This window comes from Pseudorca crassidens, chromosome 6 (assembly GCF_039906515.1).
Source record: "Pseudorca crassidens isolate mPseCra1 chromosome 6, mPseCra1.hap1, whole genome shotgun sequence".
Classification (NCBI taxonomy): Eukaryota; Metazoa; Chordata; class Mammalia; order Artiodactyla; family Delphinidae; genus Pseudorca; species Pseudorca crassidens.
The window spans coordinates 11,913,225-12,034,365 of NC_090301.1; the positions used below are offsets into that span (position 1 = coordinate 11,913,225).

Consider the following 121,141-nt stretch of genomic DNA (forward strand, 5'->3'; position numbering starts at 1 on the left):
CAGGAGGCTTCCCCAAGAAACTCCCCCCGCCCTTCAGCCCGGTATTAGGCCCAGGCGCGCTCCTCTGCTTCCCAGCGGGTACCGTCACTGAGCATGCCCGGCGCCTCCACTGCTGCGTTTCCCGGCGAGCGTCTTGCAGTGCTTGAGAGCTGGCGACCCCAAAACGGGCCAGCAATGGGGTGGGAAAATAAGATAGCGTTAAAAAGAGTGACAAGTGTCATTTTATTAAGGGTACTTAATGCCACCTGGACCAGCAGGGGACAAACTGCTTGTTTACAGGTCAGTTTAACAAACAAAAACTTTGGGGAGCATTTGCTTGTGGTGACACTGAGACAGCAAGCTAACAGTGTAAGCGTCTCTGCAAGTAGACCCAAGTTGCTGACCTGTTCTACTCATGAAGTGGAGCCTTTTCCTGTACAGTTGAGCTGGCACCATCCTGTTTTCTCCCGATTATCCTTGTGGTCAAGGGTAAAAATTGTATGGGGTGGTTCAGAAGCTGTGTGTGAAACAAACACTTCAGCCAATATTTACACAGTAGAGTTCTGGCCTTATGAACCCTCTGTAGGTCCCTAACATCTTTTTAAAATCACAAATAGATTTCAGAATATGATAAGGGCCGGGAGTCTCATTTTCTCCCCAAGCCTTCATCCCAAGGTGTGAATCCCCGCCCTCTCTCTAGGATGGGGCGGGGTGGGGGGGGGGAGAAGCAGTGATATTGACATTTTCTCCCTCAGTTCCTCAGCAGCTAACCCCACCGCGCCAGACATACGACGTTTCCCAGGGATCCCTCTTCTTGTTTTGGAGTGACCATAACCCCCCCAATCACTGCCCTTGGGCGTCCCTCTGCTTTTTCGTGGTACTTCATTGCAGCAAATGCGGGGATTCCAAGGTGGAAGGCTGGCCCAGAAGTCCTTTAGAAAACCTCACACGAAATACAGATCTCACCATGGCCTATCACCCTGAAACTGAAATCCAGCCTTTATATTTCCAGGGAGAAAAAGCCTTGACTAGAAACCTCCTTCCGGAGGGGTTGATCTTACCTGTTAGGTAAGATCCAGCCCAGCTCTCGCGCCCCCTCCTCCCCGGGCCCTCCTACGCTGGGCTCTGAAGCCGCAGTGCCCCCCCGTCGCCCCCCACCCTCGCTCCTGCGTCTTCCTGAGTTCGCCCCCCCCCCCGCGTTTTCCCAGACTCCCCTCGTGCTTTCTGGTAGCCACCCAAACACCCCCGCCCGCGCCCGCGGCGGGGATTCCTGAGGGCCGGGGGCGCCCTGGGTGGCGCGCGAGGAGGAAGGCTCTGCGCCAGGGCGGGCGGCCGCATAGGGGCGCTGCCCGAGCGCTGCGCAGAGGCCGGGCGCGGGCGCTGCTGCGGCACGGCCGCGGGGCGGAGAGGGGCGGGCGCGGGGCGGGCTCGGCCGGGAATGTAGAGACCCGGGCGGGAGCCTCCCGGCGGCGGCGGCGGCGGCGGCGGCGGCGGCGGCCAGGCTGCGGAGCGCAGAGGCTCCGTCACGTGTTTTTCTCCTCCGAGTGAGACGGCGGCGCGGTCGGAGGGGGCCGGCGCGCAGAGCCAGACGCCGCCGCTTGTTTTGGTTGGGGCTCTCGGCAACTCTCCGAGGAGGAGGGAGGAGGGGAGAAGTAACTGCAGCGGCAGCGCCTCCCGGGGAAGAGACGTCTTCCCCGACTCCTTCCCCAACCTCCCCCCGTTTCGTCTCCCGCCCTAGTCCTCCCCCCTCTCCTCCCCTGCCGACTGGAGCGAGGGGCAGGGATGAGCCTGTCCCTCTGGCGCGTCCCCAGCTCCCCAGGCTGCCTAGTAGCGTTTCGCGTGGAAAAGCCACTTTCTCCGCCTGCCGAGATGGGCCCGAACGGGGGCTGCAGAGGACGCGTCCGCGGGCGGCGGCAGCAGCAGCAGCAACGGCCGCAGCGCCGCGGTCTCTGCGATTGAGCTGGTATTTGGGCGGCTGGTGGCGGCGGGGACGGTTGGGGGGGGGGTGGGAGGAGGCGGAGGAAGAGGCGAAGGAGGAGGAGGAGGGAGAACCCCGTGCAACGTTGGGACTTGGCAGCTCGCCTCCCCCTACCCAAGGATATTTAATTTGCCTCGGGAATCGTTACTTCCAGAGGGGAACTCAAGAGGGAAGGCGCGCGCGTCTGGAGGGGCAACGCCAGGACCCCCGGCCGCCGCCTGCCTGAGCCGGACTCTGGCCCCGGCGGCGAGAGATGCTTCTTCCCGGCCGCGGCGGCTGAGAGGAGACTTGGCTCTCGGGGTATCCGGGCTGCACTCGCGCCGGACGCGCAACCTCCCCGCAGGGCATGAAACGCCAGTAAACTCCGGTCGGGGCTATCGCCTTGGCGCAGCTGCTGCGTCCTCCTCTACTGCCCCTCCCCGGCGCGGAGGGCGGCGTGGATTTCGGAGTCAGGGTTTCTGCCGCCTCCAGCCCTGTTTGCATGTGCGGGGCCGCGGCGAGGAGCCTCCGCCCCCCGCCCGGTTGTTTTTCGGCGCCTCCCTCCGCGCGGTGGCGGCGGCGGCGGCGGCAGCATGGCGAGCCCTCCCGAGACCGACGGCTTCTCCGACGTGCGCAAGGTGGGCTACCTGCGCAAGCCCAAGAGCATGCACAAGCGATTCTTCGTGCTGCGGGCGGCCAGCGAGGCTGGGGGCCCGGCGCGCCTCGAGTACTACGAGAACGAGAAGAAGTGGCGGCACAAGTCGAGCGCCCCCAAACGCTCGATCCCCCTCGAGAGCTGCTTCAACATCAACAAGCGGGCCGACTCCAAGAACAAGCACCTGGTGGCCCTCTATACCCGGGACGAGCACTTTGCCATCGCGGCGGACAGCGAGGCCGAGCAGGACAGCTGGTACCAGGCCCTCCTGCAGCTGCACAACCGTGCCAAGGGCCACCACGACGGGGCCGCGGCTCCCGGGGCGGGAGGCGGCGGGAGCAGCTGCAGTGGCAGCTCCGGCCTTGGCGAGGCTGGGGAGGACTTGAGCTACGGGGACGTGCCCCCAGGACCCGCCTTCAAGGAAGTCTGGCAGGTGATCCTGAAACCCAAGGGCCTGGGTCAGACAAAGAACCTGATTGGTATCTACCGCCTCTGCCTGACCAGCAAGACCATCAGCTTCGTGAAGCTGAACTCGGAGGCTGCCGCGGTGGTGCTGCAGCTGATGAACATCAGGCGCTGTGGCCACTCAGAGAACTTCTTCTTCATCGAAGTGGGCCGTTCCGCAGTGACGGGACCCGGGGAGTTCTGGATGCAGGTGGATGACTCTGTGGTGGCCCAGAACATGCACGAGACGATCCTGGAAGCCATGCGGGCCATGAGCGATGAGTTCCGCCCTCGAAGCAAGAGCCAGTCCTCCTCCAACTGCTCCAACCCCATCAGTGTCCCCCTGCGCAGGCATCACCTCAACAACCCTCCACCCAGCCAGGTGGGGCTGACCCGCCGCTCGCGCACAGAGAGCATCACTGCCACCTCCCCGGCCAGCTTGGTGGGCGGGAAGCAGGGCTCCTTCCGGGTCCGCGCCTCTAGTGATGGCGAAGGCACCATGTCTCGCCCTGCCTCTGTGGACGGCAGTCCTGTGAGTCCCAGCACCAACAGGACCCATGCCCACCGGCATCGCGGCAGTTCCCGGCTGCACCCGCCTCTCAACCACAGCCGCTCCATCCCCATGCCTTCTTCTCGCTGCTCGCCTTCCGCCACCAGCCCGGTCAGCCTATCGTCCAGTAGCACCAGTGGCCACGGCTCCACCTCGGACTGTCTCTTCCCACGGCGGTCTAGTGCTTCCGTGTCCGGTTCCCCCAGTGATGGCGGTTTCATCTCCTCTGATGAGTATGGCTCCAGTCCCTGCGACTTCCGAAGTTCCTTCCGCAGTGTCACCCCGGATTCCCTGGGCCACACCCCGCCGGCCCGCGGTGAGGAGGAGCTGAGCAACTACATCTGCATGGGAGGCAAGGGGGCCTCCACCCTCACGGCCCCCAATGGTCACTACATTTTGCCTCGGAGTGGCAACGGTCCTCGCTACATCCCGGCAGCCGGCTTGGGCACGAGCCCAGCCCTGACAGGGGATGAAGCAGGCAGTGCTGCAGATCTGGACAATCGGTTCCGAAAGCGGACTCACTCTGCTGGCACGTCACCTACCATTTCCCACCAGAAGACCCCATCCCAGTCCTCTGTGGCCTCCATTGAGGAATATACCGAGATGATGCCTGCCTACCCACCAGGAGGTGGCAGTGGAGGCCGAGTGCCCAGCTACCGGCACTCCGCCTTCGTGCCCACCCACTCCTACCCAGAGGAGGGTCTGGAAATGCACCCCTTGGAGCGGCGTGTGGGCCACCACCGCCCAGACACCTCCAACCTCCACACCGATGATGGCTACATGCCCATGTCCCCAGGGGTGGCCCCAGTGCCCGGGAGCCGAAAGGGCAGTGGGGACTACATGCCCATGAGCCCCAAGAGCGTGTCTGCCCCTCAGCAGATCATCAACCCCATCAGACGCCATCCCCAGAGAGTGGACCCCAATGGCTACATGATGATGTCCCCAAGCGGCAGCTGCTCTCCTGACATTGGAGGCGGGCCCAGCAGCGGCGGCAGCAGCGGTGCCGCCCCTTCTGGGAGCAGCTATGGCAAGCTCTGGACGAATGGGGTAGGGGGCCACCACTCTCACGCCCTGCCACACCCCAAACTCCCTGTGGAGAGCAGTAGCGGCAAGCTGTTGTCTTGTACGGGTGACTACATGAACATGTCGCCAGTGGGGGACTCCAACACCAGCAGCCCTTCCGACTGCTACTATGGCCCTGAGGACCCCCAGCACAAGACAGTCCTCTCCTACTACTCATTGCCAAGGTCCTTTAAGCACACCCAGCGCCCCGGGGAGCTGGAGGAGGGCGCCCGGCACCAGCACCTCCGCCTTTCCTCCAGCTCGGGTAGACTTCTCTATGCTGCGGCGGCGGAAGATTCCTCCTCGTCCACCAGCAGCGACAGCCTGGGCGGGGGATACTGCGCGGCAAGGCCCGAGCCCGGCCTCCCGCATCTCCACCATCAGGTCCTGCAGCCCCATCTGCCTCGAAAGGTGGACACAGCTGCCCAGACCAACAGCCGCCTGGCCCGGCCCACGAGGCTGTCCCTGGGGGATCCCAAGGCCAGCACCTTACCCCGGGCCCGAGAGCAGCCGCAGCCCCAGCCGCAGCCGCCGCCGCCCCTGCTGCCCCCTCCGGAGCCCAAGAGCCCAGGGGAATATGTGAATATTGAATTTGGGAGCGATCAGCCGGGCTACTTATCAGGCCCGGGGGCTTCCCACAGCTCGCCTTCTGTCCGGTGTCCATCCCAGCTCCAGCCGGCTCCCAGAGAGGAGGAGACGGGCGCGGAAGAGTACATGAACATGGACCTGGGGCCGGGCCGGAGGGCCGCCTGGCGGGAGAGCGCTGGGGTCCAGCCGGGCAGCATGGGCCCGGCACCCCCTGGAGCTGCTAGCGTGTGCAGGCCCACCAGGGCAGTGCCCAGCAGCCGGGGTGACTACATGACCATGCAGATGGGCTGTCCCCGGCAGAGCTACGTGGACACCTCGCCAGTCGCCCCTATCAGCTATGCGGACATGCGGACCGGCGGCGGTGGCCTCGTTGAGGAGGCCAGCTTGCCTGGGGCCGCCGCGGCCACGCCCTCCTCATCCTCGAAGGCCTCTGCTTCCCCCGCCGCGCCTCAAGGAGCAGAGGAGCTGGCGGCCCGCTCTTCCCTGCTGGGAGGCCCGCAGGGACCCGGGGGCTCGAGTGCCTTCACGCGGGTGAACCTCAGTCCCAACCGCAACCAGAGTGCCAAAGTGATCCGTGCCGACCCGCAAGGGTGCAGGAGGCGGCACAGCTCCGAGACCTTCTCCTCGACGCCCAGTGCCACCCGGGCAGGCAACACGGTGCCCTTCGGAGCGGGGGCTGCAGCCGGGGGCGGCGGTGGTGGCAGCAGCAGCACGGAGGACGTGAAACGCCACAGCTCTGCTTCCTTTGAGAACGTGTGGCTGCGGCCTGGGGAGCTCGGGGGAGCCCCCAAGGAGCTGGCCCAAGTGTGCGGGGCCGCCGGGGGTTTGGAGAATGGGCTTAACTACATAGACCTGGATTTGGTCAAGGACTTCAACCAGAGCCCTCAAGAGCGCCCCGCTCAGCCGCAGCCTTCTCCTCCCCCGCCCCCTCATCAGCCTCTGGGACGCAGCGAGAGCGGCTCCACCAGCCGCTCCAGCGAGGATTTAAGCGCCTATGCCAGCATCAGTTTCCAGAAGCCGCCAGAGGACCTCCAGTAGCTCAACTGGACATCACAGCAGGTGCGTTTCATGGTGACAAAAGTCAGAAGACAAAATTGCTTTTAACCTTGCGCTCGAATTCTGTTCCCCTGCCCCCGCGCCTTCTTCTCTCTCCTCCCCACGGCTTCTCTAGGGAGTGCACTCCTAGGAGGGAGGGGTCAGGACACAGGAGATGACACCTGGCTGATGGCCCGCTAAATCTGTAGAAGCAGCCACAGGAGGGCTTTTTCCTTTGAGGTTCCCAAGTGAAGTACTTTGGCATTTCCAAGACATATATCCTACCATACCAGTTCTGAGGTTTGTGAAGTTCATGGATAAGAACCTTGATCTCTTTATCGAACTTTTCTTTTGACTATACAATTAGGTCAGTCTCTGGAAGGGACAGTTCTATAAAAATATTTATTAATACAGGGGCTAAGCCCTTCATGTAAAGGTAATTTCTCAGAGCTCTTAAGGGTGATTTTATCAAGTTGCTCTGTGTACTTTGGTTGTGTGATTTCACAATAACAAGGCAACATAAATAGCAGTGGGAAGCATCAATTTGTATTCCTGTTGCCCTAAAAAGATTCAGAAGTAAGAGCTTGCTTAGGCTTACGTATTTAAAGAAATACCTGTCTGTGACTCTCTTTAGAACATAATTATTGGCGACATTTTTTTTTGTTCCTTCCTGCATGAAGATTTATGAAATATTACTCACACACCGACCCACAACCTCACAGGCACGGCTGCTTTTATACAGTGAAGTCTGCGTGCGTCTGGGACCCATTACTGAGTTAAGAGTTACGAAAATTCATCTCAGCTTGTGTGCCTTACAATTGTCTTTCCTTGCAAAGGCCCACACAGAGACACCACACAGGTCATATTGGGGCTACTGTACATCTTCTGTAAAATTACTTAACATTTTTACATTGAAAAGAAGGAATATTAAGTCAGGGAAATGGAAGAGTCTGGTTTTCATCTGCACTGAATGTAAGGGCTAACCCTTGTACTCTTGGTTTGTAGGATAGTTATTGTTTGCCTTTTAAGTTCAAGAGTAGATGCCTCAGTAAATGTTGAAAGTTGGCTTCAGGTGGTCTGTGGCTAAGGCTGTATTGAAAACGAGAAACATTTGTAATAGGAAATTAGCCTGCCCTTGGTTCTGTTGAGACTGTTTTCTGGTGGTCATGATTGTGGGAGGAGGAGAGGAGTATAGTTTGCAAATAATGAGATGAGTTGGCAATGTAGAAATTTCCAGCATTTGCAAACACTTTATTCTGACAAACTGATTATCTTGTGATAGTCTTTTTATATATGCTTCACTGAATGAGCTTTTAAAAGCATTTTTTCGTCTTAATGTGTGTCCATTCATAAGAAATTCATGTGTGTATTGGGTTCCTAGTGATAGGTATTTTTTTATTATGTGGTCACAGTCTCCTTGATTCTAACAGTTTCTAATATTTGACCCATATCATTTTCTGTTTTGTAGAACAAGGTACAGGTATACAGACATTCAAACTAAGATTTTAGGTGATATGATATATTACACAAAGTATTTATTTGATTAGTATTCAAGATTTATTTTCATGATTCGTTCTCTAGAAGAGAGATTTAATTGTTTACCTCAACAGTAAAAATTTTGGTTATTTCAAATGATGTTTTTGGAAATGTGAATCTCTACCACTTTAACTGTTTGTGTTGCAAAGTGTTTCATTTATAAAGGAATGAGAATTTGAAGGGAAAAAAACCCAGCAGAACTAAGATTTTGCTTTTAAAGGAGATGAAAGATGAGGCTAACAAACAATAAGTTTTCCTCACCTGTTTTCTTAATTTGAACAGGTTTTTTTTTTTAAGAGAGTAGAATAAATAATATTTTGTTCTGAAGGAAATTGATGACCAAATAAAGTTTTTGTTTTTCAAAAGGGCTTTAAAAGAAAATCCTCCTCATATGGAGGATACGCTAAAAACGAACCAACCAAAACAAAACAATCTTCTATTCTTAGCTTTCTGAGGGAAAATATAATATTCTGGAACAACCATATAAGCATATCCTTAATAATCCTGGAGTAGCAATAGACCACGCTTTGATAGCACCATGCAATAAAAATTCTAAAATATGTATTTGTAAGATGTAAATGGAGAGAGATGAGTGTGTGTGTGTGTGTGTGTGTGTGTGTTTTAAGTGAGGTACCAAATGCTACTTGGCACATTTACATCCTGAATTTTGCTTGTCTGCCTTTGCCCTGTTGAGTTTAAAGATGTGATGAGATAGGCAACTATCATCTGAAACAAAAAGAAATCAAACCTGTCTGTGGCAAACCACTTTGCCTGGGAATGAGTGTGTTAGTTTGTGAAAACCTTGTTTTCCTAACTTCCTCAGCAATTGCTATCTTTGCCTATCTTTCCGTTTCTCAAGTAAAACCTGAAATAGGAAAGGAATGAGGGGCTCAGAGATGTGTGCTCTTTCTCCTAACCCCTCATTTTAAACAGCTCTTCTTGTTGAATATTTTTCACTGGAACATTTCTGAGGTATTTAGTGCAGGTGCCCAGGACTGCTGGTTGCCCTTGATTCACCTTCTGTCTGACCACCTTTTCTGTTTCTTTTCTCTCTCTTGGCCATCCGTGTCTCCTCTGGGTTCTGACCTGCTGGATTGTTTTATCCCCCTCTCCTATGCTCGTTTCCCACCTCTTATTTCATGTTCCTGCCATTGTGTTTTTTTTTCTTTTTGGCTCCATTTCATAATTTCGCAGTACTTGTGGCCTACTCTCCGCAGAGAGTACATTGAGAGCCCAAAAGGGAGGGCAGAAAGGGCATAGCAGCCCATCTACCTTCAACCAGCATTTACCGCAATTTGTGTGTTAGTTTTGTAACTGCAGCAGGGCAGATAGAGCAGGCTTTGGCAAAGACACAGACTCCAGCCATTGCTTTAAGGTTCCTTTTTTTTTTTGGTCATTTTGTTACGTGCCCTTGAAAAACAAAATGGGCCATTTTTCTTCCTTTCACTGCATTTCCTAGTTGTGATTTCCAGGATGCCTACCTCCACGGCTACCTCCCATCTCTCCTTCCCTCTCCCTCCCTCCTGTCCCCTCGCTGTGTGGCCTTTTTGTCTGGCGCACACCCTCTGGGCTCTGGCACTTTCCCGTTTCCTCGGTCACCTCTGCTTCCTGCATTCCTCCCTATTTATTTGGGGCTTGGCTCCCCCTGCCTCCTGCAAGCCCCCTTTGGCCTGGGGTCGGGAGATCTGCAGCGTGGCTGAGGCCACCCTAAGAAGACTCCAGCCCCGCCCTCCTCCGGTCGCCTGGGGGCGCGGGGGCGGCCGGGTCCCTTCCCCGGCGCGTGGTGTGAGGTGGTGGTGGCTGACGGTGGTGGCGGGCGAGCCGCGGCCCCTGCAGAGCAGTACAGAGTCTGGCCCTGAGCGGGCGGGGCAGCCGGGCTCTGATTGGCCCCGCCGGAGCCAATCAGCGCGAGCGTAGGCCGAGCCGCAGCAGGGGTGGGGAGGGGCCTCGGACGAGGGTTGATTGGGGGCCTTGGTCCGGAGTCCGGGGGTGGTGGCGGGCCGGACCTCCGTAGCCCACCCCTCTCCCTCCACCCCCTCCCTCTGGAGCCCACAGAACCGAGGCAAGTACACGGCCCCTCCACCCCCCTCCCAGAGGATGTTATGCACTCGGCCTTATTCTTGTCCATCTAGACCAGAATCCTGAGAATGAGAAAGTCCAACCAGCCCACTGACAGAGGCCGGAAACACACGCTTCCTCTTATATTTAATTGAGAAAAATCCAGGCCGTGACCATGTGACGTGCCCCATTTTGTTTCCCTCCTCTCTTTACTACGGTTTACTACTACGCCACGTTCCTGTTCCCTCACCTTCCTGTCTTGAAATCTGCAAGCAGGAGGGAGCTCTACAGCACGTGGTTGTAGGATTGATTGGGTTGGCTCAAGATTTTTACATTTACTTCTCTTACTATTGGGAGGGAGGAGAGAAAAAAACGGAGTAGGAAATACAAATGCTGTGGCTGGCACCGTGTGGGGATCATTCGGAAAACTCATTTGGCTTGAAATTACGTTAGGGTCAACCCTTTATTGAGTGCTTGCAGTTTGCAAAGCACCAAGCTAGATAAGATCAACAAAAACTGACCATCCTCGGCCCATGGGAGCTCACTGAGAAATGAAAACGTCTGATGTAGCTTGCTTGCAAATCGTGAGAATCTAGAAATTCGTTACAAGGGCTTGGGTAGGGTTCCTTACTGAGCTTGGAGGTAATGCTTCTCAAAAACAGATTTGTCTTTTGACCAGTGACAGCCCTAGTGACAGCTCATCAGGGCAGGCTGGGCGCACTGATTTTGAAAGCTTGCTAGATTTGTGTTGTGCTCCCTCACATAACCAAAATTGTGTGAAATGTAGTACCAGAAGAGATCGGAAATTTGTTCAGATTTGTCGTTTGTACAATAAAGAGGGGAAATAACAAAGAGAAATACCATGGAAGTATTTTCTTCTCCCCATCCCTCTCAAATAAGCATTTCTCACCAGCCAGCAATCCCTGTTGCAATCACTGAATCATAAGCCCCAAAGGCAGCATTTTGAAACATCGCAGGTGAAAATGTAAGGAAGTAATTCTATGCCCCTGAGTAATTCTGTGCCCCAATACTGCTTCTGAGCAGGTGGGAGTGAGCTTCTCTGCTGTTCCAGAAAACTTTGAGCATCTAACAATCCTCTTAATTTCTGCCATTGTTTGGTTAGCTTTTTGTGTTAAACATAAATCCATAACAAATTTCATATATTGGAGTCATTTATCTGATTGCCCCCCAGATAAACACAGTATCTCCAAGATTGTCTTAAGAGTAAGAGACTTGGAATCCAAAAAGGCATACTTCCCTCCCTCCTCCTTTTTTTTTTTTTTCTTTGTTTATCAGAATTCCCGGAAAGTAGTTTAATGCTATCTTGAATGATACAATGGAAAAAACAGCTTCTGGGAGCCAGAGATCTTGGATTGTAGCACAGCCTGTGCCCTTCACTAAGCTGAGCGACCTTGAGAAAGTCACTTAATTTCTCTGTACATATTTCCTCACCAGTAACTGGAGAATTTTGTTCTAAATTATTCTAACTTCCTTTGCAGCTCTAAACGTAGGGATATTTTGGAGAAAATGACTGATATTCTTTAATGGGTCAGTTGTAATGAGGATTCTTTCTGAAGAAGCTATTGATGGGGTTGTAATGAAGTGCATTAGAATATACTGTTCTGTCCTGTTCTAACTCCTGGATCACTCTTTATGGTTTGATTCAGGACTGATTTTTAACCTTTCTTGTTTGGAGGGGGCATTTTCAGGTTTTAACAGACCTTAAGACAAACCTTCCTGACTACACCAGTCTAAATTTTTGGAACCTTCTCTAGACTGGATTTGGTTCCTCTCCCTCCTCCCTAAGGTCAGCTGTTGGAAGCATCCCTCCCCACCTGACAGTATAGGTCAGGCTTTAACCAATCCATGTCTATGACATTATTCTGTTTATTATGTCGGAAATCACCCCTTCTTGCGCTGGTGGTCTGTTTATGGACAATGTTTCTCATTTGTTCCATCAGAATCCTTCAGTGAGGTATCCACTTGAGTGAATGGAGAGGAAATCTGAGAGGGCAATTGGGAACTATAGGAATTTGTGCACAGTTTTTTGTTTAGTTTTATTTTTCTCTGTTAGATGTGTGAAAAAGTTCTTGCTGGCAGAAATCATTGTTGTCCGACTTTGTGCTTCAGGATTTTTGATTGGTCATTTGAGCTGTACAGTGCTTTGCTGACCCAGTGTAATCCTGACTATCCAGTTGCCAATGTATTCAGAGGTTCCTACCCTTTGGGCACCTCCATGTGTATTTCATAAATCATTAGAATAGTTTATTGACTTTTTCAATCAAAACTTCATTGACCTAATGCTTTTCCAATCCTCCTGCTATAATCATATATATTTCTTAGCTGTATAGTATATGAATGGTTCCTTTTATTTTGGTGGGTTGGTAGTTTTAGTATAATGGAACATTTCACAATTTTAAGGTTTTGTTTTGCTTTGTTTTAAAGAAATCCATTTCCTCAATTATTTCCTCATGTTACGGAGTTACTGGAAATTGTATTCAAGGAAAATAGCTTCTTGTGGATTAGTTTGAAGTCAGTTTCACACTAAAGATTCTGTAACTTTTTTTCATACTTTTTTTTTTTTGGCTGCGTTGGGTCTTCCTTGCTGTGCATGGGCTTTCTCTAGTTGTGGCGAGCGGGGGCTACTCTTTGTTGCGGTGCGTGGGCTTCTCATTGCAGTGGCTTCTCTTGTTGCGGAGCACGGGCTCTAGGCATGCGGACTTCAGTAGTTGTGGCTTGTGGGCTCTAGAGCTCAGACTTAGTAGTTGTGGCGCACGGGCTTTGCCGCTCTGCGGCGTGTGGGATCTTCCCGGACTAGGGATCGAACCTGTTTCCCCTGCATTGGCAGGTGGATTCTTAACCACTGCGCCACCAGGGAAGGCCCCTAATACTTTTCTTGTGTTTAAAATAATAGATAATCTACCACATTTATAATTATGTAATTGACTTATTATTTCATTACCTTGTGAGTCCATAGCTATATGGCAAACTTTAAAAATTCTTTTAAAAATGTTATTGAAACAGGCTCAGAAGTTGTAATCACATTGAATTTTAACTTAACAGAATTAAATTTTGATGTTGGTATGGTATAATTGTATACTCATTTCAAACTATTGTGAAATGTTTCAAAAAGAGTTGTTGTAAAGCTTTTTAAAATGATAGACTGGTAAATATAATCTTTTTGGTTCTATTCTTATCTGCCAGTATAGAAATGGTAGTATTTTCTCCCATTCTTTTTTTTTTTTTTTTTTTTTTTTGCGGTACGTGGGCCTCTCACTGTTGTGGCCTCTCCTGTTGCGGAGCACAGGCTCCGGACACGCAGGCTCAGCGGCCGTGGCTCACGGGCCCAGCCGCTCTGCGGCATGTGGGATCTTCCCGGACCGGGGGCACGAACCCGTGTCCCCTGCATCGGTAGGCGGACTCTCAACCACTGCGCCACCAGGGAAGCCCTCCCATTCTTAATTTATGGGAATAGGCGGAAGATAGATCAGATAAATATAAGGTACTGTCATCTATGGGAAGAGGAAAGTTTTCCATTTTAATAATCTTGCTGCAGGCTCTACTATAATCTATTTGTTAAAACAGATTTGGTTGGATAAATGTTATTTGTGCTTCTTCAATGAGTCAGTGATCTTTGAATAACAGAGCTTTTACAAATGATGTGTTTATGTTGAAAAGGCTGCTTTTCTTTTTCAACCCCCTTTCTGCATTTTCATGAATGACAGCAATGGAATTAAATACGTGGGTCAGACTATCATTTTAATTGTGTTTATCTTCAAGCAGGGAGGAGATTTTTGTGGTTTTGTTACCCTACCTTGAATATTTTATTAAGCTGTGTTGCCTCCACTGTCTTCCTTTGCCATTCCCTGTGTTTGTTGTTGCTGTTTTCCAGTCTGTGTCACACTGTCCACCATCACCCCTGGCCCTGTTGGAGCCAAACCCATATACACTGGTTGCTAATTGGTCGGGCTGAAGAAGATGCCAGTATAACCCAAGTTGTAGTAAAGAAAAAAGATGTTGATAAACTTCCCTCCCCCACTTTTTTTCTGTTGACCAAAAAATACTTTGATGTGAGTTCTCTGATCCTCCCTGACATATTTAGGTCATGGTACTGAACGGTATCAGTTAATCTTGAGAAATTGATAGTTGTGTTATGTTTGTTGAAATGATCAAAGAGGCATTCTTTTGGTGTTGTTTTCCTTCATATATATCTAGTGTGGCAAACAAGTTATATTTTACACAGAAAGTCGTGATTCTTTTAGGAAGGTTATGATCTAAATGAGACAGGCAAAATTTTTAAAAAAAGACATTTGCTAAAAATAGAGCAGTTGAAGGTCTCTGAAATATTCAGTAATTACTATGTATTTAACTACTATTCAATATTCTCCAATGATGATCTCCCTGTTCTTTTAAAGATTATTAAAAGGGCTCTATGGGATATGAAACATAATCATACTTAGCCTTGAATTTTAGGGATTGTGGGAATAATCAGAAGAACTTTCCATCTCCATTATTACAATAATGGAGGCCACCCACCTCCCAACCCCAAAATAACTGATCTGCCTTTGGCCAGACAGGCCCTAAACTATGATTCCCCTCCCCCACTTTGCCTCAATAAACACCATTGAGCACCTGTGGTATTCCAAATAACACGTATTTTGTTAAGAGGATGGGGATGAAGACATGGAAACGGGGACAAAAATGGGAGCGAGGAGGATTCATCCAAGTAGTTACCAAGTTTCTTATGGCGCAGCTTACTTGGGGGGAAAAATTGAGATTCAGAAGGTGCAGTCCGTGAAAATCTGCATTTTTCCTATACTTACAGGGCTAAAGTGCCCATCTGTCTTAAAGTTTTGCAGCTATCTAACCATGGCTTCCTGCCTCACCATAGCACAAGCATACTTAAATAGTTTATAAGGCTGTTGAAACTCTCCTTTGGGAGAATGGTGCATTTTCGGCCATTCTGCTAGCAAACATAATATTTACAAGAAGCAAGAAAAAGATATCTTTGGTCTAAGTGAAGCAGCCAGGAGAGGGGTCCAGGTGTTAAACGTGCAGGAGTTTTGTGAGTACTTGTCACGGGTTGGTCAGTGTTAGGAAACATGGGGTGAAGATGAGGGCTGCAAAAGAAATTGTAAAATCTTTTCTTTTGGTCTTAGAAGCTCTATTATTCAAGGACTTTTTCTCCCCCTTTGGGTAGGTGGTTTTTATTTTTAGTAGTGAAGACCTCTAAGCCTCTGACCTCTGGTTCCTGTGCTTGCTTCTGGCGGGAAGTACAATCTTCTTTGAGATTTTGCCACTTTTCTTTTTTAAGCTTTCTCTCTCTCTCTCTCTCTCTCTCTATTTGTTTTGATGGTGTGCAGTCATACTTGTTTTTAAGCTTATAGTAGTTTCTTCCAGAAACATTAAAAAGCATTTTTTTAAAGACCACCAAGTTTTATGATAGTTTGCTGTATCTATTCACACTATTCTTTTCGTTAATATTTTGGTATAGGCAATGCATGCATGTGCTGTAAGTTTCAAGTGGTTTAAACATTTTTTTAAAGGTATAGAGTGAAAATTAAGCCTTCCTCCCACTCCAGTTCCCCAGCTTCTCTTCTCAGAAGCCACCTCCAATGCTTGTTTTTTGTTTATCTTTCCAGAGATGAGCTGCTCATAAAATTTGAAGCTTAGTAATAGAAAGTTGGGTAAATGCCCAACAGCTCAGTCTTCCATGGAAGAACACACGCAGACGCCACATTTCTACACGAAAGGATCACAGCAGACAATATACCTCTTACAGTAGACTCACTGCTTTGTTTTTGTTAAAGGGAAAAAGAAAAGTACTCTTTATTTTCCATGCCTCTTTTGAATACTCAGGTTAAAAGAAGTACATAACCCACAAAGGAGGAAAAGCATTAGTTAAGAAATGGTCACCTTTTCTAACATTGAGGTGTTTGTGCTAATTGATGGAGAAGGAGAAGGTGTCTAAATTTTCAAATTTTCATGGTATTACTCAAGTATTCGGCACCCAACCCCCTTAGCCCCCCACCCCAAGACTGAATGAATAACTAGTTCTTAATATAGTGTAGTAGGATTAAGTATAAAGGTTAAGGATCTTTGTGAAGACTTTCTGGACACTAGGGTCTCATAGTTTTGAGAGTTCAAATGAATGAATGCCTCTTGCTGGATGACTGAGAGCTAGAAGTTCACCTCTGAGAAAAACATAAAAAGTGACTGCTTGGAGCTTCTAGTAGCGGAGGCTGTTGTCTATATTTTTAATGCCATTGGTGGTTGGTGAAAATATTCATACTATTTTCCTAGAGTAGAGAATTATACTTTCTAACAGTCCTCAGGCGGCTCACACAGGACTGGAATTGAAATGTTGTCCTGGAAAGGCACCCAGAGCCCCGAGGACATGAGGCATCTTGAACGATCCCTCTGCCTCTTCACCAAGACTGCCCTTTTCCCATGGACACAGGAAGCTGGACCGGATGAGAACTTAAACTTGAGTGAGGAGAGATGGGGAGCAATGACTGAAATGGAGTCAAAGACTTTCAAATGGGTTGAAAGAGGTTTTCCCACCTGAGCACAAGCCCAGATCTGGGTAATGCAGGGTTGCTAATTATTGGAAAGCAAACCCAAAGGGTTGGCAACATCCCACTCAAAACCAAAGCAGGGCTTTTAACTCTTTGCCCCAGATCTTCTACCAGGCCGTATTTACCTTTTTCTTTTACCAGAATCCCCAATGTCTTACATGTTCCTGAGGTTACAGAACAAAACAAAATGGGGCCACTGTATAAAGTATGTCATGGTAGAGGGAGGGGAGGGAGATCCCTAAAGTGTTTTGAGGGGCTGGCTGAGTGAGGGTATTTATAGCCCAGTCTTGGCAACTCCTACCTACCCCGCTCAACTCCTCCCTTTACTGCTGTTTTTGCCCCCTTTCCCAATTCCAGTGCATGCTTTAAACCACAGCTAAACAATAATATTCTTTCAAAGTTGATCCCATTCCTCTGGTTAGATTAAGAAATATAAATATTACATTTTCTTTTTAAAGAATGGGTAATGACTTAATTTCTGAAAATATTTTACCTCCACTAGTAGGGTGCCCTGGACATTGGGATTATAGTTAAAACTTTCCCTTTTGCCTAAACTTTACTGCGTGTGTGTGTGTGTGTGTGTGTGTGGGTGTCTGCGTGTGCGCGTGTGCGTGGGGGGGGAGTGGGGAGGTGCGGCAGAGGGTTAGGATATGGAAACTATAGTCCAGTAAAAAGGGTTCTATTCCTAAAACTAGGTCTTTAAAGGTATCTTGCAGCCTGAGCCTTGGTCCCTCGCAAGTCCCTGCAAGGGACGACCTTTAGAAAGTGTGCGGGCTTGCTGTTTCTCGGGCCTTTGAACCAGGTGAGGAATGTGTCTCAAGACGGAAAAATGAATGGTTGGTGCTTTTAGCCTCCAGCTTGAAACTCGCAGGAGGAATGTTTTTGTCCCTTCAGAGCCTGCTTCCCAGCCACCAGGGCTCTTGGAAAGCATCTTTGCAGGATGAAGTCCTCAACAAAAACCCATGCCACATACTGGACCGAATGTTAATATCATGACCTGGTATGAGTGTGTTTTGTGTTTGGTAATTGCAATCATTGTTGCTTTTGTTGTGGTCACCCATTTACAATGCTTGGTGTCAGTTTATTTATCTCTTGTAAAAATAAAATACTGTGTGTGTGTGTGTGTGTGTGTGTGTGTGTGTGTGTGAAAACAAAAACAAAAACAAAAAAAACCCCATGCCACCCAATTCGATCTAATTCACAAGCTACTTTTCGGTGGATTTTAAATGAATGTCTCTTCTCTAAGAATAGAATCCCATTCTATGGCTTCCTCACCACCCCAGCTGAGATGATTTATGGTTACTCATGAGATAAAGAAACTTCAGGCTTTTTTTTTGGCTTGGGGAATATTATTTTAAAAAATAGTGGCAGGAGGTATTTAGGGACATAAATAAAGAGTTCTTAGCTCTGATGAGTTCAGAATGGATTTCACCATCTGTAAAATTGCATTTGCAATGTAAAATCAATACATTTAAATGATCAAAGAAAACATTTAGAGTATTCGATTTGCTGGGTTCCAGTGTACCTAGCACCCAGTCTCTTTCCTTTCTTGTAGAAAGCTTACCCCTTCCTGAGAGATGATGGAAACCCCTGTCCTGGCTCTAATTACTGGATTAATGCTACTCCTTCCTACTAAAAATTGTAAACTGTTTGAGAGTAGTGTCACTAATTGTTTCATGACTCCAGCATCTGTGGAGGTGCACACAAAATGCTTGCCGAGTTAAAAATTTGTATATCAACAAGCAGTTCTGGAGAGAGTTGTTGAACCAAGGAGAAGACGGCTTTAGAAAAATTCCAAACAAAAACAATACTGTTCGATATATTTTGAGTACCTCAAGCCATTTCATTTGCCAAATATTTAAAAAATCATATTCAGATTTAACAATATATTTTTTAAAATAGTCAAACAAAATTACAGGAGTCTTTGCAATCTGATATGACCGGATATGAAAACTTGGGGAAAATTAATTACAGCTGCCTCATTGCTGTGTCTGAAATCCTTGGAAACTTCCTCTGTTCCCCCAAACCATTCTTTTAAAGATTGACAGAAACTTTGCTTTGTTTTGACAAGATTTATTTCTTTGCTTCCAACAGTAGTTCATCAACTTTTATTCTGCTAATAGAGTTCTTCTGATGTTAATTGTAGCCTACTGATCTAGGTCAGAGCATAGCATTTTCACCGAGGTTTAAGATATCAAAAGCAATGAGAAAAGTATTTGAAAAATAATTATTGTATCATAGTTACCTCTATTTTTAAAAAGAGGCCAGTTGTTAAGTATTTGATTCATAGAGTAGCCTTCTGATTTGTCCCTATGCTCATTCTTTTTCTTCCACTCCAGTATATTGTTGCTAATTAGCCCTTCTACTAAAATATAGGTAAGGTCTGGGAAAAGGAATTAAATTTTAACGACTCCATTTTGCAAGTGTGGTACTTCTTACTACTCTGCTAAAAAGTTACCTTGGTCTCAGCAATTGACCCTAATTGCCAAGATGTGAGACTTTTCCCCTGTTTCCGCTCTTGATTAAGCCTGGGCTAGTTTGATGAGTAGAATGTATGTTCTAAACTAGCTATTCAGCTATTATAGCAATTCTTTTTAAACATTGCTTGAAATTTTAAGTATTACGCTAACAATTAACATCCAAGCAATTTTACATATAGCAAAACATTTGTCATCCTTTCATTATAAAACTCCACAAGTCCCCAGGATCTGTAACATAAATGTGTTCTATTTTATTTTAAATAGGACTTCAGTTTTCTTGGTCCTGCACAGTCACATTGGCATTCAGGCTACTTTCTAAAATTTGCAAGTGTTTCCAGTGGGTATGTGTCGGGTATTGAGCTAGGCTATTTTTCTCTCTGCCAAGGTGGTTGACTGGGTTTACATGCTTAGTGCAATGTGTCTGGCATTTGGTTGACACTATTTGTTGTAGATACTGAATGAATGAATGTGGGACCATATGTTTTTAAACCACAGTGTGGGAAAGGTGCCAACACCTCATTTATCTGGAGAGCAGAATCCTATTCTATTCAGGAGGACAGAGAGTTTTTCTTAGCTACGTTACCACTGTCTGACACTTGGTGGTACTTCTTGTCTTACATGTTTCCATTCATTCCATAATTAAACTGTTGTAATTACTGAACCTGGAAGTTTGAAGAAATCATAACTGGTCTTGAAGATAGTTTTGGGGAATCGCCAAGGACTCAAAATGTTTGTAGTTGTGGTTAATGAATGCAACAAGGAGTTAGTAAGATACTACTGAGTGTCAGGCATATCCCTAAGTTTTTGAGTTACAACTGTAAAGAAAACACATGAAAATTCAGACCCTCATAGAGCTTTTTTTCATGAGGACTGGTTGAGGGAGAGGCTAGAGAGGATCAGCCTTCTCGGGGGACAAATAACATCCACTGAGAGAAGGAATAGGGATACTGGCCCTTTTTCTGGACTTGAGGGGTTGACATTGATTTGTTCATGTACTTTTACTTTAAAACTCATCACGTCCTTTGGCCTGGATCTAAGTACGTCATTTGTACTCCTTGGGGTTTTTCAGTCATGATTAAGGTTGCCTTGTGACTCACAAATGAAGCAAAGTCAGATTTTCCTGATGTCAAAGGGCAGGATTTGAAAGAGGGAAGTAAGACTTGAAATTCGTGTGTGTCTGCTTGAGAGAAGATTGTCTTAGGTGAAAGGCAAGATCTAGAACAGATGACACCATGGGAAGGGTGTGCGGGGTGTGTGATGTCTCCAGGAGGCCCTGGAAAAGACTGGCCACAGCTGTGGCCACCACTGTGTGTTGGGCCACATGTGTGTGCTGGTGTCATGAACCACAGCTATGTCGTAGTTTTGGATGGTAGTATTGATAGTTTTCACTGCGTACTAAGAGGTTTCTTTTGAAGACTATTATGCAAAACTGGTAATTTGTCATACCAATTCTTTTCTGAAGTTTTGGTTGAAAATTCTGTTGGACAATTATTTAATATGTTTGCTTTTCTCTACATTTATTCCTTATACAAAATGTGAGGAAAGACCAATATCTTGAAACTACTCTTTAAAAAATATTTCTATTTTGCTGTTACTGTGTAATTTACTAATAAGGATCTTCAGGTATGTTCCTGTTACATCCATACATCACGAGAGTAAATTCCACCATTTTGAGGTAACTTTTCTAGTGGTTACCAGCTTTTATGGTGACGAAATCTGAGATTATTTCCCTCATTCTTTTTTTTTTTTTTTTTTTTTTGCGTTACGCGGGCCTCTCACTGTAGTGGCCTCTCCCGTTGCAGAGTACGGGCTCCGGACGCGCAGGCTCAGCGGCCATGGCTCACGGGCCCAGCCACTCCGCGGCATGTGGGATCTTCCCGTACCGGGGCACGAACCCGTGTCCCCTGCCTCGGCAGGCGGACTCTCGACCACTGCACCACCAGGGAAGCCCTATTTCCCTCATTCTGACTTTAGTAGTGGTGACAAGTGATGACCCTTGTCCTTTTATTTTTTTGTAAATTGAATATGAGTTATATTTTTATCAGGAGATTTAAATTTATGTAGTAAAAAAAAACTTTTGTAAGGTTCTAAAAACAAATTAAAGATAAAACAATGAATACATTTAAACGTGCAGAAGATAAAACAAGAAATCATAACAACATTGGTACTGTTATTAATCAGTTTGCTAAAAGAGGAAATAAGACTGGAAATGAATTTAAACAGAAATTCGTAGAAGAAAATAGGCCATAAACATAAAATATTTCATAAGTGATTGGATAATGCTCATGAAACTGAATATGACTTTCTGGGTTTCAAATATAATATATATCAATATTTAATTGCTTAAATTTAATTGTAGAGCCAGTTGCCTCTGAAAGAAATTTTGCATCATCCAACTTTTCTACAAAAAAATCAATAATTATATCAAATACAGTTTACAATTTGGGGTTCTCTAAAGTGGCCAGGAAACTTAAAGTTGTTTGAAAACCATTTAGAGAGCAGAATACATGAATATTTTTATAATTAACTAAACTTGTTTTATTGCTCATTATTAACTCAGTAGTATTTTTTTTAAGCATTTCCTTACTTTCTGTTATTATAAGATACTCCATGATCATCTTATTTGTTTCCTGCCCCAGTCCTAGAATCATCGGTTTCTCCAAGGAGCCCTTATTCCTTTTATTGGAGAATTGTATTAGAAACCAAGATCTTGGCACTAGATGTGTTTGTTCCTACTGGGATGTTATTTCTTTTTTGCCCTCTCAGCTGTCAGAGTAAGGAAATGTGTGTGTGTATACTAACCCATATATATATACACATATCTATAAAAATTTCTGCATGTAACCATCTGTAACTATACTAAGCTAAGCATGAGTTCATACTAATGTATAAACTCTAATAAATTTCTGTATGGATTATTCTAGCCTCCTTCCCTTGCTTATCTGCACCTCCCACCCCAAAAGTGAGAAACCTGGCTGTCACCATCCTTCATCCATTTACTTATTTGTTCAGTTCCACTACATATATGTACATAGAAGTGTCAGAATTGTCAACCCATGGCCTATAGGAAATGACTTTATCAACTAGAGTGCAGTTTCTTTTGCCTTTAGTTTTGTAGATGTGCCTGTTTCCAGTTACCTAGGTCAGCACCTGATAATCTCCACATGCTTCAGTGAGGTTGCTTCATGCATCTGTAATACATCTAGGTGCTTCGGTAACATTCTACATTCCACCCGTAATCACTGATCTCTCAAATTTAAAAAAAAAAAAAATTTGCATACACTTAAGGCTTACTCTTTTTGCTATCAAGTTCTAAGTTTTGACAAATGCTTAATGTCTTGTGTTTACCATTACAGTATCATGCAGAACAGTTTCACTATCCTAAAAATTACCTGCGCTTCCCTGTTTAAACCTCCTCCCCTCTCCTCAGCCTCTGGGGATAAACCACTGATCTGTTTAGCATCTCTGTAGTTTTGACTTCTCCAGAATGTTATATAATTGGAATCACACAGTGCGTACATTTACCAGACTGGCTTCTTATGCGTAGCAGTATGCTCTTAAGATTCATCCACGTCGGGCTTCCCTGGTGGCGCGGTGGTTGGGAGTCCGCCTGCCGATGCAGGGGGCGCGGGTTCGTGTCCCGGTCCGGGAAGATCCCACATGTCGCGGAGCGGCTGGGCCCGTGAGCCATGGCCGCTGAGCCTGCGCGTGCGGAGCCTGTGCTCTGCAGAGGGAGAAGCCACAACAGTGAGAGGCCCGCGCACCGCAAAAAAAAAAAAAAGGATTCATCCATGTCCTTTTTTATGGCTTGACAGTTTCATTTCTTTTTATTGGGGAATAATATTCCATTGTATGGATGTACCACAGTTTGTTTATCCAGACCATTGACCTTTTATGAGGTGTTTTCCTACATGTGTTTGAAGACGTTTGTGAAGTCATCTCTTAGTTTTCCCTTCATATTCACCATTATTAAGTTTTAGTTGGCATTCTGACTTCTCAAACCTTCAGTCAGTTTTGTGGTTCTTTCCAAAACCTGTAAAATATTCTGTATCTTTTTCCTGCCCAGAATTGGCCAGCATTCTGGAGTAGAGTGTTTCAGACCAACCCAGGGTACAGTTGGAGATTTGCTTTCTGATTTCTTCAGTTCTCCCCCATTTTAATCTGCTTGTGTCAGTGTTTATTTGTTCAGTGGCAGCAGAACGTTTTAGATTTTTGTATCACGTTGGAGCCACTGTGATCACCTTCTTAAGCTCTCTTGCTTCAAGGACCTAGCTGGTTGGATTTTTTTAAACAGTCACATGAATCCTACTAGTAGTCTTTTAAAAAATATTTTATAATATTGCCTCACTATAGATATTTACAAAATCCATTTTTCTCTTACAGTGATTGTTTCCCAGGTCTCAGGGGATCAAGTTAATCCACTTCATGTGAGCTTGGTCATCATCGATTCTGGACGTCCAGTAGGAATCTGGAACTGGCCAGGCATTCCCGTCTGATCTGGGTTCTGGGTGGTTCACACAAGGCAGCCACAAGGTTCATCGCTGTCTGGACTTGTAGTCTGGGGACAGGGCTTTCCTTCCTGGACTGCAGAATTGTTCCTGGCTCATAAAGGGGCCACTCTGTGAGAATCTGTGCTTATCACCCTGGTGTGAAAAAAGGCAGCTACTTAGCAATTGGCTAAAAGGGGCACGAAGAGCCTATTTATAGAATCTCTCAACACTTAACAAAAATTTTTGAGCATTTACTATAATTCAAGGTGAAGTCAACCTTAAGGCTACTCTCCTAGGGTGACTTCCATTGACCAGGGTAAAACCCCTTCTTACCCAGCTGGGGTGAATGTGCTCTGGGGCAGGTAACTAGAGCGGGGAGTGATAAGAGGGCCATAAAGGCACAGATGTTTGGTTCAAATACCATAAAATCCCAGGCCGTTTATCGTTTATGTTCTGTGCCATAGTCCCATTCCACAGTCTTTTTTTTTTTTCTTTAAAAACACAGACGTTGATTTTTTTTCTCTCTTTCTCTGAAATGGTCTCAGCTTGTTGTGTGATTCTGGCAATAGAATTCCTGACATACTAGATCATAAAGATTATAGCTAGGTGTCTTTTATACCTGTGTGCATGTCTCCATGTATTTTATCCTTGGGTTACATGAGTAATTTTTCAAACACATTCCCGTATAATCAGTTTTGTTGTCTGTACCTGTTGACTATGAAAGCCCCTGGAAGAGTTGTTTAAAAGACCTAGGGGTTTCTTGAAACACATCCTTTTCACCAAAATGACTCTCTGAACAAGAGCTATTTTTAAGACTGCTTAAAAATTAACTGACCTGAAATAAATCTTATGTTCTTTTGTGAACTATATATTAAAAATAGGGATCTATATCTGCTAATGGCTTTTGTTTCAAAATTTCCAGAAATATCCAAATAGAGTGCTGTAGGTCATTGACTAGGGACATTCATGGGATCCTCCATAGAATTCCTGGGGCTGCTGGATTTTGCACGTTCTCGATTGCCACCAAAGCCTAAGAGGAATTGGTGTGACTGGACTATATTTGCATTTAGAGTGTTAGCAAGCCTCCAGAGTACATATGCTGGGCTATTTATGAAACAACTTCAGCTGACAGCTGAAGATCAGAAGATTCTATTTTGGGACGTGTCCTAAATGTGAGGTTCTGTGGTGAAAAAAAATTTAGTGTCCTACAGATAAGAATACTTAAAACAGGAAGCAATGGTAATTTACTGCATCCTGTATAAGTATCCTTATCAGTCTGATAAGCTTTTGGTTTCAGTTCTGCTTTCCTGATTTCTTTTCCTGTAATCAGCTTCTATAAGAGGATTAAAAAGGGGGGGGGGACGGGGGGGGGGTTCAGGGGTCCAGAGAGAATTTACCAGCATCATTTTTCCTGTCTTGATAAGACTCTTTCATTTCCTACCACTCAATGGTATTTACTCTGTTAAGAACCGTGTACTATGGTTCACTCATCCCATTGGCTCATCTACTGTGTTTATGCCTATAGGATTGCTTCTGTATATATTGTAATGCAAGGCTAGGCTGCCTATCATACAGGAAAGGTTGAATGATATGACAGAACCAGCATGGGCAGGAAAAGAGGAGATGTAAATTGTATTCCTGATTCAGCCACTTCCTGGGATCCAGCATTCTTTGACCTAATTTTCTGGTCCATAAAATTGGATGCAGTGATAATTTCCCCAATCTGTCTTACAGTTTTGTTTGGATCAAGTAAAAGTGCACGTGTAAACTATGAATTGCCTTTCGAGCCTAAGGTTTGCAGTGGTTTGAGTTTCAATCCCACCACTCCCCTTTTGCCCTTAGAACACAAGGGTGCTTTTGGTATATGTTCTTTCCTTATTAAAAATATTTTTCAAATTCAGTGAGCTTCTTAGACATCTTGGCTGGACCAGGTATATTGTGATTGAGTGCCTGAAAAGATGCATTGACTCTGACTCTCTAGTTCAGATATTTGTTTCATGAAGCTTGAGTGTGTTGTACAGTGAAATTCTAGGAAACTGGGTTGCATTTATTAGCTGGGCATAGAAAAAATAAAGTTCTACACGTGGGCTAAATTATTTTATAAGCTGAAAGTATAAATCGGGATTAAAGACTGAAATGTATTTATTAAATTTTAAAAGGAAGTATGTACATGCATTTTATAGTTCCTGTGGATTTAATTATGTACTAAATATGGAAAATAAAAGTATTACTGGGTGGTGATGAATGTTTTCTTCCATAAAATTCTTGTTGATAAATATCTCTACTCTGGAGTCTCAGCACCCTTTGCCAGAGAGACCTGGTGTTCCTTGCTGTGCTGGGCAGAAGGGTGACCATCTTGAAGTGATAGGGAAAGGAAAGAATGACTCACCCACTTAGTGAAGGAACTAGATGAGCTCTTAAAGTTGGTCCTAGAATCTCAATGGTACAATTTACCAGTGCTAAAGAAAGGAAGCTTGGAGAGTGAAAGCTCCAATAGCTGAAAGAGTGCTACTTTACTCTTGATGGGATAAAATGGCTTTGGTGGTGTTGGCTGTGTTGTGATTTTGAAAGTACCCCCTTCCCCCCAACCCCTGCCACAGGGGAGAGTGAGTATTCACGTGTGAGCTCATTCTTGGTCCCGACTTGCGTTTGTCAAGGTCACGGGTTTTGTGGAAGGATAATGGCGATAGAGTACACATAGCTGTAGAGGAGTTTCCTGCAGGGTGCCCTTTCCAATGCTCAAGTGCAAAGCATTAGTTAGCTATCCAGAGCGATAATTTCAGGGGCTCAGTAGGCGCATTTGTAGTCCAAAATTCAGAGCCTGTGGCTCCATTGGTCAAGGAGAAAGGAAAGAGAGAAAAAATGAGAACAAAGGGGTAAGTTGGAGGAGATGTAAAATTGTATGATACTTTGGGAGCCAGTCATTGGCCATAGTTAGTTAATGATTGATAACTAACCAGAGGTCAGGAGTTAGAATTTTAGTTATTTTGCTATTTTGTTTTCTATGTAGAGTGGATTATGTAAACTGTTGTATGAGTCTCTAGAATTTATTAAGAAAAATATTAGGGCTGTTAAGTGTCCTTAAAGATGATAAAGCTGAAAATGTTCATTTTATAGATAAACTCGGGCCCAGAGAAGTTGAGTAACTTGCTCAGGATGACACAGCTGTTTTGTGGTAGCATCACCAAGAACTCCAATGTATCATCTCCAGCTTGATGCTTTTCCCCGTGCTATACTCCATACTGATGTGCGTGTGTATAATGCTTTGTCTATTTTAATTTACATACATATTAAAATATATTATGCATATGTTACATATTCACCTTTATATGTGGGCTCCGTGTGTGGGTGTGTTACAGATTTAATTGTTCGTTCATTTGTTCCTCACAAATTTTTAATGCCAGGCACTGTTTTGGGTTCTGGGAATATGGCTGGGGAATAAGATTTAGTTTCTGTCCTCATGGAGTTTATATTCTAGTGGGACAAACAGACAGTAAACAGATAAAGTTATTTCAAATGGTGGTAAGTACTCTTAGGAAAAAACCAAGCAGAGTAGAGGAGTTGGTGGGCAAAGTATATGATCATGAATTTATCAAAGAAGCTAAGTGGACCACACTCAGATTTAGTTTTAATTTATTATTTTTGAGGGTTGTTTTGAAAAATTCTATGGGGCAGGAAGCATTCAAAGTTTCAAAGATATGTTGGGAAAAAATTGTAATTTATGAGAATAATTAAAGGATTTAAAAGATTGCTCGTTAAATGAAGTTTCCTCTTTTATATGTAGAGTGATTATTAGCCCTGCTTGAAAATAATTTATGAACACTGGTAATTAACTGCCTGTATCTATGATTTAGTCAACCATTACCATAAAGTTTTAAAAATACATTTATGACTACTGGGATTTTATTAGTGCCCTTTTTTCAACCTCCTGTTTCCTTTCTGGGAGAGGAGTATGTTTCCTAGTGCCTATGCTTCTCATATAGAAGAGCAGTGAAAACTGTGATGCTCTATTTCACACAACTTGAAAGGGTGTATCTTACGCAATAGGAAGGCAATCAGTGGACGATATGTCTTAACTAAGATAAATGTATGCTTGTTATCAGTGGAACCCGGAGTTCATTCAGAAAAGTTGGAAGACTATTGCATTGGCTTATGACTTGTTGTATGCACCTGTTTGCCCAGAGTCATAGATGCAAAGTTTTTTAGAGAGAACAACTAGGAATCCCTCCCTATTATCTCCCCCTTTTCCAATAAAAGGATCACTTTATTAAAGTACTTTGATGTTATGATGATGGGTTGATAAGTTGTTGCTTTTCAAATGGAAGGTCTCTAGCCTCCTGTGAAACTCTTAGGAAGCCTGAAATGACACATCCTGCGTGTCTAGGTCTTCCGTGCATTGACTGGTTAGCTGGATGGCCAGGCCCAGAAGTGGCTCTGTGGTTCCATGGGATGCTGGAGGCCTACAGTACTTTGGTCTAATGTTTGAACTTCCTGAAGACAGCCTGGACATTCTTCTTTTCTTTTTTCTTTTTTTTTTTTTTTTGCGGTACTCGGGCCTCTCACTGCTGTGGCCTCTCCCATTGCGGAGCACAGGCTCTGGACGCGCAGGCTCAGCGGCCATGGCTCACGGGCCCAGCCGCTCCGCAGCATGTGGGATCTTCCCGGACCGGGGCACGAACCCGGGTCCCCTGCATCAGCAAGCGGACTCTCAACCACTGCGCCACCAGGGAAGCCCAGCCTGGGCAGTTTTGATTGAGCTTCCTTTTCCTTGTTAATCACTGATCATACGAACCTGGCCTGGCCTGATTTTTTTTTTTTTTCTTCTTCGGTACGCGGGCCTCTCACTGCTGTGGCCACTCCCGTTGCGGAGCACAGGCTCTGGACGCGCAGGCTCAGCGGCCATGGCTCACAGGCCCAGCCGCTCCGCGGCATGTGGGATCTTCCCGGACCGGGGCACGAACCCCTGTCCGCTGCATTGGCAGGAGGACTCTCAACCACTGCACCACCAGGGAAGCCCTGAACTGGCCTGATGTTAATGTCCATGTTCTGCATTGCCAGTGTCCATCCTTGGCTGGGCAAGGGCTGGTGTCCTTAGTTGTCTTCCGTTTCATTGTCTGTTCATAACTCTTTTCTGACTCTGTACAGTTTACTGCAATCTTCGGCACGTCTTCAATGCTTTAAGAGCATTCTTGCGGTCATAGAGCGATTTGGCAGCCTTGGACTAGGAGAACTCTAGTACCAGTTTCTAGGTTCTGATCGTCTCTTCAGTTGCATAAACAGTATTGAAATATATAGAATAGAGTTTCATAAAATATGTAGAATATGAGTGGTCCTGTTATGCAAACAACTATTACAGCGCTGTTGGAGAATGGGTCACAGAAGGTACCAGCTATCCTGCCTCCGTCAGCTCTGATGACTTTCAAGAAGAATCAAGATCTTAGTGAACTTCTGAGGGCATCCAAAATGGTAATAGCCAAATAACAAGGCCCTACTGTATAGCACAGGGAACTGTATTCAATATCCTGTGATAAACCATAATGGAAAAGAATGTAAAAAAAAGAATTGTCTATATGTGTGTAACTGAGTCACTTTGCTGCACAGCAGAGATTGGTACAAGATTGTAAATCAACAATACTTGAATAAAAAAAAATTTAAAAATAAATAAAAAAACAAATTGGTCATAGCCACGGTCTAGTTTCCGATGGATTTTAAGGCCAGCAAATACAGAAGAGTGCTCAAGACAGTTTTGCCAGTCAACTCTTGGCATATTATGTAGTACACAAACACTTCTGCCTTTGATTAGCCCTTTGGCTGTGGTTCGCTTTGTTTTCATCTTATCAATGATTATTTGCTTTTTTTCCTTCAGTCTTTTTTAAAATTTAATTTAATTTATTTATTTATACAGCAGGTTCTTATTACTTATCTATTTTATACATATTAGTGTATATATGTCAATCCCAATCTCCCAATTCATCCCACCACCACCACCACTTCCCCTGGCTTTGCTCCCTTGGTGTCCATACGTCTGTTCTCTGCATCTGTGTCTATTTCTGCCTTGCAAATGGGCTCATCTGTACCATTTTTCTAGATCCCACATATATGCGTTAGTATAGAATATTTGTTTTTCTCTTTCTGACTTACTTCACACTGTATGACAGTCTCTAGGTCCATCCACGTCTCTACAAATGACCCAATTTTGTTCCATTTTGTGGCTAATACTCCATTGTATATAAGTACCACATCTTCTTTATCCATTTGTCTGTTGATGGGCATTTAGGTTGCTTCCATGACCTGGCTATTGTAAATAGTGCTACAATGAACATTGGGGTCCATGTGTCTTTTTGAATTATGGTTTTCTCTGGGTGTATGCCCAGTAGTGGGATTGCTGGGACATATGGTAATTCTATTTTTAGTTTTTTAAGGAACCTCCATACTGTTCTCCATAGTGGCTGTATCAATTTGCATTCCCACCAACAGTGCAAGAGGGTTCCCTTTTCTCCACACCCCCTTCAGCATTTGTTGTTTGTAGATTTTCTGATGATGCCCATTCTAACCGGTGTGAGGTGATGCCTCATTGTAGTTTTGATTTGCATTTCTCTAATAATTAGTGATGTAGAGAAGCTTTTCAAGTGCCTCTTGGCCATCTGTATGTCTTCTTTGGAGAGATGTCTATTTAGGTCTTCTGCCCAGTTTTTTGATTGGGTTGTTTGTTTTTTTAATATTGAACTGCATGAGCTGTTTATATATTTTGGAGATTAATCCTTTGTCCCTTGATTCATTTGCAAATATTTCTCCCATTCTGAGGGTTGTCTTTTCGTCCTGTTTGTAGTTTCCTTTGCTGTGCAAAAGCTTTGAAGTTTCATTAGGTCCCATTTGTTTACAAAAATAAACAATTTTTATTGGAATTTTTAATTTTTATTAATATAATGGAAATTTTTATTTCCATTACTCTAGGGGAAGGGTCAAAAAAGATCTTGCTGTGATTTATGTCAAAGAGTGTTCTTCCTGTGTTTTCCTCTAAGAGTTTTATAGTGTCCAGTCTTTATTTAATTTATTTATATTATGTTTATTAATACGATAAACATTATATTATTATTTCATTTATTTCTGCTCTGATCTTTTTCGTTTCTTTCCTTCTGCTAACTTCAGGTTTTGTTTGTTCTTTTTTCTCTGGTTCCTTTAGATGTAAGGTTAGAGTTTTTATGTGAGATTTTTCTTGTTCCTTGACGTAGGATTTTATTGCTATAAACTTCCCTCTTAGAACTGCTTTTGCTGCATCCCGTAGGTTTTGGATCATCAGGTTTTTTGTTGTCATTTGTCTCTAGGTATTTTTTGATTTCCTCTTTGATTTCTTCAGTGATCTCTTGGTTATTTAGTAACGTATTGTTTAACCTCCATGTGTTTGTGTTTTTTATGTTTTTTTCCCTGTAATTTATTTCTAATCTCATAGCTTTGTGGTCGGAAAAGATACTTGATATGATTTCAGTTTTCTTAAATGTACCAAGGCTTAATGTGTGACCCAAGATGTGATCTATCCTGGAGAATGTTCTGTGTGCACTTGAGAAGAAAGTGTAATCTGCTGTTTTCAGATGGAATGTCCTATAAATATCAATTAAAACTATCTGGTCTACTGTGTCATTTAAAGCTTGTGTTTCCTTATTAATTTTCTGTCTGGATGATCTGTCCATTGGTGTAAGCGAGTTGTTAAAGTCCCCCACTATTATTGTGTTACTGTCGATTTCCACTTTTATAGCTGTTAGCATTTGCCTTATGTATTTGCCTTATGTATTATGCTCCTATGCTGGATGCATATATGTTTATAATTTTTATATCTTCTCTTGGATTGATCCCTTGATCATTATGTAGTGTCCTTCCTTGTCTCTTATAACATTCTTTATTTTAAAGTCGATTTTATCTTTATGAGTATTGCTATTTCAGCTTTCTTTTGATTTCCATTTGCATGGATTATCCTTTTCCATCCCCTCACTTTCAGTCTGTATGTGTCCCTAGGTCTGAAGTGGGTCTCTTGTAGACAGCATATAGATGGGTCTTGTTTTTGTATCCATTCAGCGAGCCTGTGTCTTTTGGTTGGAACATTTAATCCATTCACATTTAAGGTACTTATCAATATGTATGTTCCTATTACCATTTTCTTAATTGTTATGGGTTTGTTTCTGTAGGTCCTTTTCTTCTCTTGTGTTTCTCACCTAGAGAAGTTCCTTTAGTATTTCTTGTAGAGCTGGTTTGGTGGTGCTGAATTCTCTTAGCTTTTGTTTGTCTGTAAAGCTTTTGATTATTCCATTGAATGTGAATGAGATCCTTGCTAGGTAGAGTAATCTTGGTTGTAGGTTCTTTCCTTTCATCAATTTAAATATATTGTGCCACTCCCTGTGGCTTGTAGAGTTTCTGCTGAGAAATCAGCTGTTAACCTTATGGGAGTTCCCTTGTATGTTATTTGTCTTTTTTTCCTTGTTGGTTTCAATAATTCTTCTTTGTCTTTAATTTTTGTCAGTTTCATTACTATTTGTCTTGGTGTGTTTCTCTTTGGGTTTATCCTGCCTGGGACTCTCTGTGCTTCCTGGACTTGGGTGGCTATTTCCTTTCCCGTGTTAGGGAAGTTTTCATCTATGATCTCTTCACATATTTTCTTGGGTCCTTTCTCTCTCTCTCCTCCTTCTGGGACCCCTATAATGCGAATGTTGTTGCGTTTAATGTTGTCCCAGAGGTCTTTTAGGCTGTCTTCATTTCTTTTCATTCATTTTTCTTTATTCTGTTCTGCTGCAATGAATTCCACCATTCTGTCTTCCAGGTCACTTATCTGTTCTTCTGCCTCAGTTACTCTGCTATTGATTCCTTCTAGTGCATTTTTCATTTCAGTTATTGTATTGTTCATCTCTGTTTGTTTGTTCTTTAATTCTTCTAGGTGTTAGTTCTTTAATTCTTCTGGGTCTTTGTTAAACGTTTCTTGCATCTTCTCGATCTTTGCCTCCATCCTTTTTCCGAGGTCCTGGATCATCTTCACTATCATTATTCTGAATTCTTTTTCTGGAAGCTTGCCTATCTCCACTTCATTGAGTTGTTTTTCTGGGGTTTTATCTTGTTCCTTCATCTGGTCCATAGTCCTCTGCCTTTTCATTTTGTCTGTCTTTCTGTGAATGTGGTTTTCATTCCACAGGCTGCAAAATTTTAGTTCTTCTTGCTTCTGCTATCTGCCCTCTGGTTGATTATTTGCTTATTTTCATTATTATTTCATAAAATGTATTTATATCAATGCAACAAGTATATGTCCAATTACTTGTTGAGTCCCTACTCTGTGCCCAGACATGTTTTTGGAAAATGGAGATTCTCTAGTGACTCAGGCAGAGTAATAGGTTTTTGTCCTCATGGAGTATATGTTATTGCAGTGGAAGAGACAAATGATAAGCAAGCAAACAAAAGTAATATAATTTCAGGGAGTAAGCATTACAGAGAATATCAAGTAGTGTAAAGTGATAGAGATGAAAGGTAGCGTGGGCTGATTTTGACAGGGGTAGTCAGAAAAGTAGGCAGTGTTTGAGCAAACACCTGAATGAGGTGAAGGAGAAAGTTATGGCACGTGTGTGCTGGTGAAGACTGTTCTCAGGAAAGGCAGCAGCAGATGGAGTCCTACACTGGGAACAATTCCAGCATGTTCCCACACATCCGTAGCAGCAGAGAGAGGGGCTGGGGAGGCGACTGGAATAGTAGGCTAGGGCCAGATCCTGGAGGGCTTGATAGACTGTGATGAGTCATTTGGATTCATTCTAAGTGTGATGGGAAGCCCATGAAGAAGGTTAGCATATGTGCCAGGACCACCCAACATGCCTACCAAGTTTCCTATTGGAGAGACATGGAGCTCTGCTGTTTGGAGTTCTTCTTTTGATTGAGCCAATCAGCTGGGACCTCTTAGAAATGAACTAAAGCCACCTGTGACCTAGATTTTCCTAGAAGTGTTCCCAGCATCACCCAGGGGTGCATTCAGGAGATTTCCTCTTTAGTCTTGCCACAGCAGCCTACTGCTCAGGCCCCTGGGATGCCCATTGGCCAAACTGGGCCCTTTGAATGTTATGACTACAGTTTTGGTCCTAGTTCCAGGCCTGTCTGGGTGCTCGGCCACCTACCTGGTGATCGTTGACACATTCCTTGCAAGACACACCTAATCTGGTTTCTTTAAAGCCAGATCCCAGTTCTTCGTAAAGAATGGCAAAGGCCCTTCCTGCTGGGGTAGGAGCATTGATTTAAGCTTACTAACTGTAAATAATTTAACCCTGTTTTTACATACCTTGATTCGGTCATTTTTGTTTTGGAATCCATGTCCCCTGACATGACCTGTTCACATTATGGGCCCTATTACTACTTGTACTTATTTCAGCACTCTTTGTATCTTAACTGGTTTTTAGGTTATGAGATCCAAATTTAAACTTGCCGATATCACTTGGCTGCCAGTTGACTGAGTGGAAGTCTGTATGTTTTAGGAAGTACAGTATTAGTTCATTTTAATCCTTTACTCTTCTGTATGCTAGATGCTAGTCTGCTCCAACACCTACATTTCAGAGCATTCTTTCTGTGACATTTAAAACCCATCATGGAAACATATGGCATCAGTCAGGTAGAGTGAGTTAGCTTGGGCTTTTATTGCTTTTTTTAAACTGGATTTTACCTACTTCCTGGAAGATGTTGGCCAAGTTAACTTTTATGATGTTTGGATATGCCATGTGTTTTAAGGTGTTAATTCTGTGACCATTGTTTCGGACAGCCAGCTCTAGTGGTTTCATGGGGCCATGCTAGTGGGTTAATGAAAGCCTCAATAGGGTGGTGGCTGGGTGGCTGGTGGGGGAGAGTGATCTTCATGATCTGAGTTCCTGCAATTAGAAGGGTTTAGTTGGGAAGTAGAAGCTGTAAAAATACTCACTAATGAATGAGCCACTTTAAAACTCTCTCCTTGCTTATTATCGTACTATCCTTAATACCAAGGACCGTGCCTCCATCGGTTTAATTCGACATTGAAAATGTGCATTTTGCAAAAGATGCAGGATTTCATGAAGTCAATGAAAGTGATGTCAAAGAAGGTCTGGGATTCACAAGTAGTCAATGACAAGTAAAGGGCTAGCAGAATTAGAGGAGTCACCTGTTGAAGAAACAAATCAAAGATAATGGCTCTCTTAGTGCTTCTAATGCACATGGTAAAAATAGGATTAAGAGAGGCCCTTGGGGAAATCGGTAAAGCCTTTGAATATTTCTATAGAAATGGTCCTTCATGTGGTTGTTCTGTAAAAACCAAACAAGAAGTCAAAGATGAAACATGATGGAAAAATAATCCAAAAAATGAACATTCAGTCACACTCTGTTCATTCTGAGACTTTGCCAGTAGATGCAACTGAGACTTTTTTGTTAAAATAAGGTGAAAGAGCTTTTCCCCATATATTTTAGTTTCAATATGTCCAACATTTTAGTTTTCCAGTATAAAATTCCATTCAACCCCCCCCTTTTTTTTTCACTATGAAAATCAGGTGCTGATGTTAAATAGACTTTACTTTTTTTTTTGTATTTTTCTTTTTTTTTTTTTTGCCTGCTCTGTGTGGCATGCGGATCTTAGTTCCCCGACTGGGATTGAACCTGCACCCCCTGCAGTGGAAGCACGCAGTCCTAACCACTGGACTGCCAGGGAAGTCCCTAGACTTTACTTTTTAAAATGACCTTTTTCTGCTACCAGTTATGTTCAGCTGATAAAGGCATCCTGCGTATTTCTTTTAGGCATGTGGCAGAAGACAGTCATGGGAAGCCCTTTTCTTTTGCTCCCCAAATTTTGCTAAGTAGAAATTGGAGTTTCTCATTGTTCCAGAGCTGTGATGCCAGTTGTTAAGCAGGCAGGTGGCAAAGCTCCAGGGATATTTCACTCCTGTGAACCCAAGAAAGACCATTAGTGCTCATGGGTTGTTTTCAAGAACTCACTGGAACAGAGTGATGCTAACCAACTTTGTAGTAAACACAAGTAAGATATCGATTCCTCTCAGGACCCCCATAAAAATTCTTCCTGGCCCTTAGAACTGGATATGGACCAGTTCTGAAGACAGCTGCATCAAGAGGACCCACCAGAGAAGTTTGTCTGACAGCAAATAGCTATTCATAAAGGGCTTGCTACTTAAGGGGATTATCTAGTGTCTAATTCCCATGTCAGCTCCACTGTGTTTCCTGAAGGAGGTGAGTTTGAGCAGATTTTTTTTTCTAAGAAAGAAATACGAATTGATGAAGTGCTAGTGTGAGATTGGGATAGATAGGGATATAATCCAAGAGGAAGGAAATGGAAATAGAAGCAGATTTTCTTGGCTTTGAAGAGAATTACCAAGAAACAAAGTTTGGGCAATAGAGTTCTGCGTACTATACTGATAGCATTTCTGTAACCACCATATCAGTGTGATTGTGCACTGTTAGGTCTTTATTTTTTTTTAATTAATTATTTTTGTTGAAGTATAGTTGCTATATAATATTATATGTTACAGATGTACAATATAGTGACTCATAACTTTTATATTAAAAAATTTTTTTTAATATTTACTTATTTTTTATTTTTGGCTGTGTCAAGGTCTTAGTTGCGGCATATGGGATGTTTCGTTGCGGTGCTCGGGCTTCTCTGTAGTTGTGGTGCGTGGGCTTAGTTGCCCCGTGGCATGTGGGATCTTAGTTCCCAGACCAGGGATCGAACCCCCGTCCTCTGCATTGGAAGGCAGATTCTTAACCACTGGACCACCAGGGAAGTCCCGTGACTCATAACTTTTAAAGGTTATGCTCCATTTATAGTTATTATAAAATATTGGCTATATTCTCCATGTGGTATAATATATCCTTGTAGCTTATTTTCTACCTAATAATTTGTACCTCTTACTCCCCTACCCCTGTATTGTCCCTCCCTCCTCCCCACTGGTAACCACTAGTTTGTTCTCTAGATCTGTGAGTCTGCTTCGTTTTTGTTACATTCACTGGTTTGTTGTATTTTTTAGATTTTTAGGGAGCACTTCATTAGTGGCGTGTGGGATGTAATCTTGTAAGAAAACCAGTTAGGCAGTTGACCCGGTTCTGATCTGCTCACATATAGATGAGCATAAGACCTTGACAACTCCAACACCAAAGTTAGACTGTAGATCATTCTTGTACAGAGATGATGCTGTGATGCCACCACTGTGATCTGCCTCAACATCTTCCTGGATTCATAACATTATCCTCATTCATTCTCTCTCTTTTTTCCTGGTCTTCATGTGTCAGGTTTATGGAGTACTTTCCATAGCAATTTTAAAACTCCGTATTTTAAAATCTGATTATTTTGTCACATTCCTTTAGTGATCCCTTGTTATTGCCAAAGGAGCACACACTTTTATTAGTGCAGTAAAAGCAAAAGCAAAATGTTATTTAGAAAATCTGGTATGGGGAGAAATCATAAAACTCATTTTCAAATGGAGTAGAAATGATACTGGATTGTGTGCTGTTAAAGGTTACCCATGCTCCCTCTACAGAGTTATGTCTAGGGATTTTCATTTTAGTATTAGTATTTGGAGTTCATTTACTGTACAACATTGATACAAATGAGTTCTGAAGCCCTGACTACTAAGCGACTGGCCCAAAGATTATCATATTAAGTAGGATATAAGTAGGATATGTTAATACCCTGAGGTTCATTGTTGGTATTGCTAATGAAGAAAAGAGTAGCTTGGGTATTGCTAAAGAGAAATTCAATTCAGAAGTCAAAGTTTTTTGTGAATGCGGGATTTCTGTAGGGTCTTTTTTTTTGATGGCATTTAAAGTTGATTTGGACTTATTGTGAGAAGAATGAATAATTCCAGATGAGATAAAACTTATAGAAACCAAGAAAGACCACAAAAATGTTGATACCGTGACCATTGGAAATCCAATGCACTATGATCTAATGTTTTGGATTGCTGGTGCTAGAGATGGAGAGAACTATTTCTACTGCTGTATTGCCTTTGGAAAGCAGATGGCATCTTTTGAAAGCCATGCTCTCTGAATGGCTCATTTCATTGTCCTGTTGGCATTCAAAGGGGGGAACCCACCAGGATCTGAGATGTGGCATCCATGGCACTTTTTGTGGATCTTGTTTGTAATATTTTTGTCATAAATATGCATAGTAGCCTTCCCAGAGAGTCTTAATACAGAACCTTGCATAATTTGAGGACTGAAGAAACCACAATATGGTATAAAAAGAAAAACCCCAAAAATGTAGTAATTTGAATAAAAAGAAGCCGAAAATAGGATGATGTGGGGAATGTTTAGGGAATGGTGAATTTAAAGCTAACAAGACCCTCCAGTGTAAGCCCCTCAGCCATGCAGTCTCTGCAGGTCCTTTATTCCTTATGCTAATTTTCTTCTTCCCTTGCCTTTCAAAGTATTGTCTCTTTTCTCCTTTTATCTTTCCATTCAGAAAATTTCTGTGTCTTCTTTACTACAAAAGCATTTAAAGGAAGATTAAGACACAGAATGTTGTGAAAGTAGTCTTGTCCTCTTCTGGGTGATCAAAATAGTATTACAGTGTTTTGTAAGAATAACAAATACCTATTTATACTTGGGCAGGCCTCTTTTTAGCTATTTTCCTTACCTGATTCCTTGCATTAGAAAGGTGTTTTCTGTTTGTAAGGTTGTTACTCTGAGCTGATTTGTTTTTCTTTTTTCATTTATTTTATTGAAGAATAGTTGATTGACAATGGTGTGTTAATTTCTACTGTATAGCAAAGTGATTCAGTATATATATACATATATGTATACATTCCTTTTATATTCTTTTCCATTATGATTTATCACAGGATATTGAATATAGTTCCCGTGCTATACAGCAGGACCTTGTTGTTTATCCATTCTGTATATAATAGTTTACATCTACTAATCCCAAACTCCCACTCCATCCCTCCCCCATCACCCCACCCCTGATTTGGTTTCTATGTGCAGTCCCTTTGTATTCTTATTACAAATTCTTTAAAAAGAATTTTTTTTTAATTTTTTGGTTACACCCCATGACATGTAGGATCTTCCCTGACCAGGGACCAAATCCATAGCTGCTGCAGTGGAAGAATGGGGTCTTAACCACTGGACCACCAGGGTCCCTGTATTCTTATTCCTGATTTACAGTGGAATATGTGGTTTTGCTGACTTTCCACTAGATCAGGAGTCAACAAATTAGCCTTATTGGCCAAAATCTGGCCATCACCTGTTTCTGTAGTTTTGGTGGGGGGGCACAGCTATACCCCTTTCCTTATGTATTATCTGCGGCTGCTTTCCGACTATAACAGCAGAGTTGAGTTCTTGCAACAGAAATTGTAGGTAGATATGGTAGGTAAAACTTATATTGTGATTTTTTTGCTCCTTATCTCTTTTTTACGTTTCTGTGGTCTCATGGCATTTTGGATGGTTTTATATCACAGCAGGCATGAGTTATGTGTCTTTAATTGTTAGTGCAATATGACATATGTAATGGCTTCCCGAAGAATTCATTGATTCTGAGTCAGGATGCCACATTGAGATGGTGAGAGTGCACTTTTATATTCGCAAAGAGCAAGGGTTTTAAAACCTTCACTAAATTAATGAATCAAACCAAAGTCAAATCTGTGTTGTTCTGGAAAATAATGATTGCCAGTTGCTGGAAGAAAGTGAGCCTTAGGGAGCCTTCTGATTTGTGTTGAGAGTGCTTCTATAGTAAGCAAGGATTGTATTGATGTAGGGCTACCCATCAGCCCCTTGTATAGATTAGTCATTTTTGCCCTGCCTTACATGCTTTTTGGATAATCAGAATGAAGTGCCTGTACAAGCCAGTAACTAGGAGTTTTTGCTAAAAATAATGAGAAACTTTAATATTTCTTTAGTTTACAAAGGAAAGCAGTGTCACTTGGCAACCTCTGTTATTCGTGACCATGCTTATGGCTGTGTCGTGATTTCCAAATGACATTAACGAAACAGTCATTTAAGTTCTGAGGCTGACAGTTTGGAGCTCCACTAGGTCAAACACCTCTTCCTTGGGCAGATTCCTTGGCTTTGGAGAATTTCAGATTTATTGAAGTACCTATAAAATCTTAGTTCTGTTCAAATTTTAGAACCTGTATCATCTGCAATTTAGGATTCTTTGTGGAAAGAAGGAAGCTCTTTGAAACCTCAACCATTCTTTATTCAGTGTAAATTTTGATAAGAAGCAAAACTTTGTCACTGTGAATGACAGTTGACCAGCATGGAGCAAGTCTATTACATAAGAAGTATCAGAGATAAAATGGATAATTTCCAACTCTTTCTGGTATAGCTCTTGGTAGACTTAATAAAACTCACAACCACCTGAGCACAACTCAGGACCGTTTCCTACAGATGATGGTGTAAATAGCACCCCCCGTGGTTACAGTGTCAAAACCTCAGTTTCAGCAAAAGCCAAATTTAATACCAGCAGCATTCCAAAGCAATTACGCTGTTGTTGTAGTTAAATTATCCGGAGAGTTGGGTTTGATTGCCCTTTGCTCATTAAAACCAATAGTTTAGGATTGGAATTGTCTGTATGTTCACATTCCTGCCCACAGCTAGTGAGGTGATGTAGCTTGATATAGAGCCCAGCTTTATTTCTAAGTTTAGCTTCACATCACGAGCCAGCAGTGAAACCTAGAAGTGTTGGTTTTCATGGAAGCGGCATGGAAAACCTCAGCAATTCCCGAATCTCCACTGCAATGCACATATGTGAGTCTGCCGCTGGGACGGGGGCAGAGGTGCAGGGTTAGATTTCACAACGCTCCTTTCACAAGACTGGCCTCAGCCTTGTGCGCATTTGCTTCCAAGGCTTCTAGTGACGGTAAAAGACAGCACCTTGGACTTCAGACAGCTTTGATGGCGAGTTTTCAAGCTTTGTTCTTGCGATACCTTTGCAACAAGGAGTTGTTTGGTGTCTGATAATAGTACAGAATTCAGTGATAAAAACACTCATTTCCTCGCTAGCTTCATCCAAAAGTGGGAAGAAGAGGGTGCAGGAGGGATTAACCATTGAGCCATGTGGATGTACGCACTTAAGTGGGTTCCTTCCTACGTGCCCAGATCTCTGCCAGCTGTGTACTTGTTCATCTTCCACAGGGGGGTGAGGGTTTTCCTCTGACGTAGGGACATTCCAGATGGACAAGAGTGTAAATGCCAGGTTACATTTTTAGGGGCTTACTAATGGAGCCGCAGCAGATTAAGAGGGCAAAGAAAAAGGAAGACTGCTTATCTTAGTAGCGAAGTGTGGACCGGACACCATTAGATTTACTGTTCATGAGATCCTCTTCTATTGACATTTTATAAACTAACAGGGTATTTCAACTTGCTCCAAGGGATAGAGAGGAGATTCTTAATGCTACCTTTTGTTGAATTAATATTTCAGATAACCTTTTAGTAAAGCCACTTATCAAATCTTGGTTTTAAAGTTAACTTTTAATCTTGTCTTAGGGCAAAACACAACAAAACAAACAATGCAAAAAAAAAAAACCCACCCAAACAAAACCAACCCCGAATTTAATTTATGCACATAAATTAAAAGACTTTTTGTTTGGAGGGTGGGCTTATCCTGCAAGTGACTTTTCTCTCATCTAAGCCTTGTATATATGTTCTAACAGTTCTAGGAGACAAAACATTTCAATGTGTTTTCGTGATTTGTGGCATATTTACATTTTATTGTGACATTTGATTCTCTTGAGTTTTCGCTAGCATAAAGAAAGTGGCATGTTTTAAATTATATTAAGAAAATGATTTTTATTTGCCTTTGCATGAACTTTGAAAATAATGAGTTGCTGTGTTGTTTTTCATTCACTTTTTAAGTACATTTGAAAATTTCTGTCTGCTTTGATCATAATGAGCTCTTCTCTGCTCACATGATCTTCATTCAGACTTAGTGAAGGAAATAAATTTCCCTGCACATCAACGTTTTGTTACATTATAGGAAATGCTGCTGAGTTTTGGAATGTGACTTTGCTTCAGCTGCTGTTTGGTGGTTAATGGTTCAGGATGTTTGCCAGCTGCCATGGTTTGCTGGCGATGTCAAAACCTTTGTAACTTCAGACTCAAGAACCCAGTACTTATTTTCCCCTTTATTAAATGCAGGTACCATGTTTAGAAGTTCATTTGTTCCAGACCTCTGTAAAAGTTTGCTCTGGACAAGGTGTTTTGCTTTGTGGAAAGAACTTTTCCATTTACCAACATTGCGTTGTAAAAATACAGCAATTATTCATCTCACGTTTATGAATAAGCATTTGGATTTGGCTTTCAAAACCGCATGGATGCCTAATGAATATTACTTGCTAGTTGTGACTTTTATTTGTGCCTTGAGCGTCGTGTAATATTTTTTTCCCCCTGATGAAACAGGCAGTTTTGGATATTAGGACTTATTTTTTTCATGATCCCCCATTGGGCCTCTATGAGTCATCTTCTGGGCACAAACAGAAGCAAATATATAATTGCACAGCCTCTCTTACTCCACAGTTATTGGATACAATAATTTGTAATATGCACTGAGCATTTTTGCTAAAGGAATGTACAAAAACGTCTTCAAGATAATCCCCGTGTCTATCTGAAGAGTTTCAAAAATTCCACTTCCTTGGACATTCTAGGCATCTTAGATTGGACTATGTCCTATCTGGCTAATTGTGGGGTTGTTATCATTTGCATATGGTAATTTAACTTTCCCTCCCCTGCCACCATTTCCTCTTTGCTTTACTCCTGTAAAACAAACACTGTGCTCCACAGGGAGATCTGCTCCATGCTCTGTGAGGACCTAGAGGGGAGGGATAGGGAGGGTGGGAGGGAGACACAAGAGGGAGGGGATATGGGAATAAATGTATACATATAGCTGATTCACTTTGTTATACAGCAGAAACTGACACAACATTGTAAAGCAATTATACTCCAATAAAGATGAAAAATAAATAAATAAATAAAATATAAAACAAAAAGAAAAACACTATGCTCTTTCTGTTTCATTTCCATATTTCTGGGAGTATATAATTTGTACACATAAAATATCTTAGAAAATATGCATATCATCACAGCTCTTTGGAAGCCAAGAAAGGGATCAAAGTAATAGTCTGATTCATTGTAATTATTGCTATATTAACCAAAATTTAACCCCATAAGATATAATTTCTGCCCAAGTCTAAATTGGGCAGACATTCAAACTTCACATTTTTCCAATATATACAACTGTATACTGAGAAAATATTTAGGCTAAAATAATACAATATTCTGTTTACTGTTTTGAAAAAAAGTATGCTGTTTTTCATTTATGATGTTTTTTATGAAAGTACTCATCATGCGTGTTTGGTCATAGTGGTAGACTAATGGTAGAATTGGTTTTTCTAGCAATATAAAATATTTTACTTTTGTCTGTATTTCTTCAAGTGTTATTTAAAATTATTTGTGCAGTAATAAACCATTTCATTTATATGACATTCATCCAGCAATGCCATGAAGGTAAATATAAAGCACCTTTCATACATGAGCCATGAAAACTGAAGGATGGTTTTCTGAAGTCAGATCAAGTCTATGAATAATTAGGGAAGGAAGTTTGCTCTCTACACTCTTCAATTCATTTTATCTCTCTATATATATTTATTTTCTTTCAAAATCAAAGCAGCAAATAATACTTTCGACATATGATATGCCAAATTATAAAGGATGGATGCATTATTGACCACAAATCATATTAGAACTTTAGGAATAAAAAACAAATACAGTATTTGCAAAGTATATTTTTTGTGTTCAGTGAATTTTGATCAACTTTTCCATCCAAAAATAAGTTTCTTTTGTTTATGCTATATATTATTTTGTCTAATATTTTATCAGAATACTTTTTGAATAGCAGAGTTCAGGGGAAAATGCTTTTTGGGGGGAAAATTTTTAACACAGTCTTTTCCAAAGTGTGTTTCACAGGATGTTAAGAGTCGTTAGTATGAAATAAAATCTACATATTTTCTGATCAGAAGTTTAGGAAACACATGGTTAAACAAAATGTGAAGCCTCTAATGTCGAGAGGGAGATATTGTCTAAATGTCATTGGCCACAGAACCTTCTTTCTCCTGGAGCTCCTGTTCTGTAGAACACATCTTGGAACTGTGGGCTTAGTGCATGCCCAGGACTGGGTCTGCAGAAGTGGCTCCAGCCATCCTGTACTACTGCTTCTTACTCTGTATATTACAGGTCCCCCAAATGTCATATGACTTGGAGTCATTGTCATGACCCATTAATTGCAGCACTTTATAAATAATCAAATTTGTACTTCTTACACCTGCCTTTCATCATTGAAAGCAAGCACACAAGCATCTAGACTTCTCTTTGGCTACTTGGGGCTGCCTTCTCTGAAGGCTATTAAGGAGAAGGAACCATTATATCTTTTTTTTTTTAATGATAAATCTTTTATTAGAAGAAGTTCATTCCAGGGCATTGCATGGTTCTGCAGATGTTTTCGCTTCCCTCCTTAGCAAACTTACACACGTAAACCAACCCTTTTAATAATGAACCTGGGCAGCAAAGATGAATAAAAAGCCTTCTCGGAACCATCATATCTTAAAGGAGACAATTCAGTGCTTCCCTATAATTCTATCTGAGTTGTCTGAATTCACATTGCTATTGTAATGCCTCGATAAGGATATAATTGATCAGTGTCATCTGATTTCAAAACTACCTTTCCTGTTAATATTCTAAAGGTAGAATATATTGTTTCATCATTAAACCTTTGGGTGTGAAACACTCAGTGCCACCTTTTTGGATGTCAAGACATTGACCTCTTGTAGGGTTAATGTTTACAAACAGTCCTTGGAAACTTTTGGGCAACAGTGATTCACCACAGGGATGCCAGTGGTGAATGACAGGGATATCCAGGGCTGTTTCTCCACCTTCCATGGAGCATATGTTTTGATTTCAGCGAGGTCATCGATGCTAGACTTTAACATCAGCACTTTCTCAGAAGGATGAAGCTGGTGGTTCACCTTGGCTTGCACCTCAGACACGTGGGTGTAGGATAAATGATTTCTTAATGATAGTTCAGGGCGGCCAAATCTTTTATCTCCCTGAGTTTATTGGCTCTCTTACCATTGATGTTAATTGGCTGCTTCTGATGGAAGGGGGCTTATGTTAAGTTAAAACCAGAACGTGAAGTCTCTTTCTTGATACGGACAACTGAAAGTAAATGCCATGAGGTCTGTGAATGGACGTCGTGTTGTAAAGCCGTTTTGCCCACTGCTGATGTCTTGAAATGTAATGAACTAGAATTTTAGAGATTCGACTCCTCCTTTTTCTCTCCTGGGTACATACGTGATGATGAGGGGGGGAGATCCATGCTCTTAAGGTTCCTTTATTGATGCATTAGTGTTGTAATGCTCAAAGGCAAGAATTTAAACAATGGTTATTGGTATGGGGCAATAGTATCAACGGCGATGAGTATCAATAGCAATGCTGACAAGTGTGTATGGTGGCACTGAGTGATAGGGAGAAGGTGTTAGGGGAAAGGGGAAAAAAATGTTGGGAGCAGGAGGGAGGGAAGTGTAGAGGATGAAGGGACCGAGTGCCCCCAATTACTGCATCCAGTGTCATCCAGGCCTTGCGCCATCCAAGTTCAACTTGAAAAAGCTTTTTGGGTTATTTTGATTAGTGAAACCAGTAGTAGTACCCTATACCGTACAATGGGGAACATACACTCAAGCTAAATAGCATTTTAAAGGTCACATATATATTTTAGAGTTTTCTGTAGACAGATAATTAACACAATGATAGCTCTCCGTTTGAGCCCTTCAGATCTGTTCTCTCCAACCAGAATCATGTGCACAAACTCAGGTCTGTTTATATGTAAACTGTGTAATATCTTAAAGCTAACGTCATTGTTTGCCCCTTCTCAGAGTACAGGCTGTTTTGATCTCACAGGGAATATTTTTTAAAAGTGGATGTCTAAGAATGTAAGCAATGGGGAGGGGAGATGCAGCTGTTTATGATTTACTTTTTAATCTTCTTTCTGTTCTCTCGTGGCCCCTAATGTCAAAGGACCTCTCTTTACCTATTCTAGTGTATGGCTTATGGCTCTGGAAGTATACTTTTTCTGGTTTTTATTTTGGCTTTCTAAATAAAGGATGGAAGAACTGAAGGAAAAGTTGTCGGATAAAAATAGCCCTGCGTCTACTAGATCTTGAGCTACAAGCATTGGGCCAGTAGAGCTACAGTCCTAGAGTAAAAAGCATTTCTATTTTATGGGGACCATAAATGTCAGGCCTTGCTCTTTACCTTGGGGCCCTGTTTGTGTTGTTTATCAGAATCTATTAGTCATACCCGGTTGCTTGTGTCTACCACTGTCTAGAGTCTTCAAGGAATGAGAAATTTCATATTTACTGTTTTTACAGGAGGGCGTGAATTAAAGGATAAAAAGGTGCTTTTATGATGGCAATCTCTTTTGCAAACTATTTTCCCGAAGTGAATGCATTTCTGATATCCAGGTGCCTATTATGTGAAATGTTGTTTTAGCTGATTTCGTTTAGATTTATCAGAATGGCATTTACTGTGTAATTTCTCATTACCCTTTGTAAACACGAAGCTTACCCCCCATTTCCTTTCATAAAAACAACTTTGTATATTCCAGTGGACTCTACTTAGATGAGAGGTTTGACAACACTTCCACCCATGCTTTTTATAGCATTGTCTATACATTTGTGGTCAAGAGCATGGCTTTGAATCCCAACTGCCCCACTTACTAGCTTTGAAATCTGGAGGAATTTGCTCGTCCTTTTTGAACCTCAGTTTCTTCGTTTTTAAACAGGGTTAGTAATACAATCTCAGGATAGTCATGAGGACTAAATGAAATAATGCATAATTAAAACCCCTAATACAGTGCCTGACATGGAACAAATGTTGGCTGTGTTGTTGATGGAGACGCTAAGTGACTGTGATGTGTTAGTGGGTTTGGTAAGTTTATATACCACACCGTCCCCCCAGGAATGGTTTACTGAAATATTTAGGGAGGGAGGAGGATACAAGAGTTTGTATTGCTTGTATTGTTTGAAAACAGTTATAATCAATAGTAAAACTTCTGTATTTTCTTAGTCATACTTGTAGCATTAAAAAAATTGGTTGAGTTTTGTTTTTTTTTTTTTAGCAAAAGGGGATAACACTTTTAAAGGGTTAACAAACCCCTGCTTTACTCACTGCCAAATGTGAGGGAAACCTCACAAAAACTTAAGAGCCCAGTTTTTCTGTGGCTGAAATTACCCTTAATTAAGTCTTACGGACCTTAGAATATGTTTGTGAGTACATACGATTTTCCTATAGATACTTTTTTAGACAGTACAGTTATTGAGAGCCAGTTATGTACCAAACACTGATAAATCAAGTAGAGAGTTGCAGAGAAGAAACCTCAAGAGCTATTGGGGAAAGGATATTAATGAAATGGAACTTTTCACAGTCTCAGAAAATTAAACTTCATGGCATACGTGGAGTATGGTATGATTCTACCATGGCTAGATATAGTTTTTACTTTCAGCTAGTGAAGTATAAACATTCAGGTTATAAGAGTTCGGGGTGCTTTATACTTGCTAAGGACAATCCATTTTAATACTTGCTAAGGACAATCCATTTTAATAATGGATCAACTTTTAAAATTGTAAGTTCAAAGCAAAATGGGAAGCGCCTTCATGCCCAGCGTTAAAACAGTTGTAACTCGGGCAATATTCCTTATTTGAGACCAGTGGTAGCATACGATGAGTGTAATTGCTGGTGTTTCCTTGACAACATTTTTTTTTAACATCTTTAATGGAGTATAATTGCTTTACAATGGTGTGTTAGTTTCTGCTTTATAACAAAGTGAATCAGTTATACATATACATATGTTCCCATATCTCCTCCCTCTTGAGTCTCCCTCCCTCCCACCCTCCCTATCCCAGCCCTCTAGGTGGTCCTTGACAACATTTTTTGAGGTACTCCCCTCTGCAAACGTGTCTGCGGCATGACTGAGAGCAGAGAGCTTCAGTGCCAAGTACCTTCCTTCCCCTTTCATTCCTCTTCTGTCCCCCTCCCATTATGGTTTCTGGTGGCTTCTAGCTGCTGGGTAGAATGAATGAATTGTTCTGCCTTGGCTCAATTGTCAGGATCTGTGCCATGTGTTTTACTGTCACCATCTCTTTTAATCCCTGATACAGGCCAATGAGTTAGGCACTTTTAATGCCCTTTTACCAGGAACTGCAGCTCATTGAGGTTGATCAAGTGCCTGAGTCCCAGTAAGTGGCACTGGGGGAACTAAGGTCTTACCACTGTGCGGTGCCCACGTGGGTCCAACAGCGAGTGTCCTGCAGGCAGTTTCACTTCCTGTTGTATCCCAGAGATCTTGGTGAAATGTGTTCCCACTCTGTCCCAACTGGGTAGGGTAACAAGTCATGTGAATGACACGGCGTGTGAATTGCACTGCCCAGCCAGTGATTTCGGAATTAGCTCTTGGGAGTATCTCTGGCCACCTCATCATGTTCCTGCTGTTTCCTAAAGCCATTAGAAATGTTTGCTTGTCTTGCCTGGGCTTGTGTTCCAGACCCAAAAACTTGTACCTCCTGGTCAGAGAGCACAGGGTCCTGCCCAGTGAATGAAATTACCATCTAATAATGAAGGCCTTTGTACTCCTGTGAAACTTTATTGATGGGGAAATGGAATCTTGTAAACTGACTTCCTGATAAATCAGACTGATGGGCACGCTCTGGACTTGGGGCTGTTTGCCTTCCTTTAGAGATTGGGACCAGTTTGCTACCACCTGTTGACCTGAGTGGAAATTATTAGCACCCACAGACTATCTTTTTTGTGCTTATTTTTCAGTCTTTTCCAAATTTTGATACCTTGAAGTCATGATGGCTTTGCTGCTTCCCCTGTTACTACCCAATGTGCTGCTTCCAGATCTTCCTCTGCGCACATTGATGGTCCTGGGGTGAGATATCTGCATGTGGAATCATCCTTGTCCTTAAGAAAGACTTTAGAGGATGAATTAATACTCCTGGGAAGCATATTTTGATATCAGTACTTTTGATATTTCAGAGTTAAAAGTGCCGTAGATTGTTATAGTCATTGAATTGTGATGTTGAGTCTGCTCATTTATTTGAGATAAAATCTGAGTAGGCAATTTGGTGGCTTTTACCACCTGCGGGTCCCCTCAAATAATAAAGATGCAATGTTGGGAATTAACATCTGATTTATGCCTTGTGGTTTATTTGGTAAAAGACGGCAGAGGGCAGGATGCATACATTTCATTGAGTTGGGGGAATGCCCGTTTATTTTGGTTCTGTCATCTGTGAGCTAACACACATGGCCCTCCTCAGTTCCTCTTGACCAAAACTGCCAGACATCAAAGTAATCAGCATTCATTTTTGAAAGAGATAGGAATGTATTGGGTCACAGTTTCCATCCCCCTTCTCCCAATCCAACAGTCTCAGTCTCCGATGGCCTGAACACTAGACAGGGTACGAACCCATCAGTGTGGAGTCTCTTAAGGACATCTACAGTAACTCTTGTTATCTTCCCCAGTGTCCTCTCTGCAATCATCCAGATCCTATGTGTTGTTCCAGGGCCCTGGAGGCGGAGCTTTCTTATTCTTCTCCAGTTAACTCTTCTAGAACCTTTTCCACCTGGAAATTTTCCTTCGTGTTTCAATTCAAAGCTGTTTTTGCAATTTGAGCCCATTTACCCTATGGAGATGGAGAACAGATGGCTTACAGGGTAGTCCTCCTTATAACTCCCCAGCTAAGCCCTCTTATTATTCTTTTCTATCAATTAAATGGTATGTTTTCTCTTTTAGGTTCTTTACTCCTTTGCTACTCAAAGTGTGGTCTCAGATCAGCAGCCCTGGCGTTACCTGGGAGCTGGTTAGAAATGCAGAATCTTGGGTCCCACCCCAAACCTAGAGAATCAAGATCTGCATTTTAACCAAATCTTCAGGAGACCCTAAGCACATTAAAGTGCGACAAGCACCACTTTATTTTATCTCTTCGTAATTTGGTTATTATTTTCTCTATGCTTTTCTCTAGTGCGCCTTAACAGTGGAGGCCAAAGTCAGACATGGTATCAATAATACAAGAGTGGAAATATTTTTAGCAAGTGTTTGTCTATCTCAATTCCCGTGAATATTTTGAACTGATGATGTTTAAATATTTTGAACTAGAAGTTAAAATATTTTGAACTAAATTGATGTGTAATCTTCATTTACAAGGAATGTGTAGTCTTCAGAGACTTTGGGGGAGGTCCTTTTCTGCTGTGTCTTGACATGCGTCACCTAAAGAAACCCCTCACTGTAGTTGAGTGACTTGGCTGCCAGGAATCTTGCTTTGCACTTATACTGAATACCACCCTGTCTTCTTCTTCTATTGGGATCGTTTTGTTTTTCTAAAGAGTTGGGCTCTTGAGATTTTAATGACTCATGGTTAGAAAGAGTGCTACTTTGGGGGTGGGGAAACTCCAAGTCTCACCCCAATGCTGCCACTAACCAGTTTCATGAGCTTGGGCAACTCATTTAATTATGATTTTAACTCTTATCTAACCACACGATCAAGAAAGTCCTGATAATACTAGGCCTGGGACTGCTTTGATTGTTCTGTTCCTATTAATCCATGAACCCTTTATACAGTGACTTGGTCATGGAGTAGAAGTTGCCTATAGAAATAGGAATGGGGCATCTAAAACAAAAATTGGGATAATTGTCATCCAGATATGTATTTTGATTGGTCACTGTCCGAACCTCCTTACCACTTTGATAGAACTCTCAGGTGGGAAAAACTTGCTAAGTTGATTTTTTTTTTTTATTGAAGTATAGTTGATTTACAATATTGTGTTAGTTTCTGGTGTACAGCAAGGTGATTCAAATACATACATATATATGTGTATATATATATATATACTTTTCCATTATGGTTTATTACAGGATATTGAATATAGTTCCCTGTGCTATACAGTAGAACCTTGTTTATTTTATATATAGTAGTATGTATCTGCTAATCCCAAACTCCTAATTTATCCCCCCTTTTCCCTTTGGTAACCATAAATTTGTTTTCTATGTCTGTGAGTCTGTTTCTGTTTTGTAAATAAGTTCATTTGTATCATATTTTAGATTCCACACATAAGTGATATCATATTAGTTGAATTTTTGTTGAGTTTTCCTTCCGTTTCTTGGCTCTATCCCTGGAAGAAGTGCTACTAAACCACTAAATGGTCAAAGGCAGGGGCAGAAGGCCACCATGGGGAAGGGTCCCAGCTTATTTACTCATGTCCAGTGGTTCTCAAGTCACCTTCCTATTGACTTTCTCTAGCTGTGCATTAGAATGGGAAATTAGCAAGGGTCTGGTTGCTCTCAAGGCTTGCACCTCTGTTGAAAGACTCTGGGAGAGCCTTTATTTCTACTGGAAGTTCTCTAGGGAGGCTCCAAGGAGAAATGGTGTGTGGTAAGTCAGTGGCTGTGTTTAGAGGCCCTGTTAGGAACTGTGATGGTTGGGAGTGAGGAGAGCTGAGAATGGGAAGACAGGAAGAAAGGAGCATCTCTGAAGACTCTGTCTTGGCCTGGACCTTGACCTAGTCACATTCTTCCTTAACCTGTTAAGGAAAAAAAGCATGGAGAAACCAAGCAAACAGGTAGGCCATTGTCCATTGGTGACATGGTTTTACAGAAAAAATGTAAGGCAGTTTCTGAGCAGAATTAAGCAAAGCTCATCATAGAGCTGTTAATTAAGTGTTAATTGTAGCCTGTCTCTGGTGGATAGTAATATTGAAATTGTGTGATTCGGTTTTAGTTTGAAGGCATTTTGTCAGCGGCTCAGGCTACAGTCTAGAAAGAAGAGAAGCTGTTGTTTTCTTTGTGTACCTTAGGACCACAGCAGCTTCTGTGGCCTATATTGAAAGAGGATCTGTTCTTATCACCATTACCTTAGGATTCATTCAGAAAAACTTCATATCTAACTACCTGGAAATCAACTTGTTCTCTCTGTTCATTGTCTAGATTTTAGGCTTTCGAACACTGTATCCTCTCATCGATGATGGTACAAGTGCAGTGCCCTGCACCACAACCCCCCACCCCGACCCTGCTATTTTTCTTCAAGTTTAAGTTTAGGGAAAACAGACCTAAAAGTGTCTTCCTGGGAACACGTCTTATATTTAGAAATTCCAGTTGCTGTTTCTATCTCAGTCTTGTACTTTGACTATTTTTTTTGGTAATAAATCATCTTCCAAGGTGAGTATTTATTTCATCAAGTGAAAAAACAAAACAAAACAAAACATGTGGGTGACTTACGAGTAGCCTCTTAGAGAACAAAGTCAGTGGATGTATTTTAAAAAGTCAACTAACTCTGGAACCGAGGGGACCTAATCCTTAATTTTTTTGTTTGTTTGTTTTAACTCCCAGACATTTGAAGGGCAATGAGGGGGACTAATAGTAACAAGTAACATAAGGAAGGTGTCTTCTGGTTCACAGTGTCCTTCTCTTGTTATCTCATTGAGTTTTGCAAATGATTGTGAGGACAAGGTATTTTCTTCACTTTATTACACTGTGGAGGCAAAATTAGGTCAAACGCCTGGTCCAGGACCATACAGAAGGTCCTGGCTAAGCTGGGCAGAGACACAGACCTGGGAGTGATCAGATGTATTTCCTTGTGGGGTTGATCTCTTTTCCGTGGTCAGAATAGGGGAGCAGCATCACACCCTGCTGGTCTTCCCCCAATTCTGTTGCTCTGGCCTCAGTAATCCTGGTATTCTCCCCGCTTCAGTCAGTGTTTTGCATTGCATCCGGAAGGTTCCTGTTTTCCTTTGGAGCAGGGACATATGAAAACATGGGGCAGGACTGGTTAATCAGATTAACCAGCTAGCTTCTAGTAAAAGGGTCGCGAGGGAGGGGGATGCAGTAGAGGTAACTTTCCATCAGTGGTAAATTGGGAGGCACCCACTGGGACTCTGAGGTCATGGTGTGACAGTCAGCAATAAAGCAAGCCTCGGAACAGGAACACTTCTTCCCTCCAACTCTTCCCTAGAAGAGTACTCGGGAAGTGATGGATGTGAACTCCAGAAACAGCTGACGAGTGTGTGCATGGCTTCCTCCGTTTTCTCAGCTACAGGCAATAGCTCTGGAACATGGTTTCTCAGCCTCAGCACTACTGACCTTCTGGGCCAGGTAATTCTTTGTTGTAGGCGGCCACCCTGTGCACTGTAGGACGTTTGGTAGTATCCCTGGCCTCTACCTACTGGATGCCAATAGCATCTCTCTCACCTTACCCCAACCCCAGATGTGACAACCGAAAGTGTTACCAGGCACTGATAAGTGTCTATCGAAAGGAGAAATTATTCCTACCCCCTCAAATTGAGAACTATTGCTCTAGAGACTTTGTGGAATGCTTGGAGGCCAGAGGGTCTCTTTTATGAGACGTGGGTTTAGCCCCACGAGCACACTTCAGTCCCGATGACTCCTGCCTGGCACTCCAGTGGGCCTGGGGGTCGCCTTTACAGACCCCATTTACCTCGCTTGGGACTGTGATCCCCTCAGTCACTGATCAGTATTCTTCATAAGGGTTCCTTAGTTAAGAGCTGTCACCACCTCTTCATTAGGATTTTGGCCCAGCTGTCCTCAGACTGCTTCTGGTTCATCCAGCCAGCTAGCTCAGTACTGCGCTAACACGATGCGCTTAATTCAGCATGCTGGTAGGAAACTTTTTAGCAAATGCCATTTTCCAAGTCAAAAAGGACAAGGCCGAGATGTCAGATAATGGAGAAAAGAGGGAGGAACAGGGCACAGTGGAAGCGAGACTTGAAAGGTGAAAGCAAAGGACCAGGAGCTTTGGGTCAGTGGGCGAAACGTCTGCCCCTCTTCGTCAACTGGAAGAATTTGCCTTCTTATCTGAGACAAAAAAGAAGTGTTTGCAGTTAGTTAGAAATCTGCACCATTGTCTGCTTCAAAGACCTTCGAGATGCGAGCGATGTGTACATGATCAATTATTTCAGATTATCTTTCCGATTTCTTCCCCTCCTTTTCCAGCTGCCAACGATTAGATGTGTGCATCTGGTAGCAATTTCAGTTTTTCGTCAAATTACTCAGGCAGCATCGGCTGGCTGTGCCCCTCTCCTGTTCGGTTCCTTCAGATGAGAGATTGGGGAAAAGAATTCGGAAACAAAAGCCGCCCAATTCCTTCCCCGACAATTAGAAACATGCTTTGGCACCTGGAAATCGTGCATAAGAACCTCATTGAACATCCATTTAAGCCTATTCATGAGAATTCTTTGTAAATTCTTTCCTGTAGCATTATAAGTCTTTCATTCGCCGACTTTAGAAAGGGTGGGGGTACTTCAAGCTTCTAATTTCTTCCGGGAAAGCAACAGAAGAAGTGGCCTTTCCGTGACATTTCTGTGGATGGCATTCACTGAAGACCTGCTCAAAGATCTGCTAACGCTCTCCGTCCCGGTATTTAACTGGAGCTGTGCCCTTTGTAAGTAAGCAGGTCTTTGTCTAAAATCGTGTCACAGGGTCATATTTTTAGCTTTACTGCTACTACTTTTACGTTTTGTTCTGGCCTTGCCCCCGTACCCACCTCCTTTCTGAAATAACTTTGTCTCTCTTCCCAAGATACATCCTAACCTTGGCTCTGCCTTTGGTCCTTGGCTGCCGTCTGGTCTGTGGATTCTTTATTGCTTCCTCTTCCCACCAGGGCGTTTTGGGCTGGTGTGCATTCAGGTATCCGGAGAGGACATGAGATCCAAGGATTTCTAGTTGTTCATGACAGTGGTTCCAGTAAGATTTAATGACTGAGGGCTTATTATGTGTGAAACACAATGACGAGACCTTTTCATGTATTATCTCATTGCACCTCAGTGATAACCCTCTGGAATGGGCACCGTTAGCCCCATGTTACAGGTGAAAAGATTGCGATTTAGGAGGGTTGGTAACTTTCCCAAAATGACAGAGAGAAGGGTAACGAGAGTAGAGATAATGTACATTGTCAGTCTTTTTTAAAAACTTGGAAATAAGCCCTGAGTTAAAATTGATCAGTCTTTAAAAAGCATTAGCAGCTATGTAATGGCTCTATCTTCATTCTCAAAATAACCTGCCTGGACGGGGTTTCCTAAATTACATTTTAGAATTCAAAATTGCTTACAGGTTACTCACGTATCACTCAGGTAGTGGCAACCCAAGGGAAACACATTTATTCTGTTACTTTATTGTAAGCAACACGATGCTCATCTTTAAAGTAAGCCAATTATTTTAGAACCTCTGGCCTTCTGTAGTCTAAGGTGGTTGGTCCAGTTTTCCATCCTCCCTCACATTGACTTTTGTTTAATTATTGCTCTCGTAGCCCAGAGATCTTTATGCCTTGCATGTCTTTAACAAGAATTCTTAAGGTAAAATGAATGAGAATTGTGGGTTGAATACATTTGAAATACGCTGACATATACTTATATATTTATGATCTGTTTCAGTTGGTTTCAGAGAGCATTCTTTCATGATTTAAACTGCTTAAGAAAAAAAAGGGGGGGAACAGCTCGCTTAACTTCAAAGAAACCCAGATGAAATTCTGCCCAACATTCCCCCTTGGTATACTCAAAGCAAGAAGACAGACAAAGGCTAAAACCTTTTTGTTTGTGATTTATGCTGATGCATTTAAGGAGATGTTAATTAGAGGTGTGTAGTAGGGAAAGTTTCCTTCTGAGCTTGACCTTCTTATGAACAGCTGGGAATGGCCCTGTCCTGTGTTAGGCCAGTTTAATGACCAAAACACCTACAGGAAGGAGATCAGGACCACATGGCTGAGGTACCTCTTGGTTCCTTTGAAAGATGCTTGTTCAGTTCAGTACATTTTTCTTGCATTACCAGCCTCTTCCATAAAGTCAACCACAACCTGTATTATCGGGGGCTCCGACTAAAACTTGCAGTAACTAGGAAATAAATTAAACACGGGTTTTCCCTTTTCTCCAGCTGCCAAAAGTGATGTCAGTGGCGTTAATGATCCTTGCCTCTGCCCTCTGCAGACGGTAGGGCTGTCTGTGAGAACACTTGTTCTGTCCTCTGGTTCCTGGGCTGTTACAGAAAAGCTGATGATGGTAGATGAGAGTCAATTGAGCAGCCGGACAATTACTAGAAGGTAAAGTCAGGCACTTGCTTCCTTCAATTTATGAGATGACTCCGGGGAGTGGGCAAAGAATGCGACCTCTATGAAGTATTTAACAGAAAAAGTAAAGGCAAGGGGACTAGGTCTGCTTGCTTCTCCTTTTGCCTAATTGCGGAAACGGTATTGCAAACACCATGTTGTAAACGAAGCCGTGATTTTCATTTAAGTCTAGTAGTTTGATATCAGAGCCAGACAGACAAAACCTATGTCCTGTATTTCTGAACATCACAAAAAAAAGAAAAAAACCAATGTGAAATTACAATATAAACCTCAGAGCTGGGATGGTACTTCCTGGGAGGCAGGAATAACTGCAGAATGAGCTCCCACGAAGGCAGGAGAAGGAGTGACTTTTATGACTTGTCTCCTCAGGTAGGGAAGATGATGTCCTGTTATTTTCATGCCTTCAAGCAACAGGTTTATTTTGGTTGAGCTCTGTTAAAATGAAAGCTTCCTGTCTCCCAGCACATGTGGTCTGACGTGAAATGTTAGAGGGATTGTTTTTCTGAGTTCCTCTACCTTGACGATCATGTATGTGGGGACTTGTTAGAATTTTGGCAGAAGAGAGATCTGAGACATTTGGATTTACATTTTGGGGGGAGACCGTTATGGTATTGACCCCCACTTGCGTTATCTTTTAATTACCTTTTGCCTTATCAGCATGCTCTGTCTTTACTGAAAAGAATGGGCAATAACTGAAGTGTATATTCTTTGGCTTAAAAGATTTCTAAATGTTTATTCAGATTTCCTTAATAGATCGTTGACGGAATACTTTTCGTTGTTGCTGTTTAAATCTATCTTCTCCATAAATCCCTAACTCTTTGGAAAAGTTTCCAGACCCTCCTCCCTCTGCCCTTTGTTGTTGGGGAAGGAGAAATCCACGGCGCTGACAGCCTTCCCCCCCCCACCCCCGCTGGACCACATCGGGAGCCCACAGGCGTGACGGTCGCCCTCCCTTTCTTCTTTCCTTTGCGTAATATGTGTGCCTGTCTTCACTGGTGGTCTCCTGAAGTCACCAGCCCTGCCAGAAGGTCTTTCCCTGGGACAAAAGGGGAACTGGAGCGAGATGGCCTCTCACATGTTGGCAACTCTCCCCGAATAGCCTTCCTTGGCAACTCTGCGCTCTGGAAGGGCTGGCCAGCAACCTTGTTATTTTCACCAGCCCTCCCGCATGTGACTCGCACCAGGCAAAACTGCTCTTTAAGCAGCTCCATTAAAAAGCTCTGGCCTGGCCGATCGGTTACCCTCTGCCATTTACGACCATGAAACCAAGTCTTTTCCAGCTCAGTTCTGGCCTGAGATGTTGGTTTCCTCCCTTTAGCTACAAACGGCTTTCTCCTTTCAACATAAAGTAGCAAGCATCTTGGGTCTTATCTCTAACTTGACTTCTTTAGTTCAATCCTAACTTGATTTTTTTCTTTTTGGTGATTATGGTCTGAAGGCTTTCAAACAGAAGCCTTTTTCACTACTTAGATCTGTCCTTTCCCAAAGTCTCAGCTTGCCCCCATACCTCCCAGCCGTACCTTGTGAAGAGCAGAGAAATGTTCCCCTTGGCCCAAACTTCAAGCTCTCTGGATTTAACTTTCTTTTCTTTGGGTGATTACCGTAGCTAACAGAGCTGGGCTGGTAATGCTGCTTCCTCCCTAGATGCTGCCATCAAACCCACATGGTAGAACCCAAGCTCTAAGTCAGGAAATTCCTTTCATAAGGGGTTTCACATTCCGTCAGATGCATCCATGCTTTCGTTTATCTATCGGAGATTGCATGGTGAATGGTAAAATAAGGAACACCTACACACTACCAGGACTATAAATGTATTTGATACTGATGATTTAAAAAAAAATACTGGGCCTGTTTTTCAGATTTCAGGTACGCTTAAAAACAGAGTACTTTCGCAGTATGTTATACGGTGTTATAGGTAAGCATTCTGGAAGACTTGATCAGCTCTAAGTTAGCGGTACCGTGAATTAACTACAGTAGCATCAATGAGGTAGCTGAGGAAATGAACTGTGTTCATGGTTAGGGGTACACAGTTGAATATAACCGTGCGAACTGAGAAATCAACAGACCTGGGAAGACAGAATATGGGAAGATGTCACAGGTGCTGTGTTCAGCATCCTGCAAAGTGCAGAGCTCCCTACCCACCTCTCTGCTCTCACATCCCTTCCACCTTTTTTCTCCCTCTGATCCCAGCCAAAGGTAACCTTTTTCTCCTCCGAGAGTAGTCTCCCCCCACCCTCCTGGCTCTTCTGAATACTTTGCCTGTGCCGCTCCCTTAAGGACTTAGGCTTTTGGAAACCAAACCCAGGAAGCCAGAGGGGTTTCCTTCAGCTTTCAAATTGTCATACTTCTCCCCATACACAATGAATTGGGAGGATGGGAAAGGGTAGAATACCAAGAAGGTTTAAAATGTTGGTTAACATTCTGTGTTCTCATCACAGATTTTTTCAGAATGGGAAAGATCTAAATGTGATTAAAACATTATTTCCTCGCAACTTGAAATATTTTTGACATTAAATATGGAATATTAAAAGTTCAAATCCTTTAAGTAAATAATGAAATCAGAAACATAGCTGAATAGTGGTGTTCCTTGGGTGACAGGAATTATAATGTTCATAATGAATTATATGTTTATTCCTTCTTTACATTTACTGTCTCATAAATTTTCTATATTACGCTCAAGATTTTTTTTTTTAAGTCACAGCTGTTTATGTTAAGGGAAAGAGAAATGTGCAGTTTTGACACATTTCTTCAAGTGGAGGAATTTATTTATATGAATTTTTCTAGTTGAATCTACAATATAAGATCTCAAACAATGATCTCCATTGAAGAAAAGTCATTACTGTAGTTACTTTTTTTTTCAAGCATAGTTGGATAAGGAAGAGTTTCTTTCTGGCTACATTTTCCTACATGACAACAGCCAAGCAACTTACAATATTATACTCCCGTCTCCTTAGTAAAAGCAGAAACCGCTAGTAACGTTCTAACCAGGTATTTTAACTATGTTGGGCTTAGCTCAACAAATTGACAGGAAGTTTCAAGGCATTTAAATACAAGATAAAAACTTTTAGCCAATGGGTTTGGCTAAAAATGCATTGCTGAAAGGGTGTGGATCCTTCTCTTGTACTTATATCATAACCTTATGCTGTTTTCAGCAGCTTACTCAGTGGAGACGAATCAGTAGGCTGAGATAGTGTGAAGGGAAGCGGAAGCTTTGTTTTTCAGCTCTAGCCGGCATAGTTTAAGTGGGTCGAGTCCAGAAGATGTAAATTCCTGCTGGATACAATAGTGCAATAATCCATAGGTCTCAAGCAGCATTGCCCACGTGTTGACTTATTTGATAATGCTTTAAAAATTACATTTTTCATTACTGGCAACAGGATTAGGTGGGTTTTATCCTGTGAGAAGACACATGCGGACCGTAGATGCTGATGTGGTGATGAAATTTTGTCAAAATGTAATTTCCTGCTACTAAATCTTGTGACAGGTGCATCGTATTTCTGGGTTCAGAAGTTATTCCCCAGTGATGTAACTAGAGAGAATGTATAACAGGAACATCACCATTTGATATTTGCACAGCTCTTCTCCAAGGATATGTTTTGCTTTTTCCGTTTCCAGTTTATGAGAGCTACAGATGAGTTTTTGTAAAACATCGTAGCAATATTTGCCTCATATGGTTGGTTGTGAGTCGATTGGAGTTGTAGATATAAAGTGCATTAAACACACATTACCCATGTCTCCTTTTTCAGCACGTGCGTTACAGCCTTTATCGTTGTATATTTTTTTAATTTGTCACTCAACAGATGTTTATTGCATTTAATGACTGTGGGAGGCTAGTATTGCTTTTTTTTTTTACATATTCCCAAGTTACAAAGATGTATGAATAGCGATTATATTGCATGCAAACAAATATACACGGTTGCCCTTCTTCAAGTAAGTTGTTTTATTCAAGCGCAGCCCTTCTTGGTCGCAAGTGTGTGGAGGCGGGCATATAGACAGATGAACTGAAGTCCCAGGAGGCGTCTGCTAAGGTCTGTGTGTAGTGTTAGGAGAGTTCCTTTCCGACAAAACTCATTACAGCAATGGTAAACAGCTATGGTTTTGGAACTTTAGTGTTTGGAGTTCTTTGGCTTTCGATAATACCTTGCTGCGAACCATTATCCAGCTTGATCAGCTCTTTTACTCACCGTATTTGGCTCTCAAAGCTTTTTGGCTGTCTCCAAAGATCAAATGTGCCCTCAGACGGCCAAACTGGCTGCTATAGAGACCATTCAAAAGAATATGCCCAAGGCTGAGAAGGCAGTTGCAAGAAAGAAATGGGACTTGAAGAAGGCATTCCAAAAATGCTTCGAACAATGGCTACATGATTGGAATAAGTATGCAGACACCAAGGTGGCTGCAGGAAGGAAGAGTCCTCACTGAGGATGTCTGTTAAAAATCTTTGTCGTTTACTCAGTAGCTAAACTTTATGTACAGACACACACACACACACACACACACACCCTTGCACAAAGATAAACAGTTGTGAACTTCAGACTCTCTCTTTAAATTTTTCCAGGCCTCTATCGTCTGTTTATAGCTTCTGTTCCCATTTCCTCAATGTCAGCCTTGCCTACCACTTTTCCCACTTTAACTTTTTGCTAGACTCCTAAGTTGATGGTGCCGGTAGGTAGGGTTAGTGGCTGAGATGATCAGGATTTACGATAAAGGCTTTGAAAAGTAGTATGCCGAGATTTTGGAGTGGAAGGTGTATGAAGGAATTGTTATATCCTTTTATTTCCTGCTCTTTGAACATACTACTTGTGGAAAATTACAAGGATGGCTTCTGAGTGGCCCAAAGCAATAGATTTCAGCATCTGGCGAAGCCATTTTTTTTTTTTCTCTCCTCGAAGGGCCCCCAATTTCTGCCCGTCTGCATCCATGCAGGTTGGCACATGTGATGACACAACTGGATATAGTTTGTTCCTGTGCTAAGCTGTTCATTCAGCTGTTCTGGATGAGAGCCAGATGTAAGATGAAAAGCACATTGTGCATCCTTAACTTTCCCCCCATTTTACATAAATTGGTGGTCGGTTTGTTTGTCTCAAGCCTTTGTAATAAACTATGGCCTTCCTACTTAATTTTAGGCCGGGATGTATGAAGCCGTGTTAAGCGGTATGTAGATATCCCGGTAGGAACATTTTGGTAGATTGCAGTATGAATTCAGGAGAAACTTGAAAGTACAGTTTTGAAAGGCCAGGTTTTCTTTCCCTTGTAGCTTTCACAGTAAATCCTGTTTCTCTGGCAATTAAAGAGATAAGCCTGGAGTGCTTTTTTTGTTTGTTTTTTTTTACCTTGGTGTCTCCATGTCAAGGCTTTATTTGTAAGTAGAAAAATAGACTTTCTCTGTCATTTGGGGCGGAGTTAAGACTGTGAAATAAACAGAAATCTCCTGGTAAAACTGAGTCCTCATCTGGCAAATTTCAACCTCCCTGAAAGCCATTCTGTACATGGTGAATGCTGGCTGGTCCCAGCCATACTCTCCTTCAAAGAGGAGAGGCAGAGAAAAGAAGAAGTGACGTTGGTCAACATTTACCTCGTGTGGATTTTCTAGTCTATCGCTGTCCTTGTGGCTGACCTGGATCGTTACTGCCTGCGTGTTGATCATATCACAAAGCATGTCCTTGTGGTCCCTTCACTTATTTAAAGACGGCTTGGCCTGTCCTTCAAGGTTCCTCACCGCCCACCCCAACCTGCGTCTGTAGACGTCACTCCTCCTACCCCTCTGCAGATATCTTGTGCTCCGACAAAATCACATTCCTCCCTTGGCCTGTCCAGGGCTGGGCTCTCATCCCACGGGGCCTCGTTTTGTCCTGCGCCCCCAGTGGGAAGTGTGCCTTGTCCCTTTCATTCGTTCTGCTCATATTTAGTGAGTTCCTGCTAGGTACCAGCCCTTGTGCTGGGCTCTGGAGATGCAACACTGAAACACCATCCCTGTTTCCACATCCCCAAACTATTCCATTTCTGCCAAACCAAGCCGAGTGTGTCAACGAGGTGCTTCCATTCCTCTCCTAGCTAGAAGTGTCCTTCCCACCTCCATACCTCCAGAGCTTTTTGCTTATGTGCCTCTATCATGGTATTCACCCTGTTTCTACTTTGCATTCCGTCTGTCTGTAAGTGAAGCTTACCTTCCTTGCTAGAATTTCTAGAAAGCAGAGCCTATAGCAGAATTCACCTTTGTATCCTCCACAGTACTTAATGCAACCATTTACTCATTCAACAGGTATGTTGATTAGCTACTCTGTGCCATCTACTGCTCAGGACATGCTATGAATATTGATGTTTATAGATACCCTTTGGATGCATGAAAAATGGGGACCTCAGAAGGATTATCTAATGTTAAGACTTGAGAGCAAAAGAGGCTTTATGAGGTTGAAAAGGTGTCTCCTCTCTGGAGGGGAATGGGAAGCACCCCTTGAGGTTTGACTTTTTAAATTGCATAGAAGAAATGTTGTATTTCTGCCAGAATAACTTATTTCTGTTAGACCTGAATCGGAACCCCTTTCTTTAGTTAATGGTTAACTAGGTCTCTTTTGCTTGGATCTCCTTTTGCATCTAAAATTCTCCTGTCAACCGATGTCAGGTTAAAAACCGATTTCAGATTTTGTAATGTTAAGCCCTGCAACTTCAAATTCTAAAGTCTGTAGTTGACTTTTAACCAAAAGAAGATTAAGCCTGGCCTGACTGTAACCTGCTTAGCATATTTTGTAGTTGTTTTACACAAATGCTGCAGTGGGCATTTTTGTTTTGATCATAAGAACATCAAAGTGTTTCGTATTGCTAAACTTCTGAAACCTCCAAATCACATCGATTGGTTTACTGACTTAATATTGACTATTTTGAGTTTGTGATTGCTTTAGACTCTTGCATTTTGAAAGAAAGTTAAGTACAGTTTGTTGATTGTACTGAAGTCCTCAGTACTGCTTGTGCCTGGAGCTTCAGTTTATCTGAAGCTGCCCCTTTTAAAAGGTGCTGCCCCTTTTAAAAGAAGAACCCTAAAAAGCTGTCAAACATGCGTTTTGAGATGCCCATGGTGACGAATTCTTTCGTTTTCCTTTTCAGAATGAAGACCTAAATGACCTCAGCAAATCCTCCTTTAACTCATGGGTACCCAGACTCTAAATATTTCATGATTCACAACAAGGACCTCACATCTTCCTCCTCAGTAGATGGTACGATGCACCCATTTCAGTTTGTTTACTTTACACAATCCTCAGGAGTTTGTTGACTGAACTGCACGTTCTATTTCGTGCCAAGAAAAAAGCACTGTGACACCAGAACAATGAGTCTGCATAAACTTCATCTTCGACCTTAAGGACTTAGCTGGCCACATGAGCTGATGTGCCCCCCACCGTGCCACAAGAGAATGGGTTTACGCTCATTGCATTTACAAGACACATTTCATCTGCTGCTGAAACCGTGTATGACAGAGCATCATTGTAAATTATTTCATACGGAACTGTTTGCTTTGGGTGGAGAGAGTATTAAATATTTAACATAGGTTTTTGATTTATAAGTGTAATTTTTTTAATTAAAATGTAACTTTTCTTACAGCACATCTTTTTTTGGGATGTGGAACTGAGGTATACAATGTTCTGTTGTAAAGAGTGGAGCAAATGCTTAAAACAAGGCTAACAAGAGTAGAATAGGGTACGATCCTTGTTTTAAGATTGTAATTCAGAAAAGTAATATAATAAGAATCATAGTGCCATAGGTGGTTCTCAATTGTATAGTTCTATTTGCTGATACTATCTCTTGTAATATAGCCCTGATGTTGAGCTGAGATCCCTTCAAGAGCTGATCTTAATTTCGTATTTTTTTTTTCTGTAAGGCAATAGGCCATGTTAATTAAACTGAAGAAGGGTATATTCTACTGGGTATTTTCAAGTGTCAGCTTAAAATTGGCAATTGAATGGAAGCAAAATTACAAGAAAAGGCATTCAGTGTCTTCCATTGTATATACTGTAAAGAGGAGGCGACATGGGTGATCCCTTCGAATCAAAAGCTCTCTTTGGAATGAACAATGTGGGTGTTTGTAAATTCTGGAAATTTCTTTCTATTCATAATAAACTAGAGACTGTTGATCTTTTCTTCTCCCCTCCCCCACTTCTGTAAGCTTCCTGTTCCATTGCCACCATTTTTCTTTTTCTGTTGCACACGTTAGGATCTTTCATTTCCTGCACTGTCTAGAAAGATGTAAGACAAGTGAATACTTTTCTTTCATTTCTAACCAGAAATTAAAATTCCAGAACGTGTTTTTTTTATCATGACCAGGGCTACATGTCACTTTCCTTAAGACTCTTATCTCATGTTTTCTGAGAATGTCCAGTGTTACATTGTTTAACTGAATGTAATTTGGTCCATTTGCCCTGGTGGCTACTGGCCTATGCGTGATTAGTTAATAAACCCAGGGCACAGAGAGCACATCAAAGCATAATGACCTGCTATGGAAACGTCTAGCCAGCAGTGAAAATGTTAATCCTTTTCTTGTTTGGAAAGTACACACATCTTGGAATTTTTCCCTGTGAAAAAGAAATGGCAATGGACGTACTTCAAGAAATTGCCTACAGAGTTTTGAATCTTTGACCAGGAAACTTCCTAAAGGTTCGGTGAATTAAGGCTAGTATCAGACTCCCCCGGAGTCCATGTAAACTCTCCCTCAGGAGGTCCCGGCCCTGCTATTGAGAGGAGCAACATTTTCTTTCACTGAAGGGTTGATCCCCCTGGGGGGGAGAGGGGCTGCCAGGAAGGGGCCAGGGTTGGGGGCCATTGCAGTGGCTGCTCATCAATGGGTCAGGTACCCCCTGCTCTACTCAAAAGGGAGTGGAGATCAATGGAACCCCTCACCCTGGTGAGGCCTGTGTTACTGTTAACTCAGACGGATGGCATGTACCTCACAGACTCTTGTACAATGTTCATTGTTGCAGATTCTAATCGTTTGCATGCTCATCAATTTCTAAGATAAATAGGTCTGTAGTCATAAGAATCCATTGTTTTCAAGGAACTTACCGAATGACATCACTTCCTGTTAGGAGAGAACACTACCGATTTTAAAAATTTGATATGAAAGTTTTTTGTTGTTTTTTTTACTCTTTATAAGAAAGACTTTCTTAGTCTAACTTTCATTTTTCAAGTATTTTGACTCATACTCTTGCTTGTGTAGGAAGGAGACAAGCTGTCCACTCTCTTCCGTTGAAGACATAAGTAATTAAGGAGAAATCAATGAACAAAGTCAGTCCCACCCATTTTCCTGTAAAGGTAGTTATTATTTCTCAAGGAACCTAAACTTTGCATATGTATTACCAAGATACCTCTGCCTGTGGGGTTATCACATATTCTGGGTGAGAACAAGAAATGAACCAGACTGGAAAAAGCCATCTCTTGGTTTCTGTTTCACCGACGTTTTGTTGAGTCAAACAGTATCAAGGTAGGCGTTCTTATTTAAGCTGCTTCTAGTGGTCCCTGAGCTGGGTTTTCCGGTGGTATCAAACTTCGCCTATTTAAAAAACTGGAAGTTGCTGGTATTTGAGGCAAAAACTCTTGCTCTGTCTACGTGAGGGGTTGACCTTTAGCTGCTAAGTCCTTGTGTTCAGCTCCTATTCAGGAGACTTGGCTTTTATCCATTTCAAAGTATTTGTAGGCCAGCCAAAGGCTTACATGAATGGGACTTCTAGTGGCCTCTGGTTAACCTGTAAGTTAGTGGCTTTTCTTCATGAGACCAACCTTTTACAGTGTTCTTTCTTAGAGACTTAGAGTTTTAAAATTCTCCTTTGTGGAAAGAACAAATATGTTCCATGACTTTGATGATATCTTTATTCTGAGCAAAAGAAAATAAAAGTCCTAGAACCAGCTAAAAGTGAAGAGAATCCATTAATGATCAACCACCTGAGTCAATAATGACAATTCAGTGCCGATGTTACATCTGTGGCTGTTTCTCGCTAACTTTCAAAGGTCAGGGACTCTCTTGACTAATCTACGTTGACTGCAAAAATGGATTTTCTAAAAAATCATCTAGCCAGAAGTAGAGATTTTTAACTTTTCTTGCGCTGACGCTTGCCTCCTAGCTGTCTTTTAAATCTGAGACATTTAAAGTATTAAACAGCTTTACTAAACTATAAGAAACAGTATTTGACAATACTGAGGCCCTGTTTTGTTCAATCTTGCATCCTGAATGCAATACGCCGTGTAGTTGAAAACTTTCATTTTTACTCACTGCAGATGGTTTCAAAATGGGGGAGGGGAGCTCATCATCCACTGATAACAGAACCACGAAAAATGAGATTCATGTGCAACGTTCCAACTGCTTTGTCAGGGCTCTGTAGGTCAGTCCGTCACACAAGGAGGCATGGAAACCAGAAACACTGCAGTAATTAAGACCTTGACTGGGGAGAGACAGGACCCTCTGGAAGGCATGGGAAGGAGAATGGATAGAGACCAGATAGAAACCTGCTCCTTTGCAAGGACTTGACAGGGGAGTAAGTGTTCCCAGGACCTAATGTATGTTAGTTGCAGTATGAATGCTGCATTTATATAGGCTGCTGAGAAATTGGAAAGGAAGAAGCATACACTTCTAGGGATGTGAGGAAATATGACCTTGCCAGATGTAAGACAACGACCTCCACTCTGTGAGCTTAGTCATGGAGGGCAAAGAGAGCCTTGTGGTCAGTAGACCATCAAGGGGTTAAACTCTTGGTGCCGTTGGTCATTTCCAAAGCCAAGTCAGAGAAGATCATGGGGGTCCTTCTATAGCTCTGTAAATCAGTCTCCTAAGGATGGATAGAGAAGGTGTGGGTCAGATGGCATACTGGATTCCTTCCCTACTTGTAACCAGAGCATTAAATTAGGTGCTGGGAAGTGGTGGAATGATGTTGGAGGTGTTTAACCCTACTCTTAATGAAATTTATCAGTAATCAAGAGCTTAGAATTAGCTAATACGATTAGAAAAACATAGGGCATAGCTGGAGAGTGGTCTTCCTTTCCTAGTTCATTGATGCTGGCATCTGTGATGTATACACCAAGGGATCTGGTATTATAGACTTTGGCTATTCACCTGGCGTTTAAATCTCTCCCTTTGTTTTTGTTGTTAATTTCTCCAGTGTTAACCAATATGTCACACGATAGGACAGATTCAGTACACAGGAAAACTTGTCTGTATTTGTATAGACATCTTTAGTGCTTTTTTTTTTTTTTTCTTTTTAGAACTTTGCTATTGGCTTAAGAGTGTAGTTCCCGGAACCATTTTTCTTACAAGGTTCTTTCCTTACACGTCTTGGCTACAGGGTGGGCCAAATTAAATACATATATATTTTTTCGTTTCATGTATGTGCAGTTTGGTTTATCATCTTAAGATGGTGGTGCTGCTTACGGTGCTACTTCATCTGTGTTCAGAAGGACCAATGCATGGTCTGTATCGCTACCAAAACATTTATTGTATATATGTGTATAACATATGTATTATGTATATATGTAATGGATACCAGGCCAGGTATATATTTTTATTTAGATTCACTTTTCCCAAGTTTTCTTTATAGTGTTATGCTTATTTTCAGTCCCCCCCCCCCTCCCCGATTCTGTCTGGTACTTAGAACTGTAGTGTCTTCATCGTTAATTAAAGAAAACTGTCTAAATGAATTCACGGACGCGAACGCTAGTGATCCTTCATGTTTTTGATTATGGGACATGAAACAGAAACTGCCAATTCAAGTTTTCCGGGGCATTTGATTGGGTAAGAGCAGTGTGACACTATTTAACATACTTTAATGAATGATTTTGGAATGGATAGGTTTACCTCATCCTGTCCCTCTTCACTTGGCTTCCAATGGCCAAGAATATAAAGAGAAAGACCTCTGACAAGATTGTGAGTTGCTTTTGGTGGTGGTGGTGTGACGGGAAGAGAGAGAGGGGAGCAAACATCTATCCTCCCTGGGGTGGAAAGGTATGTGTTCTGTTGAGAGGCACTAGAAGAGCCTTGTCAACCTTCGACGAAGCTCTTGTTGTGATGCAGGTTGCCTTGGAGGGGACCTCTGGACGGGGTCTGAGATGGTTAGCATCGTCTGGGTAGCTTTTGAAAATTTTTCATCCGTGGCCAGGCCAACTCCAGAGAGGCTGATCTACTTTGTCTGGGAAGGGGGCTGGGCATCTGTTGTTGCTGCCGCTGCTTTTTATCTTCTCCAGGAGACTCCAGTACAGGTCAGGGCTGAGAACCGCTGCAGGGAAGTGTTGCCCAAACTTGTCTGATGACTAGAGCCACTTACTCGACATGCTGATTTCCTCGAGCTGTCTGGGAAAGTATGTCTAAACAGGTGACTCTTGTGGTTGGCACGTTTGGAAAATTCAGATTTCTGTGCAAGGGGAGCCTTTTGGATCGTTTCACCGCTGGAATGGATAGAACACCAATGATTTTTGAAAATAATAAACCCCGTTGCCAATAAACAAACAGGCAACTCCCCCATTCCTCCCAAATTGAGCTTTCTTGCTTAAACAGTTTAAATAGATGATTGACGTGGCCTATGTTTGTTAGGGTAGACTCAAATTACTGAACATTTTGGAAACAGATTCGAGATTAATTTTTTTAATTTATTTACTTTTAACGAGCATGGCGCTCCACGAGAGTGACAAGACGGAGTTTTCTGTCTTTCCTTATCCTTATTTGGTGCACCAGGCCCGTCTTCCTTCTACCTGGCACGCATAGTAAATGAAATTTTTATTGTTAAGAAGTAGCATGCAACATGATTGAATAAATGCTTGAAGTCATTATTTCATCTTCACTTTATATTAGCTTTCTCCATTTATTCTTTAAAAAAACAAAACTGATTTTTTCCCTGCCAGTGGTATTGCAAAGCAAACATCACTCTAACTTCTATTGAAATTACAAGTAAACATCACTAATTAGTATAAATTTGAGGGAAGTCTAGTTGGAGTGAATTAATGGTGCAATTTATAGCATAATTGTCTTATTATCTTTACACATATACAGAAACAAACTATGGCAAGTAAAATGTCAATAAAATGCCTGCAAGAACGAACAGGCAAGGAGAATTTGTAATTACCTCACTGATTCTATTATAAACAAGAGCAGCATTTATTCTGCATTTATTCTAGATGAGTCACCAGGATGTACAGCGGTTATCTCATTTTATCCTTTCAGCAACCCAGAGGTAGATACTATCATCTATCATTTCTGTATTCCCCAGACAGGCAAGCAGAAGAGAGAAGGGGCATGACTATGGTCAAGGGATACTATGGGATGCAGCAGCCTCTCACCCGTGGACTGCTTGATGGCTAAGCTTGTATTCCCATCAATGCCACTGCAAGTCTCTGGTTTCCAAATTCTTTAAAAAATTAAATTCTCTACATTAAAAACACTATCACTACAGCTTCCCTGTATTACTAACTTGCTGAGCAAATATGATCTCACATGAGCCAGAGAGGAAACCTCTCTCCAACTTATCATTTTTACCCTACCCAGTAACAGACCCTTATTACACTTATTTCCGTTCTTTATCTTTGTGTCTAGCTTAGTTCATTCCTGTCCAAAGTCTTTTTGTGATTCCCCATTTGTTCCCTCAAGAAGTTCACCCCTCTTCAGCAACACAATAGAGAGAACTTTATTTTAGGAACATAGCAGGACAGTAGGTGAGATGTGAAAGCCACAGAAATATCCAAGCACCTGTATTTTTAGGCATCAGCTTCTATATATTGCCTCCTGTAAACTCATTAAATCAGAACTCCTTACCTTCCCTGGTGTGGAAACTGATGATTAGATAAATGACCAAGATGGGCAATAGGAGAAAAAGTGGGGTCATCTGAGCTAGAGAGAGTCCTGACCTGAAGTGAGAGAATGGTCAAAGCTTCCTCAATATAGGAATCCCCTCTCTCATATACCCTGCAGGGGAGGGAAAGTTTTTCCTTGACTCTCTTAAGGTCCCTGGCTGGGTCTGAACATTAAACTGACAAAGACAAATTAACAAGAGAAAAGCATATAAATTTATACATATGCATTTTTACATGACACGGAGCCTTCCTAAGGACCTGAAGGAACAGCTAGCCGAGTATCTTTGTGCTGGGTTTGATGGAGCACGGACCCTCGTGGAGGAATATGATAGGTTAAGGAGTGTGAGGTTAGCATACTGAACTGGGGGAAAATTAGCAAGTCCTGTCTGTTTGCATTCTTCTCGGCGTCGCTTTGTCTTTGGAGATAAGGATGCTCCTTTCCTGAGTGTAGGGAGGGCACCTCTCACATGAGGGTTTTATGACCTGTCTCAGGGGCGGACAGCGAGAGAAGGTCAGAGTGACCTTCCTGTTGCTGCTGTCTTCTCAAACTCCTTCAGTTTAAAATATTCAGTGTGCCAAAGGGCTGTATTTGGGGGTGGCATGTCCTGAACCCCGTGAACCCACAGTGCTTCTCAAACCTTGGACTGTACACTACCTCTACAGAATTTCCTGACAGGCTCATTATGACATAGAGATTTTAACAGGGGCCTCAGGAAACGATATTAGTAACAAGTTGTTTCCCCAAAACACACACGCGCCCGTGTGCACACACACACACATACACACACACACACACACACACACACTCCTTCTCTCCGGGGCTGTTCTACACACTGACCTTACTGGAATGTGTTACTGGCAGTCACTAGGCAGTATCCTTTCCACTCCCTTCTCTGTGTAAGTTGCTCCAAATCTCAAGCACCACAACCTCTAACTGTAAATGTGAGAGAAGTGATATCACTAGAGTTTCTCATGGCTCCTGAAAAAATAATCTATAAAGTAGAAATTAGTAAAATTAGTCTAAACTTACATAGGAATTAGCATAAAATGCGAGAATTAGGTAAATTTGCCCTTACTGTAAATACAGCATTATCTTGATTCTACCAAACAAAATCCCAAACAAAACAAAATATCTCAAAATATTAAAAAGTGGTATGTTTGATGGATGATTTTTTTTTAACATCCTTATTGGAGTATAACTGCTTTACAGTGGTGTGTTAGTTTCTGCTGTATATCAAAGTGAATCAGCTATACATATACATACATCCCCATATCTCCTCCCTCTTGCATCATTTTTATTTTATCTTTTCTATTTTTCTGTAAGTTTTTATAATGATCATGTCTCATTTTCATAATGAGAAAGAAAACAAAATATTGTTTTAAAAAAGGGGGGTCTGGGACTTCCCTGGCAGTCCAGTGGTTAGGAACCAGCACTCCCAATGCAGGGGGCACAGTTTCGATCCCTGGCGGGGGAACTAAGATCCCACATGCCCCACGGTGCAGCCAAAGAAAAAAAGGGTGGGGAGAGGTTGGGTGAGAATCTTAGTGAATCCCCACATGCTGGTATTACCGTACAGCTCAACACTCCGTGATCAGTCAGTCAGGGGTCAGCCAGCTATGGCCTGTGAGCCAAATCCAGTCCGGCTGCCTGTTTTTGTAAATAAAGTTTTATTGGAACATAGCTCTGCTCATTCACTTATGTACTGCCTATGGCACTACAAAAGCAGTGCTGAGTAATTGTGACAAAAACCAAATGGCCCCCAAAGTAATACACTTCCTATCTGATCCTTTATAAAAATGTTTGCCCAGCCGTATAATAGATGTTTGGTTTTTTCTGGTTTTTTTTGAGTGTGTGTGGTATGCGGGCCTCTCACCGTTGTGGCCTCTCCCATTGCGGAGCACAGGCTCCGGACGCGCAGGCTCAGCGGCCATGGCTCATGGGCCCAGCCGCTCCGCGGCATGTGGGATCTTCCTGGACCGGGGCACGAACCTGTGTCCCCTGCATCGGCAGGCGGACTCTCAACCACTGCGCCACCAGGGAAGCCCAATAGATGTTTTTTAAGAGAGAGAATTAGGATGAGGCAAAGACCCTTGGCCCTGGGCTTCTGAAATTCTCCTGCATCTGCTCAAGGGGCTTTCTGGAGTGCTCTTGCCACAATTACAGCGCTGTTGGACAGAGTTTATTACTGTCTCTGAATCCCTATGGAGCTGATCCTTGAAGTGCTAAAAGGACTTCTTTAACACTAAACTACTTTTACCGTTAGGCACGCAGAGCTGAAGCAGAATAAACCTCGGATGATACTTTTTCCTTTTGTTGCCTCAGTTTTTCTAGATTAACAGCCAAAAAAAAAGGAGAAATCATTAGTTAAAAGTTATTGTTTTCAAAGAAATTGGGTTTCCCTAAGAGACTCCAAAAGAAGTTCAAAGTAGACTGTGGTCAGTCTTCAGAACAACAGGCAGGACCTCGACCAATAGGAGAGACAGTAAACAGGCATCCTCTTTCAGTCTCTTTCTCCAACTCGTCATCAGCTGCAGTGCTAAGAACGAAAACAGTGCCAAGAGCATGAATTCAGGTCAGGAAGATAATACCTGATAACCTATGAGACGAAGATAACATATTTGAGGATTATTGGATTAAAAAAAAAAGCATTGTTATAAATTGTCATTGGATAGGAACACAATTCCTTGGTATTTTTAAATTATAAAATCCCATTACTTATTCATTCACCACACCCGTGATATCACTTGAGAACTATTATATGCTATGATGTGGCACAAGGACCCAGTTCTTGGCACTCCTGTATAGGTTCTGGAAGTGATCTCAGATCTGTGTGTCTGGACCCCTTGTTTTATGGGTAAGAAAACTGGATTTCTGTTCCACCCGCATTTAATGTGACTTTATTTTAAAACTGTATCTATACCAGATTGATTAAAACAGATTCTAAAAGGGCTTTAATGCCCCCTCTCCTGGCGAGGTTTGAAGTGCTCTCATGGCCCAGCATGCAGTGTGAGAAGTGTGTGCGCAGATTGGGAAGTCCTGTCCTGGAGGGTTGCTGAGGTCGACCTGGAGAGTCAGCACGGTGGCGAGTAGGAGACAGGGACAGTGTTGAAATGGGACGGCTGTAAGGACCAGAAAGCTGGAACGAGGGAATCAGAGTGGCCAGGTGGAAAGGCTCCCATACCCAGCTTTCAAAGAGACCAGAAAGCATCAGAGAGTCTCAAAGGGTTACTGCTGGCCGGAATCTTTTACCTATCAATGGTACAGCTCGTTCTCACGTAAAGTCAAGAATCTTGGGTCCCCAGTCTCCTGCCCGTGAATGGAGAACGCCTCCTGGATCAGGTAGAGCGAAAACCCAAGTAACACGCACGGCTCACATTTATTGAGCATTTCACCACACGCCTGTCGCTGGTCACGGATCAGTTCATGTGCCTTCGTCCCAAAGGTTTGTAGCTATTACATCTAACCCCATTTTAGAGAGTAAAATAATCTAAGGTCTAGAAGGGCACCTGTCTAAGTCACTCAGTGGGTAAGTGTAGTGTTGAGGTTCCAACTCACTTCTCTCGAACTTCAAACCTTTACTTCCAGAGTTTAATGGTTCAAAGACATGGAAACTGGAAAAATAAAAAATCCATGTTCATTGAAATCCTGATATACTTTTGTGACACTGGGTTGTCAGAAATGCCACGTGGAAAATTCTCTCTTTTTTTTGTTTTGTATTTATTTTGTTTGTTTTGTTTATTTTAAATTGCTGACTTCCCTTTATTCAGCCTTCAGGTGCTAATAGATGAATGATAAATCTATTTAAAAATAAGTTTTTGGCTTCCACGTATTCCCTTTGCTATTATTAGATGTTTAATTACGCAGCTACGGGGAAAGTTCGCAAGGCGCAGTTCCATTGCTGGACACAACCCGTACCCCTCTCCCACTCCCACCTCCCCAGTCTAACTTTCTTCTCTACGCTTTTGCTTTTGGGGGCTTCTGGTTAAGTTGGGATGCAAGTGCTCCTTAGCTGTCTCTCATTAACCTCTTGAAGCTCGACTAAATAGAGCTTCCCATTTGCTTTTCACAGAAGATGGCAGCCAAATATACACACACACACACACACCGTATCATACCACTCATATACACACACACACACACCACAGCCCCCCTCCTTCCCCATCCCATCATAAAATTCAAGGAGGAAAAGTTAATGATGCATCTAAAATAGCTAACTTGTTTTTTTACATCAGCGGCATGTTTCTGGTTTAAATTCAAATTGTTCCTTTAATTTTACATCCCCCTTTCATCACTACCACACACCAACTATTCCAGTTATCAGGGTCCCATGCCCCATATGTAAAAAAAAAAAAAGTAGAGCTCTGAATCTGGTTTACTTCATCTGTTGAAAAAGAAAATAAGTTTGGCTGAGCTAAACAAACTTCTTCCTGAATAGAGTAACCTTACTATTTGTGTTTGCTGAAATGTTTGACAGATGGGAATCTGATGGGGATGTTTCTTCTAGTGACTGTGGAATAATTCAGCTCTCATCTTTGCTTTGCCACTAACTGAGTGACTTTGAGCAAAGCACTTCTCTCTGGCTCGCTCCTTCTTTGTTTATAAAATAGGAGAATTATCTGATCTTACCCTGGGGTTCAGAAATTTGTCAACACTCTAAAATTGAATGTACTGTTTTTCCCGTGTATAGCTGTGTGTATTTTTTATTCCTGGGGAGGGGGGACTGTGACTTCCAGTGGATTCTTTAAAGATTCAAAACAGAGAGATGGTTTCTTAGAATCACAGAATTTCATAATGTTTATGACGCCCTAGCAAATTTTATAGAATTAGGGACTGGCCTAGGGCAAAATAGTAGGTCAGTAAAGTTTGTCCCTACTTCTTTCTCCCCTCAGCTCTAAACATGGGTTGAGGTTGGGTATACCCCCTTTGCCAAATGTTTTCTTGGGACCCAGGGTCTCTCTGGAGTGGAGACAACACTAATTGCTAATAGTGGGGTTTTAGGTATCCATATGGAGAGAGGTTTAGTAGGAGATGTTTAGTTTACTTAGAGCAGATTTAGTGCTTTATAGGCACTGAGTCTTGCAAAGGAAAATGGTGAACTTGTCCCTTGTCCCTTTATGTATTTAAAATAAAACTTTACTTTGACAATGACACAAAACTTGCATGTTTGCAATGAAGAAAGCTTATTTCTAGATTTTCTGAAAATTTTTAATTCTGGATACATTCATCAAAGCTAAACTTTTTCTCCTTTGTTTTTGGGAGACGGGGTTCCTGGTTGGCTGTTGCTCTCAAGACTGGCCTGGGATTAAGACCCCCGTCCTCACCTCTCTGAAGACATCTCTTATAGGTAACCACCTACTCTACCCGTACATGAAGTTGGCTCTGACCCACCCTCTGATGAGCGTTGCTTAGTTGTTGGCAGAAAAAGAACGAAAGCAGGAAAAGAATGAAAGAATTTCCTTCGGGCTGACAAACAACTCCTACTTTTTGTTTCTAATGGGAAATCTATTTTTACTCTTCTCTGCCCCAGCAGTGGAGTTGATCTTCATGACACAAAGAAACCCTCAACCAAAAATTTAAAAAGAGTGTTTCTCTTTGGAAATTATAAACTCAAAATATCTTCTCTAGGAAACTACACTATAGTATTTGAGGTAAGAAGACTATGCCCACTGAGTGTGTTCCATTAAAATGTTGAGCCTCCAATGAAAACATAATCGATTATCAAAGATTTTCACCAAAGACGACCATGGAGTTGAAATCTGCCATTTAATTTTTTCTATGTGGTTGTGGAGTGATGAGTTTTTGTTCTAGAAAAGGGCTGTAGTGTTGGAACCAGACAGTCCTAGGCCAACCTGGAAATCCCACTGACTAACTGGGAGACCGTGGGAAAATTGTCAACTTCTAGGAGGCATAGTTTTACCACCTGTAACATAGGGATGATGACATTTACTTTGCAGAGGTTTGGAGAGCATTCAAGGCATTCTCACCATATGCAGAGCACTTGAAATAGTGCTTCACCCATAACTGGTACCCCATACATTGTAAACCTTGTAGAATAATTTTAATTCTAAACATTTTTACAACTTTTGGACAAAATCTCTTCCTTCATGCCAAAACAGTGGGGTCTACCTTTTTATAACTGTGAAGTTTAAAAGGCCTTAGACACAAGGAGTCTCCCTTGCTTGAAGTCTGCAGCCTACCTTTCTGGTGAAAAAGTCCTGTGGTGCAAGGAGGTTTATGATGAAACCATAGATGGAATATTGCAATCATGGCGTCCCTTGTCGGAAATGAACTCACGCAGCATTCTGAGCACAAAACTGGCACCAATGAGGAAACTGGACATTATGAATGATGAACGTATTAGCTAGCTCTGCCTTTCATTCCAACTATTACATTACTTTCTTTAAGATCTGAGCTGAGGTTAGAAACGGTCATCCCATCCAGGTGTGCTCACCTTTAAGTTGGATTCAAATATGGTCCCTGAGTCTCCCACTCTCACACTTCTTGTTCATTCAAACACTGCTATTTTGTTCTGATCCATAAGCCTTTTGGAGATGCTTGTCTCGTAGCAAATACCCCTGCACCACTTGGCCCCTGGGGTTGAGCTCACTTCTTTTTATATTTGAGACCAAAATTAATGAAGAAAAATACTTAAGATAAGACTGTTGTTTCTGCTTCATTTATAGTCTAGATTCTCCTCACCACAGTGTTCTTACAGAGGAGGGTGTCCAGGGGGACCTGTCACTGAGGCTGTGAAAGGAGCACCCTCTGGAAGACGAAAGGGCCGGGCCCTGGCTCCCTCCCCCGTCTCGTTTCTAGCCTTCACCTACTGCCTATCATTTCTCTTTCCCTTCCCTGCTGGGCTGGGCCAACCTCTCATGGCATTATTTTTAGTTCTCCTACCAAAACACTGACTTGTTTCTCCCATGGTTTCTTTTTCCCTTGACCAGGGATGTGAGATGAGTTTTCTCCTTGTACGTTCCAGGGCGTCGGGAACATTGTGTGCTGACGTTTAACCCCTTGCATTTCCCCGAGGTCCTTTGTTCAGTCCCTCATGAACTTCTAATTTTTTCCTGGCTTGTGTGTTTTGTCCAGACTGCAGTTTTCTGGAGCTTGGCCGGCCACTTTGTTTCGGGGAAGCTTATTGCTTCACAGGGAGACCATCTGACAGTTGTTATCTGTCACCTGAGAGACAGAACTGCCAGCATTGGGAGCCAGAGGCAGCGATGAGCTGTGCTTCTCACCGACCTCCCACCTCCCCAGCCCCCGCCATCATCTGGGACGCCCCGAGGAAGGGGACCAGTGTGACACCAAATGTTCACAGGAGGATGAAGATTTCTCCACCCACCAAGGCCAGCCTCGGTCTCTCCTTGAGCCCCCGACAAAGGGGAGAACCATCAGAGTCGTCTGTATGGAAGTCTGTACTCTGATCTCCTTCCCTCCTTCCAGCTCTCTCCTCTTTCTCCCCTTCCATCAACCTTCCCTCCCTTTATCTCTGCCACAACAGTCTGCGGGATGACGGTGGGGTAACGTCTCTCCAGGAGGCAAACACAATGGCAGATATAACACTGAGTACAAGCCAGTGGTCCGTGCCTTCAAGGAGGCGCCCAACCACAATGAGAATAAAATCCATGCTTTTTCCCATCAACAGCATAGGAGGGTTTCCTTTTCTCCACACCCTCTCCAGCACTTTTTTTTTTTTTTTCGGTACGCGGGCCTCTCACTCTTGCGGCCTCTCCCGCTGCGGAGCACAGGCTCCGGACGCGCAGGCTCAGCGGCCATGGCTCACGGGCCCAGCCGCTCCACGGCATGTGGGATCTTCCCGGACCGGGGCACAAACCCGTGTCCGCTGCATCGGCAGGCGGACTCTCAACCACGGCGCCACCAGGGAAGCCCTCCAGCATTTATTGTTTGTAGATTTTTTGATGATGGCCGTTCTGATGGGTGTGAGGTGATACCTCATTGTAGTTTTGATTTGCGTTGCTCTAACAGTTAGTGATGTTGAGCATCTTTTCATGTACTTTGTAATATGGGAAAAGAGGCTAAAAAAGGGTGAATAAATATAGATGTATAACAGATTCACTTTGCTGTACACCTGAAACGGACACATTATAATAAATCAACTATACCCCCCAAATTTTTTTTAAAACTTCACAAAGTGTATCAATAGTGCAAAAATAAAAATGGATGTAATGAAGAAAAATAAAAACTCCTTGCCCTTCATCAGAGCCAGCAATGACCCTAGGGGACCGGCCCCTGCCATCTCTTCACATGTACCCCCTACCATGTCTTCCTTGGGTCACCCTGCTGTCAGCTCATTCTCACCCAGAGCCTCCACACCGATCCGTCCCCTCCTCCTGAAATGCTCTGGCTTTAGCACTTCTCATAGGTGCTTCCCTCTTATCCTGGTTTTAGCCCAAACGCTCCCTTCCCAGAGAACCCTTTGTCTCCCAAAACCTCTATCGCTCTCTTGCATATATTTTTTTAGTTTTTTCACAGAACTAATCTTCATCTGAAACTATCTCTGTGTTTATTTGTTTGTTTGTTTACTTTCTGCCTTTACCCACTCCCAAACTCTCTTTTTCTCCATGTGGCCCCCAGTGCCTGACATGCTAGTCTTTTTTCAATAAATATCTGTTGAATGAATGGATAAATAGATACTCTAGTAGGGGACATAAGAAATACAAAAGTAACATCATAAATAATGAAATAATCATTGACCTTTTTGGTATTTTACCAAGCACTGTGTTTTATGTATACTATCTCCAATCTTCAAAACAATTATGAGAGAGAGAGTATTACTTTTATATTTTGCCAAAAAAAAAGGAGGCTCCCGAGCGTTGGTATTTTCCCAAGGCCACCCATCTTGTGAGCAAAGGACCTGGTATCCATCCTCAGACAGGTCTGACTCTCAAGCCAGCAGTGGTCCTTTCCTCTTGACCATGATGTCTCATACACGTAAACAACTATAATACAAGCCAGAAAGAGATAAGCTCCATGAGAGGTACAGATAAACTATCACGGGAATTCAGAGAAGGAAGACGTGGCCTCTGGGTGAGGGCAACAAGAAAGGATTGTAACAAGGTGGTTTTGCTTTTCGGGACCTCGGCCCCTGAAGACTCAAGGGAGGGAGGGAGGAGGATTTGGACAGTTGGAGGTGGAATGTGAAATCCTGGAGTGTGCTGAAGGAAAATACCAGAAGGCTACTGTGTGTGTGTGTGTGTGTGTGTGTGTGTGTGTGTGTGTGTCTGTGTGTGTTACAGCAGAGAGTAAAAAGGTGAGAATGACAATATGAGCTTCAATTCTATTCTGAGAAAGCTTGTAAGTAGCTGTAGGGGGGCATATTTCCTTCTTTTATCCAGTTCTACCTTCGATTCTTCTTTCAAGGCAAATGTACACATCTGTATCTATTAGAGTAAGAGCTTCATATAAACATCTATGATCCCCCATTTCTGTTTAAGCAGACCTTGCTATTTATCTACCAAAAAAAATGTATTTTCCTACTGAGTCACATTTCAATGTCAGATGTGGGCTAAATGTTCCCAGGCCTATCTAGCCTCGGGGGGTTACATGTGACCACTTTACCACTTAAATCCAAATCTTCGTCTATTCTAGTAGGATTTATGTCGCCTGCAAAGTCTCTGCCCAGATTTTCCTTGAGTCCTCAGGAAGGCACATCAGCTGTGTTCACACCAGTCCTCCTTGCTTGGTACCGCTTTGCCTTCTCTCTGCTGCTGGATGCTGAAGTCTCCACAGGCTCTTCAACTCTGTGTTTTGGACCAAGTTTCCTGCTTAGGACTCCAAACCCAGAGTTCCTAGTTTCCAAATTGGCTGCATTCCTTTCAGTCCTCCTGGCAGTGGAGTCTCCCAGGACAGGGACAAAGGCCTCCTCTCTTCTGAGGGCTAAGACCTGTGGGGGCGGGCTGGGAATCAGAATCGAAAGCACAGTGAAAGGACCGGCATCATATTAGATTCCATTTAGATTGATACCAATATGTTGTTATGGAACTGAATGTGAAAATTATCAACCCTGATGATGTCAAGGTGATAGTGATAGTATAATGAAATGGAGGTCATGTACATCACTGATTTCCTGATCTTTCAGGTGAAGATACAAAATTTATAATTTATAGCTGATAAAGCAAATGGTAGAAGTAATAGTATATTTAAAGTAAAAGTATAAACATAAAATTGAATAATGGGGAGGAAGCAACTATAATAATTGTGATCTACTGGTTGCCTTTATAACTACAACCATATCACAGTTTAACATGACAGAGAGGGCAATTAGGAATAAGGAGCTAACAGTTTGGAGTCTACATAAGCCTAAGAAGAGAGTATCAACATGCACAAAGAAAAACAGGCAGATATACTTTATAGGAAGAGACTTTTCCGCATTCTTTTAGTCCATGGTACATCAAGTGAATATAAAGTAATAAAGGCAGTAGAAGATATAAATAACAAAATTAACAAGAGAAAGTCAATCGATATATATTATATACTGTCCCATGAATACAAAGCATACATTTTCCCCCAAGTGGCCATGGAATGTTCACCGAAAAATAACTATATATTAGGACACAGAGAAAACTAAGTGAAGTCTGAAAAGTAACATCTGTACAAAAATCATGTCCTGATTGTAATGGAAAAAAAAAATTCGAAGAAAAAACCCAAACAATAAAAGGACTACTCACCTGGAAAATTTTTTTTAAAAGTTTCTTAGGTAACACTTGAGTCAACGAGGAATACAAAACCAAAATCACAGAATATTTTACCCTGCCTTGACCTCTCTATGTGGCCCTGTGAGGTCTGCTGTGTACTTCCTCCAGGACCTACGAGTAATAAACTTCCCTATTTCAATGTCTCCTGGTCTTTTGTTGAATTGTGGCTCACCATCCAGCACCCTGGGGCTCTAGTTAACAAACGTTAATTTAACAGTCATAACACATGATTACAGAGGCTGGCATATCCAAACTCTGCAGGGCGAGCTGGTAAACTGGAGATCACAGAAGAGCTTCCTGTGCTGTAGTTTAAGCCTGAGGACTATTTACTGCAGAATTCCCTCTCGCTCAGCAGAGGTCCATCTGTAGTTTAAGCCTGAGGACTATTTACTGCAGAATTCCCTCTCGCTCAGCAGAGGTCCATCTTTAGTTCTCCTTGAGCCTTCACCTGATTGGATGAGGCCCACCCACAAGATGGAGGGTAGTCTGCTTTCCTCAAATCCACCAATTTAAATGTTAATCTCGTGCCAAAACACCCTCACAAAAATATCCAGAATAATGTCTGACCACATATCTGAGCATCATGGTCAGCCAAATTGAAACATAAAGTTAACCCTCACCACTACACATCCAGTGAAGGTGTTTTTAGAAAAATCTTGGAGGAAAATACATGTAGATCCATCCCAAGCATCTCAAATAAAGGTGAATATTAAATGGATTTAATTAGATAATTAAATTTCAAAGAAAAATTTAATAGAAAAAAAATACAGAAGAATATTTTTGTTACCTAGAACAGAGAAAGATTTTTAAAATTATATAACAAAAGTGGGAGCATAAACGAAAAATCTGAGATATTTAATTCCATCAGAATTAAGGATTTCTGTTTAACAAACATCATCAGGACCAAAGTGATGATGTTTGACTAAACACGATGTTTGTTGTGACTAAGTCAATGACAGAATGAGAGAAGGTATTTGCAATGGCTAAGCCAAAGACTAACATCTAGATTAATCAAGAAACTTTTGAAAACCAAAAAGAAAGATACAGCAAGTCCAATTAGAAAGTGAGCAAAGGATATGAACAGGCAGGATGCTGATAAGGACACCTCAAAAGCTAACCAGTATTTGAAGAGAAAGAAAAATCAAAGTTAAAATAACAATGGTATATGGTATACACCTATTGGACTGACAACAGTTAGAAAACTAATCAGTGGGGTTCATGGCATAGAAATCCTTATACACGTAGAGTGTATGTTGTTCAGCCATTTTGGTTAGATTACGTAGACATTTACCCTATGATTAGGAAGTCCACCAGATGAGTTCTCACATAGGTTCCTAAGGGGCTAGGTACAAGGATATTAACTGCTGAGCCTCTTGTGGCGGCAGGGGTCCTGGGTGTCCATCACTGGAAGAATAGTGATGTACGATTAAGTGGGTGCACACCTTGGAGTTTATTGCACCAGTTAGAAGCAGTGGGTTCCATGTTTGCACAGTGACATGGATGGGTCTTAAACACGGTGCTTGAGAAAAAAGGTAACAAATGGAATGAAACATAGAAGTCAGTCCTCTGTATCCATGGGTTCTGAATCCATGGATGTGCAAGGCTGACTGCACTGTGCCGTTTTATGCAAAGGACTTGAGTGTCATCGGATCTTGGTATCCATGGGGGTCCTGAAACCAATACCCTGTGGATCCGGTGGGATGACAGTAGCACAATAGCTGTTATGTAAATCAAAGAATCCATGCACACAGAAACACAATGCACAGTTTGCAAGGATATATTTTTTTATAAAGAAATACATAAGAGATTGTCATACTAAGTGAAGTAAGTCAGACAGAGAAAGACAAATATCATATGATATCGCTTATATGTGGAATCTAAAAAAAAAGAATCTATTTACAAAACAGAAACAGACTCACAGACTTAGACAATGAACTTATGGTTGTGGGGGGGAAGGGGGGAAGGGTTAGGGGCGAGGAATAGATTGGGAGTTTGGGATTGACATGTACACACTGCTGTATTTAAAATAGATAACCAACAAGGACCTAATGTAAAAAAAAAAGTTAAATAAATAGATAAAAATAAGAGTACTAAAAAAAAAATGGTAAAAGAAAAATGTGTGTCCTAAGATAAAAGATCGACAATTCTGAGTGTATAATATAATAATATATATGAAGTGATAAAAAGGTGTAAATGTATAAAATCTAATACTTTGATAAACAGTATTATAGTAAAAAAAAAAAAGAAATACATAAAACATGTTAGAATGGTCTCCTATGTGGGGGAATGGAAGGGGAGGGAATGTGGGGATGAAAAGGAAGAGATACTTTGGAAGAATAAATAAGAGGGGCCTTGTGAGACCAGTGATGATAAGGTGCCATGAATTGAAGAGTCTGGTAAATCTAACTTTATGTTCCTGAGGCTGAAAAAGCAAAACAAAACTGAAATATAAACTAGACACATAATGCAAACAAAACAGAGAAGTTGGTGAAAGAGAAACCTTGGAAAGCCCCGGGCCCAGATGGTTTCTCAGAGAGGTTCTACCAAATCGTTCAAGAACAGATAAGTCCAATGGCTGTTTCAGAGCAGAAAAGGGGAACGCTTCAAAATGAGTTTTATGAAGCCAGGATAGTATTGTCCTCACAACGCAACAAAGATAGCATGAAAAGAAAGCCATGAATAGTACGACACAGCTATCAAGACAAAAAGCCTGAATAAAATATTGGCAGACAGACTCCAACAGCACATTAAACAATAACTCATCCCAGTGAAGGGTTTACTTTAGGGACAAAAGGATGATTTTCAGATAGGAAGTTGAAAATAATTTAGCAAATCAGTAGCTGAAACTATGAAGGTCATTTGTCCCCATATATGTGGAAAAGGCATTTGATAACATTTAATAGTCATTTTTTTTTTGATTGAAAAAAGGTTCCTTAACAAAATAGAAAGGACTGGAAAACTGTATAGTCATCAGTGGGACTAGTTACGTAAATTATGATGCATATACACGATGAAATGTTCGGTGCCTGTCAAAGAGAGTGTTATGTATTATTGGTATGTAGAAGAGGAGAAAAAAACATATGTTTGTGTTGCCTTACATATATAAATTTATAAACAATATCCAGAAGGATAATAAGAAAGTGAAATCATTGTTACTGGTGTGTGTGCACATGCGTGTGTGTTGGAGGGGAAGGATTGGAACCAAATGGGTAAGGAAGGCTTTTTATAGTATACCTTTTTGCACTTTTTGTTGTCTGAGTTAAATGAATCTATTACCTATTCAAAATATTAGATAGATAACTTGAAAAAGAAATGAAAAATTTGTGTTACTATGATTATATGTGCTCTCACTATAAGAGTGAATCCCTCCAATGATGCTTTCTGACATAGTCTTGGATTAAACTGAAAATAAAAGAATGGTCACAACTATTTTGGAAGTGTAACCACTGGATTGTTTAATCTGGAGTGAACTTTAACAATCATCAGATAAAATCTAAAACCTCATTTGCCGAGTGAGAAAAGTGAAGCCCAGAGAAGTTTAGTGGTCTGTTTTACCCACTGTCAGAGTTAAGCTAGAACTAAGGCACCTTGCGTTTTCCTATTGATTCTCTGGCAACTTTAGTTATCATTTATAGGATTCATTTTAGGCTATTTTGTCTCCCCTTTTCTTACTTAGGTGGCCTTTCCTCATGTTTATTGTGTAATAACTACTTCATGTTCCTTCCAAGCTTGTTTTCACCCAGTGGGGAATTAGTTCCCTCAAATTCATGGCCAAAGACTAAAGGACAACTAAACTCACCTGTATACAGAAATGTTTTGCTTGGGGTCCTATTCTGAAGTTATGTATCATATGGCAACTCCAAGGAAAAGGAATTTAATTCTGGAAGCCAAGAATTTTCAGGAATTTGGGGAGCTGTACAAAATTTTTAAAAACAATAATAAATAATAAAACTAACATTTATTGGGTTCTCTCTATAAACAAGGAACTGAGTTAAGTGCCTTACCTGCATTCACTAATTCAATCTTCATAGCAATCCTATGAGACAGATACTGTCATGAAACCCATTTTACAGAGGAAGAAACTGAGGCTTTACAAAGGTTAACTCACTAAAGTTCACACAACTGGTCAGTAGTGGAACTGCGTTGCAGACATAGGAAGTCTAACACCAAAATTACATCCTTTATTGTTTTTCGGGTGCCTCTGTCATAAGGTTTTTCTTAAAAAAATATGTCTCTGTCTCTAGTTTCCTTCCCCATTTCTCCTCTCACATCCACTGAATTAGATACGTATTCTACTTATGTTTTCATAAATTTCTGAATGCTGTGAGTTCCAATGGCAGTCTACCAACAGTTCTATTTGTTAACATTTCATCTTATCCAAGACTTCGTTTAAGAAGAAATCAGAATGTTACAAGGTTATTTCTCTTTGTCAGGCACCTACACTTTGGCAAGAACAATTTTGAGTGATAATATTTTGTTAACGTGTGCCTAAGGTATTGATAGGTTATAGCCATAAGAGTAATATGTTAATTTGTAATGATTTTTTCCTTAAAGAAGTTAGTTATTGAGTGTTAGAATAACTCAAATGCATTAAAAGGTATGCATTATGACTTTTAAAGAAATGCTGCTTGCATTGCTTTTAAGTAAAAATAGCAAGTCAAATAAAGTCAATAATCTGTTGCCTAATAAGGACCTTAGGGGATCTCTTTTAATACATAAGGATGATTTATAATGTACACACCAATAACTACTTTAATTTTTATAACACATAAATATTTTAAAGTGCTTAAAATCCTTTTCTTTAATGGCTTAGATGTTTTTAGCCACCTCTATTTATAAAAATATAATTGATTTACTTATGTAACAGGATGCTGAGTTGGAGGTTTTAATTTAATGTCAAGATACAACAAATGCTCACACCATATAAAAAAATTAATACAAAATGGACCAAATTAATGTAACAGATAAAATAACAAAACTCTTAAGAGAAAACAAAGGTGTAAATCTTCCTTGGATTAGGCAAAAATTTCTTAGCTATGACACCTAAAGCACAAGTCAACAACAGAAAAAAATAGATAAATTGGACCACGTCAAAATTAAAATCCTTTATGCCTCAAAGAACACTAATAAGAAAGTGAAGGGCTTCCCTGGTGGTGCAGTCGTTGAGAGTCCGCCTGCCAATGCAGGGGACATGGGTTCGTACCCCAGTCCGGGAAGGTCCCACATGCTGGCTTGGCCCGTGAGCCATGGCCGCTGAACCTGCACATATGGAGCCTGCGCGTCTGAAGCCTGTGCTCCGCAATGGGAGAGGCCACAACAGTGAGAGGCCCACATACCGCAAAAAAAAAAAAAAGGAAGTAAAAAGACAGCCCACCGAATGGGAGAAAATATTTGCAAATCATATATCTGATAAGAGTCTGATATTGAGAGTAAAGAACTCTTACAAGTCAACAATAAAAAGACAAATTACCCAATTAAAAAATAGGTAAAGGATTTGAATAGACATTTCACCCAAGAAGATATACAAATGGTCAATAAGCATATGAAAAGATGGTCAACATCATTAGTCATTGGAGATATGCAAATCAAAATCACAATGAGATAACCATTTCACAGCCTCTAGTGCGGCTATAATAAAACAGATGGACAACCACAAATATTGACAAGAATGAAGAGAAATCAGGCCCTCATACATTTAGGATTGCAAAATGGCGTAGCAATTTGAAAAACAGGCTGGCAGTTTCTCAAAAGGGTCAACATGGGGTTACCATGTCACTCAGCAATTCCACTCTTAAGTATAAACCCAAGAGAACTGAAGATATGTCCACACAAAAACTTGTACATATCGGTCATAATAGCCAACAAATGAAAATAACCTCAATGTCCATCAGTTGATGAATGGATAGACAAAATGTGGTATATCTAAGCAATGCTGTTTTTTAGCCATAAGAAGCCATGAAATAGTGATGTGTGCTATGCTACAATATGGATGAAGCTTAAAAACATTATGCTAAGTGAAAGAAGCCACATATTGTTTAATTCCGTGTATATGAAATATCCAGAATAGGCAAATTTATGGAGACAGAAAGTAGATTAGTAGTTGCCAGGGCTGTGGGAAGTGGAGAATGGGGCGTAACTGCTACTGGGTATGGGGTTTCTCTTGGTGAGTGATGGTAATGTTCTGGAATTAGATAGTGGTGATGTTTGCACAACCTCATGAATATGCTAAAATCCACTGAATTATAGTCTTTAAATGAGTGAATTTTATGGTTTATGAATTAATCTTAATTTTTTAAAAAGATGCAATAAATGTCAGATACCAAATTTACCTATCATCCATCCGTATGCATGTTTCAAAAGATATCTTCTAGAACCAGTTATCTCTCTTATCCAAGTGACTCTCACCTAGATGAAGGAATATAAAAGGGTCAAGAACATGGGAATTAGGAGATGATTTGTTGGAGGCGTTTTATGACGAGAGCTATGCTGGAATCCCTAACCCTCCAGGGGATGGGGAGTGGGGTACCTTCCCATTTGAGCCAAATCTAACCTCACTCAGAGACCCACGTCACAGCCTGACTGGGCAGAGGGGTTTCCTACAAACCAGAAATGGGATTTCCCTGGTGGCACAACGGTTAATAATCCGCCTGCCAATGCAGGGGACACAGTTTCAAGCCGTGATCCAGGAAGGTCCCACATGCCCTGGAGCAACTAAGCCTATGCACCACATCTACTGATCCTGCACTCTAGAGCCTGAGAGCCACAACTACTGAAGCCCGTGTGCCTAGAGCCCGTGCTCCACAACAAGAGAAGCCACTGCAATGAGAAGCACGCGAACCACAATGAAGAGTAGCTCCCTCTCGCTGCACCTAGAGAAAACCCTCGCAACGAGGAACGACAACGGCAACGAAGACCCAATGCAGCCAATAAATAAATAAATAAATTTATTTTAAAAAAAGAAAGAAAGAAACAGGGGACATGAAAAGGATTTATACCCAGGAGATCCCCATAGGGTCCTACTTGGTTTCAGTCCCAGCCAAGACTCATGGAGGTTGAGGACACACCACTGGTTGCTGGTAGAGCTGGGATCCTTTTTCAAAGCCCATAGCCATGCTGCTGTGCTAGGAGAGAAGATGGATCTCTCTCTACAATGGTCATCGATACTCTGATTCCTAGCAGTTAATTTAGAGCAGTCAAGGCAGGGCAGTGATGTAATACAGAAGAAAGAGCAACCGTGTGAATGGAGCAGGCAGGAACTGCCACCTTGGGCAGACCTACAGAATCCCTTTAATCTCCATGTCTTCCAGGAAATGCTCATCTGTGCGGAGGGTCTTTCTAACCTTCCAGCTCTGCCTACCAGCAAGATAAACACTTTCCTGTACAAAAGTGAAAGAAAAAGAGGAAGCCCTTGCACAGTAAATAACACAGAGCTAACAGCCTGATGAGCTGCAAATGCATTTTCTTAAGTTTGTGACTGTGGAAAATATTCACCGATAAGTACTTTCTCACCTATGGCATCTATAGTACCGCATATGTTAATTTCTTTCACAAGTAATGATCAGCACTTTCTACCGAGTGTCCTGATGTTAGAGACTTCATAGTTTTATTTCAGAAGGCGCTTAAAGTGTATGTTGTGAGAGCTTCTACAAGTTTATATCATGCATTAAAGTTTGGCAAAGCATCTAGCAATTCAGACACATGTTTATATCTAGGGTTGAATTAGGGGCTTTGAAATGTGATATTCAGTTAAATACTTGGTTAGTTAGCATAGGACTTCACTATCACAAATAAGATAGTTATAGTTCTAGCTGGCATTATTTTGATTGCTCTCTCGAAGTACTCCCTTCAAAAAATAGTCATCTCTACTGAGAATTTAAAAAGAATGCTGCTCATTCTACATAGTTTTATCTGTAAAAGGAAAAATAATTTTTATTGCATATAGATTCTAAAAAAGACTATCTCTCAGTTACATACTGAGCAATGATATTTAAACTATTTTGACAACGCAGACCAATGAAATCAGTAGATAAGAGATTCTGGGGCTTCCCTGCTGGCGCAGTGGTTGAGAGTCTGCCTGCCGATGGAGGGACACGGGTTTGTGCCCCGGTCCGGGAAGATCCCACATGCTGCGGAGCAGCTGGGCCCGTGAGCCATGGCCGCTGAGCCTGCGTGTCCGGAGCCTGTGCTCCGCAATGGGAGAGGCCACAACACTGAGAGGCCCGCGTACTGCAAAAAATAAATAACTAAATAAAAAAATAAAAAATAAAGGGATTCTGGCGTGCAAACCCCGATCTAACCCAATCCTTGCATTTTACAAATGAGGACACTGAGGCCCAGATGCGAAGTGTCCAAGGTGAGTTTGTCTAATTCTAAGAGCAGTCTACTGTCTACCACCCAATGCTGCAGAAGACTGGAAGTGCCTGGAATGTGGCCAAAACTGTCTATCAAATGTCTTGAACAATTTCCTCAAAGCTCTTATTCAAAATGTCAACTTGGCCCAAACAATAGGAATTGAGTTACAGTGGCTAAGTCCATTTTGTCCCCTAGCTTTGTTCCTTCCTATTGAGGAACAGAGAGAAGAAATTTATACCTGGCCCTTGATCTGCAGGCACCATGATCACACTGTGATTCCAGCCTCTCTACACCTATGTGGGATGGAGTTTCAGGGAAGCAGTTGTCTGGGGCTGCGGCATCATGCTGATAGCTGGGAATTTGCAGTGTTTTACCTTGGTACTTGTTGAGAAACAGCAGATGATCTTAATGGACTTTGGGACACATGGATCCTATTGAAGCCTGCCCCGTACTTACCCTTCCTCCAAATCAGAAGAAATGAGAAGCCAGTCTGCTAGCAGTTAGCAGCGGCATTTGCTAGACCAGCTGTTGCCATTCTTTGTTCACAAAGCATCTGATGATTATGTTTGCTACTTCTTTAGTAACAAGGAAAATGGAGAGACTAAATGAATGCAAAATAAACTGATTATTCACTCGTAGGCGTGAGTCTGTGTACTAGTTTCCTGTGGCTGCTTTAACAAATGACCACAAATTTGGTGGCCTAACACAACACACATTTACTCTGTTACGGTTCTGGAGGAAAGAAGCCTGGAATGGGTTTCACTGGACCAAACTCAAGATGTCAGCAGGGCTGTGTTCCTTTGGATTTTTTACTGAGCGATCTCATTCAGAGCTCACCTGGATAATTCAGGGTAATCTCCTCATTTCGAGAGCCTTAATTTAATCACGCCTGCAAAGTCTCTTTTGCCATATAAGGTAACAGCCACAGGTTCCAAGGATTACTTCCTCGGTATCTTTGGTGGGGCCGTTATTCAGCTGACCACAGACTGCAAGGTCATTGAGCTTCCTCATGGGTGTACGTGAACTCCCATTTTTTTAAGCATAATTTTAAGCATAAGTAATTCTAGAGGGCTGCTGGGTACAACCACTGTTTCAATATGCTGTGGGATCCTAGAGGCCAAAAGAAGTTTATCTACTTCCCAAAAGGCTTAATCTCTACCCAAGTTGGGGTGTGGGAACCAGAGTAGATTTTTACCTGTAGCGGCTATTGCCAAGATTTATACTAAATCTGCACTGCTCTCTGGAGGAGGCCACGTTTGCCTGAGTTTGTGCAGAGAAGAAGGATTATTCCTTTCTCCTCCTGTGCTCTTCAGCCTTCCAAAAGCAAGTCTCATCGCTGCACAGGAGCACCGACTGGAAGCCCTATTGGCTGGGATCCCTCAGGACCTCAGTGGGGCCTGGAAGGATCCTGTGGGCTTGACTGCTTCCCACTCCACAGTTGGGAGCCCCATCTATGACCCTGGCCAGTGAATTCCCTCTCTGTCTTCTTGGCATAGCCTTTAGATTTAACTTGTGAGTGCCTGTGACGTCTGGTGCTAGGGAGGCTATCAATGGAGAAGGGGCGAATGAGTCTTATGGCCAGACCGAATGACCCATATAATGTCAGAGGAAGAACCTGGCTTAAGACTGAAGGGCCCAGGGACTTCCCTGGCAGTCCAGTGGTTAAGAACCTGCCTTCCAATGCAGGGGGTGCGGGTTCGATCCCTGGTTGGGGAGCTAAGATCCCACATGCTTTGTGACCAAAAAAAACAAAACATAAAACGGAAGCAATATTGTAACAAATTCAATAAACCTGTTAAAAATGGTCCACATCAAAATAATCTAAAAAAAAAAAAAAATTGAAGGGCCCAGGATATGAAGTTAAATTGCCTAAGCCCAAATCTAGTCTGTGTGATCCTGGATGAATTGAGAAACCTTTGGGAGCCTTGGTTTCTTTGCCTGTAAAATGGGGGACAATGGCAGTTCTTAGCTTCCAGGGTTCTGCAAAGATTGAATGATATAACCTTGAGTCAAACTCTTAGCAGAGTACCTGGCATCTGGAAGCCCTCAATCCATGGGTGCACTTGTGAATGATGTGTCCAGCCATTGAGACTCTTAGAACATGGATTTGCTGGTTGACACAGCAAGGTTAGGCTGAATATGCGTGGGGGGGGGGGGAATGCATGGCAACGTGAGTCCCATCTTTAGTCATATTTATGGAGACCCTTGACTGGAGTCAGTGCTGTGGGGAAGACGGGGATGTATAAAATATGGAACTCAGCGTCTGAAAGAGGAAAATAGATATAAAAGCCCTCGTAAATGCCACAGGACTAGGTGGTCATACTGTAGGAATCCAGGGCAAGATAGAGGGATCTGGGGCTGTGGGAAGGAGGGCCAGTTTCCTAGAGAATGTGGCGCTCCACTAACTTGCAAATCTCTGCATGCCAGGCTCTTAATTCTCTGAATTTTCTTCCATTTATGATGATTTGGTTTCCGTTTATAGTTAAGAGGGTGGCACGGAAATATGACTGGAAGCTGTTTCTGCACGGGCAGAGCTGGTTGACTTGCGGGCCTCACAGAAGAGGGTTCCAGTGGGGCACTAGCCAGGGCAGTGGCTTCTCCAGAGAAATCTCTTCCCGTCTCCTGCCTGTGCTGGGAACAGCTGGGTGCATAAACCTGGAAACTGAGCTCTGGAGCTGAGTGGGGGAAGGGGGGTGGGATGATGGGCAGGTTGGGATTGACGTATCTACGCTACCATATGTAAAACAGAGAGGTAGTGGGAACCTGCTGTAGAGCACAGGGAGCTCAGCTTGGTGCTCTGTGGTGACCTAGAAGGGTGGGATGGGGGGGCCGGAGGGAGGTTCGAGAGGGAGGGGATATATATGTACACACATAGCTGATTCACTTCTTTGTACAGCAGAAACTAACAAAACATTGTAAAGGGATTATACTCCAATTAAAAAAAAAAAAAAATGGAGGCTCATGGAAGTGCCCGACCTTTCAACATGCACTTTTCACTTTACCTTCCTATAGACAGGAGGTTGCATTTCTATCTCGACCCCCCGATGGCCTCTCCAAATCAGGGTGACAATATTACTTGCCTAGGACTGTTTGTCACAAAGTACCACAAACCAGGTGGCTTAAAACAACAGAAATTTACTTTCTCACAGTTCTGGAGGCCAGAAGTCCTAAATCAAGATGTTGGCAGGGTGGGGTCCTTTTGGAGGCGCTGAGGGAGAAGCCATCCACTCCTCTCTCCTCACTTCTGGTGGCTCTTGGCAGTCCTTGACGTTCCTAGGCTTGTGGCAGCATGATCTCCATTTCCTGCCTCAGTTGTCACATGACTTTCTCCCCTGTGTCTCTGTCTTCCCCTTTCTGTCTCATACAGGGCTCTCCTCATTGTATTAAAGGCCACCCTCACTCGGGATGGTCTCACTTTGAGATCCTTACCTTCACTACATCTGCAAAGATCATTCCAAATAAGGTCACATTCTGAGATCGCAAGTGGATATCTTTTGGGTGACACAATTCAGTCCAATACAGTGACCACATATTTTTTGTTCAGACCGAGACACTTTGGGATTGACAATGCTAAGCTGGACAGAACCCAGTTAAGCATCTTTGCCTGGGCACTTGCTCGGACACAAGGACTGGTTCTATGTCCACCTCTAGGTAACCACCCACCTCCTTCCCTAGGAGAAGCAGCTCTCAGGCCTGGGCTTAGAAGAGGGGATGTGAAGACTGAACTCTTCTTAATACCAACTTCTGAGGGTTTCCGATATTCTCTGGCAAATATTCACTGGCTCCTTGATGACAGGGACACTGAAGTCGAAACATAAGCCACTTCCTTCTTCCAAACTTTTTGACACCCTCTTTTGCTATTCTCCCCTCTCTTCTTTTTATTAACCATTTTACTGACACTTAGGTGGGAAAAACGACAGTGAGGAAAATAGTACCGCAGGCGCTGGGAATGAGTGGAGGTAAGTGTCTCCATCTGCTTTTGTGTAAAAGAATGTGTGCAAGAGACAATTGCATTTTCGTTTTACTTTTATGTTAAAACACAAGACGTGAATAAGTACAAGGAAACCTCACCGATAATTTTAAAAATTGCAGTTGAAACTACAATATAGCACTTACATTTAAATATAAACTCAACAGATCCTCTTCACTATAATATTGTGATATTTAACGTGACTGAGGATGCAGGGGGAACGGGCACACTCATATGCTGCTGATGAAATATAGAGCAGCAGGCTTTTTCTAGAGGACAATTCGACATCAAATACCTGAAGAAATGCTTAGCCATTCACCCCATTTCACCTCAAGAAGGATATCTAGAAGAAAAACAAAAACGAGATTTGTTACAGCCCTGTGTATGATGAGGTGCATCACACGCTACGTGTGGGTCAGAATCAGTTGAAAGTGTGGTCAAGTCGGCTAAATGAGAGGGTATCCACATGACAGCATTGCATGCAGCCATTAAAAACCACGTTTTAGAAGAATATTTAATGATATTGCCAAATGATCAAGATATAATTTAAGAGGCAGGTTACAAAGCAGTATATTCACAATGATTCCCAATTTTAAAAAAACAGACAACTTTATATACATTGAAAACAAAATGACAGCTGGATGGATACATGTCAGAATGTTCAAGATGAATTTCTCTGAGGGATGAGATTACAGGTGGTATTTACTTCTATTTTTGTGTTAGTCTGCCTCTATGTATTTTCCACAATAAACATATATTAATCTGTATTGCCATTATATTAAGAAATAAGCCCAATAAAACAAATAGGAAAGATGAACATAACAGGAAAAAGTAATCTGAGTCCCTGTCCCCTGTCCTTCCTCTTCTCACTGTGTTCCTTGTGTGGTACAAGGTCAAGCTATTTAGGGACCGGAATCTATATATACTCCCCAGGGACTGCTGCTTCCCCTCCTGCCACCTGTGTCCTCGGAATCAAGCCCTCGGTGGTGCTGCTTTACAGACTCTCTGACCCTTACAATGTTGCTCTAAGCCTGCCTTGTTCACATGTCATAGTTGGGAAACTCTTTGGGCTTCCAGGGTGAAAGGGATTGCTTTTCTTTTAGCTACCAATTTGGAACAAAATTGGAAACGTTTTTGGTGTTACTTTCCTATCCTCCCATAGTGACCCCTTTCTGCCACCCACCTTGTTTAGAGGGCAGCGTACATTATTCCTACTCGTTGAACAACAACTATCATACTTGGACCGACTGCAATAAGTCGAACCTGCCATTCTTTCATGTCATCACGAGCTTTACCCTGGAAGTGAATCTTTTGGTTAGACAGATAATCTTGAACTTATTCTGCTTGGGGCATTAACCAAGTATTTGAGGCTTTTTTTTTTCTTTCAAAGGTGTTAACTGACCAGTTCCATATACTTCAGAAAGATCCAACACCCACTCTCCCTGTGTCCCGTACCTACTTCCTTACCCACTCACCAGGGCTGAGATGGTACAATTTCTTTCCTTCTTTTTTTTTTTTTGGTACGCGGGCCTCTCACTGTTGTGGCCTCTCCCACTGCGGAGCACAAGCTCCGGACGCGCAGGCTCAGGGGCCATGGCTAACGGGGCCCAGCCGCTCCGTGGCATGTGGGATCCTCCCGGACCGGGGCACAAACACGTGTCCCCTGCATCGGCAGGAGGACCCCCAACCACTGCGCCACCAGGGAAGCCCCTGCTACAATTTCTGATCCTGTATATCGTTGTCCCTATTACTCACTTTCACCTAACTTCTTTTTTTTTTCTTTGCGGTACGCGGGCCTCTCACTGTTGTGGCCTCTCCCGCTGCGGAGCACGGGCTCCGGACGTGCAGGCTCAGTGGCCATGGCTCACGGGCCCAGCCGCTCCGCGGCATGTGAGATCCTCCCGGACCGGGGCACGAACCTGTACCCCCTGCATCGGCAGGCGGACTCCCAACCACTGCGCCGCCAGGGAAGCCCCTCACCTAACTTCTTATGCCTTCAAGTCACCTTTCTCCTGCTTAACTTAGTTTCTCAACTTCATTTGTGTGTGTGTGTGTGTGTGTGTGTGTGTGTGTGTGTGTGTTTAAGCTGAGCAGATATACAGGAAAATGACAGTAGAGCAATTGGCTGTGTGTGCACACATTTGACAATCTATTTGGGATAATAAATGTAAGACTCCTAATTTATGTTACTCCATGAAAATTTATATGTTGCTCCTTTGTTTAGGTAACCTTAGATTCTAAAACAAAAATTACAACATGTGGTCTGATAAAGTATTTTTTATTTATTTATTTTTGCTGTGTTGGGTCTTCATTTCTTTGCATAGGGCTTTCTCCAGTTGCGGTGAGTGGGGGCCACTCTTCATCGCGGTGCGCGGCCCTCTCACTATCGCGGCCTCTCCCGTTCCAGAGCACAGGCTCCAGATGCGCAAGCTCAGTAGTTGTGGCTCACGGGGTTAGTTGCTCCGCGGCATGTGGGATCTTCCCAGACCAGGGCTCGAACCCGTGTTGCCTGCACTGACAGGCAGATTCCTAACCACTGCGCCACCAGGGAAGCCCAAGTATTTTTTTTTCCCTAGTATTTAAATATCTATTTGGTCAAAGTCTCACAAAAGGGTGAAAATGAAACAATGTTTAGTTTAAATGTTAACTGTATCGATAATAAGAACATTCAATGACATTAGGAGTGTTTTAGAAAATCTTCAGCACCTGTCTATCATAGTTTTGTAACCCTTTAGGGGGTGTGTGTGTGTGTATATCATGCTCACAGATGCTCGATCTACTTTGTATACAAGTAGCATTATATAAATAATTCCATGGGTATTAGAATATGTAATATCTCAAAATGCAGCTTACATTGACCCATCAACTAGTTAACTTATCAGCCCCAAACACATTTAACACTGAACATGGCTGGTTATTGCTTGCTCTTCTCAGCTGCCAGATAAAGGAATGATGAAAAGGGCTTTGTAGATTGGGAAACTTATACTTTAAAAAAGTGATATTACTTATAAGGAACACAGAGTAGGAGTTTTTAGAACAAGAGTTCCAGATTCCTGTGGCTCAGATGGCTGTGTTCCTCACTGTTCTACCTGATCCATTGTTTATCTGACTATAAAAGTAGCTTATTGAAAATAATTTTTAAAATATCAAAATATAGAAAAGCATAAAGAAAAATAATAGTAACTTACAATTTCAACACTCAGAGACAACTTCTACTAAGATTTTGACTTTTAAAATAGTTACCTGTGGATATAGGGAATATATAAAGATCTCGTTGAATATATAACTTTGTATCTTGTTTTTTTTACTTAGTATCGTGTTAAGCATGTCTCTATGCAACTAAAAGCTCTTAAGAACATAATTTTTTAATGATTCAAACTCCATTATGGCAGAGATCTTTGTCTGTTTTGCTAATCAATGTCAATCAGGCATCAAGGATAGTGCCTGGACATGGTAGACACTTAATAGATACTCATTGAATGGTCCTATTTATTATGAATGTACTCTAATTTACTTCACTCTTTTGTCAGGAACAACGTTTTTCTTTTATAAATTATACTGCTTTGAACACTTTGGGGTATATTTATACATCACTTACCTTGGGAGTTATTTCCTAAAACTTGATTTCTTAAAGTATAACTATCAAGTCAAACAGCACAATTTTACAGCCCTTGATGTAAATTGTTTTTCGATTATGGTGCCCAACTTCAAGAAGACTAGTAGAGATTATAGGTGATAATAATCTCTATGGAAAGAACATAGATAACCAGCTAATAGGATAACCAAACCATGACTTTCTTGAAATAATTTAACCCAGGTAGCTTACTAATTAGAGGTGACAGGGCACAGTTAAGTCAATATGTCTAAGTGTTGACCACCTTACAGGTAACGCTAGGAGGATGTGTTATCTATTCAATAACTGCATATTGAGTGCTAATAATGAATCATGTTCTAAATCCTAGGAAAACCATTACTTATCAGGACCATCTCTGCCTCTATGGGGCTTACAGCTGACTGGGGGAGACCAAGGTCAATGTACGTACAGCACCATCTGGGAATGTTGAGTCAGAGGGAGACCTCAGAGTTCATTTCTTTGAGTAAATTGGGGAAAACTATATGTAATGTACTTATTTCTTAACTCACGGTGTTTCTTCTCTTATGGAAGGGATATTCAACATCATTAGGTAGAGTTTAGAGAGAGATGAGACTTAAACCATGTATAAACTCAAAGCATTAGGGACAGAGTTCTGAACAGACTCAGTGAAAAGCTCCAGCAGAGGGTATTAGGTTCACTATTTAACTTCCCAAGGCCTTGTTTTTTCACCTGTAAGATAAAGAACGATAATTTCAAACCCAGTTCCAGCCTTCTTTGAAATCTAAGCTTCAGGGATCTCTTCTTACTAGTTTAGAGGGGACCTCTAGGCTACTCCATAATACTCACTGCACCCTAAAGGCAGACCTTTTTGTTCACAGACACACAGAAGACTTGGGAAGCTTCCTGAGGTAGTTCATGATTAGCTTTTTCAAAAAAAAAAAAATCTTTATAATAAAAATTGGCAAAATCAAGTCTCCATTCACCTTTTGCCCACTCATCTAGACACCACATCTTTTTCTTGCTGATGTGTTGGCCACATGCAGAGCCCAGAGCATCTAGGAGCACCATGTTGATTCCCTTTACGCTATTTCTAGGGTAAAAGTGTGCCTTAAGATCATAGACTGTCAGATTTATGTTGTTGCACAGGTATTGAATACATTCCTTTTATTGCATTTGTTTTATATTAACCTTTCGATGTGTGGTCATGTATGATAGCCCATCCACATCCTCTCCTAGATGAGCAGTAGCTTGGGATAATTGTGGTGTGGTACTGAAAGGGTCAGCAATGGCCTTGGGGGTTAATGCTCAGTCACTGAAAGAACAGCCCCAGAGGCAGAAACTGGGGCAGAAACTAAAAAAAAAAAAAAAAATCAGATAAAACCATCCAGGTAGTATGTCAATCTGAAGGATGCATGCAGAGAAAGAGAGTCTGATTAATGGGAGAGAAATCAGGTGAGTCAAGAGGGTTAGAAGTGGAAGGGAGACAGAGCCTGAGCTCTGAGAGTGGCTATAGCAGCTTTTTATAGGCACACTGTTACCTCTGGGGATGGCAGAGAGTTACCATTAAGAGCAACAGCTGGAGCTGGCCAAAAATTCAGACTAGAACAGTAGCAGTAAATAGGCTCTTGGCTGGCCAGAAGCCAGCAGCAGATTTCAATGCAACTGCCACACCAGCTCAGGGCCAAGGAGCATATGGCAGGACCCCTGAGTCATCTGTGTTCTCTCTAAGCGCTTTGAGAGATGCAGTGGAATGCTCACATTTGTGTATTGAGTGATACCAAATGACTTTATTTGGCCTGTTGTATCAACTAGAATTATAATAGATTTTATTTGATTGGAGTAAACTTCCTCATGATGCTTTGTTGCTAGGGAGCTCATCCACAGGAGAGTGATATCAGCCTTCAGGGCTACTCAATAGACAGCCTTTCTCAGGTAAAGAGCCCTTTTGGACAGATGGCTAGATGACAGAGTGCTGGATTTCTCTGCCTTGAGGGCTCTAACACTCAATAAGAGGGGGAACAGAAAATGAGTTAAAAGGGAAAGAAAACTTCTCTTCCATGAGGTGTAGATCATGGTGAAGAAGAAACTGGCATTCCTCATGTTCCCTCCCCCAACTTAAAAGCAGGCAAGAATGTGACATCTCTATACAACCATGATGACGCCAAGGAAACTGTATAGTCATCTCATTTACCCTTGAGTGTTTGGAAGACTTGAACTTTACTCTTTCCTCATGTTAATAACTCTAGGGCCAAATTAGTACTGTGTGTGCTAGTTTAAAATTTTACTTTGGGAACCTGCACTGTCTCTTCTTGTACTGGCTGTTCCTCCTTTATTGAACAGTAGCAAATGTGCTAACCTCTTTTAAATCCATATTTGGCAAGGTCTCCACAGTCCAGACAGAAGTGCCAAAAGAGGTGATGGGGTCAGCTTTATTTGACTTTTTGTAAGAGACTTAATTCTTCATTTCAAAAGAAGTTTGTCAAGTGTTTACAGTAAAAACAAATATATCCACAAAAACACCATTTAACTCAAATTAGGATAGGCTATGCTTTGCATTTAGATGAGATGAATTGCTTAGCTGAATGAAGATTTATTCAGTATTCAACAAACATTTATTGATTTCTCACAGTTGGCGAGGAATTGTGTTAAATGCTATGAGGTTTGTATTGATAAATGAGATAATCCTTGTCTTCAAATCACTCATAGTCTCTTGAGGGAGACATTTAGTGAAAGATTAATGGCACATTGCGATTAATATTTAGGTGTAAGTAAGCACAGAAGGTTATGAAATTATCTGGGGGGGCTCCAGACAGGGAATATCAGGCTCAGATCATCCACTGAAATGTCAAGACTTCTACAGCTACCTATATGGATCCTTGTTTCTTTGAATATCCCAAGTGCTCTCTGCATGTTACAAAGTTTGGTATCCCATATTCTTCGGGTCTTTCCTCAAATATCACCTTCCTGCTGAAGTCCTCCCTGATCATCGTATTTTATTTTATTAATTAATTAATTTATTTGTTGCAGTACACAGGCCTCTCACTGTTGTGGCCTCTCCCGTTGTGGAGCACAGGCTCCGGACACGCAGGCTCAGTGGCCATGGCTCACGGGCCCAGCCGCTCCGCGGCATGTGGGATCTTCCCGGACCGGGGCACGAACCCGTGTTCCCTGCATCGGCAGGCGGACTCTCATCCACTGCGCCACCAGGGAAGCCCTGATCATCGTATTTTAGATCGTACCTTCTGCCGGCATATCCCCAGTATTCCCTACTCCTTTTCCGTGCTTTATTTCTTTTTCTCCAGCAACTGTCGCCATCTGATATAATATATATTAGCTTTTATTTGTTACTATTATTATTAATCAACTATCTCCCTCTTCCCTCACTGGAAATGTGAGCTCTATTCTTACACAGTTGTAGTCTCAACACTTAGGATTGTGGCTTTCATATAGGAGGTGCTTAGTACATACGTGTTGATGAAAAGCAAGGGTGAGGAGTTTTATCATTTGCACAAAGTTAAGGATATATCTAATGGCCTATGCATTTTACTTTTATGCTTTCCATAGTCAAAAAAATTTAAGGATAAAATATTAGATAAAGGTGGGATGGAAAAATTACCTAATTAATATTTTTTGAGTGCCTATGACATACTAGGCATAGTATTGGGGGATATGGCAAATACAGTGACGCTCAGGAGAGATCTTTGCCTTCAGATAGCTTATAATTTAATTGGTGAGGTAGATACGAAACCATGTACGAAAAGATAACCACACATAGGAAAATGAGGTATCTCAAGCAGAAAGACAGAAAAATAACTAAAGGGATGTCTAAGCAATCTTGGCTGAGTTGACTGAGGGTAAGCTGGTTGGTCAGGAAAAGTTTCCTGGAAAACATAGGACTTGACCTTGAGTATGGGTTTTAAGAAGAAAGAAATGAAACTTATGGGGCAGGGGTGATGGTGGTAGAGAAATGTACTCTGCAGGGCACATCACTTATGGGGAAGACTCTTCAAAGCCATGACGCTGGGAGGTAACTATAACATGAAACAGCCTTTAGATGTTTACACGATAACTTATAAGTTATCTTGGGAAACAGTAAACTTATTCCAATAACAATACTTTTCCTCCAACCATTGTGGAATGCCCCTTTGGAAATGAGCTTCAGAGACTGTGACTTGTGCTTTTGAACTTTCTCACCGGGGGCATCCTTTCCATTATTGGAAAACATATATAATATTTCAAGACAAGCCAACGGTAGTTCATGGTCAAGCTGGGTGCTATAGACTGAATGTTTGTCCTCTCCCTCCCCCTGCATTTATATGTGAAATCCTAATGCCCAAGGTGACAGTATTAGGAGGTGGGGCCTTTGGGAGGTGATTAGGTCATGAGGGCTTTCATGGGGTTAATAATGGGATTAGTGTCCTTATAAAAGAGACTTCAGAGCTCCGTCACTCCTTCTACCACGTGAAGACCGTGAGAACATGGCGGACTAAGAATTAGGAAGTAGATTCCTGCTACATACGCAGTCTGCTGGTGCCTTGGACTTCCCAGCCTCCAGAACTGTAAGAAATAAATGTTTGTTGTTTATAAACCACCCAGTCTCTGGTATTTTGTTATAATAAACAGCCTGAATGAATTGAGACACTGGGTTCACAAAGTGAATGATCAAATCAGGTAATATCGTTTGAGCCTCAACTGAAGTGTGATTTCAAAGTAATGGGCTGGATTTTCAGAGGTGACTCATACATTGGAGCTGAAGGTAGCTCCAAAGTCAGGGTTCAGAAGTATGTAGAAGAGAATCGTGTCTTTGGCGTAAATCACCTTCTAAGCTGATTGTTTCGAAAGCCATTGTCCATTTGGACAAACAACTTCCTGAAAAAGCAGTGTTACACCTTAACAAGTCACTCTTCACAGTTGTGAATATGGATTTCTTTCTAATTTCTGAATTCTTTCCTCTGGCCCTTTGCATATGGAAACTTGTTCTCTGCTTCTATATTTTTTGGAATTGAACCAATTAGCTGTGATGGTGACAGTTTGACTCAAGAACAACACAGGGAAAAGAGCAAAAAGTTAGCTCTTATTTTATTGTTAGATGAACATTATTGTTGTGGTCAAAGAGGTAATTAACTTTGACATTGTGTTTAATAAAGGAGAGAAGTCAGGCAGTAGCTACATCGCGTGCACAAGAGATCTGGGGACGCAAAGTAACCCATTCTACTTCTATTCCTTTATGCTCGGCCACACCCAGCTATCCTCCTCAGTCTTTGGCCTCAGGCCTGAGTTCTGAAATACTCAGACGACGGGCTAGCTATAGTCATGATAATCTTGGCTTCTCTGGGTAGATGTCATTGCCATGTTCTGCAAGGTTGGATTTTTTCTGGTGGGAGTAGTAATCCCCAAACCATTTCTATTTTACATATAAATGGGAAGACCAATAATCAGATTTCCTGTCTGGAATCCATATAATTGATTCATTTATAAGAGCTTACAGAAGACTGTGACAGGACCAAGTGCTAATAGATAACATTAAAAAGGCAGATTTGGTTACCATGGCTTTGAAAGTCACTCACCTCCATTCATCTACCCCAGTGGGGACCATCAGAGAGGAGAGAGGTGAGTGTATATATCAGCTGGCTAGAGTTTCACTAGCTGCTGACAAACAGATCCTAAGTGTGAGGGATCACTTGGTAAGAACCAGCCTTGATACAAGTGACAAGGTCAAGTTTCAGGAATGGCAGTTCAATTGTCACCTCAGGTCTTAACATCCACAAGACTTACAGCCTGTAAGGCATAATGGAGCATTTTGGTTACACTGGCCTAGAATTCCCATGCCATTAAAGTAGAAAGGGACCAGAAAAGATAATTTATTTTCCCAAATTCACATTTAATTAACGTGTACAGTAATTTGTCATTGTTGCTTAATAGGGGTTAGACTTACCTCCAAGACTCGATTGTGTATTCTTTGGATACAGTACAGAATATTTGCACTTACACTGTTCCATTTTGATTACCAAGCATTGGACTAATTGGAAACACACAGCTAAGTATCTGTTGAGTTACTGTAGGGACTAATTGTTTGTAATTATTATTGGGTCTCACAATATCTCTAGAAATATACAGAGCTCAAAAATGAAGGGAGTGGGGGAGAATAAAGTACCCACAGCTACAAAGTGACTAGAGACAAATTGTTTTGCAGCAGAATTTTTCTACCCCTCTGTAGCTCTCATAGCTGTATGAGTCATCTAGCTATGTGGTTTTAGAACTTTGTTTGTCACTGCTGTCAGATGTGTAATTTTAAAGGAAATGTACTAACTGGTGTTTAAGCAGGAAGAGAGAGACTGTGGTATTTGCAATGAGATGCAGAGAGAAGGAAAACGTGAGCAAGTTGGCACTTTGTAGATCATTATTGCCCTTGCTTAATAAAGTAATAGATGCTCCACCATTGCTTTGAAGTGGTTGCCAACTTCCTCACAGCGCTGTGAAACCTGATACTTCTGCCTTTAAACTGTGTGTGAAAGTGCAAACAGTAGTACTTGTGAATTCATTCAGCCACTTCCAAACTGTAGTCTAAGCAGGGGAACGGGAATCCAAGACTGAGAGAGGAGGCGGAGAGATGGCCTCTGCAGGTTTCAATATCTGGATGTCAGATTGGCTTACTTTTAGTTATGCAGACTTGAACTTTACAGAGATAAACATTGGTTTCCTCAAAGGATATAAAGGAATTAAAAGAAGGCACTTTGATCTTCTTAGCAGGTTTTTTTCATTAAATAAGCTCATGGCAGTTAAGTCAAAGCCAACTCAACTCACATTATTAAAACGCTTGGGCTACCAAATTTAATAGGTGCATTTTAGAAGGTGGAAATTAGTGTCCAAGTAATAAAGGGGTCGGGGCGGGGGGTCGCGTAGGTCAGGAGAATATTTTCCGTGCCTGAACTGAGATGCAGAAGGCTTGCTCCATCGTAAGGCTGAAATAGTTTTTGGTTATCCGCCTTCCCTTCCTGAGCAGGTGGTGCATGCGATGGGGTTCTTGAAAATGTCAAGAGTCATTTTTATATGTGTAGTCAGTGCCACCCAGGAAACTAAGGAAGCTTTATTTCCAGAACTGTATTATGACCTTGGCTATGTACTCACAATCTCTGTTGCATTTGGGGAGAACATGATAACTGGGTTGTTGTCCTTGCTCAGCTTGCTTGCTAACAAAGTGGTTTAGAACAAAGGTTGATTCCTTGGCAGCCCATGGCCTGCTGACTTGTGTAAGAGGATCAGAGGTCTGAATCTGCAACGTTAGCTATTTCTGAGGCAACAGGCCACTACGTCAGAAGAGCAGAGTGGTGACTCTCTCGTGCTGCCCACTGGGAAGCAGCAAATGGTCGTGTGGTAAAACAGAGAAGTCTTTATTTGGACACTGGTCCAGAGAAGCAAAAGTCCTCTGCAAAAATTCATCATCTGGGTGTAGTGTAGATCTCCATGTTCTTCCATGAAAAATCTGTATTCTGCTGCAGCATTGTGCAAAAACACTTCCTCCAACGAAGGAAATGCTCTATATCCGCACTGTCCAATATGGCAGCCACAAACCACATGTGATTACCAAGACCAAGGAACTGGAGTTTCATTTTACTTATTGTCAATTCACTTTACTTTAAGCAGTCACATGTCTAACGGATTTTATATTGCACAGCACAGTTCTAGAGGGACCACAGTAGGGATGTGTGTGAGCCCCTGCTTCATGTGCTATCTAAAACTGATGGGGACAGTGTCTGCTATGTGTGTTTAACGTTTGGGAGATTCCATTTAGTTTTCCCATGAAGCCGTGATGCTGATCATAAAAACAAAACACATTCCTGCCATCTGATAAGTCCCTCATTAAAAACCAGAATGAGAAGACATGTAAAGGAAAAAAAATAAACCTGAGGTTCCAGGTGTTCCTAGAAGAGGACTGATGATTATTTCTTGGTCAAACATTTGCTGAAATGAAAAGTGGTAATGTCTCAGCAAGTAGACCTCTCTCCTGCTGTCATTCATTTTCGGATGCTGGGTTCCTGCACTTTTATCTGTGTTGGAGAGCTGTCTGACTCCTTTCCAAGCCACATCTTAGAAAAGCAAAACAAAACAAAACAAAACAAAACAAAGCAATAAAACAGAGAAAGGATGATGTGCTAGGTGTGGGAAAATGCTTAACGACACAGGTTTCAACTTGCTACCAAGTCATTCCATACGTAGCTGTAACTCACTTATTTGGAATTTGGAACACGTTGTCTATGGAAGCACTTTTATAATTTACTTGTTTCCAAGACTAAACTCTAGTAGTCTATTTTACCTATCATGGAACTGATGATGGTATATTTGCAGTAAAAAGTACTAGAAAATACTTCCGTGGAATATTTGTTGTTGATGGAAGCCTGGATCAAAACTCAGCAATGTTAATTATTTGACACTACTCTCCAAAAATATGTTTGAAGTTTGAAAAATCAAATAAGAACCAACTTTTTGTTTTGTTTTGTTCTGAACTGTTGACCGCTCAAAGAAAAGCAGATTAAACTGAGAAGTAGTGGAGACTTCTGGGGACATTCTGAAGAAGTAATTTGGTATTTTGGACTTTTTTTTTTTCGGTACGCGGGCCTCTCACTGCTGTGGCCCCTCCCGCTGCGGAGCACAGGCTCCGGACGCGCAGGCTCAGCGGCCATGGCTCACGGGCCCAGCCGCTCCGCAGCATGTGGGATCTTCCCGGACCGGGGTACGAACCCGTGTCCCCTGCATCGGCAGGTGTACTCTCAACCACTGCACCACCAGGGAAGCCCTAAAAGGTTAAATTTTAATTTACTTAATCTCTTATTTTCATACAGGCTCCTCTCTACCCTTTATACCACAATACTGCGGGGCACTAAAATGCTACTTAAAGGAAACGAGAGCCCTTTCCTTGTAGTGTATTTATGACTTCCTCTCAGTTTAGGGTTTGACATGGCTGAGGAGAAAACTAAATATAACCGGTGTTTGTATTTTCCCTCATAAGCCTATTGGGCATTGAAACGGAAGGTCAGAACACAAGCTTTGTGAAAAAGGCTCCCAGTGTTAATGAGCAGCTGTATGTATCTCAGGGAAACAGTTTGTAACTAAAAATAGAGCCTCTCTAACTATAGCAACTCAGAGCATTTAATACCCAGATTCTACACGGGCAGAAATAAATCCCCAAAGGGTGTATGATATAGGAGGGGTAGAGTGTCAGGGCTGAAGGGGTAGGAAGAACTGTGCCCCCCAAATCCGAGGTTGTGTTAATCTGCTGGTGAGTTTCAATCAGATATGCTTACTGCATTCACAAGAGATTTTTCCCAGTCTCAAAGACAATTAGAAATCAGTTTGTAACAATGAAGCTAAGAGGAAAAGCAGTGCACACAGGCTATTTTTAGCACACTAAGCCAAATTGTTAAAAAAAAAAAAAAAGACCAAGGGTAAGTATAAAGTAAGGAAATATAAATACCGAAAGGAAAAGGTAATGTAAACTTCTTGGTGTGTAGCCATAGTTTACTAAAGATGTGAGATTTGTCTGGAATATTGAAGACATTCATTTTAGAATGGCCATCTTGGTATTTTATTAGTTAAATTCAGATATCTAGAAAGCTGCTTTCTAAGATGAATTTTAAGATTTTTAAGATTGCTTTTAAGACTTTTTGGTTGCTGTTGACTAGTGCTGTGGACTGAATTGTCCTCCCCACCCCAAACCCACCAAGTTCATACATTGAAGCCTTAACCTTCCAAATGGGGCATTTGGAGGTGAGGTCTTTTGGAGGTAATTAGATTCAGATGAGGTCATGAGGGTAGGGGCCTCATGATGGCATTAGTGCCCTTATAAGAAGAGGAAGACACACCAAGAGCCCTCTCTCTCTCCCTCTTTTTCTCTCTCTCTTTCTCTTTCTCCATCATGTGAGGACATAAGAGGGAAGCTATCTGCAAGCCAGGAAGAGATCCCGCATCAAGAACTGAATCAGGTGGCACCTTGATCTTGGACTTTCCAGCCTCCAGAACTGTGTCTCCAGAAATAAATGTCTGCTGTTTAAGCCACCCAGTCTGAAGTATTTTGTTATAGCAGCCAAGCAAACTCATACAAACAACACTGTTGTGTTGAAAAGATAAACTGCATGGTTACTGTTCAGTAATCAAGGAATTAAGCATCTTTTTTCCACTCCATATTTTTTTTCCTTCCTCCTAGAGGACTGAAATCCTTTGGAAACATCAACAGGTAAAGATATCTCCTAATACATGTTCTGATCCTCATTGGTCTTCACTTGATAAAATGTTTAAGGTATTTCCACAATGTGTAGATTTTAATTTTTAACTAAAAGGCAAGACCTGAGGAGCTGAGCAATTCTGTGTCTGTGGAAGTTTAGTATTAAAAAGAGGAAGAGAGAGGCTGCCAGTGTTTAAACTACTTAGTCACACCTTTGTTTGGAAATAGCAATTGTTAGGAATTTGGCAATGGAGGATGACCTCGTTCCATATACACAGGTAAATATAGTAAGGAAATAAAACTTCCCACATTGAAGGATTTTGAGCATGGTAATGCTTATTTATAATGTATTTGATGAATACCCTCCTTGTAACAACAACCATCAGATTAACTTGAGAAATGAAAACATGACAAAAATAGGAAAAGAATAGAATCATTCTTCCAAACCCTTCATGCACACTATCTCATTTTTCTTTGTATTTTGGGGTCAAAATTATAGTGGCAGCTATAATAGTACCCTGTACTGATGGAGAAACTCAGAAAAGTTCAAGTGAAGGGATCATTTATTCCTCTCTGTTTGTTGCTTCCTCAGAAACTTTAAAATAATAGCTTTCCATTTTGAGAGGACTTAGTCCAACCATTCTTTTTTTTTTAATTTTTTTTAAATACAACACTTAAGCAGCAAGTTGATTTTTTAATTTATTTTGTGTCGGTTCATTGGTTTGTTTATTTATTTATTTTTGGCTGTGTTGGGTCTTCATTTCTGTGCAAGGGCTTTCTCTAGTTGTGGCAAGCAGGGCCACTCTTCATCACAGTGCGCGGGCCTCTCACTATTGTGGCCTCTCTTGTTGCGGAGCATAGGCTCCAGACGCGCAGGCTCAGTAGTTGTAGATCACAGGCCTAGTTGCTCCGCGGCATGTGGGATCTTCCCAGACCAGGGCTCAAACCCGTGTCCCCTGCATCGGCAGGCTGATTCTCAACCACTGCACCACCAGGGAAGCCCAGTCCAACCATTCTTAAATTCTGTTGGTGCATTTTTTTTTTTACAGTGATGAAATGTCCAGAGCTGAGGAAGAAATTCCATTGCTATTCTCAGATGTATATACCCAAACATGGGTAAAGACAAGGAAACATTTATAGCACTTTGTATTGTTGAAGTCCGCTAGATTAAAAATGGAATAAAACAAAACAAAACAAAAACATTGTGGGCAGCCTCCTTCCCCTGATGCAGACCTATTGGGTAGGATTGGATGATTTTTGTTGGTCTCTTCCCCAGGTTGTTTTAATGCAGTGTGAGTAATATTAAATTGAACCATACGAAATTGCTGCTTTTGTGGGTCAGAAATGGTCAAATACTGGCAATTTCTTATGGTCATACTTTTTTTTTTTTTTACATCTTTATTGGAGTATAATTGCTTTACAATGGTGTGTTTGTTTCTGCTTTATAACAAAGTGAATCAGTTATACATATACATATGTTCCCATTTCTCTTCCCTCTTGCATCTGTCTCCCTCCCACCCTCCCTATCCCACCCCTCCAGGCGGTCATAAAGCACCGAGCTGATCTCCCTGTGCTATGCAGCTGCTTCCCACTAGCTATCTACCTTACGTTTGGTAGTGTATATATATGTCCATGCCTCTCTCTCACTTTGTCACAGCTTACCCTTCCCCCTCCCCATATCCTCAAGTCCATTCTCTAGTAGGTCTGTGTCTTTATTCCTTTCTTACCCCTAGGTTCTTCATGACATTTTTTCCCCGTAAATTCCATATATATGTGTTAGCATACGGTATTTGTCTCTCTCTTTCTGACTTACTTCACTCTATATGACAGACTCTAGGTCTATCCACCTCATTACAAATAGCTCAATTTCGTTTCTTTCTATGGCTGACTAATATTCCATTGTATATATGTGCCACATCTTCTTTATGCATTCATCTGATGATGGATACTTAGGTTGTTTCCATCTCCAGGCTATTGTAAATAGAGCTGCAATGAACATTTTGGTATGACTCTTTTTGAATTATGGTTTTCTCAGGGTATATGCCCAGTAGTGGGATTGCTGGGTCATATGGTAGTTCTACTTGTAGTTTTATAAGGAACCTCCATACTGTTCTCCACAGTGGCTGTATCAATTTACATTCCCACCAACAGTGCAAGAGTGTTCCCTTTTCTCCACACCCTCCCCAGCATTTATTGTTTCTAGATTTTTTGACGATGGCCATTCTGACCGGTGTGAGATGATATCTCATTGTAGTTTTGATTTGCATCTCTCTAATGATTAATGATGTTGAGCATTCTTTCATGTGTTTGTTGGCAGTCTGTATATCTTCTTTGGAGAAATGTCTATTTAGGTCTTCTGCCCATTTTTGATTGGGTTGTTTGTTTTTTTGTTATTGAGCTGCATGAGCTGCTTATAAATTTTGGAGATTAATCCTTTGTCGGTTGCTTCATTTGCAAATATTTTCTCCCATTCTGAGGGTTGTCTGTTGGTCTTGTTTATGGTTTCCTTTGTTGTGCAAAAGCTTTGAAATTTCATTAGGTCCCATTTGTTTATTTTTGCTTTTATTTCCATTTCTCTAGGAGGTGGGTCAAAAAGGAGCTTGCTGTGATTTTGTCATAGAGTGTTCTGCCTATGTTCTTCTCTAAGAGTTTGATAGTTTCTGGCCTTACATGTAGGTCTTTAATCCATTTTGAGCTTATTTTTGTGTATGCTGTTAGGGAGTGATCTAATCTCATGCTTTTACATGTACCTGTCCAGTTTTCCCAGCACCACTTATTGAAGAGGCTGTCCTTTCTCCACTGTACATTCCTGCCTCCTTTATCAAAGATAAGGTGACCATATGTGCATGGGTTTATCTCTGGGCTTTCTATCCTGTTCCATTGATCTATCTTTCTGTTTTTGTGCCAGTACCATACTGTCTTGATTACTGTAGCTTTGTAGTATAGTCTGAAGTCAGGGAGCCTGATTCCTCCAGCTCCGTTTTTCATTCTCAAGATTGCTTTGGCTATTCGGGGTCTTTTGTGTTTCCATACAAATTGTGAAATTTTTTGTTCTAGTTCTGTGAAAAATGCCAGTGGTAGTTTGATAGGGATTGCATTGAATCTGTAGATTGCTTTGGGTAGTAGAGTCATTTTCACAATGTTGATTCATCCAATCCAAGAACATGGTATATCTCTCCATCTATTTGTATCATCTTTACTTTTTTTCATCAGTGTCTTATAATTTTCTGCATACAGGTCTTTTGTCTCCTTAGGTAGGTTTATTCCTAGATATTTTATTCTTTTTGTTGCAATGGTAAATGGGAGTGTTTTCTTGATTTCTCTTTCAGATTTTTCATCATTAGTGTATAGGAATGCCAGAGATTTCTGTGCATTAATTTTGTATCCTGCTACTTTACCAAATTCATTGATTAGCTCTAGTAGTTTTCTGGTAGCACCTTACGATTCTCTATGTATAGTATCATGTCATCTGCAAACAGTGACAGCTTTACTTCTTCTTTTCCGATTTGGATTCCTTTTATTTCCTTTTCTTCTCTGATTGCTGTGGCTAAAACTTCCAAAACTATGTTGAATAAGAGTGGTGAGAGTGGGCAACCTTGTCTTTTTCCTGATCTTAGTGGAAATGCTTTCACTTTTTCACCATTGAAGACGATGTTGACTGTGGGTTTGTCATATATGGCCTTTATTATGTTGAGGAAAGTTCCCTCTATGCCTACTTTCTGCAGGGTTTTTATCATAAATTGGTGTTGAATTTTGTCGAAAGATTTCTCTGCATCTATTGAGATGATCATATGGTTTTTCTCCTTCAATTTGTTAATATGGTGTATCATGTTGATTGATTTGTGTATATTGAAGAATACTTGCATTCCCAGAATCAACCCCACTTGATCAAGGTGTATGATCTGTTTAATGTGCTGTTGGATTCTGTTTGCTAGTATTTTGTTGAGGATTTTTGCATCTACGTTCATCAGTGATATTGGCCTGTAGTTTTCTTTCTTTGTGACATCCTTGTCTGGTTTTGGTATCAGGGTGATGGTGGCCTCATAGAATGAGTTTGGAAATGTTCCTCTCTCTGCTATATTTTGGAAGAGTTTGAGAAGGATAGGTGTTAGCTCTTCTCTAAATGTTTGATAGAATTTGCCTGTGAAGCCATCTGGTCCTGGGCTTTTGTTTGTTGGAAGATTTTTAATCACAGTTTCAATTTCAGTGCTTGTGATTGGTCTGTTCATATTTTCTGTTTCTTCCTGATTCAGTCTTGGCAGGTTGTGCATTTCTAAGAATTTTTCCATTTCTTCCAGGTTGTACATTTTATTGGCATAGAGTTGCTTGTAATAATCTCTCATGATCTTTTGTATTTCTGCACTGTCCGTTGTTACTTCTCCTTTTTCATTTCTAATTCTATTGATTTGAGTCTTCTCCCTTTTTTTCTTGATGAGTCTGGCTAATGGTTTATCAATTTTGTTTATCTTCTCAAAGAACCAGCTTTTAGTTTTATTGATCTTTGCTATCGTTTCCTTCATTTCTTTTTCATTTATTTCTGATCTGATTTTTATGATTTCTTTCCTTCTGCTAACTTTGTGGTTATTCTGTTCTTCTTTCTCTAATTGCTTTAGGTGCAAGGCTAGATTGTTTATTCGAGATGTTTCCTGTTTCTTAAGGTAGGATTGTATTCCTATAAACTCCCCTCTTAGAACTGCTTTTGCTGCATCCCATAGATTTTGGGTCATCGTGTCTCCATTGTCATTTGTTTCTAGGTATTTTTTGATTTCCTCTTTGATATCTTCAGTGATCACTTCGTTATTAAGTAGTGTATTGTTTAGCCTCCATGTGTTTGTATTTTTTACAGATCTTTTCCTGTAATTGATATCTAGTCTCATAGCTTTGTGGTCGGAAAAGATACTTCATGCAATTTTAATTTTCTTAAATTTACCAAGGCTTGATTTGTGACCCAAGATATGATCTATCCTGGAGAATGTTCCATGAGCACTTGAGAAAAATGTGTATTCTGTTGCTTTTGGATGAAATGTCCTATAAATATCAATTAAATCCATCTTGTTTAATGTATCATTTAAAGCTTGTGTTTCCTTATTTATTTTCATTCTGGATGATCTGTCCATTGGTGAAAGTGGGGTGTTAATGTCCCCTACTATGAATGTGTTACTGTCGATTTCCCCTTTTATGGCTGTTAGTATTTGCCTTATGTATTGAGGTGCCCCTATGTTGGGTGCATAAATATTTACAATTGTTATATCTTCTTCTTGGATCGATCCCTTGATCATTATGTAGTGTCTTTCTTTGTCTCTTCTAATAGTCTTTATTTTAAAGTCTATTTTGTCTGATATGAGAATTGCTACTCCAGCTTTCTTTTGGTTTCCATTTGCATGGAGTATCTTTTTCCATCCCCTTACTTTCAGTCTGTATGTGTCTCTAGGTCTGAAGTGGGTCTCTTGTAGACAGCATATATATGGGTCTTGTTTTTGTATCCATTCAGCCAATCTGTGTCTTTTGGTGGGAGCATTTAGTCCATTTACATTTAAGGTAATTATCGATATTATTGATATGTATGTTCCTATTCCCATTTTCTTAATTGTTTTGGGTTCGTTATTGTAGGTCTTTTCCTTCTCTTGTGTTTCTTGCCTAGAGAAGTTCCTTTAGCAGTTGTTGTAAAAGCTGGTTTGGTGGTGCTGAACTCTCTCAGCTTTTGCTTGTCTGTAAAGGTTTTAATTTCTCCATCAAATCTGAATGAGATCCTTGCTGGGTAGAGTAATCTTGGTTGCAGGTTTTTCTCCTTCATCACTTTAAATATGTCCTGCCAGTCCCTTCTGGCTTGCAGAGTTTCTGCTGAAAGATCAGCTGTTAACCTTATGGGGATTCCCTTGTGTGTTATTTTCCCTTGCTGCTTTTAATATATTTTCTTTGTATTTAATTTTTGACAGTTTGCTTAATATGTGTCTTGGCATAGTTCTCCTTGGATTTATCCTGTATGGGACTCTCTGTGCTTCCTGGACTAGATTAACTATTTCCTTTCCCATATTAGGGAAGTTTTCAACTATAATCTCTTCAAATCTTTTCTCAGTCCCTTTCTTTTTCTCTTCTTCTGGAACCCCTATAATTTGAATGTTGGTGTGTTTAATGTTGTCCCAGAGGTCTCTGAGACTGTCCTAAGTTCTTTTCATTCTTTTTTCTTTATTCTGCTCTGCAGTAGTTATTTCCACTATTTTATCTTCCAGGTCACTTATCCATTCTTCTGCCTCAGTTATTCTGCTATTGATCCCATCTAGAGTATTTTAAATTTCATTTATTGTGTTGTTCGTCATTGTTTGTTTCATCTTTAGTTCTTCTAGGTCCTTGTTAAATGTTTCTTGCATTTTGTCTATTCTATTTCCAAGATTTTGGATCATCTTTACTGTTATTATTCTGAATTATTTTAATTATTTCCTTTTTGTTTGTTAGGTTTTTTCCTTATGTTTTTCCTTAGGTTTTTTCGTTTTTGTTAGGTTATTTCCTTATGTTAGGTGGGTTTTTATCTTGCTCCTTCATGTGCTATGTGTTTTTCTGTCTTCTCATTTTGCTTATCTTACTGTTTGGGGTTTCCTTTTTGCAGGCTGCAGGTTCGTAGTTCCGCTTGTTTTTGCTGTCTGTCCCCAGTGGCTAAGGTTGGTTCAGTGGGTTGTGTAGGCTTCCTGGTGGAGGGGACTAGTGCCTGTGTTCTGGTGGATGAGGCTGGATCTTATCTTTCTGGTGGGCAGGTCCACGTCTGGTGGTGTGTTTTGGGGGTGTCTGTGGACTTATTATGATTTTGGGCAGCCTGTCTGCTAAAGGGTGGGGTTGTGTTCCTGTCTTGCTAGTTGTTTGGCATAGGATGTCCAGCACTGTAGATTGCTGGTCGTTGAGTGAAGCTGGGTGCTGGTGTTGAGATGGAGATCTCTGGGAGATTTTCGCCATTTGATATTATGTGGAGCTGGGAGGTCTCTTGTTGACCAGTGTCCTGAAGTTGGCTCTCCCACCTCAGAGGCACAGCACTGACTCCTAGCTGCAGCACCAAGAGCCTTTCGTCCACACGGCCCAGAATAAAAGGGAGAAAAAGTAGAAAGAAAGAATTAGTAGAAGTAGAAAGAAAGAAAGGAAGAAAGGAGGGAGGGAGGGAGGAAGGAAGGAAGGAAGGAGGGAAGGGAGGAAAAAAGAAAGAAAGAAGGTAAAGTAAAATAAAGTAAGATAAAATATAATAAAGTTATTAAAATAAAAAAATAATTATTAAGAGAAAAAAATTAACAGCAACAAAACGGACAGATAGAACCCTAGGACAAATGGTGGAAGCAAAGCTACACAGACAAAATCTCACACAGAAGCACACACATACACACTCCCAAAAAGAAGAAAAGGGGAAAAAATCATAAATCTTGCTCTCAAAGTCCTCCTCAATTTGGGATGATTGGTTGTCTATTCAGGTATTCCACAGATGCAGGTACATCAAGTTGATTGTGGAGCTTTAATCCGCTGCTCTGAGGCTGCTGGGAGAGGTTTCCCTTTCTCTTCTTTGTTCTCACAGCTCCCAGGGGCTCCGCTTTGGATTTGGCCCCCCTCTGCGTGTAGGTCGCCGGAGGGCGTCTGTTCTTCGCTCAGACAGGACGGGGTTAAAGGAGCCGCTGATTCGGGAGCTCTGGCTCACTCAGGCCGCGGGGTTGGGGGGCACGGAGTGCGGGGGCGGGCCTGCGGCAGCAGAGGCCGGCGTGACGTTGCACCAGCCTGAGGCGCGCCGTGCGTTCTCCCCCGGAAGTTGTCCCTGGATGTCGGGACCCTGCCAGTGGCGGGACACACAGCCTCCCCGGAAGTGGGGTGTGGATAGTGACCTGTGCTCGCACACAGGCTTCTTGGTGGCGGCAGCAGCAGCCGTAGTGTCTTATGCCCGTCTCTGGGGTCCACGCTTTCAGCCGCGGCTCGCACCCGTCTCTGGAGCTCCTTTAAGCAGCGCTCTTAATCCTTTCTCCTCGCGCACCAGGAAACAATGGTCTATTGCCTCTTCGGCAGGTCCAGCCCTTTTCCTGGAGTCCCTCCCGGCTAGGCTAGCCGTGGCGCACTAACCCCCTGCAGGCTGTGTTCACGCCGCCAACCCCAGTCCTCTCCAGGCGCTCCGACCAAAGCCCAAGCCTCAGCTCCCAGCCCCGCCCGCCCCCGCGGGTGAGCACACAAGCCTCTCAGGCTGGTGAGTGCCGATCGGCCCTCATCCTCTGTGCGGGTATCTCTCCGCTTTGCCCTCCGCACCCCTGTTGCTGTGCTCTCCTCCGTGGCTGCGAAGCTTCCCCCTCCGCCACCCGCAGTCTCCGCCTGCGAAGGGGCTCCAAGTGTGTGGACACCTTTCCTCCTTCACAGCTGCCTCCCACTGGTGCAGGTCCCATCCCTATCCTTTTGTCTCTGTTTATTCTTTTTCCTTTTGCCCTACCCAGGTACATGGGGAGTTTCTTGCCTTTTGGGAGGTCTGAGGTCTTCTGTCAGCGTTCAGTAGGTGTTCTGTAGGAGTTGTTCCACGTGTAGATGTATTTCTGGTGTATCTGTGGGGAGGAAGGTGATCTCCGCGTCTTACTCTTCCGCCATCTTCCCGGAAGCCTCCTTATGGTCATACTTAGAATGGATATTTCTAGGTTTATATTTTGCAGGTTGATTGTAAAATTGATCAACAGTAGCTCAGGCATTTTAAACTTTTTCCTCCCCCTCCTTCTTACTCTACTTCTATGATAAGATGACATTTCCATGTGCTACAGACTCCTTGGATGTACTCAGATTTTACTGGAACACCAGAACGGGAGGAGGGTGGAGTGAGGAATTATCGACAATAAGTTTTTATCATCACAAGAATTAAGAGCCTGGGGCATAGATAAAATAGGCCTTAGTCTATATTTTATTCCCAGTGCTGACATGTACAGCTCTCTCTCCCACAAAAGAAAGGGTGAGTAGAATTGTCATTGTTAGGGAATAACTTGGAATTGGCTCTTATTAAGCAATTATTTTCCAATGTCAGGAATAAATTATTTCCAGTACACCTAATACCTAAAGTACATGGTGCCCTGACCCTGTGGATGAGAACCCCTGGTGTTGCCGGAGAATCTGTGGGAACAAAGGGGGTAAACTCTAAAGCCTTTAGCCTGGGCTCCTGGGAGCCTGTATAATGGGTCGACTGGGGATGATCAAGAATTCTGTATGTCTGGAAATCTCTTTCAGTTTGGATCCAATCTATAAGTTAAAATCAGTTGCTTTAAAAACCCTCCCAAATGTTGCAGTCCCTTGGAGGAGGCTGGACAGAGCCTCAGGGGTGAGATCATTCAAGGTGCAGAAGAAGACAGAGCTACAGTGTGTCTGCAGACAAGCCCAACCACCATGCACTGTGAGACAGGTGCTGCATTTCAAGAGGACAGAGAATGAGAGCAATTGCAGTAGGGCTCTGCTTGATAAAGACTGAACACTTAAAATTGCCGCGTGATTTGCAGCCATATGAAATGCCTTGCTACAGAGAAACACCCCTAGAACCGCTGGAAATCGGTCTTCAGGTGACAGAATTGGGACTACGACAGCAGGAAAGGATGCAGACGGCATAGGCCAGGGACAGGCCCCTTAGCCCTACCTGGGTAAGAGTTTTCACTAGTTCCTTAGTGAGAAAGGCTTAGAAGTGAACACCAGAACTTTACAGAACAGTATCTGTCGTTTTCTGTTTGTTTTCTGGGTGTGGTGGCAGTCGCTGTGGTCCTGCTGGTGTGTGTGCACACATGCTTATATTAATTAGTCATCTCTAGCTTATTTCATAGTGTGGGTTTCATCACTTTCAATGGACTCTTTTATAAAGTCTTGAGCTGAAGAGTCTGTTCAGACTTTTTACAGACATATCTGTACCAGGTGGAATCAACTAAGTTCTTAGGAGATTCAAATCCTCCCAGGAGGCTGACCAGACAAAGAGCGATCCTTCCAGAGTGTGCCTGGGCTAGGCTTGGTGCAGTCTGGGCATGTCCCACGATAGGCTAGGACAACAGCTAGCTTGCTTCTGGTCACGTACTCACTGTTTATATTTGGCAGAGATAGGGAAGGAAACCCATTTACATATTCTTTTTTTCTCAAAGTGTTGGGAGAGAGATAATCAAATTCTAAAGTCTTTCAAAATGCTATGTAAATGATTTAGATGTCATTGGATATCATGATATGATTTGGATGATTTAGAATTGGATGTCATGGTATGATTGAAAAAGGGGCAAAGACTTGAATCTTGGGAGCAAATATTTGGTCCATTAATTACATCAAAAATAGGAAAATGAAATTTCCAAAAAGAGGCTAGTAGAAGCCCAGTCAAATACAGGTAAAGACTTTAAGACAAGGTCAGCATTAAATCATCAATTATTTTCTCTCTCTCTTAATTTCAGTGTGCTAGTTGGACATGAGAAATTATGGTGATAGGAAAAAGTGGGAACTCTGCTTGGTCATGGACACGCAGGGTAAAGCTGAGTCTGATCCCACCAAGACTTCTACAACGAGGTAGGCCATCTGTGGGGTGAGACACAAATTCTGAGCTTGGGGGGAATGAGCTTTACTTATGTAAATATGCAGTTCAAATAAAAGTGGTATCTGGAACAAGAATTTCTAAATCTATTTTTTGTCCAGTGGAGGTGAAGCATCCCCTCATTGTTGGTGCCTGCCATTTCTTAACTGTTGCTCTGGGAAGAACTTGCACTTGTACCTGTACTGAAAGCAGCACTTGAACGGAAGGTCTAGGGCAAGGCTGCTGGGAGTTACAGAATTGTCAATCACTATAATTAGTAAGATTGCCTTGATGATCCTAAAAGACGTGCATTCTAATAATCCCTAAAAATATTTTTGGAGCAAAGCAGGGCATAAATACATAAACTGAAAATAAAAAGATGCATGTAACACTTTTGCACAGTTTAAGCAGTTTGTGATTAGAGAAAGACAGGCTAGAAAGAAAAAAGTCTCCAACCTATCCGTCTAGTCTCAGAGACTTCTGTTATACAGGCTTGATTTTTGAAGGTTCTGGTGGAGAGATGTGACCGGATTCATGGAAAGGAAGAGGGAGACATCAAACCTAGAGAAACAAGATTATTTACTTATTTATGGCTTCTTAACATCTCTTAGGGTGGCAGCTCCATTTCTATTGCCTTAAATTTCTACATGGAGGGACTTCAATCAGAGCAGAGATTCTTATATTGGGGGGGGGGTCTCTTTGGAAGTCTGACAAAGCCTATGAGACCCCTTTAAAAATAATGTTTTTAAACATATACAATACGGTATTTAGGAGTATAGAAGAAATTAATTATAGCTAAAGGCCATTTTCAAAATACCAAAAAAAAAAAAAAAAGTTGTGGTAAAAATGTATATGAGTTTCTTAATGCACTAAGTAACAAGATCGAGCAGCAGGTCTGAACTTGCGTGAGTCTCAAGTACCGGTGACCACGAGTGAGATTCCAGATCTCTCCACAGTAGTAACGAGCTATGAAAGCATTTGCCAGGGTCACATGTGCTGCTCATATGAGTCTGGCTTATTGCTTCCTTTCATAACAGAAGGAAATGCTAAATTTCAGCTAGAGGTTAGTAGGTCAGAGAGAGGTCGATGACAATAAAGAAGTCGTTTTTCCCCTTTCCAATTTCATAGTTCCCCGGAATTCTCTCCAGGGTCCCCGGGTTCACAGCCCCTGGCCACAGCTCTGCCCAGGAGGAGGTGGGTTTCTCTGCCTGGTGGCTTTGGAAGAGGAACTCAGCCTGCTCTGCTTAGCCTTTCCTGGGCCTCTTGCTTTTCCTTCCAGCCTGTCTGCACAATTCGTATCTTCCTCTCTGTCCTGTAGAGCTGTAAGGGAGACCTGCAGTTTTGATCTGTGCCAGCCACCGAGGGGGCAGATTTATCTCTTTCAGGGGTTGGTGTTCACAGGCCTTCACAGTGGTACCAAATAAACCACATGCTCCAGTCTAGCTTTGATCAGCCATAAGGCTGGCATTTTGGTCTCCAAATGTCTCTGTGGTCCTCTGTCACCTCAAGGCAGCTTGAGTATGAGACTGAGGTGCGTAGACTCTGGAGGCAGATGGGCTGGGGGCATGGGCGGCCTCGTCTGCTCTCCACCTGGGACTTTGGAAAAGTGATTGATTTCTCCATCTCAGTTTCTGCATTTGTAAAATGAGGATGACAATAGAACCCAGCCTCTAGGGTTATGTGAGAATTAAAGGAGTTTATTCACATTAAGGTCTTAGGATGACATCGGGAAGGGGGTGTAAGCTCAATAAATGCTAGTTTTCATGGTTCTGAATGGGGTGTGGGGAAAGATATGCTGTTGATGGAACCCCCAGCCTTAGCAACTTCTACTTGGGATTTAAAATATCTAGTTGCCCAGAGCATATCTACTTGTGCTGGGTAAACACAACCAAAGTGTCACACTTTGCCTGTTTGGGGGGAGACAGAATCCCTGCATATGCACTGATAACGGCTGTGCCAGTTATTAAAATAGTGAGGCATTAGGCTGCACTCTACGAAATCGCCAGTTTTGCAGTTTCCAAATGGTTAAATACCAGTAATTTCTCATGATTTAACCTGATATTTCCATACTGGTTGTTAAATACTGCCTCCCAGTCCCCAGAGGACCCCCTAAGATTCCCTGGAGCTCTCCAGCCACAGGGGTTTCCAGGATCTGGCTGTGGTGCCCGGCTTGTATCCATTTTCCCTGTCTGGTGCCCATGTAGTTATTAAGGGAAAGGTTTTTAAGAGTCTTTTTTTTTTTTAGCCTTTTTTTTTTTTTTTTGCGGTACGCGGGCCTCTCACTGCTGTGGCCTCTCCTGTTGCGGAGCACAGACTCTGGACGCGCAGGCTCAGCGGTCATGGCTCACGGGCCCGGCCACTCCGCGGCATGTGGGATCCTCCCGGACCGGGGCACGAACCCGTGTCCCCTGCATCGGCAAGGCGGACTCTCAACCACTCCGCCACCAGGGAAGCCCAAGAGTCTTTTATTTACTGAGTATCTGATGACTTAAGACTGTGTAAGGCCCTCGACTTACGGTTTGAACTTCAATTTTCCTAAGCAATCACTTAAAAAACAAAAAGGCTTCAAGACCTCTGATTGTTCACTTTGAAACATCAAGGCATATGTGACAGGTTTTGAACCTCTATGCTATGTCCCTCTAAGTCTAATTATCTCAGATCTCAGACACCTAAGATTTAGTGTCTAGTTTTCTCAGGAGAAGCATAGTGTGAGGACTGACTAAGCTGAGGTTCCTCAAAGTATTATCAGCAGGTTCGGCTGAGGACAGGCTCCTAGGGGGCACGTGGTGGGGGTGAAGTCCCTGTGCCCAGCAGGGAGAAACAGACTGAACCTGGGAATTGGGTTATAGTGTTATTTCCCGGCACGTGTAAATCATCTCACACAACCAATCCGACATCTGAGCTAACCGGGGGGAGCAGACCACAAAAGAATGATTTTTTTGGCTTTTCAGAACCTCTGGAGTCGTCCCCTGTGATTTTTTTTCACGTCTGCGTGTTTCCCCTCCTGAGATACCATTTGCTGCTGAGGCGTGCGGCCCAGCCCACGTGGCGCTTCCTTCTCAAAGCCTCACAAGGCAGGTTCTACACTATGATGATTCCTGGGTCGCATCAAGGCTGCACACAGGCTGTGTTCACCAGGGATTATGCAGATCAGAACTTCCTTCTTCCAAAGATTGCAAAGGTAGGAGTAAGAGGCTTGATGGAGACATACACTAATTGAGCTCCTGTTATGAATCAAATGGTTCTGAGAAAAATTGTTTGATCACCCCTAGGCAAATACTTAGGTGCCAGGCATGTTCTAGGCACTGGAGATAGAATGAGAAGAAAGACACAGTCTCTACTCTCAAAGAGACACTGTTCCTAAGCTACCCTTCAAATCTAGATCTTTCTTTCCATTCACGAGGCACGGCTTTTAGTGAGGTTGTTTGCTAATCTCTGTCTCTTTTTGTAAGATCACATGAAAGCACAAATACATATGGAATGAGAACTAGATATATTTGCTTCGCTGTCAAATCCTTTCCTTCTCCAAATAAAGAATTGTAATCACCACCCCTCCACCTCGACCCCTAGATAGTCTAGTATAAAGTAGAAGGGCCACAGAAATAAACCGAAAGAAAAGAGCCTGGGGTAAATGTGCCTCTTTTCCCTTGTGACTGAAAACCAATGGACTTTTCCCATGCCTCTGTGGATTTTGGTGTGTAACACCCACGATAACACCACGCGTTTGTCACCGGGCTACAAAGGCGGTGCATATACAAGCCAGGCCACCTGCGTGGAGAAGCCTGCTTAATTTACCAGCCAGCATGGCAGATACTGAAAGGCCAGACTAAACTCAGCGGCGAGCTCATGCTCAGATAAGCAAGGTCAGACATCCCCGGGGCAGAGGCAATTACAGAAAAGGCAGCTCATTGCAGCCCAACAAATAGGTTGTCATTTGCTTCTTGCTTTCCTTTGGGCTCAGGGCCAGTGTTTTTCAGGGAGAGTTATATTGTAATATTCATTTGCCAAAAAAAAGAGCCGGTGCTTATTTTTTTGTAAGTACAACAAATAGTCTTATTAATCAAAATGTTTTGAATTTTATGGTTCTGGGGCCTAATTTTTCACTTTTAAGGTAAGTGGGTTTTAAAAAAATTGTTTGCATTTTGCTTATTTTTGCAACCATTTTGTGAAGTCTATTTTTTATTCGTGAGTCACTGTTGCATACTGAGCAGTTCTTTTTTATTTTTTAAATGAACTCTTATTGGAGTATAGTTGCTTTACAATGTTGTGTTAGTTTCTGTTGTACAGCAAAGTGAATCAGCCATATGTATACATATATCCCCCGTTCTTTTAATTTACTTCCCATTTAGGTCACCACAGAGCATTGAGTAGAGTTCCCTGTGCTATACAA

The 121,141-nt window shown here is 42.1% G+C and overlaps 1 protein-coding gene across 4 annotated transcripts; it reads left to right on the top strand.

The window, feature by feature from the left end:
• Window positions 1-1,432: 1,432 nt before the first annotated feature.
• IRS1 (insulin receptor substrate 1) lies at window positions 1,433-67,235 on the top strand. 4 transcript variants are annotated; one of them, XR_010944199.1, is made up of 3 exons: window positions 1,433-6,294; window positions 23,306-23,349; window positions 26,530-26,721. XR_010944199.1 is itself a non-coding variant. In XM_067740377.1 (2 exons), the coding sequence occupies exon 1, from the start codon at window positions 2,530-2,532 to the stop codon at window positions 6,271-6,273; it is 3,744 nt and encodes a 1,247-aa protein (XP_067596478.1). In that variant the 5' UTR covers window positions 1,433-2,529; the 3' UTR covers window positions 6,274-6,294; window positions 26,530-26,721. The 4 variants fall into 4 exon arrangements, 3 of the variants coding, with proteins under 3 accessions (XP_067596478.1, XP_067596479.1, XP_067596477.1); XM_067740377.1 differs by lacking the exon at window positions 23,306-23,349; XM_067740378.1 differs by lacking the exon at window positions 26,530-26,721 and having other exon boundaries at window positions 23,306-25,653.
• The last annotated feature ends 53,906 nt before the right edge of the window (window positions 67,236-121,141 follow it).

Excerpts from the sequence above, each read along its gene's own strand:
- IRS1 (XM_067740377.1), top strand. The coding sequence starts at position 2,530 with ATGGCGAGCCCTCCCGAGACCGACGGCTTCTCCGACGTGCGCAAGGTG.